A 142,333-nucleotide genomic window follows, 5' to 3' on the forward strand; every position below is an offset into this window, starting at 1 on the left:
GCAGAGGAGATGAATTCATGTCAATCTGGGGGACATGGATGATCGCTGGGGCCCCAATAATGGATTGAGGCCAACTCAGAAGGTCAGAACTGGGGTTGGCCAGGGGATCAGACACTCCTGGGTTATAGAGCTTGAAGTGGGGTTAGAGTCCCCAGAAGGGGAGGCGGCTGGGGGCTCAGGCAGCTGGGAAGGGAATGCTTTCTTTGCTGGGCCTGGAATGATGGCTGGGAGAGAAGCGGGTGGGCTGGGGGGGTGTCCAGTGGGACTTGTCAGATGGTGTGAAACTGATGGAAAGTCTCAAGCCCTGGACAAGTGAAAGGATTTATTGGGATGGAAGGAAGGGGGGTGAGAATGGGTAGGACACAGGTCACTAACTCTGACCTCTTCCAGCCTGTGTATCAAAGAATTTAAGCTACTTCACCAAAAAGATGCGGAGATTATTTGTTATCTCTCACCTGGGCTGATGAACAGTTTCCAAGGGGGCCCCTGCCTGCAGTCTCTCCCTTTCTGCAGTGTGTCCTCCACATACTGTGGCACTAGAAGAATCTTTTGGAAGTCCAGCTCTCTGGGATTTCCCTGGCGGACCAGTGGTTAAGACCCTTCCAGTGCAGGGGGCGTGGGTTCAATGCCTGGTGAGGGAACTAAGATCTCGCATGCCACGCAGCTCTGTCAAATATTTAAAATAAATAAAGTCCTTCAATGACCCCTCATCACCTACACCCTGCCTCACCTACCTGATTTCATCTAATTCCTGAGCAGGGCACACAGCACCATGTAATCAGGCTCCATCCATCTTTTCAGCCTCATCCATGTCACTTCCTGTCACTCCCACACTCCATCACACTGAACTACACACAGGTTCTCAAACATAATTTGCTTTTACACATGTCAGGGACTTTCCAAATGCTCTCCCCACCCATCACTCCCACCTTTACCTGAAGTTCTTTTCCCCAGTTCAACTGCCAACACCCCAGAGCCTTCTGTGACCCTTTCCTTCCACCTACTACTGTATTTCCACAGCATGCTGTATACGGCACTTCTGCATTGTTTCATCACCAAGTTATCATCTGTGAACGTGTCTGTAACTAGTGAAAGAACAGGGCCAGATGGTATTCTTTGCAGCCGAGCAGCCAGCGCAGTGCCTGGCTCATTCCTGGCATTCAGAAAATTTTAATGAATGACTGAGTTTGCAATTCAAAAGGGCCCACAAAGATGACATCTTTTAAGGAGTCTGTCCAGCTAACAAAGACACCCTTTTTTCATAGAACTGACCCCAGACATCAACTGGACTGGAGACGGACATCTGATCTGAGCTGGGCCAAATGGACTCCTTCTCAGAAAAGAGGAAGTGACTCTAAGAAAAGCAAATTTGTTTCTGAAACTACAACATGTAGTGCATGCATGCTTAGTTGCTGAGTCGTGTCTGACTTTTTGCGACCCCATGGATCCCTCCAGGCTTCTCTGTCCATGGAGGTGCTCCAGGCAAGAATACTGGAGCGGGTTACCATGCCCTTCTGCAGGGGATCTTCCTGAACCAGAGATCAAACCTGCATCTCCTGCATTGCAGGCAGATTCTTTACCACTGAGCCACCAGGGAAGCCCACATCATGTAGAGTCTGGGATATAAAGTGTATGGGGAATGCAAACTCTACCACCTAAAATGGACAATAAAATGTCATTCTTTAAAAAAGGAGAATGAAGTAACCATCTAGAGGACTTCATAAAGCTTTCTGATACTCAGTTTTGCCGTCCCCTGAGACTATGACAGATACCTGTTGCAAGCTTCTGCGAGGTGACCCTGTTTATGGATAGCCTGCCTCCTATTCTGTTTTTGAGCTTCATGGGATTTGTTACTTACAAATTCCTGACCACACAAGCCAAGCTTTGCCCTTGGTAGCATATCTTGAGGGTTCTTTTCTTCAAAAAACTTCTATTTTAATACAAAAATCATACTCAGGCATAAATTAGACTTTAAATCACCATACACAGGCAGAACCAGCTGCATAATTTATGGTGCCTAATGTAAAATGAAACTGTGGGATCCTTTGTTCAAAAGTATATTAGGGCTTCCCTGATGGTCCAGTGGTTAAGAATCCACCTTGCAATGCAGGAGACATGGGTTCGATCCATGGTCTGGGAAGATCTCACATGCCACGGGGCAACTGAGCCCACATGCTGCAACTACTGAGCCTGTGCGCTTGAGCCTGTACTCTTCAACTACTGAAGCCTGCGTACTGCAACTAGAAAGCAGCCCTCAAATGCAGCAATGAAGATATACCACAGACAAAAAATAAGTTAAAAACTTTTTTTTATTTTAAATTACAGTTGAGTGAGTGAAAGTCGCTCAGTTGTGTCTGACTCTTTGCAACTCCATGGACTGTAGTCCATGGAATTCTCCAGGCCATGCTACTGGAGTGGGTAGCCTTTCCCTTCTCCAGAGAATCTTCCCAATCCAGGGATCGAACCTAGGTCTCCCGCATTGCTGGCAGATTCTTTACCAGCTGAGCCACACGGGAAGCCCAAGAATACTGGAGTGGGTAGTCTATTCATTCTCCAGTGGATCTTCCTGATGCAGAAATTTAACCAGGGTCTCCTGCATTGCAGGCGGATTCTTTACCAACTGAGCTATCAGAGAAGCCCAAAGTACAGTTAAAGGCACAGAAATACTTATAAAGCTTTTTACTTATTTCTCCAGTCTCTCTTTCAGCTTGTCATGGTGTTTATTTGCTATTTAATGTCTGGGTAAATAAAAATTACAGTATAAAATACTTAGCATGAATCTTATAATTTACCTTTATATTGTTCAATGCCCATATGGAGAATCACCAAAATGACTGTATTTCTTGGCTTCTCCCAGAAGATGCATCCAACTGGCAACAAGAGATGAGATGAGCCCAAGTTCCCCCATGCACTGAGTTGTCTAATGGAGGATTCCACCAGGCACAGGACACTTTACAAGGCAAGTACAGACCCTCATAAGCTTCTGAAAGTCCCACCCTGAGACTCAGGTCCAGCAACCCTAACAAATGTTATGCCCTCCTTCCCACCAGTCTCCAGATCTATGTGTTGTGCCAAGTGTCAGGGAAGTGAGGCCACGAATCTCCCATTCCAATAAGCTGGCTGATCCAATTCACAGTAGGCAGGTGAATCCCAGGGTCATTACCTCCACACTGAGATGTGCTCGGTATCTGGTGGGTAAGAAACCCACGCTCACCAAGTTGCCTGCTGGATGTGCCATGGAGCTGCCAACCTGGGGCAGAGATGGCCACCGTTACATCCAGCCGTAAGCTTCTATGAAGGATACAGACCTTCCCTGCATACACTGGGCCCTAACCAGGGGCAGAGGGCACTAGTGTTCACTAGTTGAGGGAGAGGAAGGCAGGATCTTGGAGTACCAGGGAGCTGAGAAGTGGGTGGTCAAGAACCCATCCCAGAGAGATGCGTAGACTTCAAGAGTTAGTACTTGCACACATGAGCCAGGGTCCAAGCCCCTGGCACATGCACTGAAGTCCTACTGGACTTCACTTATAAATCACACATACAAAGATAAAATTAAGAACTTCAAGACGGTTAGCTACAGAGCATTAGACCCCACTTCAGTTCAGTTCGGTCACTCAGTTGTGTCCGACCCTCTGTGACACCATGGTCTGCAGCACACCAGGATTCCCTGTCCATCACCAACTCCTGGAGCTTACTCAAACTCATGTCCATTGAGTCGGTGATGCCATCCAACCATCTCATCCTCTGTCGTAGACCCCAACTGCTGGGCAATTCTGAGCATGGAGCTCTGTGTGACTGCACTCATCATACACCCATGAAGTTGACCCTCTACACAAGAAAAAGAGTTTTGTGTGGGCGTGCATGCTAAGTCACTTCAGTCGTGTCCCCCTCTTTGCGACCATGTAGATGTCTCTACTTCTTTCAGCCCAGACTGTAGAATTGACCAGGAGCTCTAGAATGTATAGATAAAATGGAATCAGATTTATAAGCATTAAGTCAGGCTTTATTCCAAAGTATAATGCCTTTAGCTAGTCAGAGAGTATTTCATAAAGACAGACTAATCCCAGAGCAAAACAGAGGAGGAGATATTACCAGTTTGCTTTGCCCTAATGAGTTATGCTTTTATGGCTTAGAAGTTCAACAGGAGCTTCACTTTCCAGAGGCTTATACAAAAAACTTCCTGCTGTCATTGGCTCCAAACAAGGCCTTTCGTATTTCTGGCATCTTTTGCTGGGCTAAGAGATCCAGTCGGCTTTCCAGAGTATTAGAAACCATTATTCTCTGATCGCTACTGTAGACCTCCACACCTCCAATTGTGTCTGTAGCCAGTTGCACCTCTCTGTCGACTTGCACTTCCACACATCTGTGGGAGACTGTGGTGTACTGGGGGACGGCTCTCTGCACTGCAGCCTCCACCAGGAGGTGGTCCTGTGGCTTGCAGCGTACAATCATCACAGGCTCCAGCAGTCGGAGCAGACCCTGGAGCACTAGTTTATCCAGGAGCCCCTGGTAAAATTTTCGGTCTGTCACCATCCGGCTGAGTCTCAGCTTTGCATCATTCAGCAACTCTGAGATGAGGTCATTTCGGGCTCGCAGGACTTTCAGCCTTGCCTGATTCCTCAAGGCAGACATCTGGATTTTCTTCTGCTGCTCTATCTGCTTCTCTTTCTTCTCATAATACTCTATAATCTTCAGTCGTTGGGTTTGCACAAGGCGTCCTTTCTCAATGTTGAACTCTTCCTCAGCCTTGGCATCTATTTCTTCTGCCTTCTCATTGGCTTCCTGCTCAATGAAAGCCATCATGTGCTTAATCTGCTTTTGCACATCGAAATCACTCAGGGCCATGGCTGCTCCTGGAAAGGGAGGTAAGAGGGAGAACTGGTGGACCCTCTGGTTTCTCTGACTTTGGGCAGAATTTCAGGTGTGTTTCCGGAGCTCCACTTTCTGAGCTGTGGAGTGTATGAGGGGAGGAAGGATAGAGTTAGGATCCGAGGGGAGGAAGGATAGATGTAGGGTCCAAAGGGAAGGATCACGGAGACCATTTATTGACAACTCATTTCACAGATGAGGAAACTGAAGTTCAGACAGGGAAAGCAACTTGTCCAAGGTCATACCCTAGTAGAATCAGACTCAAACTTGGGTTCCCAGAGTCCATTTCTACTACACTCACCACCTTTTTGCCATCAAATAATATGAGATGATCAAGACAAAAGATTTCTAGCCAGCAATGGCTCAATCACAGATAACAAGTGGAGAGAATGGAAAGGTCAAATTAATAAAAAAATGGAAAGTGTAGGCCCATTTCAGGTTGGTGAGGGCTGGGGCAGTCATAAGAAACTTGTGGTTAAACAGGATTCAATCCAGGAAGGTTCCCAGGAAAAAGAAATATCTTTAGTGCCTCAAATGATACGAAGAGACACAATACTTGTGGGCAGATGGTGGCATCCTGGAGAGAAGTGGAGGTGGGAGAGCTTGATGGTAATCCTTTAACTGGAAGTGGTTTCCAAACCTAGATGTACATATAAATCACCTGTGGACCTTTCAGGAATTCAGCTTTCCAGGCCCCACTCCAGAATACTGAATTAGAATCTCTGCCAGTAGGGTCTGGGTGGGAATCCATATCTTTAAGTCTCTCTGGGCCCTCCTACACTGTTGGTGGGACTGTAAATCAGTGCAGTCACCGTGAAGAACAGTATGGAGGTTCTTAAAAAAACTAGAGTTGCCAGATGATCCAGCAATCCCACTCCTGGGCATACATCCAAACAAAACTGTAATGTGAAAAGATACCTGCAACTCTACGTTCATTTCAGCATTATTCACAAAAGCCAAGACATGGAAACAATCTAAATGTCCATGAACAGATGCATGGAAAAAAGATGTGGTATATATATATTCACACACACATATATACAGTGGAATATTAGTCATAAAAAAGAATGAAATAATGCCATTTGCAGCTATATGGATGGACTTAGAAATTATCATGCTAAGCAAAGTAAGTCAGAAAGAGAAAGACAAATATCATATATATAACTTATCTGTGGAATCTAAAATATGACACAAATGAACTTATCTACAAAAAAGAAACAAACTCACAGACACAGAGAACAAACTTGTGGCTGCTAAGGTGGATGGGATGCAGGGGAGGGCTGGATTGGGAGTTTGGGACTAGCAGATGCAAACTATTATATATAACATGGTTAAACAACAAGGTCCTCTTGTATAGCATAGGCAACTATATTCAATATTCTGTAATAAACCATAATGGAAAAGAAAAATAAAGACTCTCTGGGATGCTTAATGAGCCCAGGCAAATGATACATGAAAATTTTAAAATGACATATGAAAAAATAAGACTAGCAATAAAGAGCCAGAAAATATTAAAAAGAACCTAACAGAAAATTTGAAGCTAAAGAATATAATAGCTGAATTGTAAAATTCACTAGAGGTGTTCAACAACAGACTTGATTATGGAGAAGAAATAATCAGCAAATTCAAAGATAGGCCATTTGAAATTATCCATTATGGTTGGAGAAGCAAATTTTTTTTTCAGTGAAGAAAGTCTAGGGACATATGGAACACCATCAAATGGATTAATATACGCACTGTGGAAGTCCCAGAAGGTGAGGATAAAGAAAGAAAGGAGCAGAAAGCTTATTTGAAGAAAGAATGACTCCAAACTCCCCAAGTCTAAGGAAGGCAATGGACATCCAGATTCACAAACAAAACTGACAAAGTAACCATATCATGTTCCTAAAACAAATCAGTGAAACACGGAGACAGCAAGAGAGGGACAAAAAATGCTAGAAGACAGACAGAAAACAATGAACAAACTGGAAATAGCACATCTTTCTTTTATAAGCATTATTTTAAATGTAAATAGATTAAACTCCATAATCAAAAGCTATAGAGTGGCTAAATGAAATTAAAAACAAAACAGGATCCAATCATATGCTGTCTACAAGAGACTCACTTTAAGAACACACATAGGCTGTGAAACACATATCCTTTTACTTTCAAGTGAAAAGATAGAGAAAGATAGTCTGTGCAAATGGTAACCAAAAGAGAGCAGGAATGGCCGTACTTAAGTTACATAAAATATACTTCATGTAAAAAACTGTCATAAGAGTAAAAGAAAGACATTTTATAATAATAAAGGTCAATTCAACAAGAAAATATAATAGCTATAAATAGATATGTACCCAACATCAGACTACCCAAATACACGAAGTAAACATTGACAGGACTGAAGAGTAACAGACGGAAACACAATAATAGTACGAGAGTTCAATATCCCATTTTCAATAATGAATAAAATATCCAGAGAGAAGATCAACAAGGAAACAGAGGACTTTAACAATGATATAGATCAAACAGACCTAACAGACATAGCAAAATATTCCACGAACAGCAGCAAAATACACATTTTTCTCAAGCACAATTTTAACATTCTCCAGCATAGATTACATGTTAGGTCACAAACCAAGTCTCAACAAACTGAAAAAGACTGAAATCATACCAAGCATCTTTTCTGACCACAATGGAATGAAACTAGAAATCAGTAGCAGAAGGAAAAAATGGACATTTCACAAATATGTGGAAATTAAAATGCCCTTGAACAACCAATAGCTCAAAGAAGACATCAAAAGGGAAATTAGAAAATATTGAGACAAACGAAAATGAAATACAACATACCAAAACTTGGGATGTAGCAAAGAAGTGTAGCAAAGTGTTGAGAAAGAAGTTTATAGTGTTACAAGCCTACAATTAAAAAGAAGAAAGGACTGCCCTAGTGGTCCAATGGTTAAGAAACTGCCTGTCAACGCAGGAGACACAGGTTTAATCCCTGGTTCAGGAAGATTCCACATGCCTCATGACGACTTAGGCCATGCACCACAACTACTGAAGTCTGCACTCTCTGGAGACTGTGCGCCACAACCAGAGGAGCCAACACAATGAGAAGCCTGCACACTGCAACTAGAGAAAGCCTGCTCACAGCAACAAAGACCCAGCACAGCCAAAAATAAAATGAATATTTTTTAAAAAAAGAAGAAAAATTTCAAATAAGCAGCCTAATTTTATACATTTAAGGAACTAGGAAAACAAAAACTAAGCCCAAAGTTAGCAGAAGGAAATAATAAAAATTAGGGCAAAAATAAATGAAATAGAAAAATGGGGGGGGGGGTGGAATCAATAAAACTAAGAGCTTTTGAAATGATAAAACTGACAACCTTTAGTTAGACTAAGAAAAAAAGAGAAGACTCAAGTAAAATAAAAAATGAAAGAGGAGACATTACTAGTGGTGCCACAGAAATAAAAAGGATTATAAGAGATTACTATGAACAACCATATACCAACAAATTGGAAAACCTAAAAGACATGGATAAATTCCGAGATACATACAACCTACCAAGACTAAATATAAATAGAAAATCTGAACATAGCTATAACAAGTAAGGAGACTGAATCAGTAATCAAAATCTCCCAGTGAAAAAACCCCAGGACCAGATAACTTCAAAGGAGAACCGTACCAAAAAAAATTTAAAAATTAATGTCAACTCCTTGCAAACTCTTCCAAAAAATGGAAGAGGAGGGAGCCCCTCCAAACTCACTTTAAGAGGTCAGCATTTTTTCTTGGACTCCAAAAATCACTGCAGACAGTGACTGCAACCATGAAATTAAAAGATGCTTGCTCCTAGGAAGAAAAGCTATGACAAACCTAGACAGCATATTAAAAAGCACTTTGCCAACAAAGGTCCATATAGTCAAAGCTATGGCTTTTCCAGTAGTCATGTATGGATGTGAGAGCTGGACCATCATAAAGAAAGCTGAGCACCAAACAATTGATGCTTTTGAACGTGGTGTTCGAGAAGACTCTTGGGAGTCCCTTGGACTGCAAGGAGATCCAACCAGTCAATCCTAAAGGAAATCAACCCTGAATATTCATTGGAAGGACTGAAGCTAAAGCTCCAATATTCTGGCCACCTGATGAGAAGAACTGACTCACTGGAAAAGACCCTGAAGGTGGGAAAGATTGAAGGCAGGAGGAGAAGGGGATGACAGAGGATGAGATGGTTGGATGGCATCACTGACTCAAGGGACATGAGTTTGAGCAAGCTTGGGGAGATGGTGAAGGACAGAGAAGCCTGGTGTGCTGCAGTCCATGGGGTCACAAAGTGTTGGACATGACTGAGCAACTGAACAACAATAATTACCCTGATAACAAAGCCAAAGACACTACAAGAAAAGAAAACTGAAGCCCAATATCCTTGATGAACACAGATGTAAAAATTCTCAACAAAATATTAGCAAACTAAATTCAAGAGCACGTTAGAAGAATTATACACTGTGACCAAGTGGGATTTATCCCTAGAATGCAAGGATGGTTCAACATATAAAAATCAATGATGATACAAATGATCATTCAACATGCAAAAATCAATCAGTGCAATATACCACATTAATAGAATGAAAGATAAAATCATATGATCATTTCAATAGATGCAGAAAAGGCATTTGAGAAAGCTAGACACCCTTTCATGATAAAAAAACAACCAGCAAAGTAGGAATAGAATCAAATTACCTCAATATAATGCAGGTCATATATGAAAAGTGCACAACTAACATCATTCACTTGGCTTCCCAGGTGGCGCTAGTGGTAAAGAACCTGCCTGTAATGTAGGGGACATAACGGACATGAGTTCAATCCCTGGGTCGGGAAAATCCCCTAGAGAAGGAAATGGCAACCCATTCCAATATTCTTGCCTAGAGAATCCCATGGACAGAGAAGCCTGGAGGGCTATGGTTCATGGGGTCACAAAGAGCCGGACATGACTGAATCGACTTAACATACAACATCATTCATACTCAACAGTAAAAAACTGAAAGCTATTTTTCTAACATCAGGAATAAGGCAAGGATGCCCACTCTTGCCCCTTTTATTCCACATAGAATTGGAAGTCCTAGTTACAGCAATTAGACAAGAGAAAGACATCAAAATTGGAAACATATAAGATCAACATACAAAAATCAATTGTTTCTATAATATTAAAATGAATAATCCAAAAAGAAAATTAAGGAAACAATTCCAATTACAATGTCATCAAAAAGAACAAAATACCGTTACTAAATTATACCAAAGAAGCTAAACACTTGAATACTAAAAACTACAAATTACTGTTGGAAGAATTTAATAACACAAAAAAATGGAAAGATAACCTATGTTCATTAGAAGACTTAATACTGTTCATACTACTCAAATTGATCTACAAATTCAATGTGATCTCTATCAAATGCCCAATGGCATTTTTTTAAGAATTAGAAAAAACAACCCTAAAATTAATATGAAACCACAAGGAATCCTTCATAGCAAAAACAGTCTTGAAAGAGAACAAAGCTGGAGGCTTCACACCCCTAACTTCAAAATATATTACAAACCTATAGTAATCAAAACAGTATAGTACTGATAGAGAGACCTATAGACTGATAGGATACAGATCCTAGAAATAAACCCACACAAGCACAATACAATGATCTTCAACAAGGGTGCCATGACTACACAATGGGGAAAGGACAATCTCTTTAACAAATGGTACTAGGAAAACTAAATATCCTCAGGCAAAAGAATTAAATTGAACCCTTATCTTACACAGAAATCAACTCAAAATGGATTAAAGAATCCCATATAATCCAACAATTTCACCTCTGGATATTTACCCAAAAGAATTGAAAATAGGATCTCAAAAGAGATATTTGCATTCCCATGTTCACTGGAGCTTTACTCACAAAAACCAAGAGGTAGAAGCAACTTAAATGTCTATTGATGATTGGATGGATAAAGGAAATGTATATACATTCAATGAAATATTATTTTGCCTTAATATGACAAGGAAATTCTGTTATGCTATATCATAGATGAACCTTGAGGACATTAATATGCAATGTGAAACAAGTCAGTCACAGGAAAAATACTACATGATTACACTTAAATGAGGTATCTTAAGTAATCGAATTCATAGAAGCAGAAAGTATAATGATGGTTTCCAGGGGCTAAGTGGAGGGGAATTAGGAAGTTACTGTTTAATGGGTATAGAGTTTCAATCATGCAAGATGAAAAAGTCCTAGAAATCGGCTAAACAATGTGTATATAGCTAGTACTGTACTGTACACTTAAGTTTTTTGTTAAGAGGGTAGACTTTATGTTACCTGTTTTTTTTTTTTTAATTGAAAGAAAAAAATAAAAGAATGCTGTCCCAGAAAGATGTACCACTCACCAAGCTTGTTGGAAAAACACACCCATGTTCGTGACAAAGACCAAGACTTTGGGTTCAACTTTGCAAACTGTCATCGGAAGTTAAAACGAAAATAATTTAGCCCATCCATTCTCCATTATTTTAGGATGTAATTTTCCTTAAACTGCGCTTTTGTAAACAGAGAAAAACATTCTCTGTTCCTAAATAAGACAAGTCCATTAAATTTTTTTTTTAAGGTTCTCTGGGTAACCCTGCTGATCACCAGCTTTGATAGCCACTGTGAATGAAAGACAGAGAGCGGGAGACGCAGGAAGTCGCAGGTTAAGTGTGTAGAGGAAAAAATGTACCAGACAAATCCTTACCAGCCCCCCTGCCAAGGGCCAGCCTTCCTCTGGCGCCGGGCGTCTGCAGGCGGAATGTGGAACTTGGAACACCCACTGGAACCTGGCACTGTTGCTTCCCTCTTTCTGCAGACGACCCTCTCAGTCTGACCAGGCAGCTCGGATCGAAAGAGCCAGGCTGTCACTGGAGAAGGCGAGCCAAGCCAGCCAAAGGAGGCCAAGAGGAATTTCCCTGGCACACAGGCCTGGGCTGGGGGCTGCGCTTGCACGCCCAGAATCTCAATTAAGTTAGCACACGGTGGGCTTCAACTCGGGGGGGGCGGGGGGCCGCTCACCTTAACCAAACCATCAGAAACAGATACGTGAGTGAACCCAGGCAGCCAGTTTACTAATTTACTAATGAAAAATACAGCCGTCAAGCTGGCAGGTCATGGCCCTCTTTCTCTGTATGTGAGTCACATGGGAAGCCAAATGCAAAAGTTGTCTAGTGAGAAACCAGGGCAAACAAAATGTGCCAGATGGTCTCTAAGAGTGGCACAGTGGCCACGGGCGCTGGCATGCTCCGGTCCACAAGTGAGGACATCCTCTCCAAGTCCAGACAGGGCTTAAAGGGGGCATCACTGGCTTCCGAGTATGGGCTCTGGAGTAAGATTGCTGGAATTGAGATCCCAGTTCTGCACTTAACATTTGTATGACTTCGGGGAAACAGCTCATGCCTTGAAGGCTCAGTTTCCTCATCTGTATAATGGAAATAATAATAGCATGCACATCATAGGATTACTGTGAGGCTTAAATGAAAGAAGTGAGTGTTTAGCATAATGCTAAGTGCACAGTTAATCATCATGCTTGGTAGTTACCGTCGTCATCAGCATCACTCTTACTACTGCTACCACTTTATAACTAGCTATTCTCTGCTTTAAGCCTCATCATCGTCACTCTGTGTATGTACAGAGTACTTATGACTGCTTTGATTTCCATTCTCAAAAGTAAGTAGAAACACATCCTAGTCTTGCTTCCTTGTATTAAACTTAGTAGCCCTGCAAGAAGCTTGAGAACCTCCCAGCGCTTCACAGCATAAAATTCGTCTAAGGTGGCCAGCCATATCCTTGATGATGGGAGGCAAAGTCCCGGAATTTCAGGGCTCTTGGGCTGGGGGTGAGGTGGAGTCACCTCACAGCCTGTAACAGTCCCTGAAACTGCAGTCCTGAGTTCTCATACCTCCTCTGGGACTCCCACCTCTAATCAGTCTCTCGGTGCTGGGACTTGAAAGCAGCTGCAGGGTGGGGCAGGGCTAGAAGTCAGGGATTGAGCAAGTGTCTCCACAGGAACGCGGCTGCCTGTATAATGCATCTGGCTGATGTAACTTCCAGTCTGTCTGGGATGGGGATTATGAACTCACATGAGTCTGTGGCTCAAACAAAACAATGAAAAGGAGCTAAGAAATATGAAACATACATGTCTGCTCTTGCACAAGGGCACAGGACTCTCCCGTCCCACGAGGCAGGCTTGCACTGTAATGGCATCTGTCCTGCCCATGCTTGGTAGGGGACAGCACCTAGAGCTCTCAAGACAGTCTTACTCCCATAAACTATTCAATACCGAGGTCTCTTCACTGCCCCCCCCAGACACAGCAGGCTCAGCCCTACCTAACTCATGTAGCTTGTGACCACACAGTTCCCTCAGCTAAAGAGCCTTCCTCTGCTTCTCTCAACTTAACTAAATCACATCTACATCTTCGGCCCATTGTGAGTCCCACTACCTCCTCGACCTCTGGACTCCTCCTCAAAATGACAGCATGGCCTATTTTCCAGATATAATTCACAGTCTTCTGATGCTCCAGTTACCTTGCTTCCTCCAGGAAATTCCTTGAGGACAAAAATCACCTTCTCTAGCAGGGGTTGGATGCAGACAGGCACTCGTTAAACATGAATTGACTGGATTAAAGGCTTGAGGCTGGGGTGGGGGGAGTGCTTTTTTTTTTTTTAATCATGAATTATAACACACATTCAGAAAAGTATATAGCTTAATGAATTATTATGAGGCAAACATGCAGTAACCAGCACCCAGGTCAAGCACAAGGACATTACCAGCACCCCCAGAAACCCCTCCTTATGATCTTGGGGAAGAAGACATTTCAAAACTGATGATTTTGTATTCAAAGGCATAGGAGGTGTTCTTAGAGGATGTGTGGGCTTGGAAATCTCTCTTCGCCAGTCCTCACCTACAGGAGCCTGTGTGCACCTTGGAGAATCCTTGTCACCACGAGAGGGAGGAGGGGAGGTAGGCATGCCTGGGGGGCCAAATGTGTCTGTCAACCTGCAGCTCTGTCCAGACCCTGATGCCACTGTTCCTCATTCCAGCTGGGATTTGTAAGTCTGAGGGGTCATGTGTCCAGGTCTGGGCTCCCTGGTTTAAAGACAAGCAGCATCAAATCAGGGCCTCCAGACACTTAGAGATGACAGAGTGAGCAACCGGAGGGTGCATGGGGCAACTTGCAGGGCCCAGGAAGTGGGTGAGGAAATTTAGAAAAATAAGCACTTCTTGTGGGGGGGGGGGGTGGTTAAAATACTTAGTATGTGGAAAGGGGGTGTCCTTTTTTCTGTCTTTGGGCAAATATTTGCTGAACATCTACTACATGCCAGGCACTACGTAGGCACTAGAGACAGAGAACAAGCAAACACCAGCCCTGCCTCCCAAGCCCATGATGTCATCGGGGGGGGGGGGGTGGGAACCAACAGGTCAACAGGAAGTCACACTACAGGGTGGCCTGTGAGCAATCAGCAGCTCCAAGACAGCTAGGTGAGGACTTCGCTGGTGGTCCACTGGCTAAGACTCCAAGCTCCCAATGCAGGGGGCCAGGGTTCGATCCCAGATCAGGGAACTAGATCCCATACACTGCAGTTAAAGATCCCACATGCCACAACTAAGGCCTGACATGGCCAAATAAATATATAGTAAAAATTTAAAAAAAAAAGGCTTAGCAAATGAAGGGATCCAATGCCTAAACGCCCCCCTCCCAAGTTCACCATGGGCTCTTTTATAATAAATTGCTCTGCAACCATTAAACTATGTAGTGGGTGGTTTGAGACACATCATTAGTGACAACAAATGCTTTAGATGAAGGTCACTTCCCTGGTAGCTCAATCGGTAAAGAATCCACTTGCAATGTAAGAGACCCAGGTTCTCTCTCTGGGTCGGGAAGATGCCCTGGAGAAGCCATTCCAGTATTCTTGCCTTGAGAACCCCATGGACAGAGGAACATGACAGGCTACAGTCCATGCGGTCGCAAGAGTCACACACAACTTAATGACTAAACCATCACCACCACTTGGAAAAGGTAGCAAGTTGGTAGTATTCACGAAGGAGGGTTTTCCAAATAGATAAGAATCAATCAAGTTGTTAGGGATACCTGACTCGAAGCAATGCCTTGGGGTTTCCAGAAGGACTCTGGCTCAGAAACATGGAAAGGTACCTGGACCCAACATAGGAAGGAATAAGAGAAAGGAGAAAACACAGGCTGAGTGACTGCAGACTTCAGTAGAAGGAGTGGCCCTCTGGGCAAAGGGTCAACCTAGGAGGGAGAAGCACAGATGGGCATTGAAGGACAGATACTTTTGAGAAGCAGGAAGAGAAAGTGAGAGTGTTTAGACAGGGAGAACGCTGTGGGCAGAGGCACTGTGCTGGGAATGTGTAGGAGGTCTGAGCGCAGAGAACAGATTGGATCAGCAGCAGCAGACAGGCCTCCAGTGGCAGTGGGAGTGAGCAATGTCTAGAAAGTCGGAGCTCAATTGGGGAAGATTTGAAATGTCAGACTGAGGGCTGGGACATGAGGCTAAGGAGACCCATTACAGGTTTTGAGTAGGGATGTAACTTGGCCAAACCCGGGTTTAGAAAGATTAGCCTGGTGGTGGTGAAAGCTGGAGAGTCTGGCTTTAGGTAAATGCCAGGTTGAGACTGCATGGATGAGGGCTTGGACAAGAACATGAGAACAGAGGCTTGGGGTGGAAGGAGATGTGGTACAAGAGCTGGCAGGTTTGAAGACTCAGGGTCTGACCCTGGCAGCACCTGCTGAAGCTCCACCCACAGGGCTGAGCTGCTCAACTCAGTGTGAAGATGTGGAAAAGCAGGTGTGAAGCACCCTGCTCCTTCCAGAGCCAGCTGGGGGTAGAGAAAGCAACAGCCAGGGAGTTCATCTGGTTTGGAATTAAAGGAGAGGAATTAAAAGACCCGTCCCCCCAGAGAGGAAATCAGAAGTGTCCACAAAGCTTTATCTCTGCCTCAGTTGCTGATAACTAAGGGGACACATACAGTTTTAATCCAAGAACTCCATCCCAGAGGCAAAGCAGGCTGTGGCTGGGACTGGAGAAAGCTAGTGCCCACGAGAGGCAGGCAGGTAATATAAAGGAGAGACCCAGGGAGGGTCAGAGATATTTCTTCCCCAAATAATGTACCTTAAGAATTTACAACTTAGTGTCTCCTTTTCACACATCTGCAGGAAGGTTACTTCAAAGGAGTCAAGTTCTCCCAAGAGCAATGTGCTACAAAGTTGCATGGCTGAAGGTTTTCAGTGGTGGCTCCCCCCACCTCCAAAACAAAACCCCTCTATTTCATCCCTGCCTAAAGGGCCCAGGCTTCTGAGTCTTTTGGAAATGGGGACTTGGGGGCACAAGTTCTCATATTTTAGAGAAGCTGGAAATCCCATTTGAAAAGTAAAATCCTTTTATCTTTTTTCTTTGTCTTATTGTGGTAAAATATACGTAACAAATCTTTGTCATTTTAACCACTAAGTAATGTTCAGTGGCATTAAATACATTCACACTGTTGTGTGACAGACATCACCAATCATCTCCAGAATGCTGTACCCATCAAACACTAACTCCTCATTCCTTCCTCCCACATTTCCTGGCAACCACCACGCTACTTTGAGTTTCTATGCATTTGGCCACCCTCAGTTCAGTTCAGTTCAGTCGCTTAGGCATGTCTGACTCTTTGCAACCACATGGATTGCAGCACACCAGGCTTCCCTGTCCAACACCAACTCCCGGAGCATGCTCAAACTCAAGTCCATCAAGTCGGTGATGCCACCCAGCCATCTCATCCTCTGTCATCCCCTTCTCCTCCTGCCTTCAATCTTTCCCAGCACCAGGATCTCTTCCAAGGAGTCAGTTCTTCACATCAGGTGGCCAAAGTATTGGAGTTTCAGCTTCAGCATCAGTCATTCCAATGAATATTCAGGACTGATTTCCTTTAAGAATGACTGGTTTGATCTCCTTGCAGTCAAAGGGACTCTCAAGAGTTTTCAACATCACAGTTCAAAAGCATCAGTTCTTTGACGCTCATTTTTCTAGAGTTGACCACTCTTGAAACCTCTTGTAAGTGGAATCATTTGTCCTTTGTGACTGACTTATTTCACTTAGCAAAATGTATTCAAGGTTTATCCATGTTGTAGCACTTGTCAGAATTTCCTTTCTTTGTAAGGCTGAATAACATTTCATTGTATGTACCTATCACATTTTGCTCAGTCGTCAGTGGCATTTGGGTTGCATCTACCTTTCTGCTATTATGAATAACATTCCTCTGAGTGTGGGTGTACAAATATCTGTTCCAGTCGTTGCCTTCAATTATTATAGGTATTTACCTAGAAAGGGAGTTGCTAGATCACATGGCAATGCTCTACTCTTTAGAGGAAACTGTGCCATTTTCTACAATGGCTCCACCATTTTATATTCCCACCAGCAATGCAACAAGGGTTTCAATTTCCCCACATCTTCACCAGTATTTGTTATTTTCTGTGTTTTTGACAAAAGCCTTCCTAATGGTTGTGAGGTGGTACTCATTATAGTTTTGATTTGCATTTTCCTAATGATTAGTGATGTTGAACATCTTTTCATGTGCTTATTGGGCATTTGTGTGTTTTCTTTGGATTAATGTCTATTCAGGCCCATTTTAAAAGCCAGGTTGTTTTTGTTGTTTAGTTGTAGGAGTTCTTATCACTTTGTGGTCCTGAGCACTCCAGCTGCCAGCCAGGTAGCCAGCCAGCCAGCAAACAAAGCTCCTAGATAGGGTTTTTCAAAGTGTGGGCTGTGAAACCAAAAGGAATAGAAAATCCAAAATTCATTACAGGTAGTGAGCTTAAGTGTTGTTTGTCAAATTTTTGTCATATATATGATGCATACGTACATACGTATTCTGGTGCACGATGAAAATGTATTTGTTAACTGTGATTTAACATACAAAACATTTGAACAACAGTGACCTCCAGGCTTTCCTAATGGTCTAGTGGCTAAACTCTGTGCTCCCAACGCAGGGGACCTGGGTTTGATTCCTGGTCAGGGAACTAGATCCCACATACTGCAACTAAGACCTGGTGCAGCAAAATAAATACTAGTTTCAAAAACAAAACAACAACAAAAAACTCTGACCTCAAGTTAATTGAATCCAACCTCCTTAGAAAGCAACCAGTGTCACTCAAGCAGACCCTAGAAATTCTCCCTCAATCGATTTATGAAAGTATTCATCCCCAAAACACATCTCTTCTAGGTGGGGATGGGGGTGGGTGGAAGTGGTCTGAGATTCTGGCTACATGATGTATGAGGAGCACGGTCACTCGGTTGTATCCAATTTTTTGTGAGCCCACGTACTGTAGCCTGCCAGGCTCCTCTGTCCATTGAATTTTCCAGGCAAGAATGCTGGAGTGGGTTGCCATTTCTTCCTCCAGGGAATCTTTCTGACTCAGGGGTTGAACCTGTGTCTCCTGTGTCTTCCTGCATTGGCAGGCAGAGTCTATCACTGAGCCACCTGGGAAGCATGAGCAATTTACATGGCTAATATCTACTGAGCATGCCCCCAGGGGCTGGGCGGTCACAGGACATCATGGGATGGTAACTGAGGGTAGGAACCAGGCTGCCCCTGAAGAGGCCTCTCTCTGCCCTGGATGCCCCCATGGGCCATAACTGGTGTCATGAGAAGTGCTATGGATGGAGCATCAGAGGTAAAAGATTCAATCCTGATGCCACTCATAGGCTGGGTGATCTGAATAAAGGCTCACAATCTGTTTGAATTCCCTCTGGATAAAGACACAAAGCCTCATCTGTTTACAGAAAAGATGTTAATGAGGAATTCTGTGAAAGCCAAATGCGGTGAGGAGTTACAAAGCTGTGTTAAATGCTAGGTGAACCACAGGTATCCTCATTCATAAAACACCACCCCAATCATCCTGCCCTTCCCAGAACCTCAAGCTGCCTTGAGGTAGGTACAGGTCAGCAGTCAGAACTCTAGAAAGCCTCCAGGCAAGTGGAGGGTGGTCTTGAGGTCATCCAGGAGCCCCAGGACACAAGTTTTTCCTGGTGGGCCGGCTGGCCAAGTCTCCAGCTGGTGGGCCACCGTCAGGGACAGCCTAGAAAGAGCAGATGCTTTGCTTGTTTAGGAACATTAGGAGCAATGTTTGCTACCAGTCCCCAGTTCAGGGGATGCATTCAGATGCCAAATGCTCCTCTAGTATTGACTTAACGCTTGCTGCTATAGGTCCTGACAGGCTTCACCTCTGCTAAGAGACACAGCTCAAGCCCAGAAGCAGGGAAGCTACTGGCTTGCAAGGAAGAGAGTGTATCCACTCAACTGTGTCCCTCACGTTCACAGGGACTTCCATATGACATAGTTGGGAAAAATGCTCTTTCTGACACCCTCTGTGCTCGGGAATCAATCCTGCATATTCTCTGGAAGGATTGATGCTGATGCTGAAGCTGAAGCTCCAAGCCACCTGATGCAAAGAGCTGACTCACTGGAAAAGACTCTGATGCTAGGAAAGATTGAGGGCAGGAGGAGAAGGAGGCGACAGAGGAAGAGACGGTTGGATGGCATCACCGACTCAATGAACATGAGTTTAACCAAACCCTAGGAGAGAGTGAAGGACAGGAAAGCCTGGTGTGCTGCAGTTCATGTGGTCGCAAAGAATCGGACACAACTTAGTGACTGAACAACAACAGAGCCCAGTACATAACATTTAAGCATTATCTGTTGGACTCACAGACAAATGGATGGATAGTGAGGAAAGAGTCTTCTGTATAGACTGTCACAATCCTAGGGATCTGCAGCTCTTTTTCAGATGGAGGAGAGAGGAATGTGAAGAGGTGCTGCAGTGGTTGCCCCAGGGAGACACCTTCTCCTGTTCCACCCACGTACTTGGAACATAGAGCTCAATAAGAATTTAACTCCCTGTGGCGTTTCACTCTGTGTCTGCACATGAGTGGCAACAGTGACAGATTTTTTTTTCTTGGGGTCCAAAGTCACTGCAGACACGTGACTGCAGCCATGAAATTAAAAGACACTTGCTCCTTGGAAGGAAAGTGATGAACCTAGATAGCATACTAAAAAGCAGAGATATCACTCGGCTGAAAAAGGCCCATATAGTCAAAGCTATACTATTTCCAGTAGTCGTGTGAGAGTTGGACCATAAAGAAGGCTGAGTGCTGAAGAAGTGATGCTTTCAAACTGTGGTGCTGGAGAAGACTCTTGAGAGTCCTCTGGACAACAAGGAGATCAAACCAGTCAATCCTAAAGGAAATCAACACTGAATATTCATTGGAAGGATTGATGCTGAAACTGAAGGTCCAATACTTTGGCCATCTGATTCGAAGAGCTGACTTGTTGGAAAAAGACCCTGATGCTGGGAAATATTGAGGACGGGAGGAGAAGGGAGCAACAGATGATGCGATCGTTGGATGGTATCACCGACTCAGTGGATAAGAGTTTGGGCAAACTCTGGGAGACAGTGAAGGACAGGGAAGCCTGGCATGCTGCAGTTCACGGGTTCACAGAGTCGGACACCACTTAGCAACTGAACGAGCAACTTAGCATAAGCAACAGACTCAAGAGAATACTCCCTCCTCTCTGGTACTCAGTCTTGAAAAGTCTCCTCAACTCAGCAAGACCACTAAGGTCAGCTTTGGTTCAACTGTGCACTGCGATTCAGAAAATATTTCCAGCAGAAAGGGTAATAGTAGAGTTTCCCTCATTCGTTCCTTTCTTTCAAAAATCACAGTCCTGTGCTACATTCAATATCTGAAAACAGGGATTTGGGTATGGTAGAAGTTGGAATCTCTGCTCACACTGCATGAAGCACATTGAATACAGCAATCCAGTCCTCCAATGTCTTCTCAGGAGGCTGTGGTTGTGAGGAAAAGAAGCTGGACGTGGTTAACAAAACAGAAAAGGAAATTTTAAGGATCATGCATGGCTCACAGGATAGTGAAATGGCAACCCACTCCAGTATTCTTGCCTGGAGAATCCCATGGACGGAGGAGCCTGGTGGGCTACAGTCCAAGGGGTCGCAAAGAGTCGGACACGACTGAGTGACTTGACTTAACTTAGAAAAGCTGCTCAGGACTATCTTTACAGGAACCATACCCAACATATGCCTCTGGACCTGCTCCGATGAGAAAACCACTTCTGGTATTGTTGCTGCCAACAAATTCTAGATAGTCAGTTTATACAGTAGTCACTTCTGCACCAGGAACTCAATTACACCACAACCAACACCACCACCCACCCTATGTGCCACTTCCTGTATTCAGCACCGAGTTGTGGACCCAGCACCAAAGCTGCAAGAGTCTGCTCTGTATTTAACTGTAGTCACTCCAGCTCTTGAGTCTGACAAGGAAAGCAAGAGTCTGTAACAGCTTCCACAAGGGTGATCTTTTCCTTCCCACCAAGACTTACAAAGTGGAAGATTCCCCAAATTCAAAATGTGCTTATAACACTCAGTGACCACAGGATCCACTATGGAAAAACAATCATCAACAAACCTTGGATCCTTTTCTGGCACTGTCAGAACTGAAGCCTAGAATAAAATCATTAATTTCATTTCTGGAAGATGGATCTATGATCCAGCCTCCTTTGGACCTTACAGGAGGTGGCCACTCCCAGATCATAGAGGTATTCCATACCAGCAGCCTTTAAGAAGTGTCCTTTTCTATGATTCAACAATGGTGGCAATTCCATCTGTTATAATGACTGGTCTCCTGACCTAGGCTGCAGCAAAAGATGGTTAGAAATAAAGATGGAAAAACATTATTAAGGGTGCTTGAGCTAAAATTCTCAGAGGCTGGGATTTACTCCTGAGTTTCTGGCATGTAACGAGCTGGAAAAAAAAAAAGAGATCTAGATGTATTCTAGAAACATAACTAATGAAACCAAGTGAGCCAGATGTATTGGATTTTTTAAGTCATCCTGATCATCAGGAACCAGTGACCTTTAAGAAATTGCTGCAGTGTTTAAGTCATTAACATCTCAGCTAAAAAATTGTATAATACATTACATCTGAGCCCTAAGAGAAAAGGATGCAGATGGGGGGTCTTAGTGGTAGGAAGAAAAAGAGGAATAGGTATGGCACACAGTGTGATGCTACAAAGGTGGGCAGGTAGAGTCTGGGAAGCAGGAGAGCCCTGGGGAGTGAAGAGGCGGCAGTCTGAAGAGACTGGGCAAGTATGGAGGAAAGAAGCATAATTGAAGAGCAGAGGAGGGACTTTCTTTGTGGTCCAGTGGCTAAGACTCTGGGCTTCCAATGCAGGGGGCCCGGGTTCAATCCCTGGTCAGGGAACTAGATCCCACATACTGCCAACTAAAGATCCTGAGGGCTGCGACAAAGATCAAAGATCCAGTGTGCTACAACTAAGACCAACTGCAGCCAAATAAATAAAAGAGCAGAAGGGACTAGATAAAAGAATGATTACCATTTTACCTCCTTGGCAATAACTCTAAGAAGGAAGTTTGAAGGGGGAAAGGAGTACCTACTATCAGCCAAGAATTAGGGACTCACACCAAGCCTGGATTCATGTACTGACAAATCAACTGACTGAAATTTAAAACAAATCATAGATATGACTTGGATTCTTCTCACCTCCCTCATCCCTTGAAATTTACTTTTTCTTTATTTCTAGTATAGCTTGGGGAGACCTTGAAACTTTGACTGTTGGCAACAATCCGGAGGTAATAGGTATTATTGGTTGCCTCCCCAGCATATATTATCCCCTATGTCTGCTGTCCACTGTGCAAGAAACAATTGAGGGGGAATAAAACTCTGGCCTTGGGGTGGGCCCTGACAGGCCTAATAAGGATAGTTCCAAGCCCCCGTCCCAGCATTGGTTTCTGGGACAGCCAGTAGCCCAGGCCGAAGGCAATGAGCATCTGACATTCTGCTGGCCATCGTGATGAACTCAGCTAATCTGATGAGAGGAAGTCCAAGAATTTTGTGTATTAAGTGAGTCAAGAGAAGCTCTCTCTCCTGCTGGGCAGTGTGGTATATGGGAGGTAATGCCTGGACCTGGTATAACCATTTTGTTTTCAAGAGTGAAAGCAACCTAAGTAGGATGCTGACCCAAAGAGAAGAGAAAAACTGAGAGAAGTGCAGGAAAAAAATAGTTTCAGGGTCTTGATCAAGCCATACTTGAAGCCTGAGCTACTTCTAGTTGTTTCAATCAAAGAAGTCCATACACTCCCTGTGCTGTTGAAACCATTTGGGGTTGACTTTCCTATTACTTGAAACCCAAAGTGTCATGACACCAAATGATCTACTAGAATTCAGTTGTCCATTTCTGAGTAAATGTGAAGGGACACAAGCAAAATGACAGAAAGTGAATACATTTTAGAAACCTGGTGTCCTTCTGGAGTTCTACTCTCAGCTTGATTTAGGCAGTGGGTCACATGTTTAGTCACCAAGAGGAGACTGGTAAATTTTGAAAAGTTAGGAAGAAACCTAAAGAAGTAAAGAGGATAAAACAGAGAAGATTTAAAAGGAAGAGAGAGAAGGGGATATGTCAATGGAATCATAAGATAGACACCTCAGAGTATCCCAGCCCTTCTCTGTGTTACCAAGCCCTGTGAACTTGGTCATCTAAACATCCTGCTTCCTCTTCATTTTCACAGCCAAGCCTGATCCAGACCTTCATGACCTCTCTCCTCCTCACTTTCTCTGCCTTCACTTGGGTCCCCTCTAAATCCATGTTCTACACCACTCCCAGAGTGATCATCTCAAAAGATAGCTCTAAACTTGTCATTTCCAACTGAAAACTTTTAATGCCTCCTTCCTGGGGAACACGGGAAATAACATGAGCTCAGACCAATCCTTTTGAAAGCTAGCTCTGCCACTTAGCAGCTACGTGACTTTGAGCAAATGTCTTAATTTCTCTGCACATCATCTATCTTGACTGTAGTGAGAATACTATCATAGACAAGATTCCTTTAGTTACCAGTGACAGAAAACCAATCTACACCGTCTAGGCAAAAAAGAAGGGAGGACTTATTAAGTGACCAACTGAAGCCCAGGAGTATACAACAGAGTTTCAGGGATACCCAGAATCAGGAACTCAGAAATATCCTGTGTCATCCCTGCCACTTTTCAGGGGGACAGGTGGAGAGCATCTCTCTCCATTTGTCTCTCTGTGTGTTGTTGCTTCATTTCCTTGGGTTGACTATTTTGCAAATGTCTGAAACATGAAGCAGGAATGACCCACTACCTTTAGGCTCTTATCTTCCAGTTTAGTTAGTACCAGTTTTGAATCCCAAATTCAAACTTCTCAAGAAGGGTTCTGGTCATCCCATCTTGTGTCAGGTGCCCAGGGCTAATCAAGGACAGGATGTGTAAGAAGAGGGCATCTACCATTTAACCATATGATTGGAACATCCCTGGTGGTCCAGGGGTTAAGGCTCCATGCTCCCAATGCAGGGAGCCTGGGTTTGTTTGATTGCATGCCACAACTAAAAGATCCTGCATGCCGCAACTAAGACCTGGAGCAGCCAAATAAATCAATAGGTAAATGTTTTCTAAAAGAAAAAGAAAACAAACCACATGCTCACAGAAAGAGCATGTAACACAAGCAAAGGGTGTTGTTTTGGATAGAGAAGCCAATAGGTATTCTCTATGAATTTTATCTTGTATGGTTATTTTGGGGGTGTAATAGGATGACCTATGAAATGAGCAGCAAATACCCAGGACAGTGCCTGGGCACAGTACACAGTGACAGCTCACAGCAAATCCTCCTTTCCTCCCTTCATCACATCCTTACTCCCAGAGCCACTGTTTACCTAGCTAGTTCCTTTGTCTGGATAGCAAGGAGATCAAACCAGTGGATCCTAAAAGAAATCAACCCTGAATATTCATTGGAAGGACTGATGCTGAAGCTGAAGCTCCAATACTTTGGCCACCTGATGCAAAGAAATGACTCATTGGAAAAAGACCCTGAGCCAACTCACTGAAGACAGGAGGAGAAGGGGATAACAGGGGATGAGATGGTTGGATGACATCACCAACTTGATGAACGTGAGTTTGAGCAAACTCTGGGAGATAATGAAGGACAGGGAAGCCAGGCGTGCTGCAGTCCACAGGGTCTCAAAGAGTCTGACACGACTTAGTGAATAAACAACAATAACAAATAGAAAAAGATGTCCCTCTGTGGGTGGATGCCACCCCACAGGCACAGGTCTGATAAGTGGAAGTTGCCTCCGTGATAAGAAAAAAGTACCCCTTCTTCCCATGTACACAGTCTTAGGCCAGGGTCATGGCTTTGCGGGTATCATGTGGGCCTTTCTGGGTATCATATTTCTCTCTTTGCCTTGTGCAGTGCACAGACTGCCCAGCCCAGGTTGGCCCTGCATGCCCTTAACATGGTATCCAGAGGCCCATGGCCTGGTAGTATCACACAGTTCTCAATTAAACACAAACCACTTCTTTCACACCACTAATCCTGCATTCTGTCCACCCTACATGGCTCACCATTCCCAAGAAGTTGTGTGCTGTTCCTTCTTGCTGCTTTTCCCAGGCATATCTTATCTTACTCCTATTAGCCTCTTAAACCCCAGGCCAATGGCACCCTTCTGCACACCCAGAGCTAGGTACTAACAGCCTCCCAGCACTTCCCAAAGGCTGTTCTTCATTCCCTACCACAGCACTGAACACATTATATAGTACTTATCTGTTGAGATCTGTTTGGTTCTTCTAGTTAACCTATCAGTGGGCTGACCTGGGCATCTGGGATAATATTCCCCTCTGCCTCCTACTCCATATACAACTGGTGGAATCAACCCTTTGGTTGAAGTACTCCTGGCAGTCTGTTTTGGCTTTTCTAGGGCCAAAGGGATGAGGTCACCATCATCAGTGAAGTCACCATTGCATGATTCATCTGACTTCAGTTCCCCACTTGGAATGTCCAAATATTCCCAGAACTTCTCCCAAAGGATCCAGAACCTGGAGACTCTTCCATCTGTCAAGGTTCTAGAGCTAATCATCCAGCTCCCCGGATCGCCAGTAAGTATCTGCCCTTCTGAAAAGCAGCAAAAGGACTGAGAGGCTGGAGTCTTGAATGGAGGAAGCGTCCATCCTCCCAGTCCTGGGACAGACCTCGTTGTTCCTCATAAAAGCCTTCCCCATATCTCTAGCAACTGGCCCAAAGCCTCTACCAGGATCTTTCAGAGCATGTTGTGAAGAGATCTAGAGCTGTCAAAGGTGAGCCTTGATCACACCCTATGGATGAGCTCACATTTATAGATGAGAAACCTGAGGCCCCGAGAAGAGGGGTGGCATGCTCAAGGTCACACTGCTAACCACTGTCAGTCAGTCAGTTGCTCAGTCATGTCCGACTCATTGCGACCCCACGGACTGCAGCCTGCCAGGCTTCGCTGTTCATCACCAACTCCCGGAGCTTACTCAAACTCATGTCCATTGAGTCCAATCATCTCATCCTCTGCTGTCCCCTTCTCCTCTTGCCTTCAGTCTTTCTCAGCATCAGGGTCTTTTCCAGTGAGTCAGCTCTTCACATCGGGTGGCCAAAGCATTGGAGTTTCAGCTTCAGCATCAGTCATTCCAGTGAATATTCAGGGTTGATTTCCTTTTGGATTGACTACTGTCAGAGTTGGAACCAAACGACCTCTCTCGGCTGACGGCTGACGGTATGCAGTAGCTCCTTAACCTCTCTCAATAGACTCCTTTCAGAATTCTAGTCCCAGCAAGTGCTGCCTGAAGAAGTGGTCCTGCAGGCAAAGGAGGTAAGTCCTCCTTTCTTCCCCTCTAGAAAGAAGTGGCAGAACCGAGATCTGACTTCAAGACACCGAACTGCTTTCTTTAACCCATCATTCACTACATACAAAGTGTCTTTCAGATTGACTGCATAATCTAAAGCAGCGGGCAGTGTAAGTACTCACACTCAAACACGATGCAGGGGTCTGGTGAGACATCCAGTGGGACTCCACAAGGAACTTCTGAAAAGCCAGGATGTCTTTCAGGACAATGGAAATCAGATTTGGGATTTGAGAGTTGAGGCCTCGGAAGCATGGTGTGAGGACATAACTAACTGAGCATTTCCCACGGTGTGTTCCCAGAACCTGAATGCTGGAAAGAGGTGGAGACCTTTGGGATAACCACTTCACCTGTCTGCGTCTCAATTTGCTTACCCACAATCTGAGAGAGATCTCAGGGAGACCGTGTGTTTGACCTCTGCTGTGCCTCTCAACACAGCGTTTTCTGATCCTGTGAACTGATGACAGGAAGCGATTTATCTCGCGTCAGCAAGGGGAGGGAGGGTGTGGTGTCAACGTGGAGTGTATCATCCCCGCCTCCCCTCTCCTCCAAGGCCTAAACTTAGAAGTAGCACTTTTGGCCAGTGAACAGATGGGTGTTTCCAAGCTTCGTCCAGGCGGGAGGGCAGGGGTTGTCGCCTGGCTCACTGGCCACGTCTTTGAGCTCTGGGGTGTATCACTCCTCAGGGATCCCAACCTAACACCTTCGAGGGATACTGGGACTGTAAAGGGGCCTCAGAGATGTCGCCTCTAGGGGGAGCACAGGTACACCCGCAGCATCCAGAGTCTCCCAGTCTACCTTTTCTGGCTAGTTGGGGGGGTGGAGAGTGCGTCAGTGGTTCAAGATGCTGTAACTCCCTTAGTCACCAGTTTCAGAGCAAATGATTCAAGCTCTGATGTGGACAGCATGGGTTGGGTTGGTGGAGGGGAAGGAGTGGAAACCAAGTCTCAATGTAGGAGTTCCTACTTTAACGCCACCCCTCCCCCGTCACCCCCGTGCGCCTGAAAAAAAAAAAAAATTTTTTTTTTTCAAACTCTCATGGCCCTTCTTCCTTCCCGATTTCTAGTTCTATTGTGCATTTAGAGGCTAATAGAATGGATCCTGCCTTCCGGGTGGAGTTTAAATATATATGAATAATTTTGCACGACTATTGCGTCATCATAAAAGTCGTTGTGGTCCCCCAAGAGGGCTCCACGTCTTCTCCCAGCTTCGGGGCCTTGGGACGCTTCTGGGCGCTGCGGACACTTTCGCGAGGAGCCCTCGGCTCCGCCCCATCGCGGGTCTCTCGGCCCCCCTCCCCCAGTCTCACCTTCCTCCCCGCTACGCTGCTCCTCGGCTCCTCCTCCACGCCCCCTCCCCGCAGCCCTCGCGCGGAGCCAAGCTAGGGTGAGCCGGCAGGGCAGAGCGGCGGCTGCGGGCGGGGCGCGGGGCTCTGGAGCCAGCCGGCGGGCGGGCGGGCGGGGGCGCGAGGCTGGCTGCCCGCAATCGGGGGAGGCGCCTGGGCCCGCCCTCCTCCGGGGCCCAGCGGGGAGGGGGCCCCGGCCCGGCGCGGGGCGGGGTGAGCCGCCTGGCCCCTCCCCTCCACTGCCCTCCCCAAAGTTGCCGTCTCCCCCGGGGCCGGCCAGTCTTATGATCCAGTGGATCCTCCTGGGGAGGCCGGGCCGGGGAGAGGGCGCGGGCGCCGAACGGCGGGGGCAGCGGGCGGGCGCGGTGACCGGGGCCCGGGCGGGGATCCGGGCAGCGACCGAGGCGGCGGCAGCGCCCCGGGCCCGTCGCCCCCTCCCCTCGGGCGGGGGGAGCCGCTGCATGGGGCCGGGGGGTCGGCCCTGCTGCGCTGAGCGGCGGCGGCGGCGGACCCCCCAGGCGGGCTGGGGCTAAGCCCGGGGCCGGGGCGGGGGCTCCGGGGGGACCATGCCCGGAGGCCGGCCGGCCGCAGCATGGCTCACGGGCCCGGCGCGCTGATGCTCAAGTGCGTGGTGGTCGGTGACGGGGCGGTGGGCAAGACGTGCCTACTCATGAGCTATGCCAACGACGCCTTCCCGGAGGAGTACGTGCCCACCGTCTTCGACCACTACGCAGGTAAGCTTCGGAAGTGATGACTAAGGGGCATCTCCCCAGGCCGGGAACTTTGGAGCAACTTTGGATGAGCCCCCTTGCCGCCTCCCCTGCGTGCGCTCCTCCCCCCTCCCCCGCCGCGCCCTCCACGGGGCGCCGGGCCCCACCCCCAGGCTATCCCTCGGGCAGCCCCCTTGCCAACTGGACCCACCCCTCTTCCCACCCCGCCCCCCCCCAATCCCCGTGCTCAGTCCCGCGTCCCGCGTCCCGGCGCCCGGCACTTCCCAACCCCCTCGGTGCTCCGGGCCGACCTCCTTGACCTTCCTACAGTCGCCTTCCCAACCGTCTCAAACCCCGAAGGGGAAGCGTGGCTACGGGACTTGGGAGAAGGGAGTGGGCAGCCGGGGGCCACTTCATCCCAGCCTCACGCCCGCTTCACCGTGAGCCTGGGAAAAGGGGTGGCATCTCCCTGGGAGCTCCCGCCTGCGAGCGCTGGTTTGGGAGGGGAGGGTTCTGGTGGGGAACAGATTGGCCCCAGAGTCTAGGTAATTGAGCTTTTTTCCCCGCCCCCACTTCTGCCCTTGCAGTCAGCGTCACCGTAGGGGGCAAGCAGTACCTCCTGGGACTCTATGATACTGCGGGACAGGTGAGTGTCTTGGCCCCGGCCAACACCCCCCTCCCTTTCCCCAATTTACGGTGATCGCGAAGAGCCTTTAGAAACTGAGGTGTCTAGGAGCGAGGGTGTGTCCCTCTGGATCAAGTATTTCTTGGAGTCAGCACATTGGGAAAAAGATAAAACCTCAGCAACAAAGGCAGACCAGCCCACCCCACGGGAACCCCTGGGCTGAAAGTTTTTGCCTGTGTGTGCCTTCTGTGTGGTGGCTGGTGTGTGGGTCCCAACTCCTGTTGCAAAGTGGCAGCAGCCAATCCTGAAGCGCCCTTATTTTTAGTTGCAGATGACCAGGTCTCCCCTCACAGCCTTTGTCTGGTCCCTCATTGGTGAGTGGTCTGCCTGCCCGAGGAGCCTGATTGGTGGGAAATGGCATCATCTAATATGATGGGAAGGCATTTGGTCCTGGTTATGTTTATTACAACATCATTGCACTCTGGGACTCAAGTCCCTGAAAACGTAATTTGTGGTGTTACCGAGGACCACAGGGAAAAAAAGAAAAGAAACAACAACCATCCAGCCACTCCCTGGGGCAGGGAGGGGAAGGAAGGGTTAGGAGTTCAGCCTGAACCTTGGAGGAAGAGCTTTTGTTGTTGTTCCCTAGGAAGGCCAGGTGACTTTGTCTGGGTTTTCTTTGGTAGAGATCACTGTGCAGAAAGAAAATGCACCCTCCTCCTGTCAGCCTCTAAGCATTATTGGCAAATTAGAGGTGGCTTCTGAAGGATTGAAGTCTCCTTTCTGACTCTGTACCAGCTCCACCCTTTTCCCAAACCCACTTTTGCTGTGGGCCTAAGATGTGTGATGAAGTTTTGCAAAATCCAGCCCTGTGATTAGACCTGAAAATTCAGACCGAAGTTTCTACGTGTCATCCTGACGAGTTCTTGAGGACATGTGGGCAGTTGAGGGCCTTAGAGAGTGTCTGTAGGGAATAGCCAACAGTGCAGTTTCCTTATGTGTAAGATGGGGTGTAAAAATTTCAGACCATTCCCCTGGGCATGTATTATATGCTAGATGCTTAGCGTTGAGTCTGGCACATACTTGGTAGGTCAATAAAGAGGAGGTTTTCTTTGTAACTCATCTAGTTCTGGGTTTCAGAATTGTAGTATCAGGTTAGATTCTGGAAAATGTCTTCTCTGGGGGCCTCAGTGTGACCTCTGGTTTCTGTGCTGTGAAGTTAGAGGAGCCTCTGAGAGAGACTGTTAGAACAGACTCTATAGAGTAGCCTCAAAAGGGAGACTGTTGTCAGAGAGAGGTGACCAAGGCCACCCCCTCTCACCAAACTGACCCAGGTCAGTATAACTGGTTCTTTTTAGATTTTTTTTTTTTTTGGATGTGGACGATTTTTAAAGTCTTTATTGAATTTGTTACAATATTGCTCTGTTTTATATTTTGGTTTTTTGCCCGGAGGCATATGGGGTCTTAGCTCCTGGTCAGAGATAGAACCTGCACTCCCTGCATTGGAAGGCAAAATCTTAACCTCTGGACCACCGGGGAAGTCCCAGTATAACCAGTTCTTAGCTTTCCAGGGCCACTTTTCATTACCTGCCTTGTAGCTACTCCTTCTGTCATGGACGGCAAGAGGCAGAACCCATTCAATCAAATAAGACCAATGTTTAAGCAGTATAGCTGGTAAACAACAGTTTGAAATTATTGGTTGAAAGGAGAGGTTTTTAAGAATCGTCTCTAATTTTAACTTCTCTCACTAGTGCCTCTTCCCTTTTCTTTGTTACTTGTCACCATGACTGTGTTTTGGCCACGAGCCCTATTCAACAGGACGTGTGTATGTCAGAGCTGTTCTGTGCACATTCGTATCTGACTAATATTTGCTGACTTTCTTCTATTGTACATATCAAGCCAGGGTCATCCACATGCAAATATTGTATCATCTTCTTCACTAAACAACCCCATGAGATAGGTGATCCACTATCTTTGCAGATGAGAAAAGGAGCTCAAAGAAGCTAGGTCGCTGATCTAAGGTCACACAGCTACTGAAGGGTGTTGCTGGGGTTAGGACATGGGTCTGAATATAGAGGTGGTTATATACACAGGAAGCCATGGGAGGTGCTGAGGTAACACCTGGGTTGATTGGGTTGCTTGTATGTCTGTAGACATGGTCCCTGGAGTCTTCACAGCTATTCTGAGTGGGGGTTATATGCCAGTCCTGCAGAGGAAAGAACCCAGGTCCAAAGAGTCAACTGCTCTTTCCAGTGGAGATTGTAAGCTGTATACCTAGTGGGATCAACCTATTGGTGATTAAAGTTTACTCTTTTTACCCAGTGGTGGATCAGCTTTTCTGTTGACCACGAGGTGAACTAGGCCCCCTTGGTGTTTCTCTCAGTGTCTAAGACTTTTCTTAGCAATAATTCATCTTTCAGCATCCAAGCGTTTATTACTAATAAGCAATCTTAGCAACATAATCCTCAATGAGATTAAATGAGTGCCCACTTTGTACCTGTGTGTGTCTGTGCTCAAGTCGCTTCAGTCATATCCGACTCTTTGCAACTCTGTGGTACCTAGCCCTGCACTAAGCACCTGGGGGCTACAAAGAATAAATTTAAGATAGGGATCTGCCACGGCCAATGACAGCACAGGTGGAAGTGTTTGAATTAGATGCCATGAGTGTTATCTAGGAGGTACTTGTGTTGTACTTGGGCATTAAGGCCTCATGCCTTTATGAATCGATATCAGATTAATCTTACAATAATAATAGTGATCAAGAAACACATATACATATGTAGAGAAATGCTAAAGTCTAAAGGGCACCAGAAAAAAGCCCATGGGCTTTGGAACCAAATTAGCTTGGGCCTGGATCTCTACTTGGCTGAACTGTTCTTGTGATTCTTACCACATTATTAACCTTCTTTGTGATCTAGTAAAAAATGTAGATAATTAAAATCTGCACTGCAGTGTTGTAGGCCAACTTAAATTGTTTAATGTGTGGAAAAGCAGCTGACACTATTCTTCATTCATAGTAGTAGATGTGTAATAAATATTTGGAGAAATTACTGTGCTCCACTGTAGGCAGTTTTGTGGGGTGAAGGGGTCACAGGTGGAAGAGGGCAGTGTGTTATACTTGGAGTTGATAGAAATTCAACTAGGATGCCAGATCCTAGAGCCTTTTGAGTGGAGCCATGGTGCCAACTTTGTACTTCAGAATTCCCACAGTCTCCATCACTACCCATGGACACAGTTGAATGCTCCCTTCTCTAAATGCCCTGTTGTGTCAGATGGTTTTCCTTTCTCGATCAGAACCTACATCCCCAATGATAGAACTCTTAGCAAAATGAAGAGTTCAGTGTTGAGAACCAAGTGGGCTATGTAGGTTTCAGTTGATGCTACTTTGGGAGGTAGGTTGGGATGGGGAAGGAACTCATAGCACTTTCAGATATTCACTTGTGGGTACTTCCCTGATGGTTCAGTGGTTTGGATTCTGCACTTCCAATGCAGGGGGCATAGGTTTGATCCCTGGTTGGGGAACTAAGATCCTACCTGAGGCCAGAAAAAAATATAAAAAGTTTTAAAAAATAAAGTACAATGTTCCCTTGTGTACTTGGGTGCTCTCTGTATTTGATTCATAGCAACAACACCCTCCTCAGGTTGGTTGGGACTTCTAGTCTGGGCACCTACTCTTGGGTTCCCTCTTAAAAAAACTTATTAATTTTTATTTTTTAGCTGCCCTGTTTGGCATGTGGGATCTTGATTCTCCAACCAGGGGTCGAACCTGAGCCCCCTGCATTGGCAGCATGGAGTCCTAAGCACTGGACCACCAGGGAAGTCCCATTGGGTCCCCTCTTTGACCCCAGTCGAGTTCAAAGCCATGTAACAATGGCCCAATTTATATATTAAAGAACATATTGGAACAATTCAAGAGGTGGCTGTAGCAGATGACCTCTTGCCTTCCAGAGCAGGCAGTTTCCCTCTTCACCTCTGCTGCTGGCAGAGAGAGAGAAAACATGAGTGTGATGGGCAGTGTTAGTCCAGTCACGTGGTCTGCCTGGGCACATCCCGCACCACCACCAGCATTAGGCCAGAGGGAAGCCCCCCTGTCTTGGCCAAGACCCTGGGTGGCCCAGGAGCAGGCTCAATATTTTACTGCCAAGATTTTCAGAGTGGAAGTTGTGGACACTCCCTCCTGCTCCCTGGGGCCTGCTGGAGGGTCTGGCTTCCGGCCTGGGCCTCTGCAGTGCTTCTCCTTTCTTGCCCAGCTTTCAGGGCTCTGAGATCGGCTCTGCAGCCCCTCTGTCTGCCCACAGAGGGGCTAGAGGGTGAGATTTTCCCCTCCTGCCTTTGTGCAGGGAGCCTGGGGGAAGTGGAAAGGGCTCTGGCAGATGAGCCGGTGGGAGCTGCCTGGCAAGCTGCTCTCCAGCACCCGGCTGATCTCTTAATCCTTGGCAGGAAGGCAGAACTTGATACCTTGAAGAGGGAAGGACAGACGCCCAGTTTATCCCAGGTCCCGGAATACCCACACTCAAGAGGGTGTGTGTTGGGGCTGAGTTTGGGTTCCCGGGAGTTCCAGATTTAGTCACTGCCTCAGTGTGTACACATCCATATGCGTGCTTTGGGGTGTACTGTTGCTATATATGTTAACTTGAACACACACAAGTTCAAGGATGCATACAGCAGAGCTATGAATACCTTAGCTTAGGTGTCCCCGGGGGTTGGTTCAGGGACTGGCAAGGTCTGTTTCTTACTTGTCGTAGCCCAGCAGCTGTGGCTCCCTTGCAAACTCTCTGGGTACCCAGGAAAGCACTTCCCTTCCAGAAGGGAATCTCCAGGGCCAGTAGCCTGGGAATGCCCCGCCTTCTGGAATGCCCTGCCTTCAGTGTTTCCTTGGGCAGCACCCAAGGGCCCAGGGTCATGGGAAGGGGGAGGGGAAAGCCCAGGGAATTGCCGCTCATGGAACACCTGCCTTCGGGCCAGCATCCTCACGAAACCTCCCAAGGTGGACTCCTCCCTGCTGAGGGAGTGGAGGGAGTGGGCTTGTGAAAAGCAGACCCAGAGAAAGGTTTTCCTTAGTTTGGAGGGGTCTGCGGGGAACATCAGTGAGACTCAGGAAGTGCCTGCTCACGTCACCAGGCCTCCAGGTCCCTGTACCCCCTCACTCACCCTGAGGGACCCGGGGAGCAGAGTTTGAGAGGAGCTGCAGTGTTCCTTTCAGACATCAGCCGCAACAGGTGAGATCCGGGCACTGAGCACCCTGGTTTCCCTTAGTAACCTCCTGTAGATTTGTCATCTCTGCATTTTGCTAACCTTTTTAGAAGCTATTTATATCTCTAGCCTGCACTGCATCATAGGGGATGCTGCTTTCCTCCTCCGCCTGGGGAAGGTGGATGGCCTTTTTTGGCTCCAAAGCCTTTGTGGTGGCCAAAGGTCCTGTGTCCCCTGTCTTGGGACTCTGATACAGGTTTGGGATGTGGTCCTCTGATCCATCTGGCTTCACTTCTGTCATGATTCTCTTGACGTTTGGTGACATTTACGCTCTGGGAACCAAAGCTTCGCAGCAGGTGTATCAGGAACGGTGTTACAGGTGTGCCCAGATACCATCCGCTCGGCTCTGGGCGGGGAGGGGGGGGCAGTGTGCAGCCTCCAGGGAGCGGAGCAGATGTGGTCCTTTCTATGTGTGCCAGGATGTGAAAAAGGTGGGAAGCACTGCTTTAAAGCTCATGGGTCAGAGGCCTTAAGGGGAGCTGGGCATCTGCAGTTTTGTTGTGGAATTGGGGGTTTCAAGAGACGAGCCCTAATGGTATTAAACAACACAAAACGGAGCCGCTCTCCACGGGGCTGACACATGTGTTGGCAGCAGCTGGTACTACTGAGAAGCCTCAGACACAGAATAGCAATATACAAGGAGGAGGAAAGAGAGGCTGTTACAAAGAAACTAAGCCCGAGACCACACATGTCTTTAAAATTTGTGCGCCTCAGCTGAATTTCTTTTCAGTCAGAGGGCTTGGTTTTGCCCTAATTTGGCATGCTTGGGTCAAGGAGCAGCTTTCCTTGCCCTCAGCAGTTTGCCGTTCCTCTTTTAGTTTCTGGCAGACAGATGCTTTGCAGGAGGAAGCGAGGGGAGACCCAGCCAGGGAGGCTGCACACGGTGGCACGCGGGCCTTCTCCCGGGTCTCCCAGCCCTCCTGGGTTCAGTCCTTCCGGATCCTTTGCCTGCAGATCTGGCTCCATTCCGCTCTAAGCTCCGTGAGGACAGGCAACTGTGTTTCTTTTTCTCTACGGTGTTTCCAGCTGGTAGCCCAGTGTCTGGTGCGTGGTAAGCCTACAGTGAATATTTCTTAAATTGAGTTGATTCCCATTTGGCTGCCAACCCATTTCTGCTAAAAGGTTAACCAAAGACTAGGGTTATTGCTTTTAAATAAGAGCTTCTGGCACACCCCCTTTCTTGGGAAAAAAAAAAAAAGCTTTGTAAATTTAGTAAGAGTGTCTTTTTTTTTTTTTTTTTTCTGTAAGAGTGTCTTAAGTTTCAAAGGAGTGACAGGTATGTAGATAAGCATCAGGCCAACAGTGTTATCCCCTCTTTTGGACCCTGGGGGCCTTTAGTATCATCTGTGGGTCTGTCCCCCAATGCTGTCTCAAGCATCTTTCCTGAGGTTTCTGTCTCAAATCCCCTGAGGAGAAGGCAGCTTGGCAGTAAATGTATGGGTATTGGATTGTCTGGAACATCTTTGAATCGCGCTCCTCCTCTCTCTGTGAGAGCATCAGGCAGCCCGGATTCTTCCCTCCCTATAAAGTGGGGAGATAATGGGCACCTTGCAGGGTTCCATCAGGGTTAGAGATGGTCCAAATGGCCCGGCACTCAGTCTGTGATGATGGTCCAGGCCAGCTTTGGGGGTTTCACCCCGGTTCAGTTCAGCTGGTGTTGGTTCAGGGCTGGCTCTGTGTGTCAGTCTCCTGGGGGAGGAGAGAAGGGGGATCAGATGGCATAAAGGTCCACCTATGCAATAGGGAACACTCCACATGTGAAACACGTGCCATATGGTCCAACTGGGAGGAGGTGGTCCAGACGAGCTTTTGGAAGTTGTTGGCTTGCAGGGAGAGACAGAAGGCAGCACAGTAGGCTGGTTACTATGGTGGGCCCCCACATTGGACTGCCAGGATCCACTTCTCAACAAGGGTCTTGACCTCTCAAAACCTCATTTTCCTTATCTGTAAAATGGGGATTATAAAATCAAATCAGAGCTTTCCAGCTCCCAAGTAAGGGATTTTTCTCAGCCTCAAGGCAGCTGGGTGGGGCCTAGGATGGACAGCCCTGGGCTCAGGTTGTCCCTTCCAGCTCAATCAGCCTGACCTCAGTCACTTACCCCAGGGCCCCTCTACCTGACCCACTGTGTGCTAAACACATATCTCTTTTCTCTCCCAAGGAGTGAAAGCTTGAGAAGCAAGGGACTAAATGAGGTCACAGAGGCAGAGGGGCATGGAGAACTGGTATTCTGGGTAGAGAGGAAGAGCGTGGGGCGTGCAGGCATGGGGTGTCCCAAATGTGTCTTTTTATGCTACCCTAGATCCCTGCTATCAGTGTCAACATGTGGAGTAGGGATGAGTCCTAAATTATGGAGTTTTTTACCTGGTAAGTGACAGCTTAGTAATTAGATATTAATCTGGTGCTGCGTTGCTTGTTGATTTTATTTTATTTTTTTTATTTATTTTTTTTGCTTGTTGATTTTAATAGAAAGAGCAGAACATGGGGGAAAGGGGCTACTGTTTCATTTCAAGTGCCTGAGTAGAGGCCTGGCCACCTCTCGTCCCCATCCCCACACAAGCCAGCCCTTTCCAGACTGAGGGTGGACTCTGGGCTTCAATAATGACACCCTCGTCATGGAATGGTGTTCTTACAGGGTACAAAGCATGTTTCATGTCCTGCCTCCATGAGGCCTCTCACCTGCTCTGTGAGTAAAGAAAGCCGGTTGCCATTGTCTCCTGTGCAGGTTCAGGGAAGTTAAGTAACTTGCTCTTACCACAACAGCTGATAAAAGGCAAAATGAAGGTTGCAGGGCGGACTGCCCAACTCCAAGGCCTGGGTTCTTTATGTTAAATCGCTCACACGAATCAGCTTGATGGTGTTATGTGTCTCCTTTACATCACTCCTTTGCTATTTCATTTAACAGTGTATTCCAGGCCTGTTGCTTTTCTGGATGGAAGAGTGGGTGGGATGGTATCTATAGTTGGGACACCAGGCGCTGCTGCTGAAACGGCCCTTAAAGAGACCCCCACCGCTCCCCCACCCTGGGAGGTTAAGGGCGTTTTGTCCATGTGTTCATTAACTTCCACTCTTGCTGAAAAATACGCCGTCCTCGGCGTGGCACTGGCGGCTGCATGGCCAGTGAGGCTGGGGCCTGCATTGCCCCTTCCCAGGAAGGGGGACCGGGCTGTGAGCGGCGCCCCTGCGTCTTGTCACCCCGCTCGCCTGCCACCCCGACTTGCCTGGAGTGTGTGTGCGGCGGCTACTGGGCAGGGCCGTGACAGCCAGCACATGGCCGGTGTCTGTTCCATCCCATAGGGGCTGCCCCAGGCTTTTCTTTTTCTCCCTTTAGCAGTTTTCTTATTTAGGTAAAAATTGCTGTTTTCAACCTGTTTGTCCCTCGTCCATCGGGTATGCCCTGGATGTGCACCCAGAGGCTCCCTCCACCACCCGCGCCTCATTTTGCCTGCCTTCCTGAGTATCCCATTGACACCACATCTGCTCCCACAGCCCACCACCTGGGCTGCATCCCGCCACTGAGGCTGCCAGGACGGGATGAAAACATTCACTCACTCAGTCAGCAAACATTTCTTGAGCACCAGTCTGGGCCACCAGTCCCTCTGCCAGGGGCGGGGCTTACAAGACAGGTCAGGCCCTGCCGCCAGAAGCTCACAGTTCAGCAGAAGGGCCACGGGAGTAGGTGCCTGTTCATCAGGGGGCGCAGAGGGGGCTGGGTTCTGTCCTTCCCAAGCAATGAACTGCCCCTAACAGCTAAGCTGCCTAGGATTCTCCAGGTCGATTTTAGGTGAAGAAAAGTGCCAGGTTGGATTCGTACATGTACTCGATGCTCAGCAAGGGTTTGAATTGCTACGTGCGTGCATGCCAAGTTGCTTCGGTCATGTCCGACTCTTTGCAACCCTAGGGATTATAGCCACCAGGCTCCTCTGCCCATGGGGTTCTCCAGGCAAGAATACTGGAGTGGGTTGCCGTGCCCTCCTCCAGGGGATCTTTCTGACCCAGGGATCGAACCCGAATCTCTTATGTCTCCTGCTTTGGCAGGTGGGTTCTTTATCACTAGCCCCACTTGGCAAGCCCTTGAATTAAACTACACTGATTCTCAAATGTGGTCCTGCAGCCAACATGTGTCTCCTGGGAATCTGATAGCCATCCAGACTCTTAGGCTTCACCCCAGGCCTCCTGAATCAGAAAATCTGGGACAACTCTGGTATAACAGGCCTTCCAGGGGATTCTGATACAACTGAAATATCAGAGCCACCATTAATGAATAACTGTGAACCTCATGTATCTCCTCACAACAAGCCACCTCCCCTCCCCCAACACGTGTGTATACACACACACATACACGCACGTATATGTATGTGTATATGTATATGTAAGTATACGCAGGTATACTTACACATTGTCTCCAGAGTGCAGTACATAACTTCTTCATCTTTTAACCCCTATCCATCCAAACACGCCTACACACACCCTCATCTCTAGTTCTTTACATGAGGTTGGGACGCTCTGTATATGTTGGAATGAATTGAATCATTCAGCCAGTGGTGCTGCCTTCCTCACTTGTCTGGTGGAGATGGGGCCAAGGCAGTATCAGCAGCAGAAAATGGAAGCAGAACTCCTTAAGCTGCCCTTGGCTCCAGTGGTATGCTGTCTGACGCAGGGTGTGCACACAGTAGGCTCCATGAGTATACTTTGATGAAACCCAAGTGTCAAGCCATGTTCTCCCCTGTACTGTAAGCAGTCAGATAGATTTGAGGCTCAGGCCCTGCTGTGTTCACCATAGCTGAGGTTAGCACTCTGGGAGGTGACAGGCCCGCCCCTGAGGACAAGGCTGGTTCAGTTTGTGCTAAATTAGTTACAAAGCCACAGGTGGGCATGACATCCTTTTGTATTGAAACTCCCCAGGCAGGTCACTGGGACAGGCCATTACTCACTCTTCTCAGCTGTAATTACTTTTCGGGCTGACCATGGCTGTCTGTGTAAGTGTCCTCCTCCTCCATTCCCCTTCCCTTCCCCCACTTTTGAATTCCTCCTTCATTCTGCTCTTTCTTCCTTCTTTTTTTTCTCTCTTGCTCTTTCTTTTTTTCAAAACTTGTTCCAGTGTAGAAAGACCATCCTCTTTCAAATGAGCTAATGGTTGGGATTATAAATGAGTTGGCTCAAGTATGCCCCCTGTAAGAGCTGCCACTGAGAGGAAGCATTTAATTCTTTTTGTCCAGCTTGATTAAAATTCCATTTACTCCAGCTTAATTTTCAAAGAGCTGTCCTTCCTAGTTAGCTGATTAAGGGTTCGTAATTAAGGTGTTTCTCGTGGCCTCCCTGGCCCTGGAGGAATGGGGAAGGGCTGGAGGTGAGAGGGTTTCTTGCAGTCTTCAGACAGGGGCCTTGTCTGGCAGCAGGGAGTTTGTGGTCTTTATCCAGCCTGCAGAAAGTGGGAAGGTCCTTCTGTGGCCCAGGCATCCCACGAGCTCCTCCTCTGAGGCTCCAGCCCTCTTAAGGATTGAACTCCTTTGAATTTCAGCTGAAAAAATCATCTATAGGCTCTCGTCTGGCATTTCATTTTATTCTGTGTAAATCTTTGCTCAGCCCCCAGACTGTAAGCCCTGGGAATGGGGGAGGAGCGGGCTGCAGGTGGCACATACACTGAGCACAGGTCACAGCCAGATGTGTGTTGGATTTAGGGGACTCTGTCAGAAGGATAATCACGGAAAGTACTTTTCCCTTGACTTTAAATCTCCTCCATCAGCTCATTTTAAAGGGGATCCTGGTCTGTCTGGATGTTATTGAAGTTCCTTAAAATCAGATTATAGGTGGTCATTGCAATGTGTTGTCCACTGAAGCACAGTAAAACTCATTTCTTAACTCATGGATGCCATTAGCAGAAAGGCTTCCAGGTCTATTTGGACAACATACTGGATAGGATGTTTGCTGTTCTCCAGCAAGTCTGGATCTCTGGGATCCCTTCAGTGTGTTTTATGTTAGATATCCCTCTGTTAAAAGCAGGGGGTTAGTGGGGAGCCCGGACACCCTGCTGCTGGGTCAGGCATTGTGGAAGCATCACTCTAGGCAAGCTGGTATTATGAGCAAAGTGATTCCTCAGAAGTTTTTCTTGGGTCAGACTGCTTGATGTATAAGTTTACTCCTCTTTCCTTTTTAAAAGTTGAGGTATTATTCATATTCAGCAGGTTTTATATATTCACAAAATTGTATAACCCTCACCACTGTTTAATTCCAGAACACATTCTCATCATTCCCCAAAGAAACCCTGTACCTACTAATACACTCCATTCTCTCCCCCTAGCTTTTAGCAACCACTAATCTACTTTTTGTCCCTGTGGATTTGCCTATTCTGGCCATTCATACAAGTGGAATCATACAATATGTGGCCCTGTGTCTGGTTTCTTTCACTTAGCATGATGTTCTTAAAGTTCACTCATGTTGTAGAGTATACCAGTACTTCATTTCTTTTTGTGGCCGAATAATCCTTGCCTGTCGTTTTTATTCCTTTTTGTCAGTCTTCATTACATGAACATTCTGCCTGAACCCTGGAAACCACTTTCTGAAGTTCTGCTGGTCATGTATTTCTGGTGCAGTCTTCACCTCAGCCTCCAGAAGGGGTTGGGGCCGGGTCTCCCTCATTCTTTCAGTGTTCCAGTTCTGCTGCTGCCTGTGTTCATGAACCTCCCCCACCTCCCATCATCCACACCCTTCTGTCTTTATCCTTCAAGTACGTGAGTATCTGTTAAATATAGGTGATGTGAGAAACATAAAGATCCATCAGATAGGATTCTTCCTCTGTAGGAGCTTAGAGTCTATTGCAAAGAGAAGATGTGTACTATGAAAGTGAAAGTTGCAAAAAAGAAAAAAAGAAAAAAGAAAGTGAAAGTTGCTCAGTCATGTCCCACTCTTTGTGACCCCATGGACTATACAGTCTATGGCATTCTCCAGGCCAGCATACTGGAGTGGGCAGCCGTTCCCTTCTCCAGAGGACCTTCCCAACCCAGGGATGGAACCCAGGTCTCCCACATTGCAGGTGGATTCTTTACCACCTGAGCCACCAGGGAAGTCCATATGATCAAAATGAAAGCAGAAAATGGAATGTGCCAAGAAAGGGTAGGAGTGTGAGGAGTGTCACAGAGGTGCCTGACTGCCATGCTGCTTGCCTGAAGCCTCCCAGAGAGCTCAGCCCTCCGTGGGGCCATTGAGACTTAGAAACCTGATTTCACTGAGGCATTCACACACACATCATCAGTTCCATGGGTCTGATTTGTGTTCATTCATAGACATCCAGATATAAACAAGACTGTGGAGGGATTTACTTACCATGTAGTCTCATCGGAAAAAATGGACACAAGCCATAAACCAGTAGCTCACAAGGAAGAAAAGCCAATAGCCAATGAACACACAATATGCAGAGATATGAAAATAAAACCTTTTTTTCACTTATCAAATTGAACATGAGAAAAATTGATATTCAGAAGTCAGGGAAGAGGATGCTTTATGTACAGTTCAGTAAAAACGGATACAGTCCATTTGGAAGTTAATTTGGCAAAGATGGTTACATTTTCAGTGATCCATTTCTATGAATTTATGCCATTCAGTGTACACCAAGATTTACATAAAATGTTATTCATAGTGATACTTATATTAGTGATAAATATAAACACATTAACGCATAGTAAAAAGGGATTTGTTAAATGATAGCATGAGGTGTATTAGAGTAATCACAGCCATTAAAAACTGCTTTCAACAGATATTTAAAGATATATGAAAAGGCTGGTGGTATGTTAGGTGTGAAAAAGCAGGAAGCAAAACTGTAGCATGATTACAACTTTGAAAAATATGCATGTGTATAATGTGTAAGAAAAATTGGTGCAGAATTGTCAAAATGTTAGTCTGTTGGCTCTAGGTAGTGATGGTGAATATTTTTAGAAATTTACTTCTTTATACTTTATTCTGTTTTCCTTCAATTTATAAAAAAGTTTGGTTTATTTTGTTGAAGTTATATATGCAAATGGCTTAAGTTTTAAAGAGTCAACAGTTCTGTAAGATCCTGTTGTGAAAAAAACAAGATTGCTCTCAACTTCTCTGCAGAAAAGTTCTTCCACTCCCCCAAGGCAAGCACTTTCAATTCTTAGCAGTTTATTTTGGTAAAAGAAATCCCCTGTTGCCTTCACACTGTGAATGGTGAGGCTTTAGCTCTCTATCAGAGTATCTTCCACTTCCCATCCACCCATCCCCAGGAGCAATATGGTAATTTTTGTTTGATTATTGATCCATGGTTATATCTTTACTACTGTGTTAGCACCAACCCACTCCAGCACTCTTGCCTGGAAAATCCCATGGATGGAGGAGCCTGGTAGGCTATAGTCCATGGGGTCACAAAGAGTCGGACACAACTGAGTGACTTCACTTCTCTCACTTCACTCACTTCGTACTTTATCGCTGGAGAAGGAAATGGCAACCCACTCCAGTATTCTTGCCTGGAGAATCCCATGGACACAGGAGCCTGGTGGGCCATGGTGCATGGGGTCACGGAGAGTCGGACACGATTGAAGTGACCAAGCACGCACGCACGCGCTGTGTTAGCGCCGCTGAGCCATGTAATGCACTATACTTACTTTTCCTTCCTCGTGCCACTTTTTGTTTCCCTGGAGTTACTAATTATTTTGCTTTTTCCCTTGCTTAGTTTTCATTGTATGTCTGTTTCATCCTGAACTTGCCTTTCCAGGCATTCCAGTGTATCCAGTCTTCTGTCCGTGTCTTCTTGGAGACTTTTGCCGTGAGCCTACTGTTCTGCTTCAGACTGGGCTAGTTGCCTCTAGATGGCTGCACAGCCGTCATCCTGGGATTTTCCTTCATCATCATTGGGATTCCCTTTGACTCTATCTTATGTATTACATCCTTATTTTTATTTTTTTGTCTCCATAGTCTAGTTCCTCATTTTGGTAAAGCATCTATTTTCCTGAGAAAAGGTGCGTCGTAGGCAAATTTTTTGATGCCTGTATGTTTGTATGTGTTTTAATTTCCATCATACCTGGTTGACGCTTTGAAAATAGATTAGAAATCATTTTTTCTTCAGAACTTTAAAGGCATGGCTCCATTGTCTTCCACTTTCAGTTTCTGCTGTCGGAAAGTCTGATCCCAATCTGGACCTGGATTCAGTGTCAAGAACCTGGTTTTCCTCTCTGGAATTTCACACTCATGGTCTTTGGGTTAGGGTCCAGCCAACTGTTGTGCGCCCTTTCACTCGAGAGATTCGTGTCCTTCTGAGAAATTTTCCTGGTTTATTTCTTTGATTTCTTCACTTCCAGTTAATCTCTTCTGTTACACTAGAACTTCCAGGTTTTAGATATTGGAGCTTTGGGGTGGTTCTCTGAAAGTGAAAGTCGCTCAGTCATGTCTGACTCTTTGCGACCCCATGGGCTGTATACAGTCCATGGAATTCTCTAGGCCAGAGTACTGGAGTGGGTAGCCTTTCCCTTCTCCAGGGGATCTTCCCAACCCAGGGATCAAACCCAAGTCTCCCGTACTGCAAGTGGAGTCTTTACCAACTGAGCCACAATTGTCTTATATTTGCCCTTTCAGTGTCTTTTTGCTCTATTTTGGGAGATTTCCTCAATTGTATCATCTACCCTTACTATTGTTTGTTTGTTTAATGTCATTCTAGCAGAACCTTTTCCTGTTCTTTGGATGTTCCTTTCTTTTTTTCTTTAGCTTCTTCTAAGTTTGGCTTGGCTTGCTTTTGGTTTGAATATCTTCTCTAATTTCTCTGAGGGTAGGGTTTTTTTTTTGTGTGTGTGTGTTTTTAAAAAATTTATTTATTTTAAATAAAGATGAATATTTTTAATGATAAAAGGTACAATTCCCAAAGAAGATAGACATCATAAGCCATTAGACACTTTAACAACAAAGATAAATTTACATAAAGCAAACATCAGAAGTCTCTGAGGGTATTAACGATAGGTTTTTGAACTTTTTGTTTTCCCACAGTCTTTTGTTGTGGTCTCTGCCTTTTGTGGCAGTTTCTCAAGTGTCTGATAATATTTATGGGAGTGACACTAGAGGATGTGGAATGCTGTGTGTATACGTGGAGCTGGATGACTCCGGTCCTTACTGAAGGTCAGGGTTTCCCACCCTAGCACCATTGTATTTTGAGCTGGTCAGCTTGCTGTGGTGCTGTCATGTGAATTGTAGGATGTTTAGCGCATCCCTATTGCCTTTCCCACCCCAGTCATGATGATCAAGAATGTCCCAGACATTGCCAAGTGTTCCCTTGGGGCAACACCACCCCTTACTTCCCGTTTCCCCATTTGAGAACCACTGCTGGAGGGTGAGCTGTCTGGGCCTTTTCCCTGGGGAACCTGGTCCTTCCTCTTGCACTGGTCATGTTCCCCAGAAAAGAATCTTCCACTCTGCTGCCTGAGATGGTCCTGCTAGGCTCCGCTGTTCTGGCCTTGTGTATTAGGTATGTGCAACTGGGCCCTGTTGTCTTCCCACCCAGGGAACCCTCTGTTCTACACTTTCCTGGGAATAAATATCTCTGCCTTTTGTCAGGGTTGGGGAGAGCATTTATCATGATAGAGAACGGTATCTGGGGTGTAACTGCTTTACAAGCAGACTATCAACCCACCCCTTGTTCGTGGCTCCGCTTTCAACCCACTTTCAGAACACACTGTGCGAGCTCCCACACCTTTAAGGGGTTCTGTTGAGCAGAACACGGTGCTTTATAACTTCCCCTTGTTGCTGGCCCAGGATCCAGGATTTGGCTCCCAGGGTCTGCATATCAGTTCTTACTTGTTCTTTGGCTTTCTACCTTCTAAAATTATGTGACTGTTTAATTTGTCCTGTGGCTTTATTCCTTTTTTTTTTTTTAATTACTGTATATGTCAGAGGATTTGGGAAAGATCAAAGGTAGATGCATGTGTTCAGTTGGGTAAGATTTAACTGAATTCTTCTCGAATTTGTTTTAATAGTCAGAAAACATACATATGAAGAGCAAAGCTATAGTGATAGATACCTTTTCAGTGCCTGTTATCCAGTGTATCTTCCCTTAGCCTTAGGTACCGGGGGAAATGGATCCATTAGAAGCTTTCTTGGGATTCAGGGTTTGGAACAAAAGGTGGTAGAGGCTATATGAATTTCATCAGGATCCTGGAACCATATGGTTAACTGTCCCTTCCATGTGAGAGCTTGGCTTTCTAGTGTCCAGGATCTGTTTGTCCACCAGGTCCAGCATCTTACTGTTGGGCAAAGCTGGATGGGCATGAATATTTCTGATTATGCAATTTCTCCTTTGCTAGACTCTTCTTAGGGTTGGGAAGATCCCCTGAAGAAGGAAATGGCAACCCACTTAAGTATTCTTGCCTGGGAAATCCCATGGACAGAGGAGCCTGGCTGGCTACAGTCCATGGGGTTGCAAAAGAGGCGGATATGACTTAGCAAATAAACAACAAGAGTCTACTTAGAGTCTCTATAGATAATGATTTTTAAGTCAACATTTTTCATACAGGCTAAAACATATTCTATTAGGTTACAGCTTCCTTTAGTTACATTTTATTCACCTTGATTAGATTCCGGTGTTTTCAAGCATGTCAGTGATTTCTTAGTAATGTGATCTCTTAGTAATGACCCATATTGCAGATGACTAATGATGATTATGGTTTCATTTTCATGACTTTAGTTCTCAACATGTAGCGTTATGTCAAATTATTAGGGTGTCCTACTAGAGTTCCCCTATATTTATTAACTGCATTCCCAGATGCTGACATTGGGAAGCTGGAAGGAGCAATTCCACTTTGAGGATGGGGACAGGGAGGGTCAGGACAGTTTTCTTAGGTGAGGAGGTGACAGGAGCATGTGTGTTTGAGGTTCAGAGGGAATATGGGTAGGACAAGGTATTCCATGCAGCCTTCTCTAGTCCTCAGGCGGTAGACAGCATATGAATTCCCATGGCACTTAGCATATATGTCTCTTCAGGGGGCCATCTTTGGGCCTGTGTATCCCATTTGATCATAACAACAACCTCTGAAGTAGGTGATATTATCTACCCCTCCTCCTGCCTTTGCTATTAACAGACACATTGAAATGACTTGTATGAGTTACACGCACAGCCCAGGAGAGCAATGCTGGACCTCAGACCAGGCCCACAGTCTCCAGATCTGTAAGTCATTATTCTAATTAGTGACTTCCCCTGCTGCCAGGGACTTACTAGGTTGCTTAACTGAACTAGTGACTCTCTGAAGGGAGATGTAGGCTGTTTGATTTTCCAGGAAGCACATAACACAGACTCCATAAAAGGGTTGACATGTCAGCTTGGACAGGACTCAGCTTACTCGGTGACTTAGGGTGGTGCTGAGAGCTGGAACCTCACAGGTTCCTGGCGATTTGACCAGACACTAGGGTCCACACCTCTGCGGTTGAAAACCACCTCCACCCCCATGCTAACTGGCCCAACTGCTCCAGCCACAGCCTCACCAGCACTTCACCCACTGCTCTGGGCTTGGCTGATGCTCTCTGCCCTATTTGGGGGACAGCTCCTGTCCCAGTGCTGCCTTCAAGTGTTTTAGAGGATCTATGAAAGAGAATGGACATTCGAAACTGCTAGAAGTGACAGGTTTTTCTTGAAAATGTTGTTTTGTCAAATGCTGCTTTTTGATCTTGTTGCTCTGGCTCTTGGCGTGTTTTGGCCAGTGTCACATTTTCTTCTAGACAGGTTCTCTGTAGTGGGCAATCCAGCTCCTGGATTGGCTGAGTTTCTGGGAGCACAAAGATGCTGGTGCAAATGTGGGTCCAATGAACCTTTTACAGGCAGCAGCTGAGAACTGCCTGTGCTGTGTGCAGGGCCGGGCGGCCACATCAAAGTCCACACGCATCTTGACTCTTTTTCACTTCTCAGGTCTCGTTAACCATTGTTTTAAAACAATACTTTTGGGGTCTATTGATTTAGCTATCTTCAGTTATTTTAGTAAAACCTCCAATTTCAGTTCTTGCCTGCCGTGGTAAACATGCACTTCGTAAGCAGCCAAATTTCTCAGTGTGTTTTTCACAAAGTCGATTTTCCCCTCCATCCTTCATTTCCTCCAATTTATTCCTTTGCGTCAACTCTCCTGAAACTGAGCAGAGAAGTTGTGCCATCGGGTGGGGTGATAAGTTTGCAGCCACCACACAGGCTGTGTCTGTCATTTAATCTTCCAACAGTTGAGTCCATTTTATAGAAGAAGGAAATGGAAACAGTAAGTAACTTGCCTGAGGCCACATAGCCAGTAAGACTGTGATTCAGAGATTTAAAAGGTCTGTGTCTAAAATCTACTGCTTGCTTAGAACAAAGAGGCCATGAGGGTCCTAAACTAGTTGATAGGAGAAACTGCCTTCCTGCCCACTTCTGCCCAACTCAACTGTGACTTTGGACAAATGATGAGTTTCTCTGAGCCACAGTTTCCTCATCACTATATTGGGAGCCAAAGGTTTGGTGGGCTGGTTGGACTAGTGTGGTAGCAGAAGCAAGTCGTTCTTGCTGTGAAGTGAAATAAGGCTGAAGTAGCGTGGTGCAGTCACTCCATAATAAGCCTGGCAAAGAGCTCTGCTGGGAGCCTCCTGTAGAACAAGGGGGCCAGAAATGGAGGGAGAAGATGAAGCAGGTTATGCAGAACAGGCAGAGTAGGGGGTTGAGACGTGCCTGAAGGAGGGTAAGTCGTGCTCCACAATGTGGAAGCGTATGATGGTGATGAACGCACCTCCTGAGGAGTGGATGTCTTGGGAGTTTCTGCCAGGGACTGTCTGCAGGGGAAGAGTATTTCTGCCATGTGCAAGCAACCCTCTGAATTTCATAGAAATCTGTGTGTGTGTGTGTACACATGTGTGGGGGTGCCCACAAGGACCTGGCTTTGCACACTTGTTAACCCATGTGTTTTCCTTAAATTAAGGTGAAATTCACACAATGTAACATTAATCATTTTTAAGTGTACAATTTAGTGGCACGTAGTACCTTTATGGGCTTCCCTGGTGGCTCAGATGGTAAAGAATTTGCCTGCAATGCAGGAGACTCCCATTCAATCTCTAGGTTGGGAAGATCCTCTGCAGAAGGGAATGGCCCTCCACTCCAGTATTCTTGCCTGTAGAATTCCATGGATGGAGGAGCCTGGCCGGCTACAGTCCGTGGGGTCGCACAGAGTCAGACATTACTAACACTTACACTTGACTTCTTTTCAGTACATTTACAATGTTGCACAACCACCGCCTCCGTCAAGTTACAACAGATATTGTGTGTACTTCCTAAAGGGTCTGTTCTGTGACAGTATTTGTGAATGGCCTTAGGTCATCCTGATTTTGCCTACCTGCCCGGAAGCCTCCTTCCCCCATCTGCCTGTATTGCGTGTTTGGCCAGGGAGTGTAGTTCAAGTATTCAGATTCTAAATATGTTTGCTAGTTATGATTTAACTCCTCTGTGTAGTGTGGCTGCCTCAGGTGGGCATGGAGAAAACCAGCGTTTCAGGCTTAATTAGAGGGTAGTTCCTGAGTCTTCTCTTGCTGTTTGTCCCTAGTATGTTAGAAGTCTGTGTGTAAAGGTGTCTGCCAATGAGAGACTTTAGTCATCATCAGGCTCTTCCTCCGGAGAAGGCAATGGCACACCACTCCAGTACTCTTGCCTGGAAAATCCCATGGACAGAGAAGCCTGGTGGGCTGCGGTCCATGGGGACGCTAAGAGTTGGACACGACTGAGCTACTTCACTTTCACTTTTCACTTTCAGGCACTGGAGAAGGAAATGGCAACCCACTCCAGTGTTCTTGCATAGAGAATCCTAGGGACGGGGGAGCCTGGTGGGCTGCCATCTATGGGGTCACACAGAGTCAGACACGACTGAAGTGACTTAGCAGCAGCAGCAGCAGCAGCCTCTTTCTCAGCCTCAAAGGCAAAGAATGTAGGTCTTAGTCCACAGCCAAGGAAAATGGTGTTTCCTCTGGATTTGGCCCATCCATAACTCCTAGTTCTACGTTGGCACCCTCACCCACGGGAAGCCCAGGTGACCTGCATCCACAGTGCCCAAGGGTCCTCTGCAGCTCAGGTGTTGGAAGGGTAGGAGGGCTGCTCCCCTGGAAGTGTCAGGCCTGCATTGAAATTATTCATGCCTGCACAGAAATAGTTAGCCCTGGGCAAAAACTAGTCCCCTGTGATAGAGGGACCACAGCATTGGGCAGAGTCCCTGAACAGTCTTCAGGGGCTGCAGAGATGGGGCCAGTTCAGTTCAATTCAGTCGCACAGTCATGTCTGACTCTTTACGACCTCATGGACTGCAGCACGCCAGGCTTCCCTGTCCATCACCGACTCCTGGAGCTTGCTCAAACTCATGTCCATCCAGTCAGTGATGCCATCCAGCCATCTCATCCTCGGTCATCCCCTTCTCCTGCCTTCAGTCTTTCCTAGCATCAGGGTCTTTTCCAATGAGTCAGTTCTTCACGTCAGGTGGCCAAAGTATTGGAGATGGGGCCAGTGAGTGGTAAATCCTTCTGTACTTACTTTGGCCAGGGGGTAAGGAGTGAAACTCCATGTATGGCTTAAATCCAACTAGGACTTACTTTAAGCTAAGTATGGGGTCGTGTGTCTGCATAGAGGAGAGGTAGGTGCTGAACTAAACCAGTTTTGGAAAGAGGGAACAAGCAGGAAAAGGATGTTGGGTAGACAGTCAATGATATCCTCCATAGATAGAATAGTGTAGAATAAGTAGAATAAGTGTCAAGACAATGGAAAAAAGGTGGCAGTGAAAAACAATAGCAGGAACTAAAATACTGGAAGAATCACTCAGTCTGAGGCTTTGCTCCGTAGAGCTCACCTTATTGTTTAGGAAGATGGGTTGGACAGGCAGTTGGATTCTGGGCAGAAAGTGGTAACAGCAACTTGAAAAATTCACCTGTTAGTGGAGAATTCAAATGCTTTACCCACTGTCTCCAGCTTTGTAGCTGGTGAAGGAGGGGCAGGCCTCTGTGATCTGGCTGCAATTGGCTCTTCTGACTTCACCTCCCACATGCTTTCCTCATTCATTCAGTGAGACTTTAAAAGCAGCTACTATAAGCCAGACTTTGAAGAGTTGTCCTCTGCCCTCAGGGAGTCCTGCGAAGGATACAGATTTAAAATAAAAAGAAAAGAGGCAATCTATTACAATGTAAGAAATGGGATGACAGAACAGGGATGACAATGGGATGACATTGTGTTACAGAGGGACCTTAATCTGAATTGCGGGTTTGAAGAAAGTTTGTTGGACCAAGAGATTTTTAGACCAAGGTTTGAAAGGTGAGTGTGAGGTACCCAGGTGAGGGATGTGGAGAAGGGACAACAGGCTGACTGGGCAAGTGGTTGACTTATTTTGTGTTTGATGTTGATACTGAGGCCTTCCAGAGTTCTGGTTTGATCCTGATTGAGTTGTGATGTCTTTTCATGAGATGGTGAACCTAGGAGGACTTGAAAATTTGAGGAAGAAGAAATGACTTCATTTTAGAAATGTGAAATTTCAGATGCATCTGGTTCAGCCAAAAGGAGACTTCCAGAGCTGAGTCAGAGGCAGAGAGCTTCTCCAGATACACTTTTCCATTGTCAACATCTTGAACTTAGTGGGCCCAAAATTGGTCTCATGCATTTTCTCCCTAATGTGCTTCTCCACCCTCAGTCTTCCTCATCGTTTGTAAAAGTCATTACCTATCCAGCTGCACACACTGAACCCTGGATTATTCCAGAAGCCTCCCCAACCGTTAGCTCCACATCCATCACCCAAACTTGAGTCTAATTCCAGAATCTATGTAGAATCCACCATTTCTCTAGCTATCAGCTGCTTCCACTTAATCTAAACCACCATCTTCTCTCACCTAAATTATTATTATACTGTCTCTCCTTATACTCCTGCCCACCTCATTCATTCACCACAAAGCAGACTGAATTGCCTTTTTTTAAAAAAAACAAATTACAAGACACTCAGTCCATAACTTTCCGTTGTAGTAAGCTCCACGGATCCAGGCGGGCTCCCTCTCCAATCTCACCTTGTCTTGCTGGCCTTTCCTGCGTTAGCATCTGTCAGGGCTTTCCTGCCGTGGGCCTTCTGCCCCTGCAATCATGTATCTGGCTCCTCAACACATCCCTCAGATCCCAGGTTAGACATCACTCCCTCCACGAGGTCTTTTCACACCAACCAGGCTAAAGCTGGTCATCCTGCTTGCCCGCTCTCCTGGCTCTTTTCCTTCTCAGCATATCCCAGTTTGCATTCATAATCATTTTTGTCCCAATTTGTTAAATACCTGACTCAGTGCCTCTCATTTATATATAATCTGGCTGCCTTGGGTCTTAGTTGCAACATCCAGGAACTTTCATTGCGGCGAATGGACTGTTTAATTGTGGCACGAACTCAGTTAGTTGCAGTGTGCTGGGCTTAGTGCTCAGCTGCGTGTGGGGTCTCAGTTCCCTGACCAGGGATCAGACCTGCATCCCCTGCATTGCAAGGTGGATTGTTAAGCACTGGACCGCCAGTCCAGTGGTTATTTATTAATTTTTTGGCTGCACTGGGTCTTCCTGGTGGTGCACAGTCTTTCTCTAGTTGTGGGGAGCCAGCTTAGTTGCCCCAAGGCATGTAGGATTTTAGTTCTCCAACCAGGGATCGAACCCATATCCACTGCATTGAAAGGCAGATTCTTAACCACTGGACCACCAGGGAAGTCCTTGGTATTGATACATTGGATCCACACCCCCCACCCTTTTATTTATTTACTTGGCTGTGCCATGTCTTAATTGAAGCACTCAGGATCTTTTATCTTCATTGCAGCATGCAGGATCTTTAGTTGTGGCATATGGAATATAGTTTCCTGACCAGGGATCAAACCTGGGCCCCCTGCATTGGGAGAACAGTCTTGGCTACTGGACCACCAGGGAAATCTCTTTCTCCCCTTTTGATAACAATTTTTAAAATAGAGTTCTCCTATACTTATCTTCAAATGAATAGGTAACATAACCACTCTGTAAGTAAGTAAAGTCTCTCAGTCGTGTCCGACTCTGCGACCCCATGGACCGTAGCCTACCAGGCTTCTCCCATGGGATTTTCCAGGTAAGAATGAATACTGGAGTGGGTTGCCATTTCCTTCTCCAGAGGATCTTCCCCACCCAGGGATCGAACCCGGGTCTCCCACATTGTAGGCAGACGCTTTACTGTCTGAGCCACCAGGGAAGTCTAACCTCTCTGTATACATAATTTTAAATCAGTGTTACAACCTGGCAGTAGTAAGAAGGAGAAATAAAAGGAAAGTAATTCATAATAAAAGCATTTATGTCAGTATTAAATTCCTAAGTTCCCAGGGCTGAGTACTTCAGAAATCATAATGAAGTCATCAGGTGAACAACTGTAGCAATAACGCCAAAAGTTCACTAACAGGGTTGTGTTTTAGTGGCAGTTAGGGTACTAGAAGTAGTATTGCCAGTGGTGCACAATTTTCTGTAGTGGTAAGCAACTCCTGTAATGTTTGAACAACACCAAGGAAATCTACCTTTGTCTCACATGCAGCAGAGATAGGTCCCAGAGTCACTCAGTGCCTAGCAAGATGCACTCATCAATCATGCGGGACCCAGGACCAGTTTTCATTACACAGGTCAGGTAGCACCCTGGCTCCCAACCCCTAAATGCTGGTAGGGTTCCCACATTCATGTGGACAATCAAAAATAACTCCTGCATGTTCCCAGTGTCCCCTGAACCTGCAGGAGTCCTGCCCTAGTGGGGAAGCACTTGCCTCTGCCGTACGGTGAACTCCACGAGGGCCGGGTACACGACGGTTTCTCGTTGGAGCACAGGGTTTTAGCACCTAGTGGGTAGTATTTGTTGGAATAGATGAATGCATGACTATTCTATCAATGTGAAATTTGTACCGAAAGAAGTTAGAAAAGGAACACACTGCCCAGAAGTGTGACCTGACATTGACCATCCTTCTGCCTGCCTTAGGCCAGCTGACCTCTGTTTTAGTGAAAGAGACTTGCAATTATAGCTCCAGACAATGTAGAATTGCAGCTCTAAATCCTTTACAATGAAGGAAGTCATCTCACCACGCACGAAAGAAATTGCACTGCCTCTGAAGTTGTGGTTTGTCTTTTTTTGGAAAGTCAGGCTTGTCTTGTTGAAGAGCTCAAAACACTTGACCAGCTCTCTCATTTATCTTAACATGTGTATGCTATATTTATTCTCCCCTCACAGATGGGGAAATGAAGCTTGCCGAAGGGCCATATTTAGCTAAGTCTTGATCCCCTGCCTTGGGGGGTCAGCTTAGATAAAAACAGTACCCTAAAACTCAATTTTTATTCGGTAGTTTAAACCTCCACCCACATGAAATCTGTTACTAGGGCTGCTCACAAGGGTAAAAAGTGTTAGTGTGAGCGTGTCTCACCATGTGATGTGGCAATCTAGTTCAGTCCTCTCCTTCTAGAGATGAGGAAGTACAGGTTCATGAGACGTGGTTAGATAACGGCACAGTCCGTGCTTCAGCTGGTTGTCTTTCTGCTACCACATATTTACATTTCTCTCTTTTTCTCTCCAGCTAACCTAAACAGGAATTACAACCAGTCAGGCAGCCAAAAGCAAAATAATAATGGAAAAGAAGCCAAAGATCTAGTTCACTAGCTCCTAGATAATTAGTAAATTAACTGGGAAATGGATTTATTCTAATCAAAATATATGAAGATGACAGTTGCTTAAAGTTAGAAGCTGAGCCTTCAATTTTAAGAACTCTTTCGCCAGGAACTAATCAGGCTTATGATAAGTAAACACCATTTCACAGCTGAACAGAAGATGTTTTTAAAAAAGGGAAGGAGGGAAGTAGGGAGGGTGGAAGAAAAGAAGAAAGGAAGGAAAAACGATGTTAAGGAAGTAAAAAATTTTTTTAAGTTTTTGAAAAACAATGACCTTTTAGGAATTTCTAGCACTTAAAAAAAATTCTCCCTAAATTTTATTTAGTCCAATAAACTCATCGTCAATGCATTCTGAACCAAACTTACCAAAATACTCCTCCAAAGAACCCAACCCAGCTTCCTTGAAAAAGTTATTTTTAAGGGGCTGAAGAGTGATATTTCAAAAAGTGACATGAAATCGACAAAAGAACTACACAAAGAAGATGAGGTTTCATAGACTGCTATTACCAAGAATTATAGAAATGTTGATAATTTGTAAGATTTCTGACAAAATACTTTTCATCTTCAGAAGCTAGCTTCAGTCCATGTGTCCTCCTGGCTTTAGTGTGGCACCCTTTGGGGGATGGAGTGGTTCAGGAGCCATGCCTGCTACCTATTTTGGGCTTCTCACCAGAAACAGATGTTTCAGATGGAGATGACTACTCCTTCATTTACCACAAGCCACCAGTTGTCAAGGACATTCTTACTCAGTTGCCTTACATTTTATATATCTTGAAGTAGTCAGAAGCTGTTTTAGACTTTAGAAGTCTGGGACTTGACTGTTAAAAGAATTATTCAATTGTGGTCCCACTTCGCATTATAGATTGTTGAAGAGGAAAACGCTTACAGGTTTTGATAAATAACTATTTTCTAAATCAAAGTAACATCCTGGATTATTCAGAAGCATAATATATTCTTATAGCACTTTATAGTCTTCAAAGCACTTGTCATTGATAATCTCCCATTTTACAAACTAATAGATGAAAGCTCTAAGAAATAAATGATTTGACGAAGGGCACATGCTAACACGTCACATATGTTCCAATCCTCCCCCGCCCCCCCCTCCCCCCCGCCCCACGTAAGGGCCAACTCAAATGCCACCTCTTCTAAGAAGTCTTTTCTTAGCGCCTCCTAATTACTGCCCTTGGTTTTCACCACTTTCTGACTTGTAATATAATGTCCGCATAGGTTTGTTTCCCTTGCTGTGAACTCCCTAAGAGCAAAAACTGTTATAAACGTTTTTGTCTCTTCTCCATCAATTCTTCCTCCTCAGTGCCAACCTTAGCATGTTCTCTCATCAGCACCACAGTTTCTTCTGTTCTAGGCTATGGCTTTGAGGTATGCAAAGTTCTAGTGAGGTACCTGGGCACACCATGGGTGTTGTTGCTCATTCAAGCTCGTTGCGACATTTTTAACATGCAGATGTCTTATGAGCATTTTGCAAATGTTTATAAAGCGTGTTATAAGTTAGAAATGGCTGGCTCTTGTCCTTACTTCATTTCCCTGATGGTTGCACATTCTGGACACATGTAGGTGCTTACTAATGTCTTTTTGATTAAGCATTTATATGTTCACCTGCTGCAGTTTACACTTTTCTTTCTCCCATTGCTGTATCTATCTTTTTCTGTATTCATGTCTTGAATTCCCAACTAAATATGAGCTCCAGAGGGGATGACTCTTTCTTTTATTTGTGTGTACATGTCCTTGGAACATCTTTGCTAATTTTCAGTGACCAGTATATGATAGAATACCACAAAAACCATGGCAGAGGCTACACCACCCAATGTGAGTGGTTTGCTTAAAGTACATATTTTGGATATGTAGTTTAAGTAGGTGTACACATTCTAAAAACTTGTATTTTAAAGAGAACTCACTAAAGTGGGAGGGAGCACTCAGGTCCCCACAAAGGGAACCAAGGTGGTGCAGAAGTGGGCACCCTGAAGAACACTGCTGGCTGAGCTGGGCGGTAAAGGCGTCTTCTGACTGGTGGCCAGTTCTCTGTTGCACCTGATTGTTGTGCACCAGTTCTCTGTTGTGTCCTCTCAGAGCATGTTTCACTGGTCTCACTGTCTTGGGCTCTTGTCAGATCGTCAGCTGTGGTACTGTTGAAGGGTGAAGCCTGTCATCCTCACAGGTCGAGCGCTCTTGATGAGCACGGAGAGTCTAACCCATCACTGAGCTACCGGAACCCACTGTGAGGAAATGGATCCCACTGGTCCTCAGCCAGCTGCTAAGAAACTAAAGCTTTGACTAAGCAGTTCGGCAATCCTGTTGACCAAGTTCACCATTGTTTTTCAGCTTTTGACGTAAGACACTTGTCTTTAATACGCTGAGAATATTTCAATTACCAGGCTACAATATTTAAATATCTACCTTAAAAAAATTTTTTTTGGACTAAAATATGATTAACTTGTGAATTAGGAGGACACGAGAATGGACTTTGAGGAATTAGGACTTTTAAAAGAAAGGGCAGTTCCGCATTTAACTTTCTTTGTGTTGTCAAATTTTAAATATATAGCTGGGGAGGAAAGGGTTACATGCATCAATTTATTTATCCCCAAATCTAAAATTGCACATTGTGTTTTCTCAAGATACTGCACAGTGGATGTAAACAATTTTATATGATGCATGGTACAGTATGCACAGGGAATCATTTTTTTTAAAATTTGTTATCTATTATTAGACTTCTAATTACTTAGGCTAGATGGAAGCAGAAAGATTTCATTCTGATAATCACTACCAATGGTTTAGCTGGAGATTATAGGCAGAAGTTTATATTAGATAGTTCAGACTTAAGTAACATTTCTTTCCAAGGAGTTCTAAACACAGTAGTCTTTTTTTTTTTTCAACCTCAGTTCTTCATATTTTAACTTTTGTAACAAAAATCTAGAATTTAGCAAATCTAGAAATGATTAGTCTAGGTTCCTTCCTTTGTGCCCACGTCTCTCATTGAGGTTATGAAAAGAATGCTTGCAGTAGACTTATGTGCTATAGAATATTTGGATGAATGTTTAGCATTTCTAGAGAACTTTCCATTCAGTTACTTTTTGTCTTCCCTCATAGCTCAGTTGGTAAAGAATCTGCCTGTAATGTGGGAGACCTGGGTTCGATCCCTGGATTGGGAAGATCCTCTGGAGAAGGAAAAGGCTACCCAACCCTGGAGAATTGCATGGACTGTATAGTCCATGGGGTCACAAAGAGTCGGACATGACTGAGCGACTTTCACTTTCACTTTCAATACCCTCCTCAAGAAAGAGTGCACGTTCTGTTTCCCTGATGAGATACATTTCTCATTTTAAAAATCTAATTTGATTTTCTTGAAAAATATATAATTCTTTTGGGGGGTTACATTATAAATAGTCTTAAGGCTCTTGAGTCCCCAAATGACTAATTAGTACAGTAATAATACACCATTCTCTTATAGTAATCTGAAAATTATACTGTCCTCAAGAGACCTCAGTTTCATTTGTGTGTTTTGATGCCAGGCTAGAAAATTTGTGTTTCTCACTAGAAGAGTTTCTTCCCTGTGGTTGGAGAGAGAGATGCAGAGCCAGAACTGATATGGGATTGATGGGACCCTGTGTGGATGGCAGAGAGTAGGAGAACCAGTTTCCCGTGAGATTGAAGAATTTATGTTAAAGCATTGAAAGAATTTTTTATGTGCCTGGCACTCTACTGAGTGCTTTAATTGCATTATCTCATTTATTCCTCATAATCCTATGAGACAGTATCCTCATTTCTAATTCTGTGAAAACTAGATCTCAAAATATGGTGGAGGAAGAATTTGTAGCAAGAACCCCACCCTCCTTCCCTGACCATGCTGTGGGCAAGTTTGCTCAGGAACAGACAGCTGCTAGGTAGAATGCTAAGATCAGATGCTGTCCCTTTAATTCTCCTTCTTAACATGCAGTTTGAAATTGGAGTAGAGTACAGAAAGTATACTTAATGCAACAGATTGTACTATTTAACACTCAAACTGATGTTTGTTTGTTCTTGCTTACCTAGTTTTTTTATTGGGGTATGTGTTTCTGCTGTTCAGCAAAGTGAATCAGCTGTGTGTATACACATAGCCCCTCCGTATTGGACCCCCATCCCACCCTCTCGGTCATCTCAGAGCCCTGGGCTGAGCTCCTTGCCCTCTATAGCAGCTTCCCACTAGCTATCCATTCTACGTGAATGGACTCAAACTGATTTTTAAAACATGTTTTTTATAATCATCCTTTTGTAACTGACTGGGGTGCCAACAGGTTTCACACCCATTCTACTTGAGCTCATCATTAGTAACTTCTTAACACTAGAGCTCTGCTTTTGAAACCAGTTAGAAGCCTCCACTTTTAAAAACAAATGTTCAAGAAGACTGGGGGTGGCATTTCCCGTCTTGTCCCAAGCCAACACCTGAGAAATCTTTCAATACCCTTGGCCCCAGACTGCACATGTGCCCTTAGAAAGCACTGCAAAAAACCAGAAGGGTTAACTCCAAAGTCAAGAGTTTGAGATAATAATATGCTTGAGTGTAACACTGTAGTAAGAAAAATGTCAGAAGATGACATGAAAGGAAAATCGTCCCATGAGAGAAATACTACCACTGAAACTCCTAGTGGAAGATATTTTTAATACGCCTTTAGTTCCACATTCATGCAGTTCTAGTAGTGAAGGGTCATTTAAGAGGGGTGGCAGCTTAGGCCAAAAATAAAATTTCCTTGAAACCAGAGGAGAGGCTCGCCGTGACAAAAATGGAATCCTGATTCTGCTCACTCCCTGGAATGTAAGCAAGCAGAATTTTGTGTCCTAGGAAATAACCTAAGCAAACAGGATATTCACTGCCTTTCGTGATGGAGAGATGTTAAAACAGCCATTGATAGTGCAGCTCTTCTGTAAAATATGAAGCAGCAGTTTAAAATTGTATGTCTGTCAAAAGGTTGAAGGCAAAAGGAGAAGGTAGCAGCAGAGACTGAGATGGTTAGATAGTATCACTGACTCAATGGACATAAATTTGAGCAAACCCAGGAAATAGTGCTTCCCAGGTGGCGCTAGTGGTAAAGAACCCACCTGGCAATGCAGGAGATGTAAGAGATGCGGGTTCAATCCCTAGGTTAGGAAGATCCCTGGAGGAGGGCATGGCAACCCACTCCAGTATTCTTGCCTGGGGAACCCCATGGACAGAGGAGTCTGGCAGGCTACAGTCCATAGGGTTGCAGAGAGTCAGACACCACTGAAGTGACTTAACACACACACATGCACATATATATATAATCACACATGTATACTCATTATATATATGTGAATCACTTTGTTATACACCTGAAACTAACACAGCATTGTAAGTCAGCTACACTTCAGTTTAAAATCATATGGCAGTCTAGTGTGTTCTAGTCTGGCACCAGCTCCAAGACATGCTGAAAGGTGCAGAACAACATGGATTGCATGGTCTCTTCTATGTACAGATGTTTAAATACATACAGCTGTAGGCATATACATGCACAAAAAACAACAGAAAAGACACATCTGAAAAATCTACAGTTCAGGAAAGGAATGGAAACTGGGGAGTAAGAAGGATTTTGTAGATTTATTCCATATGTTTCTATCTTTAATTTTTCACACAAACATGCACATGTAACATACACACAATTAAGAAAACTATATTAACAGGGAAAACAAAGATTTAAGGTCTCAGTGAAGATGTATAGTGGTTAAGGCATGGATTCTAGAGTGAAGCTGCCAGTGTTTGAATCCTGTTTCCTTTACTTGCTTATTATGCTTCCTTACACAAGTCATTTAACTTGGGCGCCTCAGTTTACGCAAATGCAACAGAGAGAGTGGTTGTAGTTGTCATGTAGTTGTTACAAGAATTAAATAAGTAACAGGAGAGAGCATATTTGTATGTTTACATAGTAACATTCAGTATATAATATTAGTTATTATACATGACTATACCTAGATATTTAGCCACAATCAATTCTGTGTGCAAACTTTTCAGGTAAAGATGCTTCCAGTGAGAACTGTGGTCATAACAATGTATTTTCTCAAAGTTTTCCTGTAGTTGTTAATGATATCGTCATGTTTTTACCCCCCTGGTGTTCAGAACTTCTAAAAGAAGAACAGCAAAAATGAATGGAATTATGCTGTTTGATGTAGAATGCCATACATTTCATTTGTGGAATAGTCCCAACCATGCTTTTTTGACCATCTAATCTAATGTACATATTTATTAGTAAATTCACAGTGATGGAAATAATGAGGTTTTTCTTTCTTCCTTAGGAAGACTATGATCGTCTGAGGCCTTTATCTTACCCAATGACTGATGTCTTCCTTATATGCTTCTCTGTGGTGAATCCAGCCTCATTTCAAAACGTGAAAGAGGAGTGGGTACCAGAACTTAAAGAATACGCACCAAATGTACCCTTTTTATTAATAGGAACTCAGGTATGTATGCTTTGATTTTACCTGTTCAAGAATAACCTTTCTGGCCTGCCTCGTGATGTTGCTCTTAGATGATGGCCCCAAGGTTTAGCAAATGAGATACATGTTTAATCTCAGTTGTTAGTTATAATAAATTCTGTCACACTTTTGGGAAAGGTAGTGTCAAAAGAAAACAATCACTATATTAGTCCATTTTAAAAATCAAGTTCCTTTATAATTTTTTTTTTATATGTGGGGGTTAAATGGTACTACATGTTTTATCTTTAAAGACTGACGCTATTATGGGATGTTATCAACTTTTCTTAACTAGATTGATCTCCGAGATGACCCCAAAACTTTAGCAAGACTGAATGATATGAAGGAAAAACCTATATGTGTGGAGCAAGGACAGAAACTAGCAAAAGAGGTAATGCAACCTTTACGGAATTTAAAAATAAATGTAAATGAAGCTAAGGTAGTAATAGAAGCAAATATTTATTGTGCGTTTACCATATGCCAGGCACTGTGCTGAGTGTTTTACATGCATTCAATCATTTAATTGTTGCATCAGCTTGGTGAGGTCGATTGACCAGTTGCTCTGAAGGAGAAAACAGAGGCATGGCAATGTCAGATAACTTGTCAGGTAGCTTGTAAGGTCCTGCAGGTAATAAATGGCAGAGTTGAGTTCAGTAAAGACCTGACTGCAGCCTTCAAACCTGTGCTACACTGCCAACAATATTCTCCTAATAAGTCATGTCTAGAAAGAGGTGTCAGAAAAGAGGGCTTCTTAATCAGGCCCTGTCTTCAGTGAAGACTCATGGAGTAGGCTGTGGAGTGCAATTGGAGGGCAATTTAAATCTGCAGTTAAAAAACAAAAAATTATGGCTAGGTAGGAGAGGAAATGTGTTGCAGTCTTTTTATGAAAGGTGGAAAATATTATCATTCTAAAAATATAACTCTGATGCACAAAATGCCTCCTAACTTATAGTCTTCCTATCCCCAAAGAAAGGCATACTTTTTTCTCCATTTGACCATAACGTTATTGGATTCTATTTTTAGATGTTATGACTTTAATAGGACTTTTGTGGAAATGGAATCTAACAAGGTCTTTTTAAAAACACTATCAAGAGGCAGAAAAAAGCAACAAAACTTTTTGGAGGATAGTGTTTCCTAAAGCAAAAGAGAAATAGTTTCACTAACAAGTCACTTTAGAAATTCCAAGTAGTAAATTCTGTCATCTTGGGAGAGAAGGAATTTCTAAATGTCATAAAGGTAAAAGTCATAAATGAAAACACTGATGATTTAACTACATAAAAACTTAATACATCAAAATGTCAGAAATAAAGTTAAAAGTCATTTAACAAACTTGACATTTATGGCAGAAAAATGGGTTAATATCCTTAGTGTTCAGGAGCCCCATTGCATATGGATTAATCAGAAAAAGACAAGTATACATATGTTGGGAATTATATATATATATATATGTGTGTGTGTGTATGATATATATATTCATATTATATATATATATATATTCATATTATATATATACATATATATGTGTGTATGAATATATATATATTCATACACTCCAATAGGAAAAGGGTCTCAGATTCTTCAAAAAATGCAGATTGCATCAATGATAAGATATACGTTCATACTCCTTAGTGGTCAACTGTAAGTTCAATTTCCATCTATAAAACTGGCAAAAACACTGTCCCAGCAGGACAAGGGCTTCCCTGGTGGCTCAGACGGTAAAGAATCTGCCTGCAATGAGGGAGACCTGGGCTGAATTCCTGGGTTGGGAAGATTGCCTGGAGAAGGAAATGGCAACCCACTCCAGTATTCTTGCCTAGAGAATTCCACGAACAGGAGCCTGGCAGGCTACAGTCCATGGGGTCGCAAAGAGTCGGACACCACTGAACGACTAACACACAGTGGGGCAAGGAAGTAGGTACTCTGTTGTTTTATTGGTCATTGAGTAAAAGCAGCCCCAGCAACATGCAAAAGCCTTAAAGTCATGAATGCTTTTGATCAAGCAATTCCATAGGTAAGAGTGTATCCTTAAAAAATTATATAGGATGTGCTTAAAGAGATGGCCATAAAGTTGCTGCATTGTTTGTAACAGCAAAAACCACAAAATCCTGCACCTATTAAAATTTTATACTAATATACCTATTACAATGTTCATGCTTATTATATAGTTTAAGGGGGAAAAATGGTTGCAGAACACTATGACCCCATTTTTAGACCTGTCAGCAGCATTTGGCACAATTGGTCCCTTCCTGAAATGCTTTGACTTGGCTTCCTTGAACGCCCTCTCTTGGGCTTTCTGCTCTCTCGTTGGCCTCTTCTCCTTCTCCTCGTCTCCCTGTCTCTGAATGTTGGAGAGTCCAGGGATCAGCCCTCAGCTTCTTGGATGTCTTTCTTTCTATATCCACACTCAGTCCTTTAGGACTGTTGAGCTTCTATCAGTTTTGTGGTTTGAACAATCTACTACTGAGCTTCCCAAATTCCCATCTGCAGCCTGGACTTCTAGACTTGGTAGTCCAACTTTTCCTCCAACAAGTCCATCCTGGTGGTAAGCATCTCAAAATTAACACATCCAATACAGAATTCCCAATTTTATCCTCCAGGCTTGTCTTCCCAGTTACTCAGGTTAAAAACCTTGAAGTCACACTTGACCTTGTTCTTCCTCTCATACCATACAGTGAACCCTTCAGCAAAACCTGTTTTGTTTTGTTTGTTTTTTTTTTTTGCTTTCGAATATATCCAGAATACCTATGTTCCTCACTGTCCCCTCCTTTGGCAGCCTGGTCCAGGCTCCTTCCCTCTCTGCCTGGATTAACTGGAACAGCTTCTCACTCACCCTTCTGCTTCTGTCTGTGTCTGTCAACCTGTTCTCAACACAGCAGCCATTGAGTCTTTAAAAATAGAAGCTGCATTAGCTCACTGCTCTGTGCACAATCCTCCAGTGGCTCCCCAGCTGACTTTGAATAAATAAAAGCCCCACTGTGGCATCCAGGCCCAGTCACCTCTGCCTCCTTCATTGTGCTCCAGACACACGGCCTCCATGCTGTTTCCCGTTTTCGGCCTCCAGGCCTTTGCCCTTTCACTGCTTCCTCTGCCTGGGAGTCTTCTTGATGTAGACATTGTTCATCCTTTCCTTTTAGATATCTGATCCAGTATCACTCTCTCAATGAGATCTTGCCTGACCTGTCTCCCTCCCTATCCCCATGGACTTATACAGTCCATGGGATTCTTCAGGCCACAATACTGGAGTGGGTAGCCGTTCCCTTCTCCAGGGGATCTTCCCAACCCAGGGATCAAACCCAGGTCTCCCACACCGCAGGCGGATTCTTTACCAGCTGAGCTACTAGGAAAGCACTTCCTTTTAGATCTCTGCTCCAATATCACTCTCTCAATGCGATCTTGCCTGAGCTGTCTCCACTCCCTATCTCCTTCCCCATTTTTCTCCAAACCACTTCTACCTCTGTATTTATTAATCCATGGTCTTCTTCCTCTAAAATACATTTCATTGAAAGTTGCATAGGGACTTAATTTTGTTCTTGTTGTAGGAAGGAACAAATTCCTTCCTCTGATTTGGCAAATCAGTGCTCTGTTAAGTTTTCGGTGAACGTATAGACGGATGGATGGATGGGGCCCCTCTCAGAGTAGAAGCCAAAGTCCTTACTCGAAGTCACTATCTTGAGGCTACCTCACTGACCTCATCTCTTGCCACTGCCCCTTCTCACCCTCTCCCCTGGCACTCTGGCTTCTGTCCTGCCCCCTGAATGTTCCAAGCATGTTCCTCCATCAGGGATCTTTACGTCCGTGGCTCTGTAGGCCTGGAAACCCTGCCAGCAGGTATCCCTCACTGCTCAGACTTTACCTTGTTGAGCAGCTTTCACTGACCATCACCACCACTGTCATCTGCACCCTCTCCCTCCCTTTTTTTTTAACCCATAGCATGTGCTACCATCTCCTCTATATTCCTCATGTGTTCCTCCCCCAGTAGAACTTAAGCAAATGTAAGCATCACACAGCAGGGGTTTTGCTCTTTTGCTCAGTTCATAGGTGATTCCCAGCACCTAAAAACAGTGCCAGGCATATAATGCTGCTGCTGCTAAGTTGCTTCAGTTGTGTCTGACTCTGTGCGACCCCATGGACAGCAGCCTACCAGGCTCCTCCATCCCTGGGATTCTCCAGGCAAGAACACTGGAGTGGGTTGCCATTTCCTTCTCCAATGCATGAAAATGAAAAATGAAAGTGAAGTTGTCAGTCATGTCCGACTCTTAAGAGACCCCATGGACTGCAGCCTACCAGGCTCCTCCGTCCATGGGATTTTCCAGGCAAGAGTACTAGAGTGGGGTGCCATCGCCTTCTCAGAGGCATATAATAGGTATCCAGTAAACATTTGATGATTTAAAGAATTTTTCAGAGAAAGTCTGAAAGGATATACACTAATATTTTAACAGTTAGCTATCTCTAGGGAATCATAAATATGATTTCATTCTTTTTGCATTTTATGATTTTCCTTATAATGGTATGTTTGTGTGGTACCAGTTATAAAAAAAAAGATTTTATATATTTGTGATTTTTTTTTCTCCCTCCCAGATAGGTGCGTGCTGCTATGTGGAATGTTCAGCTTTAACACAGAAGGGATTGAAGACTGTTTTTGATGAGGCTATCATAGCCATTTTAACTCCAAAGAAACACACAGTAAAAAAAAGAATAGGATCAAGATGTATAAACTGTTGTTTGATTACGTGAGAAACATCTTCAGTGGCCAAGGAAACTGTACATTTCTCTCAGAAAGCATATGAAATGCTACAGCTGTACCCAGACCTCTTATAATGAAGCAGTTTAAAACTTGAAAGGAAAAAAAAAACCAACCCTGTCCTCAGAATTCTATAAAAGTTCATTAAGAATGTTTCTTAAAGGTCCAAGAAGCAGCAAACAGCATCTGAAGCCACAATCTATTATAAATACTTTATTTCAACTAGAAGGTACAATCTCTCAGGGGTTTCATAGTTTAAAAAGCTACAATCACATCATGTAACAGTAAAAAACAGTGCTGTTAAGTGGAACTGCCTGGCTTAGACCATATACATTTCTGCACAGTCTTTATGGAATCTGCACAAAGAAATCTCTTCTCCCTTTGCTCCAATTAATTGTTCTTGTATGTGAGTTTCTTTCTATTCCAGTATATCCAGAGTGGTGAAATAACAAGGCCAGCCACGTAGCCAAAGGTTGCTCCAAGCGTGCAGGAGATGGGCCATTCCTGAGGAGAGAATGTATGAGATCAAAAAGAACAAATGTTTTATTATTACTTGAGCACAAGTGTAACCTAAATATTTCTATATTAAAGCTTAACGTGCTTTCTTAAAGAATGCCAAAAGTGTAATAAGGTCATAACTGCATTTATCATGAACACTAAAAATGTACACATTTTAGTTAATGTGCGTTCAACTATAACAAGGCTTCTGGCGATTGTAGATTTAGTTTGATGCTCCCCAGACTGCATGAGATACATGCTGAGATTACAGATTAAAAACTTTGGGTCAGACTTTGTCATAATCCTGGACTCAGCTCAGCTCTCTGAACTAGTTGGTAGGTTTTTAATTTCCACATTGGCTTGTATATCAAATGAGACAAAAAGTGTGTATGCTGACCAAACCACAAGAAACTTTAAATCATGTAAAGACAAATGACCTAGAATTCAAGCATGTTACATGGAATTTATAACAAAGCACCTGCTTTCATAATAAAACTGATGTCACCTTTCAGACATAGATATTGAAACCACAGTAGAAGTTACAGAACTACAACTTAACGTACACATCTACAGTATAAGTTAAATGACGTGCTGGCTTCCAAATACCCATTTTTCTCCAGTCATGTTACATTTCACAATATTACCTCTAGCCAGAAGTAAATAACATTGATTTATTGATCATCCGTGAGCAGTGCATGGTGGTCCTAAGGTGAAAGGTCCTGCTTTAAAAAAAATTTTTTTTCATGTTTATCTGTGAAGCTCATTTGGTATACTGGAGCCATTTCTAATTTTTCTCTAGGGAAACAGGCCGTATAACTGTGTTAGAGGTGAACCATCTTAATGATAGTTCTGTTACCTAATTAAGCTTCCTTGTTTGGTCTGCTGTTGATCTACCTTAGTCCAAATGCCATGCAACAGACAGTGTGTTAGGCAAAGATTCAGTGTGAACAACTGATGCAGTTCAGAGAAGCATAATCTAATACATAATTTCACCCCCCCCAGTCTTTCCTACATTTAAACTTGCTGTTGTCTAAATTATGATTTATGTCTTTGGTGAGCTTCTGTTAATTTCCATGATTTGAGCTTATAGCTATGTCTATTGCACAGATTGGGTAATGGAACACTAAACTTTTATACTTGAAAATGACAGCCTTAAATGCTCATAGCAGTCACAAATTTAGGATGTATTGTCTTGTATGTGAGCTTTGTAGAGGTTTTTTTAAAAATACAAGCATCATCTTCCCCATTGAAGAGTGGAGAATCTACTGGATAACTGGTCAGGAGCTTTCTTTCCTGAACTGGACAGTGGATATCTTCTTTTTCCCAAGAAGCAGTGGTTCGTGTTAAGTATCATGGCCTTATGTATGCTCAAATGGAATCTGATGTAACTTTCTCATTTAATTTTGGTCTGCTATTTTTAGATAGAACTGAAAGAATTGTATAACTCAATTAGTATATTAGCCAAGTTGTCCAACACATGATATAAAGGAATTAAGACAGTAAAGTATTATATATTTATTTCCAGCTTGCCTTTGGGGATTTGATGGGAATTTTTTCTTCCTCAGTTCACATATCTGAAACTCTTCACACTTGGTTTCCTAGCCAATAAAGTTAAAATCTAGAATTTGCCCTGCCCTAAGAGAAATGGACTAGGAATCTAGAAACACAAACTCTAGTGTCATCTGTTTCTTGATTGGGCCTCATTTTTCTCATCTTTTAAATATGGATTCTAATATCTCTTCCTATCAACTGCTATGATTTTCTTCTTTCTTACAGTAATCACTGTTGGACATTACCTTTTTGGCTTCATGTTCTTAAGATGGTAAAAATCCTGTATATAGATTACTAGAACTCTAAGCAAAGATGATTGTATCATCTGAACCTGAGGTGCCTTAGGTACTCTACTGACCTTGATGGGGTTTGGAGTTTCCCATTGCTTATGAAGAGCCTTTTCATTGCTTTGGTTCTTTAGTATCTCTCTCTCTCTTTTTTTTTTTTTTTTTTGCAAAACCCTTTCAGCCACTTTAACTAAAACCAAAGATTTCTTTTTTTCTGTTTATAAACAGATGATAGAAAAGTTGCCTTATTTTCAGAAGCATGTCTTCATTTAAAATTTAGGTTTCCACAGAAATTCAGGCTAATCACTGGAACAACATAGTGAAATATCTGGAAAATAAAATACTTCAAAAATATCTTACTGACATGAATTTTGCTAGTGAATGAAAATACAGTGCTTCAAATAAGATCATGTATGAATGAACTCAAACTTAGTTAAGTTTTTTTGCATGTAAGTAATCAGTTTGAAGTCCTTAAACATAGTTTTAGGGACTTCCTGACATCTTATTTAATATTTTGCTTATATCCTTATTCAATCTCTAAAGGTACATTTTAGGTTAGCCTATGTTGAATTATCATATTTCCAATAAGTAGAGCCTGAACTAATGGTTTTTATTGTGAACTATCTTAGTTACTTTAGGCATTGCTTCCATTTGATTTTAATTATTCAGTTTACGTACCAAATTGAATACTCGTTTGTTGGTTGTTGCTTTTTAAGTGATTGTTACTTTAACAGTGTCCCATCTCAACACATGGGGTTACAAATAAAATAATATGCATAGTTTACTACCTATGTAAAGTATTGAACTTCTTACCTTAGTAGTTTTTATTTAACACTCTATGTAAACATTTGGACTAACACTCGATTTTCCTGTGTTTCTCATCGCTGTGAGCTTATGCATCATCGGCCAATTGTGAGCACCTGCACTTTGGTAAAGAGCACATTGTCAAAGTATAGGGAGAATCATAATCCCTCATGAATCCAGCCAGATTCCAATTTGGGTTACTAAGTTCTATTTTAATCACTTTGTAATTTCAGTGTGGCTCTTTGTTTCCAAACACAAAGATACATTTACACACACATTCTTCAAATAGCTGCCATACCTCACCTCCAGTGGAATGCCAGAAATGAAGTAAATATGAAAAAGTTTAAAAGTTTTGCCTAAAGAGGGGTTAAAGTTTGAAACACTTGCTATTCAACATCTCAAGGAATCCATGCCATCAACAAATCAGAATGTTGGACTAGCTGTGGACACTGTTTGCTAGTGACAGGTCACACTCTCCTGCTTGATTGTCCTTAAGTAAGTAATCCTTATCTGTAACACAGTCATTTTTAACAAGAGATTTTCTTTATATAAGGGCAAACTTTCCTGATTTTTATAAACTGAGATAGGGATGGCACAGAGACTATTGGAGGGAGTTGAGGTCGGGGAGGGGCGGGAGGCTGCCAACAAACAACCTTTCCTCAAACGGTTTGCTACTAACCTTCTTGTAACTGCTTTAAAACAATTTAAAAACTATCCTGTGGCAACAGATCATACTGAATTGTCAAACAAGCCTAGATTTGTCACGTATTTTCATAAATAGACTTTGAAGTTTTCCATTTAAAAGTATCATCTCACATATGGAGATGTTTCTGTTTATCGTTCCTCATACTACAAATAGGATTAAAAACACACACACGGTATCTATTGAACAGACAATTCAACTCCGTTGCTATAAACATGTCTCCAAATGATGGTCGTCTGAGATGGAGCTATATAATTATCTTGTTTTGTTTAAGGAAAGTAGAAAACTCAAAGACATTCATGTAAAAGTCACAAGTGTTTATCACCAAAAGACCATCTTTTTATCCAATTTTTTATAAATGTAAAATTTTTTTTTAAAAATCACTAAATAAAAGAAAACTTTCTATCGCATAACAAAAGATAATATAGTGCAATTGGGTAAAATTACTATAGTTACTGTCAAAAAGAAAAACTAAAAAAATAAGTAGCTACATCATGTGAAGAAAGTACCCTGCTTTAGAGTACTACTATTATCCTTGCTCGAAATCAAATAATCCCTTATGTGTCTCAGCACTTGAAAAGTCAGTGTTCGCTTAAAATAATCAGCATTAACAAAGGCCTGATACATAGGATCTTAGTACATGGTACTAGCAATAGGTTATTTTTCTCTTAGAAAGAAAACAATTTCACCCTAATAAGCTTTAAAAAAACTTTTAAAATAATACAGATATGTGTTTTTCTGTTAGAAAAATGACTATTATTGCTGCTTGAAAGACACTTCAAAATTACATTAAGCTTATTTCTACACAAAGGCCACACTACATTCTTCTGATCAGGCACTGCTATAAAACTCTGCTTTACATTTTTGGAAAGGAAAATGTACTAATACAGAGTTTGAAAGCATGTTCTAAGTAGTAGAGAATAGTATTCTCTGTGTATATATGTGTGTGTATATATATATTCTGAATAACTTTGCTTACACCCGGAAGTAACACAACATTGTAAATCAACTATACTTAAAAAAAAAGTTAACAAAACTATGACCCTAGGCAAGTCACCTAACCTTTCTGTGCCTTGGTTTCTTATCTGCAAAATGAGGATCACTGTAAAACGCACCTCACAGGGTTACTGTAATGACCAAATGAGGTAATGTCCTATGTGGTACTTACAATCATACCTAAAACATAGGTCTGGCACATAGGACAAGTGACCAATCAATGAGTTATAACTGATAATCTTTCAGCTCATATTTTTAAATAGGCACATATGAAGTAAGCTGTAATTACAATCTGCAACCCTATCATTCCTCAAATACACCATCTCTACAGCTATTTTTTAAAGTATTTCTAAAAAACTACACCTACCTATATATACTAGACATTTCTATCATTTTTAAGAGTCTCCATTTGAATGGCTCTATTCATTCAAAATTATGTATTGAGAGCCCCTACTATAAATCAAGCAATTAAGGGGCAAACTAAGATTATTTTTTAGATAAATTTTAATAACACAAACTTTAAAAAATGCGTTGCAATATAATTTTTGGAGAGGTATGTGATATGAGAGATCTCAAGGGAAAACTGACTAATCTGCAGATCAGAAAACCTAGAAATACTTAGAACAACTCAACTCTTTCAGATAAACAACGAAGATAAAACCCAGGCAATTCTAAATTTCACACAAACTGCTTTTTAATATGTTTTGTTTATCATGCTTACCATAGATTTACATTTGCATGACTGATAGAATTGATCTTTCAAAACCTACTTACTTTCAAACTTCAACTGGTTTTAAATGATCATTTATATTTTCCTCTGAATTTCATTTTAAATGATGTATTTTTCCAGATGTCCTTCAAGTAGATGCTACTGTCTGGTGTGAGAATACATGACCAGATGGATCTACTCATCTGGGTACGTTTCTCTGGTTGGTTGTAGCTCAGAGTTGGTTGGTTCAGAGTTGGTTGTAACTCTGCCCTGAGCCATGTATATCTACCACTCTCCCGTGACTAAGAACACAGATTTAGGAAGAGCTATTTGTGGAGAGGGCCACAGTCTCCAGGCTGGAACTTCTTGTCAAAGTGACGATATAAGGTCCCTGCCAGGACCATGCAAATGAGTTTTACCTACTAGTATATCATCTTCAGTATCATTGCCCTACAATGAACCTACCTTTTAAATCCCAAACCACTTTCTATCAGTTAAATACTAACATTTTTCCCATGCTTGAAGTATGTAACTCACATTCATATAAATTAATATTTTATTTTGGCTTGTCTAAAACACTGTGTAAGACCTTTAGTAACAGAAACACCAATTAACCTAAAAATATGCACTTTTTCAATAATTAAATCCATAATCTTGGCTTCATCCCTTTCTCTACCATTATTTGCTGTGATTCATTTAATTTTCCTAATGATCTCCAGCATCAATTTATTAAAGTATTATCTGTGGCACCTGTGACTTTTAATAATGAATATATATCTCACAGATATTAATTTTAAAATCTGATAAAACCAGAGAAAACAAAAAATAATTTTTAAATATAACAATGCCTCATTTATCTGGTATCTGATGGGAATAAGTACAAATATTTAACAATTTTAAATTGTTTTAAAGACAATCTCCCTCCATTTCACTTTTTAACTTTATAAGAAACAAATACACTCAGAAGAGATTTGATTTTGTGTTCAATTCCATTTTGGAGATAGTAGCACTGGAAGTCCAGAGTTTAAAGGTATTTGTTGGTTTTCTAGGTACAAAATCCTCATGTATTAGCTTCAAATACTCTCCTACAAATATATTAAATTTTTTGGTCTAACATACACTACCAACTGAGGGGTTGTGGCATTTAAATGAGATTCTCGTGTGGGGAAAGAAATACAATATAATAACTACTCAACCTTTTTCAAAAAAATCTAAGCCATGGCCATTGTTAAAGAACAGGGATAAAAAGAATCATGGTGTGCTGGAGCGCTAGATTCTGAGTCTTCCTCTAATCCGTCAAGAAATGCTGAACAAGATGCATACTCCTCTCCTCACACTTGGCTCTCTTATGTGTAGAAATGAGGATGAAACCGGCCTTGCACTATGGTTACCAGGATTAAGTTACTTGTGTGACAGTGCCAAGCCCCATGTCTGGTCCATAAACAAAGAGATACTGTGTTTTCCCTCTACTGCCATCTGAAATGTCAGACAGGATTGAAAATTACGTGAAATCCAAATATCCTAAATACCCAAATACCAGAGAAACAAAAAGATGAGTTAACAATCCACTCTACCAATTTAAGGACTGTTGTGCAGAATGAATAAAACAAGCTGAGCTAATGCACATTCTCTGGAGAATTCAAATAATGAATTGGCAGTTTTTTGGGAATGCTAAGAAAAAACAGTCATTAACCTACTCCTTTTATAGGTCATAAATGCCTATAACACCAGTTAAGCAGTTAACTGTCGGGTTCTGAGCTAAGTAATTTAGAATTGTACTATTTAATCCTCACTAGGAAGTGTCAGAGCCAGGGTCTGAACCCAGTAATCGGATGCCTCAGCTCTTAAAAATCCTGTTGTCTGTCTACCTATTAATAAAACATGTGGGTTTAAAAACGTCATGTAAATTTCCTTTGTTTAGAATGACCAAGATCAATTCTTAACTTTGTACTAATTTTTTTAATAATGTGAAGTGCCGATTTTTTATAAGTAAAGAATTAAGACATTTTCCAGATGAAAAGCTGATAACCATATATTCTGAAAATATTTAATAGAGCATATTAAATCTGAATCAGAATCTAACTCACAATCTGGATCTAAATTATCATTACCAAACAATTAAATTCCAGTCCTGGTAATATTTCTGTTATAACTTATATAGAATATGTACTTTGTACACAGTAAGAACTCAACAAATACTTACTGATTAGCTATTTTTACAGCAGATGGAAGCATCAAATTATAATGTAAAAAGATTTTCCATAGTCAAAAATTTTGTTAGTTACTGCAGCTATAAGTTTTCTCTGGGGGTGAAGAAGGCAGTCTGGATTATGGACAATTCAATGTTTATAATGTAATAATTAAGGCAGGGAAGAGAAGCAAGATGACTTTGAATTACTTTCAAAGAAAACAATAAAGATGACCAACAACATAGCAGGCAGCCATCAACAATATTCCCTTTCACCAAATTCTCTTGTTGCCTACTAGAAATGGAAGGCTTCCTCCAATTATAAAGATGCCTGGTATCTTTTGTCATTTGTCATTACTTAAAATTATTTAAAATTTCTATTTTAGTAAGTGAAAAACCTTTTCATTAAGGTTACGTATTTTCAATGGGCCTTCCCAGTCACTAAATTCTGAAACAACTTAAAAACTATAAATATTCTTGAACTTGTTCAATATAGAACTCGCATCAGTATATAATCTTATGCTTGGCCTCTGGGCACTTTATACACAGATTGAGTACAAAGTAGAAAAATGGAACTAAAATATGTGAAAGTTTTTGTGAGTTGGTTTGTGTGTATGTGTTTTTAAAGAAAGTGTAATTGCTTAACCAGATACTCTTGCTTCTCCAAGTTTACTTATTTTTATTAAACATAAGTAAAATCAGATCACAACCCAGAAAAGCTTACTTTACCACAAACATATCAAATCTTTATTGGGCTACAAGGAATACAGAAATAAAATCTCTTCCTAATATTAAAGTTTAAATAATAAAGTATAGACAGAAGTTTTCTTCTTCTGAAATTCTACTTTAGAAAAATCTCCATTCTGAAATAATGCCATAATCTTTTATCTGGTTTATTGTCTCTCTGGCAGATTCTGTCAGCATCATGAGCCACACTGAGTACTTATTGTGTGGTTAGGTTTACAAAGAAAAAAACACAACAGAACAGAAAACTTTGATGAAAATAAAAAGTGAAAAAAAAAGACATCATTTCTCTAGTTTATAATTGTTAAACTAGTAAATAATTGCTAAACTGGGGAGGGGCAGGTAATTATTATTTGAATAAAAGATGATTAATTATACATACATCACTTCTAATATATCTATCATAATTTTAAAAGATGATAGTGAATATATATCTATCATAATTTTGAAAGATGATAGCAAATAAGTGGCTCATTAACTTGGAATACTCTTAAAACAACCCAGCAGTAAAGATTATTAAATAACCAGTAATATTCCAGTCAAATGAAACATTCATAATGAAGACCAACATTTGTTACATACTAAATTAGCTAGCTAGAATTTTTTTTTAAGTCAACAATTCAAATAGAACATTTATATTAATTTTAAAAGTCTGATACCATTAATTTGGATCCAGTTCACCTCTTACTGTAAATAAGAATTGAGATAGAAAAATGAGAGTCACTAGCTAGAAGCCTAAACAATCAAAAATGGATAATTGAATTGTAAATAATTGAAATATATATTTTCTACACAAACCTAAACCCAGATTTTAGAAAGATGCACCTACTCCCCATAATTCAACATCTACTTCTGCACAGTCTTTTTTGCCTGTCGTTCCCCCCATCTTTGGCTGCACCACATAGTATGTGGGATCTTAGTTTCTAATCAGGGATCAAACCCATGCCCCCTGCACCAGAAGGCAAAGTTTTAACCACTGGACCACCAGGGATGTCCCTGCATAGTCTTAAGACGATTTATACAGGTGTAAGATGCAAAGAGTCAACTCATTGGAAAAGACCCTGATGCTGAGAAAGATTGAGGGCAGGAGGAGAAGGGGGCAACAGAGGATGAGATGGTTGTATGGCATCACTGACTTGATGGACATGAGTTTGACCAAATGCCAGGAGATAGTGAAGGACAAGGAAGCCTGGTGTGCTAGTCTATGGGATCACAAAGACTTGGACACGACTTAGTGACTAAACAACAACAAGATATCAAACTTTTATACTCCAAAATGTTCCATCTGTATGCAAACTAACAAGCTAATTACATGTTACCTTACTAACTCATAAGCTGATGGCCCATGGTGCGTTATGTATTGATACTTTGTGTTAGATTTAATTTCATATATCTGAAATAAGGGATTAAGACACAATTTCCTATGTATACTTTTCAGTGATTTTGATTGTCCTCCAATTCAGAAATTATGACACTATAGAATGAAATTAAGTTTCATAAGATGGTAACTTGAGTACAGATGAATCTCTATTTCCCAGCAATCACTGAGATGGCCAAGAGAATATAAAAGAAACCTTTATTAATACTATAACCTTGGGAATGGTATCAGTGACACCACGCATGCCAAACCTCCAGGGATTTCTATAACATATGAGTAGGTGAAGAACTATTACAGGGAAGGGCAAACCGACCAGACTTACGGAATGTAAAACAACAACTCATTTGTTAGGGAGACACAACATCTAATAGAAACCACAAAAAATGGCCTTAAAAAGGAGGCAGTTAAGTGCAAGACATACAATCCAGCTCCCTCAATGGCCTTCGGAAAGTGAGACACATATTAGAGATTCATTACCTAGGAATTTATTTTAAAGAGAAAACTGGACAAACTAAGACAAATTTAAGGAGAAAACTGGACAAAACTGCAAGGATGTATGTTTTATGATAATTATGATAATAATAGTGAAAACTGTAAATAATCTAAATATCCATTCATAAGAAATTCATATATGATTTTACCCAAATAATACAGTATTACACCCATGCAACTTTTCACTGACATGGAATGAGTTCCATAATATACTGTGGAAGGGGAAAGAAACAGATTAAAAATAATATGTGTACTATGAATAGTTACACAAAGAGAGAGCTGCAAAAACTGTCACCAAAACACAAATGGGAGTTGCCTCTGGGTGGCTGGATATTTGATCATTTTTACTTACTTTTTATAATTATTAGTACTGCTGAAGTTTTCTAAATAAATGTATACTGTCTTTGTAATCAAGAGAAAAATTTTCATTTTGAAAAAATAAAGTATATTTATTTTTTAATACTAAAATTGATTTGGGAGAAATTATCTTGATAATTGGAAACATCCATTAAGACACAGATTAAAAGATCTTTATCATAACATTGTTTATAACAATAAAATAGTAAAAATGGTAAATTATTAGCAATAATTTAAATGATCAATAGCAAATTTGTTAAATTTTAGAATAACTATACAATGATTTACTACAAAGCCATTAAAAATTATGACAAAGATGTATTCATCACTAGCTCAGTGACCTTGGAAATATCACATGTCCTCTAGGTATCAGTTTTCTCATCTGTAAAATGCGGATAAAAAGAATACTTACGGTGCTTCACCTAGCTTATTAGCTATACCCTATTGTGATAGAAAATGAAAAATCTGATGTTTCTAAGTTTCCTCTAATTCACAAACACTTATTTCAAAATCAACTTTGCTATATGCTAAAATAGTGCTGGAAGACAGAAACAGGCTAATCTGGATACCTGTAGCACTGAGGCCCCAATAAGTCACCCGGATGACAGTGACAGAGGGAACCGACATCCCTACTTAACTGAACAATGAAACAAGTTATATATACACTCGTTGGCATCATCAGTTTTACCCTCACTGTACAAACGTTTACTTTGCTGCTTTAAGGAGTTGAAACCAACCTGCCACGGTCTTCCCCAATCCAGTGGAATAGGAAAAGCACCAAGCCATATTCCTACAAAACTAGAAATTGTAGTGATCTGAAGACTATTCTCCCAAACGGACGTAACTCTGTAAAACACAAATATATATATCATTGGTGGAACAGATCTCAGCTGCTGGGAAATCAAACGAATAGCATATATTAACACCATACATATGTACGTGTTTTGTTCATTTCAAATAAGCATCTCAAATTGACACATAAATATTTGCCATGAATCATTAACAATTAATTGGCAAGAAGATATAAGTGGTTTTCAGTTGGAAAAGTAACATATACACATACTGAAAGTCAAACAATACAAAAGAGTATTTGCAATGAATGCTAAATCCTCCTCTCACCCTTATTATCAACTTTGGTTCCTTTTCCCAGAAATGACTATTACCAACTTAGTACATAGCCTTCCAGAAATATTTTATACACACAAAACCACACAATTTTGTTTAGAATGATATATGCACATTTGCTTATATGCACACATGTATGTATAAACCCTTCAAAACAAAACTCAAATGTACCATGTCATAAACACGGTTTTGCTGTGTATCTTCCCGTTAACAGTTTTACTAGTATTCCTTTGTCCTGAGGAAGCATCATTTATTCAACTAGTCCCTTACGGCACATTTCATTTAAGAAAATAAACTCTTATTTGGTGGGAAAGGAGTAGAGAATGAGAACAAAATATTACAAAAGATCCAATGATGTGGCCTACCATTCTTATTTATTAAGTGCACATCTTACAGTGTAAAGGTGGAAAGACATAATTCTGCCTGTCTCTTAGTAAGTCTTGGCTTCAGTCTGCCCCTAATGTGATCACTTAACTGGGTGGAATAAGAATCTCATTACAGTGGAGTAAACCACTCCCCAAAAATGCAGTAACTGGAGTCCAAATATTCAACTGTTTCAAATGCAGTGTTTAGTTATTCTGAAGTTTATGAAAAGCAGTTTCTTCCGTTAGTGTGGTAAAGGGGGGAAACATTTGCTTTGTTAGATGACTGCTTTAGAAACAGGTTAATTACTATACACATAAAGTACACTGAATTAAAACCATCCAGAATGACAAGTCAGTCCATAAACCAACGTCCCATCACCTATCCATCTCATTACTACCTTTCCCTCACCTACAATGAGTTAAGAGCTTCAGCCTGTTTCTGTTGAAAACTGGAGCGGGAAGAAGATCGGAAGCAACCCCCATATATCCACATCTGTGTTACTTGTTAGGCTTAATTGTTCTTTTCTATTTTGTGTAACACTTAAAAAGAAAAGTCAATTTCTTCAACTAACATTCAACAGAACAGGGATCTATTCTAGTCTTAGAGGTGAAAAAACTGATGAGTTGAATGTAAAGAGAGAATTGTACGATTCAGGCTTAAAAGGTTTGTCTAAGGTAATTTTTTACTTTATGTTGCTGAGAAATGTTGACTACCTTTCACCAAAACATACACTTATTGGTATTGCAATGTGTAAAGTGATTTGCCAAGAGAAACAAAAGTTGAGAGCAGAGTTTACTTTCTGCTAAGAAGAGTTTTACTTTTTTAATTTTTTTATGAAAGAGGAAGTTCAGCTGAATTTGGAAGAATGAGCAGTATTTGGTCTTGAAGAAATGGAGAAAGAGATATATTATAGGTTAAAAGAACATAAGTAAAATTGGTTGAGCCCAAGTGGAAGAATGGGTAACAACACTGGAAAAGTAGGTTAGAGTAGGATTTTTAAAAAAATAATGGCTTTATTGAATACAGTAAAAAAAAAAAAAAAAAGCTACAGAGAAACCTTTTCCAGCCATACGATTCACTTAAAGTGCACAACTCAATGTTTTTAGTATATTAACAGAAATGCACAATCATCACCCACAAAACAAAACCCTTTACATTAGCAGTCACTCCCAATTTCCCCTTCCCTCTAGACACTAATCCACTTTCTGTCTCTATGGATTTGCCTATTCTGAACATTTCATGCAAATGAAATCAATGTGTGGTCTTCTGTGAGTGGATTATTTCACTTAGCATAGTTTCCAAGGTTCATCAGTTTTGTAGCAGGTAAAAATGTCATTCCCTTTTATTGCCAAATAACATTTTGTTATACAGATATATCACATTTTATTTTTTCTACACATTAGTTGATGGACACCTGAGTTGTTTTGACTTTTTGGCTATTACATCTAATGCTACTAAAAACATTCATATATAAGTTTTGTGTGGACATATGTTTTTCTTGGGGATATACTAAGAAATAGACTTGCTGATAACTCTGTGCTTAACCTTCTGAGGAAATGCCAGACTATCATCCAAAGCAGCTGAGCTATTTTATATTCCCATCAGCAGTGTATGTGGGTTCCAATTTCCAGATCCTCGCTAACACTTGCTACTACTGATTATAGCCATCTTAGTGAGTGGTGAAGTGGTATCTCATTGTGGTAGATTTAGGGTTAGGATTTTATAAAAGCCTTAAAGTCAAATTTTTTAAGTCAAAAGAAGTCAAGAGAAGTCTCTGAAGGCTTTAAATCCAATCAGCAATATGAGGTAAGTCTAATAAGATTTATGTACATGTCTAATAAGATTTATGTACATGTCTAATCTAAGCTCCAAGTTCCTGAATTTCAAGGGGCAAGATCCATGTCTTCACACTTTGTTTTTCATTGTTATAAGTACACTTGTGGTCATCTTATATTTGTTAAAATAAGGGCAAATATCCAAGAGATCGTCCTCTATTTTGTTTGTTTGATGTATGAAGAGTATTTACGATCTTACAACAAACGCAGAAAAAAATGGAACCAAGACCTAGTTTAAAAATTAGAAGAAATCTGTAGCCTATCTTTTTAAAATTAAAAATTTATATTTATCAAAAATATATATAAATATCTTTAAAATCAAAGATCACAATTAGACTAATATAACCCCTCTCTGATCCCTTCTTACTCCTGATTTCAGCTTCTAAATAGCAGACAGTTTCAGCTCTTCACTGTTTCTTCCATGTACCTCATATTTAAAGATTTTTCAAGATTTAGTTTAGTTTTTCAAGATTTACTTACTTTCTGCTCTCTACAGTGGGAGAAGAGGATTTAGAACTCTTCACCCACAAGCCTCCCATCCCCGCATACACATTTCTCTCTGACTCCTCATCCTCTTTGACGGTAATATCTCCTCCTCTCAGCTGTACCTGCATTATGATGATTATGGAAACATTCATCACAGCTGAAGCACACAGCTAACCATAATTACACTCTTTCTTCGAGTAAAATTTTCATTTTCCTTGGATATTAAGAATGCCTCTCTTTCTTACCTTCCATTTGTTTACATAGCTGTCACTAAGTCATTCTCAAATATTCCACGGAAACCAAACGTCCCTGTAAATGCTTGTTGGTGCTTCCCCTCTCTGATCTCCCCCACTCTCTTGGGGGGACACCTTACCTGCTCTAAACTGCCCTGCTTGCTGTCTAAGCCTCAGGAGCGGCTGTGTTCCTGCGAGCGCCCTACACCATCTCGTGAATTCCCTTGGCCTCTGTCCCTGCTTCTGGGTCTCCATTTTCCTGAATTTCAAGACTTCTTCCTTCTACTTCCCCCCTTTTAAAAAGCACATCCTTTAATACATTCCTGAGAAAATGTAGGGGGAAAACAGAGTTTAGAGATGTTTAAAGTCTGACAGTAACTTTACTGTAACTGTTGGCAATCATTTTGTCTCAGAATGTTGAAGGCATTGCTACACTGTTTTCTGATTCCTGCTTGAAAAGTTCAGGGCCATCTGGCTCCCAGTTCTCTGTAAGTGACATGTTCTCTACGCCCCACCCTCCCACCATCCTCTCTGGGAGCCTTTAGAAGCGTCTCTTTATTTCTTGTTATCTAAAATTTCACATTAATATGTCTTGGAGTGGGTCTTTTTATCCATTATGCCAGAAATACACATGGGCTTTCTTAATTTAGACTCTCAGGTTTTCAGTTCTTGAAATTTTCATTTATTTAAAGACTTGCCTTTTGACGCCCAGATCCCTTAAGAATTTTGTTTTTCTTACTCTTTTGCTGGGGATACTATCATTATGGATTAATTCTCTAATCTTCTTACTTTTTAACCCATTTCCCATATCTTTGCCTTTTTGTTTGACTAAAGGATCTTTTCAACTTTGTCCCTACTTCTGTTGAATTTTTTAATTCCCAAGAAGCTTTCTTCTCTGAATATTCCTTTTGATTACCTCCTGTTCATGTTTATGGATGTAAAAAAATATATTTTTAAAGTTATTTTCTGGTTCTTACACTGCTTTTATTTCCACTGAGTTTCTTTTTTGTTGTTTGCATTTCTGGTTTTCAGCTTAGAGGTGTCCTTCAAATGTCTAGTGATTCTTCAGTTACCATTCTACTTAAATGTAAAACACTATATATGAAATGTCCAGAAAAGGCAAATTTATAGAGACAGAAAGTACTTTAGTGTTTGCCTGGGATGGAGAGTAAGGGGGTGGGTGGGAGAGAAGGATGGGAATGGAGAACGACTGTTAACAGGTATTTCTTTTGGGGTGATGCAATGTTCTTAGATTGTGCTGATGGTTACAAAACAGTACCTATACAAAAACACTATCGAGTTATACATTTTATTGCTTTATTTTTTGGCCGTTATGTGGGATCTTAGTTACCCAACCAGGAATTGAACCTCTGTCCCCTGCAGTGGAAGCGTGGAGTCTTAACCACTGGACCACCAGGGAAGTCCCCTTGAACTGTACACTTTAAATGGGTGAGTTTTATGGCTTGAAGTTATATCTCAATAATGTGCTTTTTAAAAAGACAACAAAAAAGTGAAGCTGTATAAACAGATGGCTGGATGATCACTGTACACGAGTAGCATGATTCAACTGCTGGGCTTCACTGCTCCAGGAAATGGGTCGGAACCCTGCCCGTTAAGAGAAATCTCAAATGTCAGTGTCTATAGGTGTTTGGTACCATTCTTCCCAGAGAGAAGTCATTTCAGTATTCTGCCTAGATGGTACAAGCCTGGCTCTCAGTGTTCTGGGCCCAGAAGATAGAAAGGACTAGGCATAAGGTAAAGACTCATTGCTTAGTATGTAGAATTTTAAGCGTTCCTGAAGACACTGTAGCAACTAGGCTCAGGATCTGGGGGTAGCCAGAGTGGCTGTGGGTGCATCTTTCTCCATCTTCCCTTCACCCACTGTATAACTTCCATTACTACGATATTTATACAGTATTTATATTCTGTTCTGAACTCCAATTCATTCAACTATTTTCTTGATATAGTAACCCCCTTATATACACACTCAGTAATTCCTTCATCTGGGGAAACTCTCTTCTATCATATCGTTGAATTATTTTTTGCTTTGTATTTTAGAGGTACTAACTTGTCTTAAGTTGACCTCCTTTGTGTGTTCTCTATATTTATCATTTCTTCTCTAATTGTTTTATTCTTCCCAACCCCCGCTAGCCTTCATTCATTTTGATTAGCTCAAACCTTTCTTGCTGCTACAACTTGATTTTGTAATTCATCTATGTTTCTAATTTATGATCTAATAGTATGATCTGGATCCTCAATTTATTTCATTAATTTTTCAATTTCCTTCTCCACCTCATTTTAATTATCTCATCTTTGAACTCTTATTTTATTGCATTAATATCCTTAATAACATTTTTTTCTGTGGTAAACTGTGTGGAGCTTTTGTGTTTGTGTTCCTTGGGTAGTATTTTCTTCCAGGCTGAGTTCCTTGTCTTCTACATGCCTTTTTCTTCTTCTACAGCTTGTTTCTAGGCGTTGTCAGACCATTTCTTTTCAACTTGCCCATACTTCATATGGTCAGGCTGCCCAAACTATCCATTTGCTTGGATAAAATGAATGCGTTACTTGAAGCTGCCTTCCCATCTTAACCAACATCAATTTTTCAAGTCTTGAAGTTGCATTTTGAGGACTGGATGTTCTATCAAATTTTTGGTGACATGAGGCAGAAGGAAAGAATGGAGGCAGAGAGCCAAGGCAAGGGAAATGGTGTCTTTGCAATTTAATCAGAAATATTCAGCTGAAATTTAATGAATGGTGGTTCTATAAATTAAAAAAAATTTTCTGACCAGGACTTATGGATCCCATTAGGAATCAGATGAAACTATAGGAGAACAGTCTGCTTCTTGGGTAAAACCCAGTAGGCAGCAGCCCTGGGAGACTGATAAAGAGTATAAACAGCACTGATGGGGATTCAGGGAAACTGGCACTCTGCTGAGGTGTATGTATGTTTGTGTGTGTGAGTTCTGATAATGACGTGTGTGCCTAGTTGTGTGATGTGGGTCAGATGTGCTCAGATGATCTTACAACTCTTTGCGACCTCATGGACTGTAGCCCGCCAGCCTCCTCTGTCCATGGAATTTTCCAGGCAAGAATACTGGAGTGGGTTGCCACTTCCTACTCCAGGGGGTCTTTCCAACCCAGGTATTGAACCTGGGTCTCCTGCATTGGCAGGCAATTCTTTACCACTGTGCCACCTGGGAAGCTATATATATGTAAAATAATAAAGTATATATATGTGTGTGTGTGTATTTCAAATTAGAATTTTAATTTGGTGATGTCTATCAACTTCTTTTGACCTAGGAATTCCACTCCAGAAATCTGGTATACAGAAATCAGTGTACAAGTATACAAAATTGTACAAAGATGTTCATAACAACATTATTTATATCATGAAAATTTGATAATAACCCTCAATAGGAAATTAGTTAAATCATGGTACATGGAATACTTAAAATGATGATTAGTTGCCAACATTCATCTCATCTCTGATGATTAGCCTAATTAAATCATGGTGATCCCATTCTTTCCCAACGATTAGTTTAGGAAGATTTAAGGAGAGAAGAGAAGTTGCTGCCATTTCCCTACCAGCCCAATAAGTGAAAAGCAAAGCAAATTATAAAGCAGTGACTAGTATAACCAGTTTTGTTTTTAAATTACATATATTTTTGTATAGATAAAATCTGGAACATATAAAATCTGTTAGTAACGGCTGTTCCTTACATAGCATTCTAAGATCTTTAACTTTTGATATTTTTCTATTATTTGAAGTCTTATAATATTCTTTTGTAAAAAACAAAAAGCATAAATTCCTTTCTATTCACTGATTTATAGCAGCACTGACATTGATTTATTTTCATTTTATAAATTTCCACATAAAGCCATTGGAATTCAGTGGTTAATGGCTAATTTCTTCATAGTTAAGTTTTATATATATATATGAGAACAGAATACATAGTGCACTATTCTGTAAACAAACCTAAAAGTGACTAAATATTACAGATCAGTCTTTATGACAGTGAATTCTAAGTAAATGTCCACATTATTTGACTCCACTGAAATTCATTTTATGAAATCTTAATTGAAATAAACCATTTCAAATACCTACTATCTATGTTCCAGACACTGTATCAGTTATCTGAAATAGTTAACAATAAATACTATGGCTCAGACAGCCTGTCATCAAAACAGTGCTTGTTTAGATGGAGTTGATCTTTTTAACTGTTGATCTCTATCTAAAAAAGAGGCACTAAACAACTCCTCCTAGTGGCTAAAGATACTTAAAGAAGTCTTACATAAACTTCCCCTTCCCCCACTGAATAAATATTAAAACCAATGTCTCTTTGCTACTAAATTTTTGTACCCACATTAAGACTAAATTACCTAATTTTAATACATATAAAAACTGGTCATTCACTGTCCTTTCACTTTTAATGTCCACAGTGGTTTTTTCAATATAAAGTCCATTTCAACACAAAGATGGCAAAAAGAGGCCTATTGTTTTCACTATACAAATAGGGCTTATAGGCTGTCTTTAGCTTGGCAAGATAATCACAGATTCAGGAATGTATTCAGAAATTAAATTTTTTCATTTCATGAACAGTGATCAGATTCTGAAACATTCAAATAAAAGCATAAAATAAACTGATAAAAGAAAAAGCAAGCTTGAATGACAAATATAGGATGAAGACAGTCAAATTATTATTTTCCTTCATAAGGAAGTCAACAAATGGAAAAAAAAAAAAAAAAGGCCCCACAATAATTACAACACCAAAGCAACAAATTGAAGTAAACTAGTACAAATTGAGTATATTCAGTAATAAAGTATACCAAAAAGAAGTTGCTAGAATTTTTTAGGAAACCAAATGGCTTTTCTATCTTCAAGCTTCTTTAAAATAGCATTCTTTAAAAAAAAAAGTTACAATAACTTTACATGACTTTAAGAAAAAGTCTTGTTAAAACAGTCATTTAATTACTATTCAATCTGAATAGTGTCAGAACTGGCCCTTTACTCTTGGGACGCATCTCCTACACAGTTCTCAAATTCAGAGCTTTGGTGTCTTCAGTCTTTATTTGATTATCATCTACTCAGTGTTAAACATGCAAATAAATACACTAAAAATTAGGATATAATGATATTTCACTTAAAAATAGTACAAAATATTGATTCAATACTGAACAAGATGTCAGCCCAATTCAAAATTGAGCTATTCGTACTGAACACCTGAACTAGTTATATTTCAAAAATAATACAAGGGCCAACTTTAAATAAGCAAAACAAAAGGAAAAAACCTCAACTACTCTACTATGTCTTCTATACTAAAACACAGGATGAATGATAAAAATTTAAAATTCTAAAATCTTCAATCAGTACTTTAAGGTATTTTAAATACTTTCAGTGAATTAGAACTACAGCATAAGTACTTCAAATCAGAACTTTAATTTCTGTTGAAAATGATTACTGGATAGAAAGAAAAGTATTATTCATATGTTCTATATAACCTCCTTAAATTATAATAACATTATTTTAAATTAAAGTTGTGACTCAATATAAATAAAGTCAATATATTCAAATAATTTCAAAATAACACACAAGTAATTGTTTTTCTTAGGTATTTCATACTAATATGAAGCCACTGCAGAATCACCAGATCTTTGAATTTTTGAAATTTTTTGCATAAAAGTGAACATTTAAGGCTAACTCTAACATTAAACAAGTTACTGTATCAGATTATTTCCTCCCTCATTCAAAATTGGACATGTGACATATTTATATTAAATCCTTGAAGTATGATAAAAGTGATAGGGACGTGATAGGAGGAAACTGAAATATCACCAATGTATGGTAGAGCCATGACGACTTAAGTTCCCCACGACAAAGTTCAAACCAACTTTACATTTAATGTCCTGTAAAAACCATCCCTCCTTCCTGTGGTTGTCTCTGCTTAGCACTCCTTGGTCTGTTACCTAAACCAAGAAAGGTACTAAGACAAATGGCAGTCAGGATTGGGAGTATGAAGTATAAAAATGTCTCCTGACAACTGTTAACCCAGTTGACACACATTTCTTGAGCACTTACTATTTCATAATCTCACTTGACTCTCAGGGTGGGAGGGGCAATACAGGGGCAGGGAATTAAGAGGTACAAACTATCATGTACAAAATAAGCTACAAGGATATATTGTACAACAGGGGGAATACAACCAATATTCTATAATAACTGCAAATGGCATATAACCTTTAAAAATTGTGAATCACTATACTGTACATATACTTGTAACATATAACATATAATACAACTATACTTCAAACAAATTATCAAAAGAAAGAGGCTCAGAAAATGTCTATATAATAAGTTCATGATAAATTACTAAGAGAAACTAAGAATGGTTACTGTTTCCCTTCAGTTTTAAAGTTTGACTTTTTTCTATTTTAAAATATTAGGAATTTATATATTTAGTTCTGCTATAATGCTTGTTTTGAAAATTTGAATTTATTCCAATTTGACTGATATATTAAAGAACAATAGGAGTGATTTGGTCTGTGAGGAACACTAAGTGAACACAAAAACTGCACCCAGTTGAACTGAGCAGCGTATGAATACATAAAACATGCACACCCCTCAAATATCTAGCAGCTAATCAAGACAGTGTTGTACTGGCATTAGGATATACACTAATGGGATAAGAGCTGGAAGTCCAGAAATGGAATCATGTGCTTATGATCAATTGATTTTCAACAGAGGTGCCAAGATCACTCAGAGGGATAAACAGCTTTTCAACAAATGATGCTAGGACGACTGGGAAGCCACATGCAAAAGAATAAAGTGGGAGACCCTTGCTTCACACCACACACAAAAACTAACACAAAATGGATCAAAGACCCAAATTTAAGGATTAAAATTAGAAAGCTCTTAGAAGGAAACACAGGAGTAAATCTTTAACACCTTGGATTTGGCCATGGGTTCTTAGATATGACTCTAAAAGTACAAGCAACCAAAGAAAAAAATAAATTAGATTTCATCAAAATTAAAACCTTTGTGTCTCAAAGAACACTGTCATGGAAGTGAGAAAACAACAGACAGAAAGAGAGTAAATAATATTTGCAAACCATACATCTGATAAAGGACTTGTATCCAAAATACATAAAGAACTCTAACAACTTAGTAATAAAAACATAAAAAACTCAATTGAAAAATGAGCAAACGATCTAAAGAGACATTTCTTCAAGGAAAACATATAACAGCCAATAGGAGCAGGAAAAGATGCTTGACCTTACTAGTCAAAAGGGAAATACAAATGAAAAACACAAAGAGATAATACTTCACACCCATAAGGATAGCAATAATTAAAAAGTCAAATACTAACAACTGTTGGTGAGGATGTAGGGGGATTGGCACCCTCACACACTGCTATGGACATGTAAAATGGAACAGCCACATTGAAAAAGTCTGGCGGTTGTTCAAATGATTAAACATGGAGTTACTATATGACCCAACAACACCACTCCTCGGCATATACTCAAGTGAAATAAAAACATTTATCCATATGTGTTACTTATCTTGATCTTGGAATCATTCTGCAATGTATATCAAATCACTTTAAATATGTATAATTTTATATCATCAGTTTTTCCTCAGTAAAGTTTAAAAACATAAAATAAAAAACTGTTCCATATTTAAAAATATATCCACACAAAAACTTGCACACAGACTCCTTCAGCAACTTATTCAGAACAGCAAAAAGTGAAAACTCAAATGTCTATCAGCTGATGAATGGATAAACAAAACGTGGTACATATCCATCCTTATTATTCAACCATAGAAAGGAATACAGTACTAACACATGCTACAACTGGCTTCCCAGGCGGTTCAGTGGTAAAGAATCGCCAGCCAAGAAGGAGACAGGGTTTGAACCCTGTGTAGGGAAGATACCCTGGAGAAGAAAATGGCATCTCACTCCAGAATTCTTGTCTGGGAAATCCCCTGGACAGAGCAGCCTGGCAGGCTAGAGTCCATGGGGTAGCAAAAGAGTCAGACATGACTTAACAACATGCTACACAACGTGGATAAACCTCAAAAACATCATGATAAATGAAAAAGCCAATCACAAAACATCACATATTATATGATTCCATTGTTATGAGATGTCCAAAACAGGCAAATCTACAGACAGTAAATAGATTAGTGGTTGCTGAGGGCTTGTTCAGTTGCTAAGTGTCTGTGACCCATGCGGTATCCCACCAGGCTCCTCTGTCCACGGAATCTGCCAGGCAAGAATACTGGAGTGGGTTGCCATTTCCTTCTCCAGGGTGCTTACAGCTAGCGGAGAGGAATAGGGAGTTATAGCCAAAGGATACAGTTTCTTTTTAAGGTAATGAAAATATTCAAAACTGACATATCTGTTGCACATATCTGTGAATACATTAAAAATCAATGAATGTCCACACTATAGTGTCCACACTATATAGGTGACATATATGGTGTCTGAATTATATCTCCATACTGTTTAAAAAAACCCGTCTCCCAGCCATCTCAGCTCCCCTCACGTATCTGAGCCACACCTTCCACCATCTGCCTTAACTTTTCAACAACTCTCCTTACAAGAGGCAACCCTTCCCACATCTACTTCCAAAAGCAAATTTCAGGTTTAGCCCAAGGAAAAGTGACAAACTGATTACAATATTTATGTATTTCTTAGCTATTTAACATGTCTTAAACTGCCCTATCATTTTTATTAAGTTCCTACTTTTTTAATGAATCCACCTGCCGATGCGAGAGACAGGGGTTCAATCCCAGGACTGGGAGGATCCCCTGGAGGAGGATATGGCAACCCACTCCAGTATTCTTGCCTGGAGAATCGCCATGGGCAGAGGAGCCTGGTGGGCTACAGTCCACGGTGGTGCAAAGAGTCGGACATAACTAAGCATGCGTGCACATGCTCTTCTGAGTACTGAATATCTTTTATGATGTGTTACTGACGAAGTTTCTGAGTGTTGCACCTCAAATCCATTTTCTTCACTAGCTCTGTATTTCTTCCTGCTTAGTTTTGTATAAGGCAAGGATTTTTAGATATGCATATGCCATCATACAGCAGAACTGACTGTACAATCAGATGACAATATCACCCTAAATGCACCATCAGTGCTATCATCAGAAACCAAAATCAAAGCTGGATAAATCAGCAATCCAAACCAATAAGATTTCAACTGATTTTCACTGTTTAAAATGTTCAAACTAAAATGTGAAAAGAAATCAGTGCTATTTGGAATACTATGGTAATGATGTGGGAAAAGGTATTCAATGGTGATACACTTTTGTTTTCTAGAGACTTTATGAACACTAGAAGATGGTCCTGAAGGGGAACAAACAGTATGCATTTCAAAAGGAAAAAGTCAGTAATGTATGGAGTCTAGCTACATGGCAAGTATTTGCTCTACTTGGGCTGTTCTCTTCCAAATCACACAAAAATACCACGTTCATTTCAGTTTCTATGATTTCATTCATTCCTCTAGCATGCAGTGTCTCCCTTTTCCCCTTAGTCTCACCAAATCTCTTACTCCTGATCCAAGTCTTTCATAGATCCCCATTCCAGCTCACTCTTAAGGGATGTCCCCCACTACTGAGTTTCTAAAACTTTACACAAATTTAGTCTTATGTTTTTGCTTGTCTCATCCCTGCCCCTCAAATATCCAAGCCCCTCAGGGAGAGAATCAGGTGATTCAGACTCCACAAACTGTTTGTACAAACTCTGTACAAACTCTAAACAGAGTTAAAGGCTCAAGAAGTTTTTGCTGCTGGATGATAAATAGGACAAAATCATGGGTACCAACTAACTTTTAGTTTACTTAGTTATGACTCAACCATTTCTGATACAAGTAATTTCAACGCTTTTTAAGAAGCTAAAATTTTAACTTAGTGATGCTGAAAATACATACAGCTACTAAGGGAATAAAATCCTGTAAAACCTGCACTTGGATGTCTCACCACAAAAGAGGCTGAACAAGAAACTATGGTTGTTAACACTAAACATTTTTCGCTAATGAACACCAATTCTACATTAAAAGATGTATGGAAGCAATTTTATCTGCAGCAATTTTATCACAGTGACAAAAGTATCCCCAGGGAGTGTTTCCATAGTTTTCTTTCGGTAGCAGTTTTCTTTTTCACACAAAAGACTAAGTGAAATTCTACCATACAGGGGGTAAAAAAGCAGAGCTAATCATGCTAAAGTGGAGGGAGAGGCCTATAGTTCTGCCTGCTTGGGTTCCCTTCAAGTGCACACAATCCTTCCCTGGTCCCGGTCCCCAGCTGCAGTGTGCCCGGAAAGCATCTCTGAGAACCATCCAGGGCTGAGAAACAGTTGCCCTGAATAGAAAAGTACCTTGTTAGTTTTTTAATACTAACTAGCTAGTTTCTTTTAATACTTCAAACATCTCTAGAATATAAAATTAAAACTTACCCATTTCTACTGAAAATTCTTAGCCAGGCTTTGAAGTTTGGTCCTAACAAACATAAACAAGGTACAGTAGTAAAAGTGGACAAAATAACTGCAAGTGAAAATGTTTCCAGTGCCAACCTAGAAAAAAAGAAAATCTTCATTAACTTTTTAAGAAGTGTTAAACGTGCATGTACACATTTTGTGTCATTTTTATTTAAACAAATTTAATAATATAAACCTATTGTCCTACCAAAATGACGACTATAAAAAATGTTACTAATGAAATGCAAACTATAAAAAAACAATCTAGCAGATATCTGGCTCTAACTATAGACTTCAGAAGTGTTAAATGCCCTGTGACACTGACACTGTCCATTGCAAGAAAACCCACTTCTAGATCATTAACTTTTTCCTCAATAGTCTCTGGAACTTTCTATGCAACCAATGGTTTGATTTAGCTTATACTGGAAGCATGTGAAGAACTAGTAAACTAGTTTCTGACTAAGGCCTGAGAATTTGCATTTTGATAAAATGCTGATGCTGTTGGTTTTAGAACCACACTTGGAGAACCACTGCTCCAGACATCCACTACTCTAAATGGATTAGATAGAACACTACCATTTCCTGTTACAAAGGTCTTGTCCCCGCTCTAGAAAATAACTGCCTATTAACTTATTGTGTGCACATATAACCAGATACACACACACAGCTGTGTGTGTGTGTGTGTATTACATCACTCATTTCGCCATGATCATTTATCACTGCTAAGCTGAACTTTCTTCAACTACTGTGTGCATAAGACATATTCATGAATCTGCCTTTCACTAATTTAAAATTTTTCAGCTTAGAAAAGGTACTCAGTCAAATTTTACCTTTCAACTATAAACATTAGCTTATTATGTAATTAAATACAGCAATCTGCTGCTGCTGCTAAGTCGCTTCAGTTGTGTCTGACTCTGTGAGACCCCATAGATGGCAGCCTACCAGGCTACCCCGTCCCTGGGATTCTCCAGGCAAGAACACTGGAGTGGGTTGCCATTTCCTTCTCCAATACATGAAAGTGAAAGTGAAGTCACTCAGTCGTGTGTGACTCTTAGCGACCCCATGGACTGCAGTCCACCAGGCTCCCTGTCCATGGGATTTTCCAGGCAAGAGTACTGGAGTGGGGTGCCACTGCCTTCTCCAATGCAGCGATCTACTGACTTTTAAGAAAACAAACTTTTTGAGCAGTTTAGAATCACATTTACTAGGAACTGATATGCTGTTTGTAACTAATTTATATGTATCATTATAATTAGTTTTCTTAGAGGTTCTAAGGAATTATGATTACCAGTATCATACACTTACTGCTATAGGACAATTTCTCATGTACCTCCCTCCTCAGGCAACTGGGTAACAGAAGGCTAGGTAATAGGAGCATTTAGTGAATTAAGTTATTTCACTGTCTTTAATAAAAAAAAAATAACACTGGCAAGGAAGCGTGCAATGATGTCAGTATCCTTCCATGATCCATTAACTGAACACACCATTTTTTTCTCTAGTAACCAACAGAATCAGCATTTGGTTTTACCAATGACTGTTATAAAATATAATTGGCTTAAGGTACACATTTCAGACTTACTCTATTAGTGGTGCGCCATACAGAACAAAAATTACATGAAAGAAGAAACAAGATGTAAGAAAGTAGATACAGCATTTCAAAAATCTGGTTACCTAAAAAAGAAATGAACAATATAATGAATCAAGAGAGTGCCTGAAGGACAGCAGATACTTTGAATTTTATCTACAAATACAACTTGGTCCCACGTTGAGTGGTACAGGGGGACTATTCTTTGGATTTGCTCCTGAAGTCAGATCACACATGCCTTACACACTTTTAAAAAGCCTAAAAGACAAGAATCCACCCCCATATTCCACACACCTAACCAACAGCAGAATCAGAAAACATTTTTGTTCCTCTGCTATGTACTGAATTATGCTGTTAAGCAGTATTTATGAAATATCTACCGATAAGAGTGCTAGGATACACAAAAAAACAAATACAGTTCTTGTTGTGTGATAATGTTACACGTGAAATATTTACAGAAAATAACTATGATAAATCTTTTTCATTCTAAAACAAAATTCCTAGAAAAACTGGACAAAAAATTACAATATTAAGTAATTCCCCAAATCATATTTATGTTACTATAAAAAAGACCTGCATGTTTGAAAATCAGTGCGTGGGACCTACTTGACTTCAAGAAGATCTAATGGTAAAACTCACATTGAGCTTCTTATATCAAAGGGCAGTAAACATGTTTTAAATTACCTAACAGCATATGTATATAGTACTGAATAATGTTGAGTGAGGACTTCTCAAATAATAGTCGTGTTACATTGTAATAAATACTCCAGAAAATAGATTCCAATATCTGAAACTTCAACTACTATTTAGTCAAGGAAGGCCATGTTTGAAACAAGAGCTACCAAGGTGGTTTATTTTATAATGTCTAAAAAACTCAGTGTGTCTTTCAGAAATGCAAAAGACGTATGAAAATAAACTGAAATGTCTTATAAGGTTTAAAGGTGCAATTGCTGCATGTTTTTATCTTCATCATGTTTTATGATGATGTAAAACATGACTATATAGGTTCACAATGCTATGATATCCAATGAACTCATGGCAAGAATCTATCAAACATTATGGACAATCTTTCAGCAAGCAATACTCTACTGATTTGGGGGGAAAATATTAGCTTCTTTATTTACTGTAAATAGCCTAATAAGTGCTTGACTAATACTTTATCCTTCCAGTAAAAGAAAATTACCTACATCTAAAAATCATTTATCAAGAAATAAGCCTTACCTTGTATGATAATGAACTTCTTTTAGAAGACACATTTGGTTTCAGTACTAAATACAATACTAAATTGACGGCAGTTACAGAAACAGAACAGATGCATAGCCATGTCAAGTGTGTCTCCAATATTGAGAAGTTCTCCAAGAAGAATGATGGAATGAAGATGCTTAGGATAATTGAAAATATGCATAAAAGATGGGTATACAGTAGTTTCTTGATGTCAGTATCTTTCATGGTGTTTTCTTGAGTGGCTATCTAATGAAAAACAAATTAAGAAAAGAGCATAGACAATAATGACTTTTTGCATTGTCCTAAATGCTTCGACTTCTAAAAATAAGCCATGAACCAAAGTCAGTTTTCTATGGGCAAAAATGTCTAAGTGCTAGAATAGAGGGAGATGCATATATGGAAATATACATGTAGACTAAGAGGATACAAACTGTTCTCACAGCCTAAAAAAGGACACATTAACTAATTTCTTAATTATTTGTGTTTAGTTTCTGCAACATGGTCATGTGCTAGGACTATTTAAGCAATCCATTGTATTTTTCCTTTCCTTTTTTTCTTTGCCAAAATCAGAGGTGAAAACAAAGGGCATAGGTTAATAACTTGCCCTTTTGGAATTATAAGCTATGCATTCTAGGAACCCCATAATACACTTTGGCTGGACTGTTGGCATTTTTTATCATTATGGACCTTTGTCTAACATCACAGTAGTTCACATTTTCTATCAAGTGCCAAGTAACACCAGGTACACACTGGAATACTCAAGTGGTGGCCAGTGTTATCAAGAGCCTTCAAAGAACATTATGCTAAACCAAGGAATCCCAGTGCTGCAAAAATACCAAAATGGCAATGTCTGTTACAGATGCCAGATTCCAAGCAAAAGCAGGGTATGAATGAAAGGAAGAAAAATATTTACTTTCTTTCTATGAAACACATATTTGATGTATGTACATATTTACAAATTATCTAACAGAGAGCCTATACATGGTATGGACTGATGTTAAGTAAGGAGTTTATTAAAGTAATAGTCCACAGGTTACACTGTGGTGAAAAGTCCAGAAAAAATTATATATACATACATATAGATATGGACAACGTGCTCATTCACACAGTCATGTTAGAGTCTTTGTGACCCCACAGTGTAGCCTGCCAGGCTTCTCTGTCCAAGGGATTGTTCCAGCCAAAATTGAACTCAGGTCTCCTGAGTTTCCTGCTTTGCAGGCAGATTCTTTACCACTATGGAGAAGGAAATGGCAACCCACTCCAGTATTCTTGCCCAGAAAATCCCATGGATAGAGGAGCCTGACAGGCTATAGCCCACAGGGTCACAGAGAGTCGAACAGGACTGAGTGACTGAGCACTCTACCTACCACTGAGACACCAGGGAAGCCTATATATATATATATATATATATATATGTATATATTTTATAAACACACACACACACAGGGCGCCCACAGGGCAAAAGGGCGAATCCACACCTTATCCCAACATTCTAATTCACACTACACTTTTCAAATGCAAACATTAATACTTTACTGATAAGGAAACAGGCTAAAACAGATTAAGAAATACTCCAAGGTCTCAAGCTCTCAAGTGCTAAAGCCATTTCAAAACCTAGCCTCGCTGATATATACGCACCAAGGGGTCAAGAAGGGAATGAATGGCAAGAAAGGAAATGTTTCTCACAGGTGCTACGCTCAGCTGAGGGGCGGGGAGGGAAATCTAGAATATATTCTCTCAATAGACAACCCTTCAGATATTTTTCTGGGCCACCCTCAGAATCCCAACTGACCGAGCAGATCTGGACCTAACACAGTGAGCGGCACCCAAACTCAGATGGCTTGCGGAATGAGTGAGTGAACAAAGAGTTGGTCCAGTGCTGCCCTTCTGAGAAACCAGCCCTGTGTCAGGCCCTGGCCAGCCGAGGACGACTCTGGTCAGGTGCCCTCTCAGGTGGCCAGGAACCCGGAATCCGCTGTCAGACCTGACCCAGGCATTCAAGGCTTGCAGAGGTAGAGAAGGCCCTTCTGAGCGACTCCTAGAGGAGCCTTGGCGGGACATTAACCTGCAGCTTCATCCCAAATTGCATCGCTCCGGACTCTGCCTAAGCCTGCCTCAGCCGACCGGAGTGTGGGCAGCGAGGGACGAGCTGAGAAGCATAATCAAAGAACACAGAGGCGGAGACCAAGAGAAACGGAGGTACAGACACAGAAAGACGTATCCGAAAGAGGTCAGTCCATCAGGGCAGCCCTTGGGTAACGCCGGAAGGGCGGCGCTCGAGGGGCAGGCAGGCGTCAATTGGCCGGGGACACAGATTTCCGGCCAGTTGGCGAAAGTGGCCTGCAGCCTCGGGAGGCTTGCATGCGGGGGGCGTTCGGCTGGGCTTACCTATCTCTCCCACCCGCGGAATGGAAGGGAGGATTACTACCTCCCACCATCAGGTGCCACTCACTGCCCTGAGCCTCGCGCAGGCGCAGCCTGTGGGGCGGAGACCCAAGGCCTCACAGCCAATCGCAGAAGTGGAGGGGCGGACCAAGAAGGCAGCCCCGCCTTCGCTCTCGCGTTTATTCCTCCCGCTGCTTTCCAGGTGCAGGATAGGCGGGGCGAAGGGCGGGTGGGGCCGGAAGTGAGTTTTAGTAACCCGGAAGAGGAGTTCTTTCCTGGCTGTAGTGTTGATATCTTCCAGCTGCTGCTTGTACTGCAGCTGAGGGTATCGTCGCGAAAGGATGGTGTGCGAAAAATGTGAGTTAAGGAGACTTCTCCGGGAGAAAGAGGCTGGGAGACCCTAATTCGAACTCCCCGGGAACTTTGCCCTTTTTTTGTTTATCCTTCGGCCACAGGCTTCTGACTCTTAAGTCTCTGTCCTTCTTTCTTGCTATTTGACCATTCTGGCCCCTCCCCAATGACCGTATAGTCCTGTATCTGTTGGATTCAGGGTGGTCCCAGTTTTGCTCCGTTTTGTCTATTTCGGTTGCTTCCCCTCGACCCCGGCTATCATCCTGTGCTGCTTCTTGACAGGCTCCCTCGCTTCACAGACCCTCAGGGTTGGAATGGATCTTAAAAATCACTTCCACAACATCTGGAGTTGCTGGATTTAGCAAATAAAAGTACCGGACGCCCAGTTAAATTTGAATTTCAGGTAAACAACGAATAACTTTTAGTGTGAATATGTCCTATGCTATTTTTGAGGCCTGGCCCTGTTTGCTGCTCCTACTACTATTAAGTGTTTTGTCCCAAAGCACGCACTTTTACGATATTCTTTACTGAAAATGTATTCTTTGTTTATCTGAAATTTAAATCTCACTGGGTGTCCTGTACTTTATCTAACAAGCCTAAATCAGGATCCCACCCAATGGCTTAAGTGCTCTTTGCATGAATGCCTAGAGTACTGAGGCATGGGGCTAGGAGAATCTTACCATCTTCAAAGAAGTCTCTGTAGTTTTCTCTGGCTTTTAGAGAAGTCTTTCCTCCTTAGGGACTTCCCTGATGGCTCAGAATCTATAGAATCTTCCTGCAATGCAGGTAGACCCGGGTTCCATCCCAGGGTCCAGAAGATCACCTGGAGAAGGGAATGGCAACCCACTCCTGTATTCTTGCCTGGAGAAGTCCGTGGACAGAGCAGCTTGGCAGGTTACAGTCCATGAGGTCGCAAAGAGTCAGACAGGACTGAGCAACTAACACTTTCCTCCTTATAGTTGCTATTCAGTGACTCTAATGCCAACCCTTGAGAGTTCTAGAAAATATGATTTTTTGACTTCACATACTGTTTATAGGTTTAAAATGAGCTGTCATATCCTCAAATACCTTTTTCCTACCGTTAGGTATATCTTGACTCTTCTGTAAAAAAGATTCAAGTCCTCATAGCCTGATAATTAACATGATCCATTTTGTTTATATCCCCATAGTATATAAAACTTTGAACACAGACACCCATGAGTTTGAATCAGAGTTTTTGTATTAGGTGAAAGAATGACCATGGATGGTTTCTTTATTAAATTTTCAGAGTACAGAAAATAATTTGGTCTTTTTATATTTGGAGCCTGGCATTCGGAAGGACCCTCCACAATAAAGCCTTAGCTTACGTTTTAAACTTCATTTCCACTAACCCTTATTTTCCTTATTTTCTTCACTTCAGCCAAACCAAACTGTTTTGTATGCCTGTATGTACATACCCTGAGTTTTCCATGCCTTTCCCCAGGATGTGTCCTTTATCCAGGTTACCTTCATCCTCTTTTCTCCTCTCTCTTACCAGTCCCATTGCCACTAACCCTCTCTATTGCCTTCCCCACAAAGGTTTCCTGGATTTCCCTGATCAAGGTTATTTTTTTCTTCCATGAGATTTCTCCTAGTACTACAGTTCTGAATTGTTATACTGTTTATTTTCCAGCTTATATTTTAGTTGAATAGTTCTTAACTTTTGGGGGTGGTTCTCTGAGCCCTTTGAGAATGTGATGAAAGCTGTGGACTTAATATAGCCTACTTAAAAATGAATATACAAGAAGTTTCTGTACGGTTTCGTCTTACTCATATATTGTCTGTGGCCTACCTGTGAGACTCAGACTAAGGACTACTGTTAGGGAAATCAGTGTGCTATAAACTCCTTGAAATCTAGACCTTTATCTAATTCATTTTACTTTTCTCTATGCTTTGTACAATGGCTTATACATCAGAGATGCTTAGTAAATATTTATGGAATGAATAGATTTATCAGATCTGTTTATACATGTACAGAGGAAGCCTATTATAAGCCATCCTGTTATCCACAAATTTTACTTGAGAGTCAGTTATCCATTGCCCACAGTTAATACCTTAAGTCTCAGTTCAGTGGCCCTGACCCCAGCATTAACAGGCTTGTACATTGTGACTGGTGATACCATTGTGAACTTTAGGCATAATGTAGTGTATTTATTAGATAGTAAACACTAATCCCCCTTGTTTTTACTGTCTTTTTATAATAGGTGAAAAGAAACTTGGTACTGTTATCACTCCAGATACATGGAAAGATGGTGCAAGGAATACCACAGGTATTTTTCCTTTTAGAACATAGATATTGAATGAGATAATTCCTGTAAGTAATGTTTCCATTTTCACATTATTTGTAAAATGAAATATTGTTATATGTACAGCATAGTTCATTTATTAGACATTAAAGAATACTAGATCTCCCAACTGTTTTAATATATTCTTCTATTTTGTTCTTTCAGTGACACATCAGGGTTCCTGATGTGGTAGAAAGGAAATAGCAAAAAAATGAATTTTAAGCAACGAGTGCATCATAGTATTAATAATTGATTTGATTAAGCTTAATTAGGGTTAGTATTGAAAGTCCCTTTTCTTCACCTGATTTTTATATTCTTGAACAAATTATTTAAATGTTTTCACTGTTATAATCATTAATTACAGTGAGGATTTTTTCAGAGGAAACAAAAAAATATTTTCGCTATTCAATGTCATTGGCACTAAAGTAGTGGTGTCTAGATTTTACATTAGATAGAGTAAATATAGACCCATTCCCAAAGTCCTACATTGAGTCTGAGGAATAAGATGATTGCTTTTTTTCTACCACCACACCCTGTCCCCCATCCCCAACCATGCTGTGAAGTTTGCAGGATCATAGTTCCCTGATTAGGGATCGATCCACCCTCTTGGCAGTGAAAGCGCAGAGTCTTAACCGTGGACTGCCAGGGAGTTCCTGTAATGATTGCCTTTTATCCAAATTTTATTCTCTTAGTAAAAAATTCTTTTATTTTTAAGTAGTGTCTTGAAAACTTGGCTTTTAAATGAAGATTTTTGACAATGTTGATATAGGCTAGTCTACCTGGAAGGTTAGGTCCATGAATTAACGCAAACTGGAAGTGGTCAAACAGGAGATGGCAAGAGTGAACATCAACATTTTATGAATCAGTGAACTAAAATGGACTGGAACGGGTGAATTTAACTCAGATGACTATCATATCTACTACTGTGGGCAAGAATTCCTTACAAGAAATGGAATAGCCATCATAATCAACAAAAAGTGTCCAAAATGCAGTACTTAGATGCAGTCTCAAAAACAACAGAATGATCTTTGTTCATTTGCAAGGCAAACCGTTCAGTATCACAGTAATCCAGGTCTGTGCCCCAACCAGTAATGCTGAAGAAGCTAAAGTTGAATGGTTTTATGAAGACCTACAAGACCTTCTAGAACTAACACCCAAAAAAGATGTCCTTTTCATTATAGAGGACAGGAATTCAAAAGTAGGAAGTCAAGAAACACCTGGAGTAACAGGCAAATTTGGCCTTGGAGTACGGAATGAAGCTGGGCAAAGGCTAATAGAGTTTTGCCAAGGTAATGCACTGGTCATAGCAAACAACCTCTTCCAACAACACAAGAGAGACTCTACACATGGACATCACCAGATGATCAACACCCAAATCAGATTGATTTTATTCTTTGCAGCCAAAGATGGAGAAGCTCTATACAGTCAGCAAAAACAAGACCAGGAGCTGACTGTGGCTCAGATCATGAACTCCTTCTTGCCAAATTCAGACTTAAATTGAAGAAAGTAGGGAAAGCCACTAGACCATTCAGGTATGACCTAAATCACATCCCTTACAATTATGCAGTGGAAGTGAGAAAGAGATTTAAGGGACTAGATCTGACAGAGTGCCCGATGAACTATGGACGGAGGTTTGTGACATTGTACAGGAGACAGGGAAAAGACCATCCCAAGAAAAAGAAACGCAGAAAAGCAAAATGGCTGTCTGAGGAGGCCTTACCAATAGCTGTGAAAAGAAGAGAAGCTAAAGGCAAAGGAGAAAAGGAAAGATATACCCATTTGAATGCAGAGTTCCAAAGAATAGCAAGGAGAGATAAGAAAGCCTTCCTCAGTGATCAGTGCAAAGAAATAGAGGCAAACAATAGAATGGGAAAGACTAGAGATCTCTTCAAGAAAATTAGAGATACCAAGGGAACATTTCAAGCAAAGATGAGCACAATAAAGGACAGAAATGGTATGGACCTAACAGAAGCAGAAGATATTAAGAAGAGGCAGCAAGAATACACAGACGAACTATACAAAAAAGATATTCATGACCCAGATAACCACGATGGTGTGATCACTCACCTAGAGCCAGAATTCCTGGAATGCAAAGTCATGTGGGCCTTAGAAAGCATCACTACGAACAAAGCTAGTGGAGGTGATGGAATTCCAGGTGAGCTATTTCAAATCCTAAAAGATGATGCTGTGAAAGTGCTGCACTCAATATGCCAGCAAATTTGGAAAACGCAGCAGTGGCCACAGGACTGGAAAAGATCAGTTTTCATTCCAATGCCAAAGAAAGGCAATGCCAAAGAATGTTCAAACTACTGCACAATTGCACTCATCTCACACACTAGCAAAGTGATGCCCAAAATCCTCCAAGCCAGGCTTCAACAGTATGTGAACCATGAACTTCCAGATGTTCAAGCTGGTTTTAGAAAAGGCAGAGGAACCAGAGATCAAATTACCAACATCTGTTGCATCATTGAAAAAGCAAGAGAGTTCCAGTAAAACATCTACTTCTGCTTTATTGACTACACCAAAACCTTTGACTGTGTGGATCACAACAAACTGGAAAGTTCTTCAAGACATGGAAATACCAGACCACCTGACCTGTCTCTTGAGAAATCTGTATGCAGGTCAAGAAGCAACAGTTAGAACTGGACGTGGAACAACAGACTGGTTCCAGATCAGGAAAGGAGTACGTCAAGGCTGCATATTGTCACCCTGTTTTTTTAACTCATATGCAGAGTACATCATGAGAAACACTGGGCTGGATGAAGCACAAGGTGGAATCAAGATTGCCGGGAGAAATATCAATAACCTCAGATATGCAGATGACACCACCCTTACGGCGAAAACTGAAGAAGAACTAGAGAGCCTCTTGATGAAAGTGAAAGAGGAGAGTGAAAAAGTTGGCTTAAAACTCAACGTTCAGAAAACTAAGATCATGGCATCTGGTCCCATCACTTCATGGCAAATAGATGGGGAAACAATGGAAACAATGAGAGACTTTATTTTTAGGGGCTCCAGAATCACTGCAGATGGTGAGTGCAGCCATGAAGTTAAAAGATACTTACTCTTTGGAAGAAAAGTTATGACCAACCTAAACAGCATATTAAAAAGCAGAGACATTACTTTGCCAACAAAGGTCTGTCTAGTCAAAGCTATGGTTTTTCCAGTAGTCATGTATGGATGTGAGAGTTGGACTATAAAGAAAGCTGAGCACAGAAGAATAGATACTTTTGAACTGTGGTGTTGGAGAAGACTTCTGAGAGTCTCTTGGACTGCAAGGAGATCCAACCAGTCCATCCTAAAGGAAATCAGTCCTGAATATTCATTGAAAGGACTGATGCTAAAGCTGAAACTCCATTACTTTGGCCACGTGATGGGAAAAACTGCATTATGCAAAGATCCTGCTGCTGGGAAAGATTGAAGACAAGAGGAGAAGGGGACAACAGAGGATGAGATGGTTGGATGGCATCACTGACTCAATGTACATGAGTTTCTGTAGGCGCTGGGAGTTGGTGATGGACAAGGAAGCCTGGCGTGCTGCAGTCCTTGGGGTTGCAAAGAGTTGGACACGACTGAGCAACTGAACTGAACTGATTGGTTAGAAGTCAAAAGATGACTTTCTAATTGTTAAATGTTGCATGGCTATGTTATTATGTGAAATGTGTAGAAATAACCCACTAAAGTGTGTGTATATTTCAATGCAGAAAGTGGTGGAAGAAAGCTGAATGAAAATAAGGCTTTGACCTCAAAAAAAGCAAGGTAAGTAAAAGATCATCTGTAAAGCAGTCATAAATTTCCACTCTTTAATATTAAGTATATTGGAATGAACTTGTTTTGCCTCATTGTGTTTTAATAAAGCATAGACTTAGGTACCTCCCAGGGTGTATAACCAAGCTATCTGTTACATCCTATTGGTTTTACCCTGTTCTTTTCACTGTATCAATATATGAAGATATATATTATTTTTATAATTTGACCAGAAAATAGTACTTATTTTTTCTAGTTCTTAGTTTTTCTATGAATCACAGGCAGCAGACAAATGTGGACAGATCATGAGCTCTAAAGTCAGACATAAATTTGAATCTAGACTTTTTTACTGTCTAGTTCTATAACCTTAAGCAAGTCAAAACAGTTCCTTAACTTTCCTGGACATTGCTTTTTTACCAAGGAATGGGGATAAAAATGTCTCCTACCATAAAAACAATTTTTGACACCATGCTCTACTATATTCAGTTTTAAAAGCTCCATAAATTCTTCCAGCTGCCATCCATTTTCTTGCTTCCTTTTATAGCAGAAGTTTTCAAAAGCCATATCTAGAGAGTACTTTCTCAGTGTCATTAAGTTATATTCAGCCTTCAGCCACTGTAGTCAGGCCTCCCTCTCTACCACACTCATAAACCTACTCTTGTCAAGATCACACATGACCTTTGAAACTGTTGGCTGCTTCTCAGTTCTTACCTTTCTTAACCTTTCAAAAGTGTGCTGTCTCTCTCTCTTTTTTTTTTTTTGCAACCATTTATTCTCTTGGCTTTGAGATACCACATTCTCCTTTCCTCTTAACTCCTCTTAACTGTTCCTTCTCAGTCCAGTGCTTCTAGACTTAATCCTAGACTTTTTTTCCCCATTTATAAATTTGCTATCTCTCCCCAAGTGACTTTAGTCCAACACCTTTAAATTCAAACTGTATGTTAATGACTTCCACATGTATATCTCATCCTGACTTTTCTGAACTCCAGACATATATCCAGTTGCCTCCTTGACTTTTCTAATTTGATGTTTGACAAGCATCCTCTTTTTCCTTCAGTCTAATCATAGTCTTCTCATCATGGCTCTGGGGTTCAACCTGCTTGTACAAACCAAAATTCCTCGTTGATTTCTTCATTTCATTCACTTCCCAAAGCCATTAGTGAGTTCTATGGCTCTACTACCAAAAAGTAACCTGAATCCACCTTCTTCTGTTCATCTCACTGCTATTATCCACTTCTAAACCATCATTATTATTTCTTATTGAATACTGTAATAGCTTCTGTCTCCCTGTTTCCTCTCTGATTCCCTATACTTCATTCTCATAATAATCAGAGTGGTTCCTTAAAGGATATGTAACTCCTTTGCTCAAAACTGTCCATTGAGTTTCTTTTTACATTGAATAAAATCCAGGCCCTGTGCCACATTCTCACAGGGTCCTTTATGGTCTGGCCCCTCCTACCTCTGTGACTTCCCATTGAGCCAACTCTTGAATCAGATTTACCAAGCCCACTCTCATTGGAAGAGGTTTTGCTTACTGTGCTCTCTTACTAGAACTCATCCCTAAGAGCTCACATAGCCGGCTCCTTCTGGTTACTTGAGTTGCAGCTGAAATGTCATTTCTTCAGAGACAGTCCCTAACCAGCATCTAAACTAATGTCTTCCTTCATTCCTTCCTTCCCCTCCTGTCCACCACACTATCCTCTTTGAATTTTCTCTACGACAGGTATTACTATCTTAAAAGTGTGGTTGTCTCCTTACTTACTGTCTGTCTCCTCTCACAAATGTCAACTGGATGAGGACAGAAGCTTTGTCAAGTTCATCTTTGGCTTTTAATAATAAAGCTTCTAATACATAAAGTGCCTTACACATAGAGGTGTTTATTAAATAATGAGTATAAAATAGCATAATAGACTTAAACTTCAGTACATTGTCTCATTGTGTATTGTTGACTGACGTATTGATGTCTTCTGAGATCATTCAGTTATTATTGACCAAGTTGTTTCTTTTACAGAGCATACAGTTTTAGGTCCTTCTAGTTCCTTTATGCTCCCAAACTGACTTCAGTATCATTAATAAGTAGCTATTACTTTGGGGTATTTTAAATGTCTCATTTTGGGAAGTATACATAAGATTTCTAATATATTAAAATGTACATTTTAGGAAAAAATATGATTCTAAGAAAAAGTAATCTGTAGACTTGTAGGTCCAAACAAATTGAGCTTATTATTCAAAGGAAGAATCAGGTTCACTTTTAACTTCCCTTGTGGGAAGTAAAGTGACATTCTTTTGGATTTAGAAAAATTAACCTTTGAAAAATGAGCTCTCGTATTGTACCCAAGAGAAGAAACCAGGTCTGGACAGTGTTGGTATTTGGTATATGAGTTCAGTTACAAAAAGTTATTGCCAATTTGATGGAAAGTATTTCCTCTAAAGTTATTTTGCACTCCAGTTACAGTAAGATGACATTTTCATTTAATAGAAACTTTTTTATACAAAGAAGTTTACATCAGTTAATTGAAAATATCAGTTAAACTAGGCAATCATGAAGAGATACACATACCTTATTTTAAGTCAAAGCACATAGCTGTACATATATTTCATCAATCATTTTACATTGAGATAAGACTTTTTGAATATGATTCTACTTTATCATTTGCCTTATACAAATCATAACCAGAATATATATTTTCAGTATCTTTAAAGTAGCTCAAGAACTGACACTTTTCAAGGGCCAAGTCCTTCCATTTAGAATTTTTTCTCAATTTTTAAGTTTTCTTACCCATGACTAATGCTGTAGCAGTTTTAATGATTCACTCTTTCCTGGTCATCCTAAAGTATTCACTTAGTTTTTAATAGATCAGTTACATTTTTTGTACTCTTCATTTCATGAGTTTCCGTAATATTTAATTGTATCACATGAATAGATTGACAAATACAACTATTACAAACAGGTTTGGGATTAAGTACAGATGACTCTTTATAAGCATACAGCTTACATGGAAGGGGCAGAAGTGTGCAGGTATGTTAAGAGAGTAGCCAGTTAGAAGAGTGCTATTCCTATCAATTTTGTAGAGTTTTATAGAGGGAGCAGAAAGCATAGATTAATCACATTTGTTGCTTAAGTGAGGTTATTTAAGAGTATTTCTATTGTATTGTACATTTTTCTTTTTTTAAAAAAAATCTCTAGATTTGATCCATATGGAAAGAATAAGTTCTCCACTTGCAGAATTTGTAAAAGTTCTGTACACCAACCGGGTTCTCATTATTGCCAGGGCTGTGCCTACAAAAAGGGTGAGTTTCTCTTAATACCACTTTTATATTCATATCAAAGTACTTCTTTTGATACTGATTTGGATAACACAGTAAAAAAGTAGCCCTTCATAAATCTTATTTGTCAAATAAATGCTCTTTTTTCTAAGGCAAAATATATAGAACTTATCATAGTTAAAAATATATACATTTTCTCTTTTCTGATGCTGTTCTTTTTTTTACCTTTGGCAGTGACTTAAATAAACCAAATCATTGGTATTAGTTAAATATTTGATTGATATAATTAGCTGTTGTTAACATTTGATTGCTTACATGAGTTTTCTGTTTGTTTGTTTTAGGCATCTGCGCTATGTGTGGAAAAAAGGTTTTGGATACCAAAAACTACAAGCAAACGTCTGTTTAAGTGTACTGAAGTTTCTGGTTTTCTGTACAATTTTACTTTTTGCTTTGAATTTTCAAGGCACAACTTAGATGTTCAAGTTACAAAATAACATGTCTTAAGACAATTAAACCAGGGAAGTAGACTGGTATTCTTTCTTTTGCTGTTAAGAAATTCAGCAGCAATGTAACTAGTTTTCTGCCTTAAGCTTTTATTTTCTTTACAAACATCTTATTTAACTGGAGTAAGTAGCAAATCTAACAAAAGTATTTTCCTAGTTCTGTATGCACTTTTTAATTTATCATTACTCATAATTTTTATTCTTTTTCCCTCTACATTATAGATATTGCAAAAGAAGGAAGTTATTGATATATGGCTTTGAATTTGGCATTCGGACTTGTAATCCTTCCCTCATTCCCTGTTGGTTGTGTAACTTTAGAATCAGCCGTTCCTTAATTAATTGCAGTATCATAGGACATTTAAATATCTGAGCCCATTGTTGTTTAATAGTTCCTTAAATAAATTATCCCAGACCCAAATTAAACAAAAGTTGTTTTTATGTTATTTTTTATTCATTTGTGAAGCCAACGTGCCAGTACCTTTCATATGAGAACAGAAACTCAAGGGACAACCCACATATGTCCAAAAAATACACTGGATTTCAGAAAAACACATATCACCTTGAATTCAGACCATCATGAAAGCCAGAAGAACATTGTGCATCCATAATGATGTATAGTGAATGAATCACCATTCTTTGGGAAAGTGCTTTGAAGCAGACACCAAACATTTTTTTAACCTCTTCTTTTCCCTCCCCCACCAAAAATAAATGGACAAAGCAAACATTTTGACTCTTTTTTTAAATATATATTTAATATAGACTGCTAAAAGACTGCTTTGAGGTTTCTTTTTTTTAACTATAGTGTAGTTGATTTATAGTGTTGTGTTAATTTCTGCTGTAGACAACAGAATGATTCAGTTATACGTATATATACATTGTTTTTTAAATTCTTTGCCATTATGGTATATCGCAAGACATTGAATACAGTTCCCTGTGCTATGCAGTAAGACCCTGTTGTTTATCCATTCTGTGCATCTGCTAACCCCTAACTCCCAATCCATCTCCCGACCCTGACAGCCCCCTCGGCAGTCACAAGGCTGTTCTCTTTGTCTACGAGTCTGTTTCTGTTTCTTAGATAGGTTCGTTTGTGTCATATTTTAGATTCTGCCTTTAAGTGAAATCATATGATATCTGTCTTTCTGACCTCACTTAGTACAGTAATTTCTAAGGCCGTCATGTTAATTGGACATTATTTCATTCTTTTTATGACTGAGTAATATTCCATTGTATGTGTCAGTCTTTTGAATTGTAGTTTTGTCTGAATATATGCCCAGGAGTTGGATTGCTGGATCATATGTTAGTTCAATTTTTAGTTTTTTGAGGAACACTCATACTGTTTTCCATAGTGACTGTACCAACTCATATTCCTACACTGTAAGGGGGTTCCCTCTTCTCCATACCCTCTCTAGCATTTGTTATTGGTAGACTTTACAATGATAGCCTTTCTGACTGGTGTGAGGTGGTACTTCACTGTAGTTTTGATTTGCTTCTCTCTAATAATTAGTGACGTTGAACATCTTCTCATGTGCCTGTTGGCCATCTGTATGTCTTCTTTGGAGAAGTGTCTAGGTCTTCTGCCCATTTTTTGGTTGGGTGGTTTGGGTTTTGTGTTGAATTACGTGAACTGTTTGTGTGTTTTGGAAATAAAGCACTTGTCAGTCACATCATTTGTAAATATTTTCTCCAAGCCTGTAGGTGGTTCTTTTCATTTTGTATATGATTTCCTTTGTTATACAAAAGCTTATAAGTTTGATTAGGTCCAGTTGGTTTAATTTTGCTTTTGTTTCTATTGCTTTGGTAGACTGACCTAAGAAACATGGGTACGATTTATTTCAGAGAATGTTTTGCCTGCATTCTCTTAGGAGTTTTATGGTATCAGTATCACGTCTTATTAAGCGTTTAAGCCATATTGAGTTTATTTTTGTGTGTGGTGAGAGGGTGTGTTCTGTGTGTTCTGACTACATTGATTCACGTGCAGCTGTCCAACTTTCCCTTAACACTACTTGCTGAAGAGATTGTCTTTTTTCCATTGTGTATTTTATGTGTGTGGGTTTATTTTTGGGCTGTCTGTTCACTTTCAGGTTTCAGACAAAGCCTTTTCTTTTGCTGCCTTTAGAGGTACAGGACTTCTGCTTTTGAAACAAGCTTACTGTGGGAGGCCAAAAAAAGTATTCCCCATTTCCAAGTGTAGTATAAAGATGTATCACTATAAAATGGTTGACTAGATACAATGATGATACACATGGTATAAATACCACATTTTTATTTGTTTTAAAACTACTATGGAAAGTATTTAAAGTTTTAACTGCTTAATTTTATCTATAAGGTTTTTTCCCCCTAGGATACGTTCTTATTCTTACCCAGAAAGATCATAGCAATAATGAAAAATATAATAACAATAGCTCTGAGGGCAAGAAGTATCTTCTCATGCTTTAATTTGGGATTTTAAGCTAAAATCAACACAAAGGATACATAATAGGACCTGATTAAGAGAGTGACCCAGATCCATTAAAAGCTGCATTGGTCAACTTTGGGAAAGTACATTTTTCAAGTATCAACTGGGATGTGGATTTCCACAACTCATATTTCCTATTCATGCCTGACTAGCCTTCTACTGTAAATGATCCAGTGGCCAGACTCAGGTTGTTCTGTGAAGATATTTGTCAGTGTTATACCTCGGAGTAGTATAAGTGTTATAAACCTTCATATTGTTGAAATAACAATGTGACTGCTGTAAGTTGAATAGAAGTTATTAAAAGAGGAAGAAAGTCCCAAAATAAAACATAAAATATTTTTTTAAAAAAATTTTTTAAGAAATTAAAAAATAGAAAATATAACATTAAGATGACAGGATTAAGATCACATCTAGCCTTTATCAAGTTAAATAACATTTTTTAAAAAAAATCTCAGATTGTATTTAATGTATGTATGTCAGAAACAAATACCAACAGAAAATTTCTTAAGTACTTTCACTCATTAAAATATGCAGCCATCAAAATAATACAAGATTTGTGTATTTGTGCAGAGGTTTATGTATACAAATAGAAAACATCTGAAAGCCACTGATCCGGTTTTCTCTGTGGAATAGAACTAAGGGTTGAGAAAAGAGAGACTTAACCCTTTACAGCCTCATGCCAACTACCTAGTACTTTTTAGCTTCTAATTCCTTTACCTGGGGGAGCAGGAGAGTACTAATAATTTTAGTATCCTAGAAATATATATTTACATGCATAGATACATATTTATTTTTTGAGAATTTCAGGCAGAAGAAATATATACATTGTTCTGCACTTCAGCTTGTTAATGTTTCTATTTGCTTTACCATTTTCTGTCTCGTTACACATTTTTTTGACCACATGATGAATACATTGCAGAAATCACACCCTTTAATACTACATATATACTTCATAAGAGCAAGCATGTGAAGTATGGTTATCAAATTCAGGAATTTAACATTAATATTTTCATATAATCTATAGTCCTTGTCCCAGTTCCATTTGTTGTCCTATTGGTAAATTTTTTTTACAGCTACAGGCTCTAACCCAGGATCATATGTTAGAATATCATCACTCTAATCTGGACCAGTTCTTCAGCCTTTCCTTGTCTTTTATAGTATTTATTTGGAGAATACAGGACAGTTAAAGTATAGATTATCCTTCAGTTTGGGTTTTTCTGATTCTTCCTTATGGTTACATTTGGATTATACAGTGTGGGCTGAAATACTGTGAATGATGTGTCCTCTCAGTGTCATATCCAGGCTCTCAGAATGTCCCCTTGCCTCTTATTGGTGATGTTAATTTTATCGCTTGAGTAAGATGTTGTCCAGTTTCTCCACTGTATAGTTAGTTCCTGTTTTAACTTTTGCAATTAGTAGATAATTTGTGAGGAGAAACTTTGAGACCCAGGTTGTTTGATGTTCTATTTCTTGTCAAACCTTCCCCTCCTAGATGTAGCATCTTTTGATAATTCTTGTCTGAATAAACTTTTACTGTGATGTTTACAAAATTGTGATTTTTCTACCTACGTTATTCTTTCTATATTAATTAGTTGTCATACTACTCTAAAGAAGAGGTTTCCCTTTATCTATTTATCATAAGTGTAGAATAAATGCTTTTTTTCTGACCACTTGAATATTACTTACAGGTGATTTCCTCTTTACCCCAAATAAGTGTGTATTCTCTAAGAATAAGGGTATTTTCTTATATAACTACAGCATAATTATCAAAATCAGAACACTAGCATTAATACAGTATCTAATATTTTCCACATTTCACTGGTTGTTCCAGTAATGGCCGGGGAGAGGGGCAGGGGTGAATTGGTCCAGGATTCAATCCAGAACAACACATTCCATTTAGCTGTCAAGTCTCTAGTCTCCTTTAGTCTGGAGCAGTTCTTCAGTCTGTCTCTCAGAAATGTCAAGACTACTTATGTATATGAAGTGCCCCTTAATTTGAGGTTTTCCGATGTTCGTTTATGATTAAATTGAGCTTGTATCTTTTTGGCAGGAGTACCACAGAAGTGACAGTGTCCTTCTCAGTGCGTCGAATCACGGCATTGGTGGCTCCATCACAAGCCGTTTGTTTTGATCGCTTATTTTTGGTGGTGTCTGCTAGATTTTTCCACTGTGAAGTTTCTAATTTTTTTCTTTTAAGTTAGCAAGCATTTTGTGGGCAGATACTTTGAGACTGTAAATATTCTGTTTCTCAGCAAACTTTCATACACTAAGTTTAGCATCCATTGATGCTTCTTGGTTGAATTGTTAACTCTGATAGCTGCCAAATGATAGTTTTCCAGTTCTCTCATTCTCCCACATTTATTAGTTGGCATTCTACTATAAAGAAAAGATTCCTTTTCTCGCTTCTTTTCGTATGAACTCATAAATTCCTATTTTATTCATCTGTTACTCTCATTTGTTTTAATGTCAAATTGTTCCATATTTGGTCAGTGGGAGACCTTTTAGGCTGGCTTCTGAGTCTTTTTGACATGTTTTTATTGTTCTTTGAGAAATTTGTTACTCTCTAGCACAAAATGTTCCAAGTTTATCTTGTTGTTTTCCCTTCACCCATCCTTGGAATCAGCCATTTCTCCAAAGATCCTTAGTTTTTTTTAGTGGACAATGGTATTTAGAAACTAAGATCTAGACCTGCTGGCTTGTCATTGCTTATAGGGTCCTTCAACAGAAAGAACTAAGAAACATTTATTAGAAATCACCAGTTTCTCTAATACCTTCAATTCCAAACCAGCCCCACAGGGTTCTTTCTTGCCTTTACCCATTTGATATTTGTATCTTCTTCCACAGTGAGAACCTGGGTCTCCAGCATCATTATTGCAGAACTCTGAATTGTTTAATACTGCTCATGTATTTTGCAATTAAAAATTGTTTCTTAAAAAAAGTTTCTTAAAAATCTAAGTAAGCCAACAGAATGATACATGTGAATGTCGTTCATCAGTATGTTAGTGCAGGATAAAAGCTTGGGAATTTTTGTGCTTACACTGCCTCCCAGATAAATTTGGTAAGTGAATAACTGGTACTAAATACTTGTTTCAATTCACCTAACGTTTATTAAATCTATACTATGTTCTCACCCCTAATCAGAATACTTTTATTGGCTACAAGTTTTTTGCTGATAACCATCAGCAAGACTGTCATAAACAACCTATCAATTAATATAGTATTATAAAAGTAAGGTACAAAGAAAATATATTGAAAGAATAGTAACTAAAGAGAGAGACCGTTTCAAAAACAGCAATTCTAGCAGAAAAAAAAGGAACTCTACTAAGGTGAGACTCAGAGAATGGAAATGAAGGGACAGATTCGAATGACCTGTTAAAAGATTTGACTGCCTTGTTGACTAAATGAGGAAATGAGAAGTTGAGTTATAGTGGGTCTCCTTTATATGTTCTAATAGTAAGTTCCTCCACTAGAGGGCAATGGTGTTCTTTCTTGGTTTTTAATTTTCCATCATGCTATAAAAGATTTGCAGTTTTAGACGGACAAATAGAGGGACTTAAGTCTCCAACAACATTGTGAAAAGATAGCCAGAGAAACTTAGTCATACAATAAAAATACTGTAAGCCATTTATTTACATGTATACATATTCATATAAGTATATAAAATTTCTGTGTACCTATTAACTGGCAGGAAATAATGATGATTCTTAGAGCCCAGAAACAAAGAAAAAGAAGTCCAAAATGTACATTAGTACCAAAGCCCATGCTTGCCTTAAAAGAATTATCTTCCAACCTGTCAGTGTCTAAAACCTACTTAAAGCATCAAGTGCATAGATGACAAAGCCCTGGACTTGAGCAAGGTGGGAAGGTTAGATCAGACATAGGTGCATAAAGCATGGATCCCTACAAGGCAGTGTTTTCAGTGTATTTACTATAAAACTCCTCTTAGAAAAAGGCAGTGGGAATATGTTTTTATCCTAGCCTTAGCCTTGGGAAGACATGGGGAAGAAAATTAAAATCTCTCCTTAAGAACAAGGATGAGATAGACATTTTTAGGCAAGCAGGTGACTTTAAATCAACCAAATCCTCAGTAGAGGACATTCGAAAAGGCATATTTCAGGAAGAAGAAAATGAGCTCAAAAATTAATGAAATACAAGAGAGAATGGTCAGTTCCATAAAATGATAAATATGCAGCTAAGTATGGACAAACATTGATTATGAAACATGTTAACATGTAGTTTGTGGAGTTAATAACTAAAATACTGGAAAATAATAAAATAGTTGATCAGATTAACTACTCAAGAAGAAAAAGGTATTGACAGATTTTCAACTTGGTTAAGTTAAAAAATACATTTTAAAGCATACATGTTAAAATTTCTTAACAAAGAATAAAATAAAGAGTATATTTTCCAAACTGAGGTATATGGAGTAAGAGAAAATATATCAATCCAAAAGAAGTCAAAAAAGGAGAGTGCTGGGAAAAGACATTTAGAAAACAGACGGAGCAAAGTAATATGGAGGAAATAAATTCAAATGTATCTCTAACACAAATGATGTGAATATACTAAATTTTCCAGTTAAAGGAAACAAATTATCACATTTCTTTTAAAGTTCCAGCCATATGCTGAATGTACATTTATAGTAAAAGGATGGGAAAGTATACCAGGCAAACATTAATTAAAAGAAAACTAACGTGGCTATAGTAATATAGAGAAAGAAAGTCTTCAGGTCAGAAGCATTACTAGAGGAAAAAAAGACCATTACATACTGATAAAAGGTTCAAGTTTCCAAGAAGATAAAAACAAGTCTTGGTTGTATACTGCTGATATCTTCAAAATATATAAAGGAAGAATTGAAGAAACTGTTGTAGTGAAAGGTTTTATATACTTCTTGCACTAATTGATCAAACAGCAGAAATATTAAAAATTCAGTAAGATTTGAACAGTACAATTAATAACTTGATCTAATGGACACAGAAAAGATCATCTCAGTAACTGAATAATATGCATTGTTAAGCATACAACCATTAGCAAAAAATCATGTACTAAGCCATAAGACGTATGTCAACAATTTTCAGAGATTTGATACCAGAAAGACCAATGTCTAATCATAACACAGGTTAGAAATCAACAACAGAAAGATAATTTTTTTTAGAGTGTGTATAGTCGGCCCTCTATCCTTGGGTTCTGCATCCACAAATTCAACCAACCACGGATTGAAAATATTCCCCCCAAAATTTCCAGAAAGTTCTGAAAAGCAAAACTTGGATTTGCCATGTGCTGGCAACTATTTAGACAGCCTTTACACTGTATTTACAACTATTTACATAGTATTATAGGCATTATAAGTAATCTAGAGATGATTCAAAGTATATGGTAGGAAAGCTGTGCATAGTTTATATGGAAATACTACACCATTTGATATAAGGGACTTGAACATCTGCAAATTGTGGTGTATTGTGGAGGGTGATCCTGAAAACAGTCCCCTGCAGATACGGAGGGACAACTGTATTTGGATAAAACATGCTTCTAAATAACTGAGTCCAAACAGTCATTGTTGAATTAGAATTTACTTAAGATCAAATAATAATTATCAAAACTTGTGGGATACAACTAAAGTGGAATTCAGAGGGTTGTGTATAGCTTTAAATGCTTATCTAGAAAGAAAAGAAAGTCTGACAGTGAGCTAAGAATTGAAGTTAGAAAACAAATCCAAAGAAAGTAAGGGTAAGGAATTAATAAAAATAAGATTATAAATGAATCACATGTAAAACTAAGGTACAATAGGAAATGAATAGAGCTCAAAAAATTCATTCTTTATAAAGACCAGTACTCAAACCTATAGCAAGACTGATTTTTAAAAAATCAGAAATAGACAATTTTAATAGATATTAGAGCTTAATTCTAGACACAGCAAAGAAAAAGAATACCGTGGACACATGTCAGTATATTTGAAAAATAGATGAAATGGATATTTTCCTATAAAAATAATTATTGAAGTTGACAAGAATAAATTTAAAACCTGAAAGATCCTATAGTCACTAAAGAAATTTTATCAGGAATCAAACATAAGAATGAGATAATTTTGCAGGTGAATTATACCAAAATTCTATTAAGTGATTCCAGACTTACACAAACCTTTTCAAACGAGAAAAAGTGGGACTACTTAACTCACTTTATAAGGCTAGTATAACCTTGTTACCCAAATCAGGCAAGTACTGTAAAGAAAAGAAAATTACAGAGCATTATCAGTCATGAGCAAAGATGGAAAATATTAGAAAACTAATTGCTCAATTCTTAACAGTTGATAATATTTTGTGACCAATACAGGTTTATCCCAGAAATGCAAGATTGGCCAACATTTTTTAAAAATCTGTCATTTACCCACATTAAGAAATAAATGGGAAAAAAAATACTATATGATCATTTTTGGTAAAATCCAACAAACAATGAAAACTAGAATGGAAATTCTTAACCTCCTAAAAGGTAACATCAAAGTCCACAGCAAAGATCATGTCAAGTGTTAAATGTATCACCTCTGAAACTAATAACAAGACAAGAATGCCTACTCTTACCACTTCTTTTTTATTTGGGCTTCCTTGGTGGCTCAGATGGTAAAGAATCTGCCTTTTTTCATTTGGCTGTTCTGGGTCTTAGTTGCACCACATGTGATCTAGTTCCCTGACCAAGGATCAAACCCAGGTCCCCTGCGTTGTGAGTGCAGCCTTTACCACTGGGCCACCAAGGAAGTCCCTCACCATTTCTGTTCACATTGCACTAGAGATTCAAAGCCAGTGCAGTTAAACAAGACAAAGAGGAAAAAAGTATAGAGGTCAGAAAGAAAAAACAAAACTAATTGTTTGCAGTATTTCACTGTGTTGTGGCTTTCCAAAGAATCCCCAATGAATTATTACACTGAATAAAGAGTTTATGCAATTTACTGCTAAGGAGATCAGTATACAAAAGCAGAATGCATTTAAGCATACCAGCAAAAACTAAATGTAATTTGAAAATATATATAATAGAAACTATATAAAAATAAATATAACAAAAGGTGTTCAAGTCCTTTTGGAGAAAGTTATAAAATTTATTGAACAAGACAGAACTCAGCAAGCTGATAATGAAGTTTATATGGAAGAGCAAAGGGCCAAAAGACAATTTTAATGATTAATAAGTTGGAGGGACTTGATGTACCAAATATCAAATTTTGTTATAAAACTGAATTATGAGGACAGTATTATACCAGCACAAAGACAGAAACAGAGCAACAAAGAGTAGATGAATACATGTGTGGAAAGGTGGCATGTGACGCAAGTGGCGTTATAAATCAGTGGGGAAATTCTTCAGTAAATTAAAACTGGATCCTTGTAAACAAAAGTCAAATCCAGGACTTAGATGTGAAAGTCAGTCCTGTTGTCCAATGTCAGAAAACAGTTTTCTAGACTTGTCTGGATTCCTAATTGTTTGGCCCCTGGTAGTCCATCATGGTCGTAAGTGGGAGGCAAGTGTAGTTTTGTAGTTTTTTTCTTCCCGCAGTCTCTGTTTCCTCCATGTTGCTTTTATCTGTTTGTTTAGGTCTCTGTTCTTGTTTTCCTCAAGTGTCTGGTCTTTTTTTCTTTCTTGGAGAGACTATTGGAAACTCTGCTTGTGTTGGTAGAAGTTGACTATGAGTTTCATGTAAGGCAGAGGTTATCAGCAGTAACACTACTGATGTTTTAGATTGGGTAATCATTTGTTGTGGGAGGCTTTTCTTGTGCATTGTAGGATATTTTAGCAGCATCCCTAACCTCTACCCTTTAGATGCTAGAACCCCCCACCCCACCAAGTTTTGTGAAAAAAAAAAATGCCTCCAGACTTTGCCATATATGTCTTAGGTTTAGAATCACTGATTTGGGGTGATCTATCTAAGGTATTTGCAAAGGGACTCCTAAAGTCAGTATGTTTAGATACTTCTTTTTGAGATGGTCATATTCTGCACAGATTAGTCCTCCGGTTTCTCTTGGCTGAAGGATAAAGTGTCAGAAGAAGCAGAAAGTCTTAGTATTCAATATACATGCATCCGCTTATTTTTCTTGTTTTAAGTACTTCCCACCCTCAACCATGACTGGTTTTCCTCCAACCAGAAACCATCTGTTTTCCCATCTCTGAAGCCTAAACCTCTAGACTTAGGCCAAAGTGTGGGAGGGGTGATCAACCAGTGATGTGGAGTGGGAAGAGGAGAAATCCAGGAAGCTACCTGATCCTCAAGCAACCTTAATTCAACCAGTCTTCCTTATTTCAACACCTCATTTAACCCCTCTTCTGGAGATGCCATCAATCCTTGAGTTTTTTGAGGATTCTAGAGTCCAGTAGTCATGTATGGATATGATAGTTGGACCATAAAGAAAGCTGAACGCCAAAGAATTGATGCTTTTGGACTGTGGTGTTGGAGAAGACTCTCAAGAGTCCCTTGGACAGCAAGGAGATCAAACCAGTCAATCCTAAAGGAAATCAGTCCTGAATATTCATTGGAAGGACTGATGCTGAAGCTCCAATACTCTGGCCACCAGATGCGAAGAAGTGACTCATTAGAAAAGACCCTGATGCTGGGAAAGATTGAAGATGGGAGGAGAAGAGGATGACAGAGGATGAGATGGTTGGACGGCATCACCGACTCAATGGACATGAGTCTGAGCAAGCTCCAAGAGTTGGTGAAGGACAGAGAAGCCTGGAGTGCTGCAGTCCATGGAGTCGCAAAGAGTCGGACACGACTGAGCAACTGAACTGAACTGAGAGTGCTTATACAATTTGTCTTCACTTAATGTCAGCTTACTAACTTACTTGTGGTCTCTCAAAGTTTGCCAAGTCCATTACTATTTGTCTGTTTTCTACTCCAAAATTTGGTTCTTTTGGTATCCTCTTTCACTCTCTTTATCCTTAGGATTTATGCCACCCCTTTATTGTATTTTTATGTGGGGAGATTGAGAAGGATGAAAACTAGATGTGTTTCATCCCACTGTCTTTATCCAGAAGCTTCAATTTCATGTACTTTTAATACTTGTTATGTTTCTAATTGTATTCAGACACTTACCCTTTGGAATGTGGACTATCAGGTGGAAGAGAACAGATACAGCCTTTTTTTCCTTCCCATCCTTTCTTATAGATAATATTATAATTGGGAAGTAGGAATGAAGAGAAAGATGTTAACAGAGCTTATTGGAGATTAAGTGGTTGAAATTGAAGTTCATCTTGAAGGATTATGGGAGATATGAATACAATAAATAAGGTGGGATCAGATTATGAAGCCTAAAAGACTGGTTTGTTGATATCATATTGAATCCAGGAGGCAGTCAGAAAGCATTATGGACTTTTTAATCTGGAAAGTGATTTGATGAAAGTAGATTTTATAAGTATTAATCTCAGAGCTCGGACAACAGATGGAGAAGAATAGGGAATGAGCAGAGGCAAAGGAGCCTTCCAGGACTGTGGCTGAAATTCAGATAGAGTGATAAACTAGGCCACACTGGGAACATGGGAATGGGAAGGACAGACTAAAAGTCACTGGCAGGGAAAATTTGATTGTTACCTCCAGCAGGAATAGAAGTTAGGTCATAGTCGGATGTATAGAATCTTACATTCATGGGTGGTAGATCTGAAACACCAAATAAAATGTCATTTGTGGCAAGAAATGTGCCTGGTTGAGCACCACATGCTTTACTGAGAAAAGGCCCAATCAAGACAAGTCAAGAAAAGGGAAAGGGAGGCTATTATAAATTCACAGAGTGGTTGCACTGGAATATCAAGATTCCTGAAGAATAGCCAGTCCTCTGGAACTGGAAACAGAAACGCTTTCTCTTTTTTACTTCTGCTTTTATCGTGAACACATCTGGCACAAGGACCACAAAGGGCCATTCTAATTCCCGAGGTCACGTGACCTTTTTGGCTTCATCTCTACCACCAGCCATTTCTTTCCTCTAGTGTTTCAGTTCAAACTACTGAAAGAGAATTAGGGCCCGCTCTACGTTTCAATTCAGGGTACACGTTACACATGCCTGAGCCTCAGTGGCCAGTAGTGACAGAGGATGGGTTGTGCTGTCCATTCAACAGCAACAGCAAATGTGGCAGGCACATTGATTTGCCCAGACAGAAGAGTTGTTTTAATGACTCTGAATTAGAACAGAAATGAACCTTTTTGGTGTACAATTTTACCTTTTGAAGTTGGTGTCAGCTACAGCATCCCCAAGCTACCTTACAAAGCTACCATGAGTGGTGGAAATGTGAAAAGACTATGGGATTGGCTTAGTGTGTTTATTCCTTCTGTGTAAGTAGTTTGCACTTCAGACTAACAACTCTCTGAATCCAGCACCAGATCTGCTGCTTGCAAGCCAACTAGCCTTATGACAGCACCTCATCCAGATTTTCTTATGTAATGTTTGTAGAAAAAGGGCACAGTTTGCTGACAAATGGACCAATACACCCTCATCTCAGCCCTACAGAAACCGATCTGCTGAGGTGCTCCAGGAAACTTGTAATTCTTTCAAATGAGCTTGCAGTTTTTCTACATCTATGTAGTTGTTCAAGAGTCAGCAAATTATGACCCACAGACTAGTTGCCTGCTTTTGTGTATACATTTTTATTGGAACACAGTTATGACTATTCATTAATAGATTGTCTGTGGTTGCTGTTGTGGTACAACAGCAGAGTTGCAAAGCTAAAATATTTACTACCTGACCCTTCAAGAAAAATTTTGCTGACTCTTGTTCTAGATAGTTCTAGAAATGATCAGCATTTTGGGGAAAATCTGGAGTAGATATAAATGGTTAGTGGCTGCACAGTAGTGGCACAATGTTTTCCCATGCTGCTACTTTTATTGTTTCTTAATTCCTTCATCACCTTATGGGCCACATTTGGCCAGAAGTCTTTCAGACATCTCTCAGGCCTAAGCTAAAGCTCATGTTATTCTATACTGATGGATTAAACTGTTAAGTAATTCAATCTAGATGACTGTTTACAGTTTAATGCAAATGTCTTTAGTTTGTTCCGATTATTTACCCTAGGATTTTCTTTTCTTGCTACATGCACTCAAGAGTAATAGTACATCGTTTCCTGTGTGATCTGGAACGTTGAGGTCTCTTGCCAAATGCAGTCCTTTGATTTGTTTCCACATCACCGAGTTGGCCTTCAGGTGATGTCGTTGAGGTTCCCCAAACAGGATATTAAGTTTTGCACAGCTGGAGAAACATCATCCTATTTCATGATATAGTGGGCCAGAGATCCTCCTGCCTTCTCATACTATCCTTCATCTATAAAATAAGTGTTAATTTGCTTTCTTTGTGGATTGTTTGCAACAAACCTCTATTTTCAAAACTCTCTCCTCAAACTCAGGTGAGCATACTCAACTAAGATAGTCCATTTGGAACACTTGAGCTTTGGCCAAGAGTTTAATGATAAAAATACATTGCTTACAAAAGTTCTCTGGTGTCTGTTGGTTTTGCCAACAGATTCTTCTTCTCTTGAAATATAGGATCTTTTCTTAATTAAAAAAAAAATTTTTACTTTTATTTATTTGGCTGCCCCGGATCTTAGCTGCAGCACGTGGGATCTTTAGATGTGGCATGTTAACTGTTAGTTGCAGCATGTGGAATCTAGTTCCCTGACAAGGGGTGGAACCTGGACCTCTGTATCAGGAGCACAGAGTCGTAGGCACTGGGCCACCAGGGAAGTCCCTGAAATACAGGATCTTTTAAGTCAACTGCCATTCTGTCTCCAAGAGGCCAGGGGGAGAGTTTGTGGCTGTTGCATGATGAAGGACCCACCCCACTCTCACACCCACCCATTTCTCCCCTGCTGCTGCTGCTGCTGCTGCTAAGTCACTTCAGTCATGTCTGACTCTGTGCGACCCCATAGATGGCAGCCCACCAGGCTCCCGTCCCTGGGATTCTCCAGGCAAGAACACTGGAATGGGTTGCCATTTCCTTCTCCAGTGCATGAAAGTGAAAAGTGAAAGTGAAGTCACTCAGTCATGTCCGACTCTTGCAACCCTGTGGACTGTAGCCCACCAGGCTCCTCCATCCATGGGATTTTCCAGGCGAGAGTACTGGAGTGGGGTGCCATTGCCTTCTCCACTAGGCTCTTGATTTAGCACAAGTTGAGAAACAGGGAAATGGAACATTCTGGCTTAGGCTTGCAGTTAACAAGAGCCTTCTGAATGAGAAAAACATATGTTCATAATCATCAAATTTGAAAGGTATGGCTACTGGAAATTTGGGCTGTTTCAGAGCCTCCCGAGTTTGCCCTGCCCCCAAAGCCCTGGTGCTCCTTCTCTCAAGTTCTACCTGTTCCTTCTTCTTCTACCCCAGAAGCCTTCTCTGGCACCTCCAGGCTTGACGCAGCGTTTCACTACAGCCTGCATTTTCCCGTCATGATATTGACATCACTCCTTCTCCTGTCCTTTCCATGGGTTCCACTCCCTCCCCAACTGAATTGTAAGGTCTTGAAATCCAGTGACCATGCCTTTTCTGTTCAACAAGACTCTTAAATAAATTCACCAAGACCAAAGCAGGGTTGCTTGTTCTCTAGAACATAGGATGGGAATTCAGTGGTTATGAATGAATGAATGAACTGAACAAACACACTTCAGATCTACCTAGGGCAGGAATATCAGAGTTAGTGGCAGTTGCCTTTCCAACAGCCCTAGGGGCAAGGAAGTTCCAGAGAGAGCCTGAGAGGAGAGCCACAAGTGATACCTTGGCAGTGTACAGCACCTCCCCTTTCTTCCCATCCTTACCCTTCCTCTCCCAACATCCAGTCTGACTGGTTGGAGAGCCTTCATATTCCACAGAGGGAGCTTTCAACCTTCACCTCATCCCTAGAAAAGATCCTTTTATTATTCAGCATCATGTCTAAAAGTCATTTAGTCTTGGATACAAACACTGCAGAAAACGTGAAGAGCCTTAGAAAACCTGCACCACTGCTGGGAGTCTTATTTTAATTATTCTTTAAAAGTTCACTCTTTGCTCAGTGTCTGATTTCATTTGGGGCTGGTTTCTTCCCTTGCAGGCCCTGGACCCATGAAATTTGTCTTAATTTATATATGTGGCAGAATAGTACCAGCCTATCCCTTTCCCTGTGTTTAACTGCCTTGTTTCTTCCCCTCACTCAGGCAACTAACCTACTTTTTGCTTCTTACCCAGAGGAGGGATGTGATAGCTAGAAGTAGAGAAATGACTGTCAGAGAAAATGGCTTTTGGTTTCAAAAGTTGCACTTAGGATAAAGAAGAAGAAAACTTACACCATAGACAAAATATTTGGAGGAAAAGATAATAAGCATAGAAAAGAGCCTCCTTATTCCTGGTGTGGGGCGGGGGCAGTGAATTCCTGGGAAAAGACCAAGGGCAGAAACGTTTCCAGGTCCTGTGCACCACTCTACAGGCTCACCCAGGAAAGGAGGCACAATCCTGGATGGTTGTATGGGGTCTGGGAGTAGAGAAAGTGTTTCTTACACCCGCAGGAGAGCCCCAGGAAGGCTTCAAGACCTCAGAGAAGGACTAGGTGCCTGGTGGCTCCCTGACGAAGGGGCTTTAGGTAGGCTAGTAGAATTTTTCATACCCCAGTGAGACATAAAGCTTTCCTCCTTGTGCCTGAGAGGATGCCAGAGAAATGGAGGGTGCTTCTGAACCTGAAGGGGTCATGCAACCAGGGTAATGGATGTCTCAGTAAATACCAGCATGTGTGGTAGAACAACCTTGGGGAGCAGATTCAGCACTCCCTCCACTCCCCCTCCTCCACCACATACCTTGACACCTCATAAACCCCTCCTAGGAACTAGACACAATCAGGGGAAAGGGGAGGCTGAAATCTACAAATTCACTGAGATTAAGTTACTGACAATGCCAAGAAATGGAAGACTGGAATAAAATTTAGGTTCTACTTCTTAAATAAATTTGTGGATTAAGACATGTATCCACTATTCATACCTTATATTTAGGGGTGACATTTCCCACAGAGCAGCTGTGTTCAAGTAGCCAATAAAATGTCTTCTTAGGTTTTAAGTTTCTAGAAACCAAATGGTGAGTGTACTACCCAACATATGCCATGAAAGTGGAGCCAATAACTGGAGGGAAAGGTTCTCTCCTAATGGTAAAGTGTCCAAATTCCCTGACCCAATAACAAAGTCAAATGATCCAAGTATAAAGACTGCATGTCAACGTTGAAAAAAATGTTTTTGCTTAAATTCAAGCATGATATTAACTCTACTTTTTTTAGTATCTACCTGATTAAGAAAATACATAACAAAAAGCTGAGATATATTCGGCAACATTGTAAGATCATTTCACTCATCATAAAAACATTTATGCGTGTTTGAGAAGGAATCCATATGGATGCGCACATTTTTCACTTAGTCTACAGACAGAACACGCATGTGGGTTTGCAGATCCCCTCAGGTAACTCCTCCGCTCCCAGGGGTCTGAGGTCCACAAGTGGGAACCTGCTGGGCCAATTCATTTAAAATTAAGTCTTATTTGGCAACTCCAATATCTGTGATGGCGATGTCTTGCAGAAATACCTCTTTTAGTATTCCAGTCTGTGGACTCTGGCAGAAATAATAGTTTGTTGCAAAACAGATCACTCTTTTTTGTTTGCAAAGTCTTCATACCAGCTGAATCACAGCTTGCTTTTCACTTCTCCTAACACCTTGCAACATCGCAAAATATTTGCTGGAGTTTGTGAAGGGCGGCTACAGAATTAGTAAACTGAAAGGAAGCCTGCCTTCACTCCCACCCCTGTCAGCACCTTCTGTTCTAGCAGACCGAAAGGCAGCTTGAGAACTCTGATTGCTTCTCCAGATAAGGACTACTCTTGGCACTGTTGCCTCGGCGAGAATGGAAGCAAAGGAAACATTAGGGAGCTGTGCAGGTGCCAGTTCATGATACTGTCACTTCACAGAATGAAATCAGTAAATGACTCCATAAAGGTGAATTGCTATGGTAACCAACCTTCTCAACTTCTCTATCTGTAAGTGAAGACAATATGGACCGTCTCTATTTGGGAGTATATAATCTGGTTTCAGTGAATGACCACCATGCTCTAACTCCTACTTAACTAGGCTTATACAACGCTAAACCAGGGAGGGACCTTAGCAAGTATCTAGCTCACATCCCAGGTTGATAGATGAGGAACTGACACTCAGAGAAGTGAAGATATACAGCTAACATGTCTCAGACCTGATCCCTTGTTTTCTCATTAGTTTTCTAGCGCTCGTTTCCTTTTTCCATGCTGCCTTCTGAATGGACTCACCCAGCTTCCATGAGTGGATAAGAGGAATGGGACCACTGTTAGACCTAAGGCCACCATCACTTCTTACTGAGAGGTCAAAGCAAATGTTATGGATATGCTGGTGTCTTAACTTTCTCCAGAGTTATCACAGATTTCATATTCCAACAATTTTCATTTATCCAGCTGATATGAGTAGAGTTAATATCACACTTGAGTTTAAGCAAAAATATTTTTTTCAATGTTAAAATGTAGGCTTCACACTTAATCAGATCATTTGACTTGATATTATTGGGTCAGGGAAGTTGTACACTTTACTATTAGGAGAGAACATTTCCTCCAGTTATTGGCTCTACTTTCATGGCATATGTTGGGTCATCAAAGGTACTAGGGGAAGACATAGCGTGGAGAGGTAGGGTGTGACCTGAGGAGATGATCCAGTGTTATGGTTCTATCATACATAGGTTAGAAAAGAATTAGAATGTACCAAAATTAAATTGAACAGAGTAAGAATAAAATAAACTTCTTTGGTTTATTGTCAATTTTTATTTATTTGTTTATTTTTGGCTACACTGGGTCTTCAATGCTGAGTGTAGGCTTTCTCTAATTACAGTGGGCGGGGAGCTACTCTAGTTGAGGTGCATGGGCTTCTCATTGTGGTGGCTTCTCTTGGTGGAGCACGGGCTCTAGGGCATGCAGGCTTAGTAGTTGTGGTTCGTGGTTTAGTTGCCCTGAGGCATATGGAATCTTACTGGACCAGGGATTGAACCGGAGTCCCCTGCATTAGCAGGTGAATTCTTATCCTCTGTACCATCAGGGAAGTCATACACTTCAGTGATTCGGAAAACATCCTGTAGGAATATGCAAAGCCTAGTTTCCTCAACAACAGTTTCCACTGTATAAATACATGTGAAGGTGCTCTGAATTAAAGATTTCCTTTCAGTTAGTGAATCACAAGCCCACAGACAGTGTGGCTATTAGGAATCTTCATAGGTTCTCATAGACAGAAATGGCAGAAATTTGAAGTACTTAATACTATTCTTTTAAAAGCAAATCAAATGCCCTGTGGTGACCTGAATGGGGAGGAAGTCCAAAAGGGAGAGGACATATGTGTATGTGTGACCGATCATTTTGGTATATAGTAGAGACTAACACATTGTAAAGCGACTATATGCCAATAAAAATTAATTTTTAAAAAAGCAAATAAAAATCTAAAGTTAAACTTAACAGTAAAATTGAGGAGCATTTTAGAGAGAGTTCTACTTCATTTTAAAGGGACATGTGAATACTGATACTTAGTCCCCAAAAGTCTGAAACCATCTGGAGATCCTGTTAAAATGCAGATTCTGGTTCAGCAGGTCCAAGACGAGACCCACAGTTCTACACTTCTAACAAGCTCTCAGTGGTGTCAAAGCAACTAGTCCTGTGTCCACACCTCTAAGAGAAAGGGACGAATTTACTTGGTGCCCATATCTTTAAATGTGTATTCTGTGGAGGTCGACCCTGACTTTTTCAAATCTACGACTACCCTCAGTCATAGGAATATTTCTGCTTCTGAATTCCTAGTACACTTATTATAAATACCATCCACAAGCTCTTAGGTACTACAGTGTATTATGTCCTGTAGAGGCATGTCTTGTATCCCCTACTAGATTATAAGCCTATCTGTGTTTGCTCAGCCCTGTGTATACATACATAGATGCTGAGTGAAGAACTACTGATGACTGATCGATACACTGAAGATCATTCCCCACTTCCTCAGAATGCTACACCTAGCTCATGAATGAGCTCAGGACTTAAATCAAATGTCTGGTCCAAGAGACACTGAGTCTATTCTGCCTCTCATTTCCCCTCTCCAAGTTGGTGTTTTAGAAACCAGTGGTTGTGTGGAGAGTTCTGCTTGGGTATGTGATAAAACCACAACCAGCCGTGAGGGAAAAAAAGGTCGGGGTAAGAGTGGGGAGACCGTCGCAGCAGGAAGCAGGTCCACGGGCTGCATCAGACTACCAAAGTAAAAACCCTGGAAAGAGCAGAGGATTGGAGGCCGACATCCAGTGTTCAGAGCCTCACGTCTCCAGGAAGTCGTGTTGGATAGTTTTCATGCAGGGAAGTAGCACCATCTAGTGGCTTACTGCTGCCTAAGTTCCCTCCCAAAACTATGTCTTCTCCTAGTACAGTTGATGGTCATTTGATTCATCCATTCATTTCATTCAACAGCATTTACTGAATGCTTACTGTATGCTGAGCATTTGTCTGCTAAATCTACAACAGTGAACAAGACAGACAAGGTTCCTGCCTTAAGTGAGTTTGTGGTCAGATGGGAAAGACAGAAATTAAATAGTTTGTCAAGTACATTTTTGTTTTGATTTTTGTCTTTTTAATTTTTACTATTTTTAATTGAAGTATAGTTGATGTATAACCTTATAGAAGTTACGAGTGTACACTATAGTGATGCATAACTTTTAAAGGCTGTCTTCCATTTGTAGTTATTATAAAATACTGGCTATTTTCCCCAGATTGTGTAATATATTCTTGTAGGCTATTTTATACAGGACAGTTTGTACCTCTTAATCCCCTTCCCTCTTGCCTCTCACTACTGGTAATCACTAGTTTGTTTTTTATATCTGTGAGTCTGCTTCTTCTTCTTATAGTCACTAGTTGGTTGTATTTTTAAGATTCCAAGTAAATTTGAATTCAAATTACAAAAAGTCATATGAAAAAGTATAGGATCCTTCTTATGAGTCTGTAGTAAGGCTTCCTTAAGGAAGTGATGTTGAAGGTAAGAAGAGAAGAAGTTGGCCAAGAGACAACATCAGGCATGAACCAAACACCCAGCAGCGTCTCTCTGGAGACCTCAGCTCCCGTTTCAGATCAGGACCAGTTCATTGGCAGCTCCACCCTTGAGCTACGGCCTCTTTCATCAGCCATTTAGCATCTATCAGTCCACCCTGTGCAAATCACTTTATATACCATCACTGATCTTCTTATATTATCCTTTTACGACAAAATTCAGAGAGGTTAACTTACTCGCACAAAGGTCTAAAATGACACATCAGAGACAGGATTCATACCTTGATCTCTCTGCCTCCAAAGTCCATATTCTTTCTTCTACTCATGGGGTCTCCCTAAAGTCAAGGCCAGATCTCTTTATTCTGCTGCTTGCCTTCCCCTAAAAGGAAATCATTATGAGAAGTGTTTAGGAAGAGTGAAAATGTGAAAGGAAAACAAAATAATAGCTTGGTGGGTCATGTTGAAGCGCCTCTTACTGAGGGACCTGAGTCACTCTTTGTCTCACCTTGTCTGCCATGGTCTATGAGCAAGCCCTGTACTGGACCCCAGGTTTCAATAACTGCCCCAGCCTAACTTTCAGACTCTCCCAGTCTGGCCCATCTCTAGGGTGGCCAAATCAACATGGTTTGCTAAGAAATGTCCCAGTTGTAAGGCTGAAAGTCCTGTGTTACAGAAAACCTCTTAATCCTGGGCAAACCAGAATGGTTGGTCACCCTACACACCACGCAAGCCTGCAGCCATTTTTTGACCCATTGAAGTTTTGCTCTTGGTGTTAAATCACAAGATCATAGGAACATTGTTGGGGAGACTTTCTTTCCTAATGGAGGAGATTGCTCCAGTTTACTTTTTTTAAAAAAACACACTGATCGACCATAACTAGCCAAGCCAGCAGAGCAGCAGTGCCTAGCCCATAAGAATACGTGAACTGTCACAGTGGAATTCTCAGGAAGAGAAACTCATGTGTCACCCTGTTCTGATCACTTCTGTAGCTCAGTCTGCCCATCTTTGTAAAGTGGAAATCAAAAGCCCTGTGAAAATTTCCAGAAGAAACAAAACGGGCCATGATCAACAAGGAAATGGATCACGGTTAGGAATATGTGCTCTGAAATCAAACCGCCTGGGTTCTGCCCTGCTCTGCCAGAAGGTCATTTGTTATTTCACCAACACTTATGGGCCAGGCACTATTCTGAGCACTTAAACATTCAGCTCCTTTAAACCTCATAGAAGTCTTATCAGGTTGGTACTGTTATTCATCCCATTTTACAGAGACTGAGGTGAAGCCCAGAGAGGTTATTTAACTTGTTCAACTCACACAGGAGTGAGAATCTTGGACTGGTTTGTTGACATGTCTGTTCCCCTACTTCCCCCAGAAAAGTGGTGATAATAAATTATGATGCCTACTTCATTGGGTTGTTATGCAGATTAGCTGAGAGAGTCTGTAAAGCCCTTAGCAAAGGGTCTAGACCATAGCAGGCTCTCCATACTGAATCACAAAGTATGTACTACTTAATTGGAGTGACAAAACACATGTGCTGTAATGATCAAAAAATATAACTGGCAGTTTAGGATAATGGCTAAATGAGTAAAGTAGAAGTCTGGGGTGAGGCAGATACATAAAAAGCCCTGAGTTTAGGAAAAGGAGGGCACAATTAAAGATCTTATTTACATGAAAGACAATTCTCCCATCTCTTTGGGGAGAAATGGCAAGGAAGGCTTCTAAGGATTGATGATTGGTCCCAAAGCCCCAGGCTTTCCTTTCCCAAAAGAGGAACAGTAAACAAGTCCTCAGTTCTGGGAATAAGTTCTTGAAAGCCCCAGATAGGTGAGCTGAGGTACCTGGAGAAGCCCAAACCTGGGCCTGAGCTGGACTGGCCAGGGAGGCCTGAACATGCTACCTTTTTGGGCCTCTGGGGCAGGGCTCCAGCCCACACCCCAGATTTCTACCAGGACTTGCTGGCCAGTGTGAAGCCACAGTTGTCTTGGCATTGTCTCCCTGGCTTCATCCACTTAGACTCTCATCTTTGGCTCATAGAACTCAGTCCTGTCTTCTTTACCTGTTCTGGTTTTTTTTTTTTTTTTTTTTTTTGCTCCCCTGATTCCAGGGAAGACACAGGACTATCTGTCCCAAGAAGGGGGGAACTTGAAGGCAGAGGGAACTGGCAGGGTGAGAGGAGTAATGCTGATCAGAGATGCGGCAAGGTTGCTCACAAATAGCTTTAGACTCTTGGCAGGGTCCTAGAAACTCACCCAGGTCCTTCATCAGAGAGGGCATTTTCATTTCAGCAACCTAGTAAGTTGTAATTAGCAGCATGGGGAGAACAAGAATCTTCTCTTCTGGGCTGAGTGACCAGAGCAGTAAGCCTTGAATGGACATTGCTTATCCAGTCAACCCATGGTCCCTTTCTTCTTCTTCTCCCACTTCTTACAACGTGGGTGAAGCTGTGCTCTCAGGCTCAGGGACTTCTTCCTGGTTGCACTGCTTTGCCTGCAAATGGATTCTCCATCTCTCCAAAGCCCTTTTGGATTGATGACTACATTGGATGGGACCAGGTTTGCATTTCCATTTCTCGTCTGGATGTTGCTCTCTTCAAATCTTTGGCATCCAGGACTGGAGATTCTATTTCTCCCCCTTGTGTGGATGCTACACCCTGCCCGGAGCCAATGCCTCTGGACCCCTTGTCTGTGTGGAGGATTCAGATGATGGTTGGTGCCTGACACATCAACCTTGGTTTCTGGGGTCTTTAACTGTGGGTTTCTGGGGTCTTTAACTGTTGCAGAATGGAGCCACCACATGGCAGGGTGGGTGGGGTACAACAATGGGGAGATTCCCTCACAGTGATTTTTGGGGGAGGAAAGGAGCACATGGGAACCCAGGTGGTCAAAGGCAATTGAATTGTAACCAACAAATTAATGTTGCCCAGGGAGACACAGTAAGGTCATCATGTGCCTCTAGATTTCCTCTAAAGAAGCTTTCAAGAAGAGACCGGAATTGAGCTTCAGTTGGGCTTGAAGGATGGACCACCCACATCGTGCATTCAGGTCTGCATTTCAGCTCAAGGTGTTGCAGGGAAGTGGAGCTGGAGAGGATGGTCATGTCCCAGGTTGCGGATAAGTACCCGGGATGGGCTGCCAAGTGAGGCTCCTCGGCTTTGTGCAGGAAAGAACTCAAGACTGAGCCACGGCAAAGTGAAAGCAGATTTATCCAGCATGATACACACTCCATTGACAGAGTGTGGATCATCTCAGAAAGCAAGAGGCAGCCCCAGGGCATGGGGTCATCTGGGAAAGTGAGAGCAGCCATAGAGTTGGTTAGTTTTTATGGGCCAGGTAATTTTATAGGCTGACCAGTGGGAGGGATATTCTAACTATCTTGGAGAAGGGGTGGGGGTTTCCAGGAATTGGGGCACGACCCACTTTTGGCCTTTTATGGTTGGCCTCAGAACTGTTCTGGAGCCTGTGGGTGTGTTATTTAGCATAGGCTAATATATTATGATGAGTGTATATTGAGGCTCAAGGTCTATTAAGTCGAATGTTCCTCCATCTTGGATCTAATCAGTTCTAACCACTTTTTTGTCATATCCTCTCGGATTTGAGGTGAGCCTGTCTATGAAATAAGGTGTGGACATATTTTTGTTTATTGTGATTTCAAAGGGCAAGGAGGAGAAAATGAAGATGAGAGAAGGAATGAGGAACTAGCATTTGTTGAGCCCTTTGAGTGCTTGAGATAGAGGCCTCACATGCATTAACTTTCTCTTCCTCACACTGATCTTGGGAGGTGTTGTTTATTCCACTTCACAGAGGAGGAAACAGAAGGTGCATTATAGCACAAGTACCACAGCTAGTAAACAGAGAAGCCAGTTGCTACTTTGTTCTTTATTTAGTGTAAAAATTGATGAAAACATTCTGAACAATTCAGTCCTAAAAAATAAAAAAAGACTTCATGAAGCATGCCATCCAATCCAATGAGCTGTGTGACCTGGGACAAGTCAGTGAACCTCTCTGGGCTATTGTTTGAATATCTCTATCAAGAAGCTATTCTGGAATGATCTATCATCTCAGAGCTTCTGACCCAGTCTCTAATTACTCTTGTTCTCAAAGAAGGACTTCCTCTTGCCCAGTCCGAATCTCTCAATGACCTAAATTGTACTGATAGGAAATAAGGGATTAGGACTCATCAGGAGTACATCAGGAGTTCACATCCTCCTTGGCTGGACAGCACTTGCAGAGCTATGCTATAACTCTCCTAAATCAGGCCCTTGAATAGGCAGGAGAATGAAAACACATAGTGAGTGCTGAAGGGGTTCTGCATCACCTGGGTTTCTACCTCACTGCTCCCCCACAGCCACCGCCCAGTGTACCTTCACCCTGCCACGGGTCCCTCTGCAGCTCAGGAGCTCCCCACAGCTGGCCACCTGCACCAAGGCAAGAGCCAGGGGCCACCATGCTTTATGCCAGGGCAGGCCTAGCCAAGACAAACAGGTTGGAGTTGCATGGCCTCCCCTGTCCCCTGGGAGAGCACCGCCCAGGTAGGGACAACAAGAGAATATTTATGAGAAAAAGTATAATCTATAGCAGCACATGCACCTTGACATTCTGGGAGCTCTGCACTGCAAAGGCACTCCCTGGTTCCCTGTGCAATTCGTACTCACTTGGTCTCAGTGGGCAAGGGAGCACACATCCACACACATATATGCAAGTACATGGACACACATACACACATATGTATTTATATGCATGTATGCATACCAAATGTCTCCTTGGGGTTTGCTAAGCCTCTCACATGAAGCACCAACAGCCCTAGGAAATTGTACTTATGAACTCTAATTCCACTGGAGCTTGCCAGCATTCCAGGGCCAAGTCAAGGCTTTTAAATAGCTGTGGACTAGATTCTAACCTTGGAGCACAGACTGGACAAAAAAGGGCCTAAAAATGCCAGGGAAGCCAAAGTCTACCTTCCTCACCATCCATGTCCCTCTCTCCTACCCAGCCTCCTGTATTTACCCTACAATACATACACGAAAAAATCAGTAAATCCCAAAATGAGCAATTGGCTGTAAGAGAGACAGATGCCAGTTGAAGCTTTGTGTGAGGGTGTGTGTAGCTGTGCCCAGAGCTTGATCCAGGGATGGCCACCAGAGGCAGTGTCATAATTTAAGTTCAAGTTGTCTTTGGCACCCGCCTGCGGCTCACAGATTAGCCTCTTTGTTCCCATCCCAGCCCTCCTCAGGCACCCATCCAAGCTGCTCTGTGCACTTCAACTAAATTTATAGGACACTGCTCCACTCGGCACTGTGCTGAGGAGTACAAAGTCATTCTGGGATCAGGTCTGTTGCAAGCTCTGCAACCTTGGGCTTCTCAAGTGACTATGCTCTTGCTCCACCTTAGAGATGCTGGCATGATGCAAGAAAGAGGATGAGGAACTCATGCTCAGAGGAAAAGCCTAGGCTTCTCACCAAAAGACTGGCAAATAACCCCCTACCTGTATGTTTTAAGTTAAAATAAGGCTCCTCAGGTGGCACTAGTGGTAAAGAACCTGCCTGGGAATGCAGGAGATAGAAAAGATGCTGGTTTGATCCCTGGGTCCAGAAGATCCCCTGGAGAAGGGAATGACAACCCACTCCAGTGTTCTTGCCTGGAGAATTCCATAGACACAGGAGCCTGGAGGGCTACAGTCCTTGGGGTCACAAAGAGTTGGACACAGCTTAGCAACTAACGCTTTGTTTCTTTCAAGATGCTTAAGGCTTATGTATTTCATTGTCTTATCTGCTCTAACCAATGTTTTCAAGTAACTGATCAACAACAGTCCCAATTGCATTTGATGAGAACATCTACAATAATATCCTAATTCTCTTTTTTTAAATTAGCACCTACAATTTGTAAGAGACTAAGGAGGCACTAAAGAGACCCTGATGCTGGGAGGGATTGGGGCAGGAGGAGAAGGGGACTACAGAGGATGAGAGGGCTGGATGGCATCACCAACTTGATGGACATGAGTTTGAGTAAACTCCGGGAGTTGGTGATGGACAGGGAGGCCTGGCGTGCGGCGATTCATGGGGTCGCAAAGAGTCGGACGTGACTGAGCAACCGAACTGAACTGAACAAGGAGGCACAGTGCTGGAGGGGAAAAGGAGGAGTTACTTGGAGGGGTGGGGCTTGGGGGTGGGACTAGAGCCAGGCTGATTGACAGGAGAAAGCATCAGGCTGAGGAAGGACGCAGCGCATGAACCCAGGCCTGGATGCAAGGCCAGAGTTGGGGGTCAGGGAGGAGATGGGGTTGCTGGGACACTGGAACTTGTAAGAGAGTAAACAATAGGACATAGAACTGGATTAGATAAAATAGAGACGAAGAAAAGACTATTTATTATGCACCAATTAGTGCATAATGATTTTACATATTAATTTCATTTAATCTGAACATCCCTGGGAAAAGGTGGGGCTGGGGACGGTGGTTCTCAGCCTTTAACAGGATTCATCAAGGAAACTAACCTATTGGCTTAATCTCAAACAGCTAGTTAGCAGTAAAACCTAGGTTCTAACCTTCCATTTCCATCTCCAGGTCCAATGGCTATTTCTTTTCATTTTACTGCACCTACCAAGTTTTTATCATGTTAACTTTCTAAAAACAGAATGTGACATGGATTGTATGTGCAAATAAATAGAAATAATATAACATGTATTGTTTAAGAAAATTAAGTCCTTATGAACCCACCCCTCAAGTTAAGGAATAATATACTACCAATGTGATTGAAGTCCCATATTCCCCTCTGTTCCCAGTCCTGGAGGTAACCACAATCCTGACATGTGTTCCAGCGATCACTTTGTGCCTTATAATTTTACCACATGTGTTTGCTGTGGCTTTGCCACTTGCCCCTCCAGTTCCATTCTCCAGTCTTCTTCATCATTCCCGGTGTCCCCTGAAGCTGCCCTGTATTGCCTGTCCTGGGAGGCTCCCTTGATCCCTGGCTTCCTGATGGGTTTGGCTAAAGTGAAGTGCTGGCAGGAGATCAGAGGATGAGGAGAGTGAGGCCGGGTGTTAGCCCCCCTGCCCCTCCCTGCTGGGTCACCCACTGTAATAAATCAGTTGCATTCCTCTACCAAAGGTAGGCAGCCTTCCATGCAGCTATTCCCTCCCTGTCCTTCCCCCTGCCCCCACCAGCTCCTTCAGGCTTAGGGATGGTAATGCTTCTGGACTGTTTTGCTAGCCCCAGAGCACTACACCATTCTTTGTGGTTACCCAAACCTAGTGTTTCTCAAATATTTTTTTTCCCATTTTCACCACCCACCTCAACCACCAAGTAGCCTTTTCAGACTTTTTTCCTAATCTTCTTTCCCACCATGAAATTTTAATACCACAGATGTACTATGTATCTGTTTATGTACTATACATATCTCTGCTTTACACATGAAAAGAATAATACTTCTTTGCCCCCTTAGGGATAATATGGCTCCTCATTGAGAATGTATACCTCAAACCAACTCATGTTTTTTGTAAAGAGTTCCTTTAAAAAGTGTCCTCAGCCACCCAGCTTGTGTAGCCAGTTCTTTCTTGCCAGAGCACTGATTGACGAGAGAGTACATACCTGTGTCCCTGAACAATGCATCTTTAGTTTTTCTGGGTTTTGTCTTTACATAAATGAAATGACATGGTGTATTTTTCTTGGTCTTGCTTTTCTTAATGTAGTTTGTGGTAGTCATCCATAATGAGGTGTGAAGCTATTGTTTATTTGCTGTATAATACTGCATTGAAAGGAACACGTCAACATTGACCTGTTCACTTAGTGTTGATGGATATTTGGGTTGGTTATTCTGAACATGTGGCACAAAACATTCTTGGACGTGTCTCTGGGTTTAGATACAGATATCCATGAATGTGGATATGGATATAGGTATAGGCATAGATATAAACATAGATACAGAATGTCTACGGTACATACCTGCATGTAGAATTACTGGATGGTAGGGTATGCCTGTCTTGACCCTAAGCAGGAAATACCAAATTTTTTTCCTGTACCTGTACCAGTGTACATTCACACTAATAAGGAGTTTTGGTTGCTCCACATTCTTTTCAGCATTTGTTGTTGTTAGACTTTAAAATTTTTGCTCATTGGTTGGGTATGAGATGGGTATCTCATTGTAGCATCTTTTTACTTTTTCATTAGCTATTTGTCTTTCCTTTTCTGTGAATGCCCGCTTATGACTTTTGTCCATTTTTCTATTGGGGTGTTTCTCTCTCTTCTTGATTCATTGGTATCCTCCTTATATTGCAGGCAATAATTCTTTACCACTTATATATGTTGCAAATACTTTCCCTGACTGTGACTTATCTTTTTGCTCTCTTTAAGGTGAATTCTGATTAATAGGAAATTTAAAATGCAATGTAGAAAAAATGTACTATTCATTTCCTTAATGGTTTATGCCTTTTGTGGCTTATTTGAGATACTCTTTCCAGTGCTGAGTTTCTAAACTTATTTTGTAGTTCTTTTTTAAGATCTTTTAAATTGTGCCTTTTACATTTAAATTTTTATTCTATCAGAAATTCATTTTTGTACATAGTAGGGATCAAGTTTCTTTTTTTCCTTATGATAAAAGGAACTAATTTTCCAGTCTCACTTACTGAATAGACCCCTCATCTCCTTATCCTATCTTTAGTGCTTTCTCAGTCATGTATTTATGTGTGTGTGGGTCTGTTTCTGAGTTCTTCCTTATATTCCATTAGTCTGAGTTCTTCCTTATATTCCATTAGTCTAGTAATATATCCTCATACCAATAATAGTTTTAATTTCTATAAGCTTAATAATAAGCCTTGATATCTGGTAGAGTAAGTCTCTTTACCTTTTTAGAAGTATCTTATCTATTCTTTGCTCTTGGCTCATCCCTGAAAAAAGTTTTAAATGGTTTGTCAAGTTCCTGAAAGGACTTGTCATGGGTAGAAGCAGGAGCAGGGGGGCATCCACATGCACACCAGTGAGGACCACTTGAGGCAGAGTAGGTGATGAAAGGTGCTACCAGTCACCACAGCATATCTGAAATCCAGAAACCAAGGCCTCTGGAGCCAGAATACCACCCAGCATGGGAAAGCTCAGCCAATGTCAAAAAGTGATATGAGGCTGTCTCTGCTTATTTTTCTTAACCCAGTGGCCCAGGGATATCATAAAGGTACTAAACCTCCACGTTTGGGGAGGTTTCTTGAAGAACCATGGCTCAGGTGTTCCAGGTGGCACAGTGGTGAAGAATTTGCCTGCCAATGCTGGAGACACACGTTCAATCCCTGGGTTGGGAGATACTCTGGGAGAGGGCATGGCAAGCCACTCCAGTATTCATGCCAGGAGAATCCCATGGACTGGCGGGCTACAGTCCGTAGGGTTGCACAGAGGTGGACATGACTGAAGTGACTTCACAAGCATGTATACACTGAAGAACTGGAATTACTTATCCTGAAAAAAGAGGAAAACTAGGAGTGACTTAATTGTTGAATACTGTTCTAGGCTGAGGAGATTAATGAAAATTGGAAAAGAAGCCAGAGTTGGGGATTCAGACTCATAGGCATCAACTAATATCACAAGAGACAAACCTAGTTGAACCCACAGCACCAGCCTGTTTTCTTCCAAAAAGAACATAGATGGTTCTGGTGTGAATCCTTGTCCATTTACTGATATTTGTGTTTGTTTGTTTAGACACCACTGATCATTTACTATGGGCCTATCTCTATTCCAGGCACTTACTCCATGTAGTAATTTATTTAAATCTCACCTACTCCAACCTAAATCAACTCAGAGTATGTATCCAGCTTATGCTTTTTCTGTTGGTGTTCTCGCATGAGGAATAGATCACTGAGGGAGGTTGAAGAATTCTATGTATAGACCGTCCACGACCACTCCTCAAACCAGGCTTTCAAACGTTTTCTAGTGGGTCTTGTTTATTTGACCTAAATGGGACATTGTAAAGCCAGGTGTCAAGTCATGCAGTTTAAAAATAAAAAGCAACAGGATCGTGGTGACTATGTTTTCTCTGAGGAAGCAGGTAGAAGGAAGGGGGTGAGCAGGAAGACGGGGTGCTCAACAACAGGCTGCCTGGAGCAGCCATTGTATCCTCCGCAGAGACTGTACAAGTAAGACTGGACCCTCTGCTCCAGGCGGGGATGTCCACGGCATCGAGGATTTTTTCAGCAAGAAGGCAGCGCCTCAAATCCTTTGTGGAGCAAGACAGGTTATAAATAGATCTATAAATTTTTTTTAACTAGAAGGCAACAGGCTTAGCACAGCTATTCTTCCCCGTTGGTTCTCTTCCCTGGACCGCTTTGCCTGTTAAATCCCTGCTACCAGGCAGATCCACCTGCCTCTTAGCCAATCCGCTGCAGGAGCCTCAGGAGAGCCAGGCTGCAAACTGGCTTCTATCAGGGCTCCAGGTTGTGACCTTGCTTGTGGAAAAGACTAAATCTTCCTATCTTATCTCTGGCTAATTGGGCAGGAGGTAGAGGAGACAAGAATTTATGGGCCAATTTGCCACCTGCTGACCGAAACACTAATGTCTCCATTTCAGAGGCAGGCTCTGATTTTAGTGACAGGCTGAGGAGAAAAATGATGTAGGCTGGTTTTCTGGAAAATGTAGTGAAGACCGGCTCGTGGGGCTTTTAACTACAAAATCCGAAGACTGGTATTTTATTGGCCAAGTTATATGTGGCTTGTGTTTTGTGTGTGCATGTGTGTGTGTGTGAGAGAGAGAGAAACAGAGAGAGAAGCAGAGAGATTGATTTCCTCTCTCCTAACAGATCCAAAGGCATTTGAGCATGCAGGGACTTAGAAATTATTTAGCCCAGGGCATCTCAAACTTTGTTGTACATCAGGATCACCTGCAGGCTTGTTAAAGCGCTGACTGCTAGGTCTCGACCCTGTGTTTCTGACTCCGGGTGAGGCCTGAGAATTTGTAGTTCTCACAAGCTACTAAGTGACGCTAATGCTGCAAGTCTGAGGACCACACTTTGAAAACCACTAATTTAGTCCAATGTCCAGATCACCGATGAGGAAACTGAAGCTCAAGAATTAAAACTACATGTTTAAGGGCCCACAACTGATTACCAGCTAAAGCCGGACAAGAACAGAGACACCTGACCTCTGATCTGGTGCTTTCCCACTGCTTCAAGCCGGTGCATGGTCAGAGTGCCAGGGAGGCGCCATTCCAGCGATACACATGTTATCCTTTATGGCTGGAGATGACCAGTGTCCACGCTGTTTTCTGCTGTCCTCCCTAGCCGAACATCACTGGCTCTGCTGGCTCAGTACATAAATAGACCAGCCCAGCCCACTTGCTCCACCATCCAGTGGGACTGACAACCAAGGTGCCTACTCACTCCCCTCATATCCTCACGGGCAACTGAGCTGAGATCTGAGGCCTCTGTGGTGACCACTGGTCATGCATATTGGCCCTGAGGAATAGCTCTTTCTACATCCTCCCACATTCACCAGAACTTTGACCTTAGTGTCTGACATTTAAGCCCTTTATCCTGCTTAGCAACTAAGTCCCCTTCTGAGGCTGGAGCTCACTCTGAATGACCATCCAGCACTGGGGGACTATCCTTCTGTTGGTCCCCTTCCTGGGCTGGAGTGTTGGCCTATACCCAAATCCTGTGGTTGGGTCCTACATCCCATGGGCCAGCCTCCTACATGGTGTTTGTTCATTCAGAGGTCTTCTGAGCACTAATTGTCTTCTGAATTCCCAGGGTCTGTGCTCTGCCTGCCAGATTGGAAATCCCAGGTTTGACCTGGTATAAGTCAAAGCTGGGATTTTCATCAAGCCTTGGGATGCTTGTCTACCTATCATGGGCCAGTTTCTCCATTGGATCAGTTCCCCAACTCCATATAACCCTAGCCACATTCCTTGGTTTGCCCAGTGAGACCCAGCACAAGGATGTCCTAAAGAGGACAAGTGCTTTGAGTGGGTTTTCCCCACCATGGAGAAGGGATACACTGACCCATCCACAGTGGTACCTTACAGGCCTCTTTTCATTTGGAAGTGATGCTCCAAAGACATGGTCTGATAGGAGACAAAGAATTGGCTAGATTATTCTGCATAAGGAGTTGGTAGATACTAGAGATGAAGGAAAGAATACAAAAGAGAGGGCCCTGGAGAAGTTTGGAGTAGTTTGAGTGACATAGAAAGATGCTGGAACCTAGGGGGAAAGGAGCCAATAAGAGATTCCCTATGTGACATGGCCAGAGGACTTTTGCTGTTGAATTTTAATTTGCCTGCTGTCAGGCAAGATGATCTCTTCCCTGCTCCAAATCTAGATACACCTCGATAGCTTTTGTGGTGGAGACATGAGGAGGGAGACAGCAGGACAGTATAGAGAAACATGGTCTGCTCCACTCACCTCTGCTGAGACTCATGTAGCTAGGAGGGCTGGATCTCGACTTTAGGCTGGAAACTGCTAGTTCCAGCTGGTCAACACTAGTGGGGTGAGCAGAAGCTAAAAGTGGGTCTGGGAGAAGCAGGGAGGAGTGCTTGACACAGAAGCAACTGCCAGGTAGACTTAGGCAGGGACAGGGAGCATATGCCCTGTTTGCCAAACACACCAGAGGCTTTAAAGGCAACTCTTAGACAACTGTGCTGGGTTGTTCTGGGATTCATTGTCATTACACTCTCACCATTTGAGAGAGCTAGCCTGATATCAGACACTCTAGAGTCTCTTAAATTTGGATCCAATTAACTTGGAATCTGTATTCCCATGGTAAGGGGTTTGGGTGAGATTACCTTTTTCTTGTCTGTGAAGAAACAAATCAGACAAGATGACAAGATGGTAGGAAACATGTTTAGCCTATGCAAATCCTTGGCTTACTGCCTTGGGGGGAAAAGGCAATAAATGCATTGATAGTTGATGGGGGTTTACAGTTTTAGGGAAAAAAAATTTAAAACACTTGATTCTATTCTTTTTTTTTTTTACAATTTGAGGATGGTTCTGAACCTCTTTTCTAGTGACTCCCTCCCCTGTAGAGTTGATTCTTTTGTTTCTCCCAAGCATACCTTACCTGGTGAGAAGATGGTGTGGGAAGTCAGGTTGCCATTTTAAAGTGTCCCTCAAACATCCTAGAATGGGACAGCTTTTCCTTCTCCCCTTCAAGTAAGTGTCAACCATCAGGGCTGCAGTAGACTGTCAGGATGTGGCAGTGGGAATGAAAAGGAAGGCGAGGAAAAGGTTCTTGCTGCAACCATTCCCTTCCCTTCATTTGTTCCTAGTCCAAGAGCGGCTGGAATGAGTCACTCAGAACACACCTTGGTCCTTTTCCTGAGAAAGCCAAACTTGGAAGTGACTAGCAGGTCTAATTGTGCCTCTGTGGAATCTAAATTCTGGAAGGAGACAAAGAGAGGCCTGGAGGCCTCTGACTGGAGAGCCTGATGGATTAAATCCAAGCCGCCAACCGTCCCAAGAAGCTGTCAGGGTGCCTGGGCCGTGTGGAGTCGATCTGGACGATGCATTCCAGATGGTTTGCCTTTTTTCCTTGGGTTTGGGGCCAGTTGGAGCTCCTGGGCGGTCTCCCAAGGTAGACCCCCAGAGAGCATAGGGCAACTGTCCAGATGGGAGGGACCAAGCTGAGGATCACTGTGGCAGGCTTGAAATTAGAGGGAAGAGCCCCCCTCCTTTGTGTCGAGCATCTGGATATCATTTTTCAGGCTATTAAAAACACTAACTCTACTTTGCTAAATGCAGCCAATTCATTTTTTTCAAAAAGCAGTTGGGGGCCAAGCAGTTGCCCCAAAAGGGATCCAAATAACTTCGGGCTGTGATATGCGGTGGCTCAGAAAAGGGGCTCCAAACCTTGCTAACAAGCATCCAACCACCACCTCCACTCCAACCTCCCAACTTCACCAGTTCACAGGCAATGACCCCACCTATGACAAAGACTCAGGACAGTGCCAGGGTTTTGCAGTGTATTTTACTTTTGGTTTTTGTGCAAAATGTATGAGGCAGATGAAGAACCTTTTCTTCCACATCGAAGGCTTTCCGATTAGGTTACTAAAAAGAAGCAGGAGATAGACAGAAGGGTGGGGGCAGGAAGAGCATGCAAGAGAACAGAGAGAAGGAACAGACTAGATGAACCACTGAAAATTCTCTATGGACTCCAAGGTCCGTGAATTAGCTCTAGCCATGACTGAATTTGCTGCCGTGGAAAGAAGGCCTGTTTACCTGTGGTCCTGTTGCAACAATGTGGTTGGCCAGCAACCTGAGGGCAAGCAGCTAAGAGCAGCCCACTTCCCAAGGGGCCTGGGGAAGAGACAGGAGGTGAAGGATGAGCTTCTACCCATGAGCGTCCCAGGCTGGTTGGAAGAGAAGTGGTCCCAGCTCTGGGGAAATCCTGGCTACCGAGGCAGCAGGCCCCAGCACTGGGTAGCTTCTGGCTTACTAGAAAGAGAATAATTGCAAAGTACCATGGAATAAACAACTGCAAGGGAAGGGAGTTCGTAAGTACCAAGGGGACGCAGGGACAGGGTGGACAGAATCGTTTGGGATGCTTTGGAAGGAGAAAAGCTGCCAACAAAGAAAAACCTTTCCAACCCAATAACCTTACCCAGAGGAATCAGAGGAAGCCCAAGGATAGATCCTGCCCAACCATCCCAATGTCTGCTCTGTTGCTCTGAGAACTGTGCTTTAGTCAAACTATTTTGGACACATTTCTAGAGGGTAGATGTCAGAAAGTAAAAACCTTACACATCCAATCAATCCCTGAAAGTATCCTGTTTGAGGGGTGGAAATGTCTTCTATATATATCTCCTAGCTCCAGGCACTACCTGTGATGGCAAAAGCAAGCTTCCTAAAATTTTCAGCCTAGTCCATATTGGGGGAAAGTGATGACATTCAGGACATAAATGCTTACTGTAAATATACATCATTATACATGAACAAACCAGAAGTAATCAAGTACACAAGTCTGTACACTGCAAACTTGTGATGACACGCCCCTATGCAATGTATCCATGCCCCTAACTCTTATTCATGCTTTGTCCTTAGGAATCAGCCAAGAGGATTGCTCTCCCCATTATTTAGAGACCTCACTTGACCCTGGTCCTCACGGGTGCCTCAGCATGAAAATCTCCAGCTCCAAGGCCCAGACCCTCGCCTATCTTGACAGGGCAAACAGCTCCTGTTGTGTGCCAAAGTGTTATTAATGAGCTCTGATCTCACTCATGGCAGCTCTGCTGTGAAATGCCAGTCCTGTTAATAGCTCACCGCCAGGCTCTGTGCTTGTCTTCGTGGAGTCGCACCTCAGGACTAACCTTTATCTTCCTTTTATGATCCCAGAACATTGACAGATTCTCAAATGCCATAACAAGAAAATACGTCATGAGCACCAGCCAGTCCTTCTGAGATAATATTGATGTCAGTGACAGGCACGCTATTTTCACCTCCAGATTTAAATGGGAGTGTTTTGATATGGTCTCCCAGACCAGGAGACTTACATAGTAGAGAACTTCCACAGACTGGATCTTTCTTGCTCACTTGAATTTTAAGAGAAATTTTCTCAAGGGATTCAGATAAGTGTTGCTCTCACTCTTTACACAGAGCAACATTAGTGCTTGTCTTGTTCACACTTGCTAACCAGCATTACTCTTCTGCGTGAAGTTACATCCTTTCCCGCTGTGGTTGGATCTCCACCTTTGTGACTCCTGCTTCTCCACAGTAAGTTGATGAGGGAGCCTGGGATTCTCCCAATGAGTAAAACCTGAGCCTGGCCCCAAATCAGGCTGCCTAGGGAACAGAAACAACAGGTGAAGGGCATTGCTACCCAGCCCCAACTCCACG

General features: G+C 41.5%; 4 protein-coding genes across 10 annotated transcripts; 2 read left to right on the forward strand and 2 right to left on the reverse strand.

The window, feature by feature from the left end:
- Positions 1-3,978: 3,978 nt before the first annotated feature.
- Positions 3,979-28,468, reverse strand: ATP6V1E2 (ATPase H+ transporting V1 subunit E2). Of its 3 annotated transcripts, XM_043468479.1 has the most exons (3): positions 27,970-28,065; positions 11,615-11,928; positions 3,979-4,853 (listed from the first exon to the last, which is right to left on the reverse strand). In XM_043468479.1, exon 3 carries the CDS (start codon positions 4,843-4,845, stop codon positions 4,165-4,167), a length of 681 nt encoding a protein of 226 aa, XP_043324414.1. In that variant the 5' UTR covers positions 4,846-4,853; positions 11,615-11,928; positions 27,970-28,065; the 3' UTR covers positions 3,979-4,164. The 3 variants fall into 3 exon arrangements, with proteins under 3 accessions (XP_043324414.1, XP_043324412.1, XP_043324415.1); XM_043468477.1 differs by lacking the exon at positions 11,615-11,928 and having other exon boundaries at positions 27,970-28,468; XM_043468480.1 differs by lacking the exon at positions 11,615-11,928 and having other exon boundaries at positions 3,979-4,949; positions 27,970-28,070.
- RHOQ (ras homolog family member Q) lies at positions 28,195-68,574 on the forward strand. 3 transcript variants are annotated; one of them, XM_043468486.1, is made up of 5 exons: positions 28,305-28,739; positions 29,303-29,361; positions 60,537-60,701; positions 61,009-61,104; positions 65,296-68,574. In XM_043468486.1, exons 1-5 carry the CDS (start codon positions 28,598-28,600, stop codon positions 65,326-65,328), a joined length of 495 nt encoding a protein of 164 aa, XP_043324421.1. In that variant the 5' UTR covers positions 28,305-28,597; the 3' UTR covers positions 65,329-68,574. The 3 variants fall into 3 exon arrangements, with proteins under 3 accessions (XP_043324420.1, XP_043324421.1, XP_043324419.1); XM_043468484.1 differs by having other exon boundaries at positions 28,313-28,739; positions 65,292-68,574; XM_043468485.1 differs by lacking the exon at positions 61,009-61,104 and having other exon boundaries at positions 28,195-28,739; positions 65,292-68,574.
- On the reverse strand, positions 65,653-96,022 carry PIGF (phosphatidylinositol glycan anchor biosynthesis class F). 3 transcript variants are annotated; one of them, XM_043468482.1, is made up of 6 exons: positions 95,882-96,022; positions 93,491-93,739; positions 92,264-92,355; positions 90,664-90,780; positions 76,899-77,007; positions 65,653-65,958 (listed from the first exon to the last, which is right to left on the reverse strand). In XM_043468482.1, the coding sequence occupies exons 2-6, from the start codon at positions 93,716-93,718 to the stop codon at positions 65,845-65,847; spliced, it is 660 nt and encodes a 219-aa protein (XP_043324417.1). In that variant the 5' UTR covers positions 93,719-93,739; positions 95,882-96,022; the 3' UTR covers positions 65,653-65,844. The 3 variants fall into 3 exon arrangements, with proteins under 3 accessions (XP_043324417.1, XP_043324416.1, XP_043324418.1); XM_043468481.1 differs by lacking the exon at positions 95,882-96,022 and adding an exon at positions 95,559-95,750; XM_043468483.1 differs by lacking the exons at positions 65,653-65,958; positions 76,899-77,007; positions 95,882-96,022 and adding exons at positions 90,298-90,569; positions 95,559-95,843.
- A 76-nt stretch (positions 96,023-96,098) lies between these two features.
- On the forward strand, positions 96,099-106,586 carry CRIPT (CXXC repeat containing interactor of PDZ3 domain). The gene is made up of 5 exons (XM_043468487.1): positions 96,099-96,235; positions 98,452-98,517; positions 102,234-102,288; positions 105,464-105,567; positions 105,885-106,586. Exons 1-5 carry the CDS (start codon positions 96,220-96,222, stop codon positions 105,947-105,949), a joined length of 306 nt encoding a protein of 101 aa, XP_043324422.1. The 5' UTR covers positions 96,099-96,219; the 3' UTR covers positions 105,950-106,586.
- Positions 106,587-142,333: the final 35,747 nt, after the last annotated feature.

This window comes from Cervus canadensis, chromosome 5 (assembly GCF_019320065.1).
Source record: "Cervus canadensis isolate Bull #8, Minnesota chromosome 5, ASM1932006v1, whole genome shotgun sequence".
NCBI classification, from domain to species: domain Eukaryota; kingdom Metazoa; phylum Chordata; class Mammalia; order Artiodactyla; family Cervidae; genus Cervus; species Cervus canadensis.

What these genes read in the sequence shown, in the direction of transcription:
- RHOQ (XM_043468484.1), top strand. Translation starts at nt 28,598, where the DNA reads ATGGCTCACGGGCCCGGCGCGCTGATGCTCAAGTGCGTGGTGGTCGGT. An exon ending in TCTATGATACTGCGGGACAG is followed by an intron (nt 29,362 to 60,536) that starts GTGAGTGTCTTG and finishes TTTCTTCCTTAG; the next exon opens with GAAGACTATGATCGTCTGAG. An exon ending in GACAGAAACTAGCAAAAGAG is followed by an intron (nt 61,105 to 65,291) that starts GTAATGCAACCT and finishes TCTCCCTCCCAG; the next exon opens with ATAGGTGCGTGCTGCTATGT.
- CRIPT (XM_043468487.1), top strand. An exon ending in TGGTGCAAGGAATACCACAG is followed by an intron (nt 98,518 to 102,233) that starts GTATTTTTCCTT and finishes ATTTCAATGCAG; the next exon opens with AAAGTGGTGGAAGAAAGCTG. An exon ending in TTGACCTCAAAAAAAGCAAG is followed by an intron (nt 102,289 to 105,463) that starts GTAAGTAAAAGA and finishes AAAAATCTCTAG; the next exon opens with ATTTGATCCATATGGAAAGA.
- PIGF (XM_043468481.1), bottom strand. Translation starts at nt 95,582, where the DNA reads ATGCAATTTGGGATGAAGCTGCAG. An exon ending in GAAGTTCATTATCATACAAG is followed by an intron (nt 92,356 to 93,490) that starts GTAAGGCTTATT and finishes TTTCTTTTTTAG; the next exon opens with GTAACCAGATTTTTGAAATG. An exon ending in ATTGGGGAAGACCGTGGCAG is followed by an intron (nt 65,959 to 76,898) that starts GTTGGTTTCAAC and finishes TTCTCTCCTCAG; the next exon opens with GAATGGCCCATCTCCTGCAC.
- ATP6V1E2 (XM_043468477.1), bottom strand. Translation starts at nt 28,468, where the DNA reads ATGCAGCGGCTCCCCCCGCCCGAGGGGAGGGGGCGACGGGCCCGGGGC. An exon ending in GCAGCGTAGCGGGGAGGAAG is followed by an intron (nt 4,854 to 27,969) that starts GTGAGACTGGGG and finishes CTCCCTTTCCAG; the next exon opens with GAGCAGCCATGGCCCTGAGT.